Raw genomic sequence first — 144179 nt, forward strand, 5'->3', positions numbered from 1 at the left:
TGTGCTACAGGAAGTATACTATTTAATAAGACATAATTAAACACTTAATTACATTAAAGCCAGTCATGACAGGTTTGGAGTTGTAACAAGTTGGCACACATCAAGCAGTGGCCCTAAAACATCTCCTCTAATCCTATCATTTATCCGGACAATGCACAGAGCTGCTCCTCTCTTGACTTTCAAAATAATCCTGTGGAGGAAAAAAAAAGGGTTTCATGATGACACAAAGTGTTGTCATAAACTAAAACTGTGACAGGGTGTGACCACGAGCTCACACACGAGCACCTACCTGTCAAACAGTAACGAAAAGGGTTTAATAACTAAAAGCTAGTAACGCAGCCATATATGAGTAATGCTATGTGACTTGCTCACATTAAACAGCTAACGACATTGTGCATAGTTTTACTGACGCCGACAGCTGAGGTAGCCTGTCACAACACACGACTGGTGGCTAACGTGTATTAGCATCGACTAGCTCCCGTTTTTGACCACTAAACCGTCAGCTCACAAGTTCAGTTACCTCCCCAGATGCCGAGTTTCAGCTGCGAGCTGTCGAGGTTGACAACGTAGTCCCCTAAAAACCGGTTGAGGACATCAACCACCAAGCTTTCGAAGACCATTTTGGCGTGACTCTCATCTACCTGTCACCATGTTTACATCCTTTCTGGGGACTCGCTGCTTTTCTCGCACTCAACCTCAACCCATAACCGACGTTCCATTTGGGGACGTCTTGAGGCTGACGGGCGGTGCTGTGACGCCATGACGTACCTCCAATTAGAATCAGCAGAACGCGTCATGTTATTTAAGCCACGCCCATATACAAATGGCGCCATAAAATATAAACAACGGCTGAAACTGGTTTTATTTTTGTCCATACCTGATTAAATAAAGGTTAAAACAAACACATCAATGTCTCTCCGAGTAGCAGAAAGGAAAAATGGGTCCTTATTTCCCTTCTTGTTTTACTCCCTGTCTTTAAGAGGTAACACTATTGAATACTGTGATATTTAGGCTACAGCAACAGCTCAATGGAAACAAAGGGTAAGATAATAATTAGACGAAATCAAAACCAACACATTCAAAGCTTCCATTTGGCCTTAAATCATTTGCCTGACATGATGCCTATGTGTAAAAAATAAAAGTCTGACATTGTTTCCTCTCCTTGTAGACATACGCCTCACAACATATGCTCACATCACATCTCAGCGCGTTACCGGTGTTACGTTTGAAAGTGTGACCACGTTGACTGGTGACCTTTAGGCCAGTGGTTGTGTGCAAAAACAAAGTGTGGCGTCGCAAATGCCTCGTTGCCTAATATATATATTTTAAGTAACGCTGTAAAATAAAATTAACAAAAACTCATTCACGTCAACAACGCATTTGTCGGAGAGTCTTCAGTTAACACGGTCACCTGTGAAACCACAACACCTGTATGATTCTTGTGAATTGCTTGCTAGGCCTGTTGTGTGTACGGATGCCTTTTAATATTAATGTTATGGTTTGTGTTCTTAAACCTGTTAGCAGTGTATGCCAGTAGCTTTTTGTGCTGTCGTCTGCCTGCAGAGGAAAGAAGGCACCTTCATGTAGACTCATGCAAAGTAATTGGTGATCCGTGAATAGGTGTTTCCTCCGGTCAGGACAGGTCTTCATTGATTAGTTTACCTAAATCTACTGGCTGACTGGGATAACGAGAGGAAGTTAAAGGTGAAACAAAGTTCAGTGCCCTTTTTGAGCATTGTTGTGTAAAGACAATACAGTTAAATAAATCAGGACTAATTTATAGGGGAAACACACATTCACCTGTGACCTGATGAAACCCTTAAAGTCCCCCTCAGCTCTGAAGGGCTCCACATTGTAAAGGAATAGCCTACCTCTGTTTGAAAGGATCTCTGATTACTTTATGTGCCCAAGGAGAATGGAACAAAAGTTATAGGCTGTATTTATTTATTTATTTCACACAAAATGAATTGAGAACAAATGCACAACAAGGCTCAAAGAGAAACGACAGTGTAAAAACACGTTTGTCATTGTGGAAACCTGGAAATGGCTTAAATGGAAACAACTAAGTGAAGTCATATTAAAGGGAATACAGAACCACCAAATCAACAACAACATTTATATAGCAGAAAGGAAGTTGGGCAAGAAGATAGAAGATATGAGAAAGATGGTGAAATTGTCACGACAGGAAGGATGAGGGAGTTGCTATTCATTATCACACAGTCTGAATAATTGATATCAGAACTATTTATCACATCAATCAAGCCAATAACATGTTATGGTGCATCTGTGCTGCTGTGTCTTAAAGGTGCACCATGTAGATTTGGCTTTAACATTTGAAAGTTGTAGAAGTGAAACAGTTCTCTACTTTATTTTCTGAACTAAATAAACGTTATACAAAGAAAACATGCTTGCTATTTGTGCAGACCCCCCACCATAACTCTGTCTCTCTGGTAGCATTTTGTCTTCAAAGAGTGTTAGGGATCAAATAGTCATCTGGAGACAGTTTGTGTATAGAGTTGTGAACATATATCACATCATCTGTACACTTCTCTGACTTTCTACCAAAACTTCATAATTCACCTTTAATCATGAAAGTTCACGATTCACAGAAGCTTAAACACACACACACACACGTTTTCTTGGTATAACAAATGAGATAAAGAAAGCACTGAAGAACCTTTATGACAGTTTGAAATCAGTATAGCATAATCTGCAATGACAGCTTCTGTTTACCATTTCATTGTTTGATTTGCTTTTACAAAAGGTTACAAACTTGTGTTTCCTTCCTGTTCAATTTGCATAATCCAGAACTAATCTATGTCTCGTCTCTCTTCAGGTGCAGTCTTAGAGTTACATGCATGAACAAGGTAAACCAACACAAACATGCTACATATCACACTGCTGCATGGTCCGTGGTTGACAAAGCTTTTTGGTAAGGATTGGACTTCATGGAGATTAAGAAAGAGGAAGAAAATATATATTGAAATCACAGCTATGATTAACGTCTGTAAGTAAAACTGCTCCTTGTTCCCATCTGTTTAGACGGGCCTGTTTGAACTGTCTCTATTTGATTTGATGTGTCTGTTTGTATTATCTCTGTTTTTTCTTTGTATCGTAAAGCAGTTTCTGACGTCTTTTTCAAAGGTGCTATATGAATAAACTTTACTTACTCATATTCTAATAATATTGGAACATTTCCAGAAATAGTAAGTGTAACAGGTATGTTAATATGCTTTATTGACATTGTATATAATTCACCAAAATAGTCATCCTTTTACAGCCCACGTTGTTCATATCCATTTTTTATGGATATTTTTTAGAGTATTAACATGAAACTCAAAATACTTACCATCTAATATATCTGATACAGACTCATATGTAAGGTGTTCAATTTATTTATTGTATAGTCTTTCATGTGAACAGCAGACACATGTAGAAATAGGTTTAACATTTTCAATTATCTTTATTATTTAGAGTAGCCAATTAACCTAATGCTCATGTCTTTATTATTTGGGAGGAAAACTGGAGGACCCAGAGAAAACCTCGGCGGGCGGGAGATGGAGCAGGGGCTGGATGAAAGGATGAAGAGAGGAAGGAGGTGATTGAGGTGGAGGAAGAAGGAAACGAAGGAGCTGCCTCATAGGCTACAAGTAGACTCCTCCGCCTCTTTTTCCTCATCTCTTTTCGACCCGAAATTCCAGAAACTTCTTTTCCTAGTCTTCTCCTTTTTGTCTCTCTTCTTCTGTTCATCCTCCTCTCTTTGTTTCCTTTCAATTTCTTCTTTTTCTTTTTCCTGCTCTTCCTCTGTTTTCCCTTTAACGGTCTTGGACCAGAAGCCTTTCTTCTTCTTTTTGTTGAGACGGAGTTTAAGGTCTTTGGTCTCGCTCTCGAGCTCTTCCATTCTGGCCACCAGGGTCTTTTCTTTGTTGACCAGTTCTTCGTTTTCTGTCTCCGCCTCTTGAACTCTGGTGATCAAGGTGCGTTCTTCACCGGCCTGTTTTTCAGCGTTCGTTGTTAAAGTCTTTGCTGTCTTGATGAGAACTTTGTTTTCCTTCTCCAACTCTTTCACGCTAATACACAGCTTCTGGTTCTCCTCGACCAGCCCTGATTTCTCCTGCTCTGCTTTCTGAATTTTGGAGGTCCAGAACTTTTCTTTCTCCTCCATCTCCTTTGTGAACTTTCCTTGCAGAGTCTTGTATTTCTCCTCCTGGGGATCTTTTGGGAAGGATTCATTTGCTCGCTTCTTAAGCTGGGCGGAAGTCTCAAAGAGTTTCTCAGAAAGAACTTTCTTCTCCTTCCCGAGAGCCTGGATGAAGTCGTCTCTCTGCTGGACCTGCTGCTTCGCGAGGTCCAGCCTCATCTGGGTCTCCTTCTGCAGAGAAACAGTCTTATGGCTCTCCAGAGATGCTTTAAAAATCTGATCTCTGAGTTCAGAGTTTATCTGCCTCTCTGCCTCCAACTGTGCCTCTTTCTTCTCCATCTGCTCCTTGTTGAAGCACTTGGCAGCCTCAATCTCCACATCCTTCAACTTGAGACAGGTGGTGAGGCGGGAGATCTCCAGCTCTTGTTTGGAGATGGTCTGGATGTTCCTCTGAAGTTCATCCTTGAATTCAGTTTCCCTGATGCCCATGAGGTCGTGCAGCCGGTTGGCTCTGTACCGTCCATTGTGAACCTTATGGCACAGATACAGCCTTTGTTGTTCCCAAGAAACATGGTCATCGAACATCTGACCATGAAGGTTCAAAATCTGGTTGTTGGCACCTTGAAGGGCTTCCTTCAGGTAATGTGCCTCATCAGGAGGACACTGAGCGCTCTGAGGGGCAGCAGATGCAGCCTGGTTTCCTGATTCCTGTCTTGAATCCATGTCTCTTTCTTATCAGACTTCTGTAGACTAACTTCTTAAGCAGGCTGTTGCAGACTTGAAGTTGTCCAAAGCAGACTTTTTCAGATGTTCTGAATTGTTCGCAGGCTGCAGTAGATGCTAGTTTTCTTTAGCTCACTGTTTAAAATGCTCTATGGAGTTGATAATGTAGTCGATGCTTCTCAGGTGCTAAACACGTCTTGTCGGTGTGGTCAGTAAAGGCGGAGTGAATCTCTGGCTGAGATTTGATGACACATAACTTAAAGCAAAGTTCTAGAATCCTCCAAGGATTAAAGTGTCAAAGCAGCCCAACATTCCACTGACTTCTGATTGGCTGAATGTTCTGAAAGAGGGCGGGGCTTCCGGAGCATCTTACAAAATAGAAAACAACGGTTGATTGTTTATTGTTTTACATTTTTTTGATACATGTTTATTGTATATTCTGTTTTTGTATTTTATTTTAGAGCTTGTTTTATTTTTGTAGTTGTTCGGTGACGTCATTTCCTGTTTTCCCGCGCCATTCTCCTCAGACGTATGAGACCCGCTGAGGAGAGGTGAGTGTGTGGTTGTGCTTCGGTGTATATATACAGTTAAAACATGAAAAAAACATTAAATAGTCGTTAAAACTATATTCTGTGAGGCTCAGAGATCTTTTAGTAATGCGTTAAAAGTTCAGTTAATGTATTTAAAAAAGTCTTATTTGAAATACAGCTTTATTCGTACATGCTAATTAGGCGGACTTTAAGCTAATAGCATCTGATCTAATAGCATTTCTTATGTGGTCTGTGTTTTCTGTTTACCTTTAAAGGTGCATATGTTGAGGCCACAACAAAAAGTGCTGTACTGTATTTCTTTTATTTTGAACAAGAATAAAATCTACTTTGTTTGGCAACAAAGTCCCAGGTACCTGTGCTTCAAGGTTCAAGGTTCTTTATTGTCAATTCCAAAATATGTCAGACATACAGTGAAATCGAAATTACGTTTCCCCCCTCCCCACGGTGCAATGTAGATAAAAAAGGTACGGTAAATAAAATAAAACAAGGTAATAAAGATAAATAATATTTACATTAATAAACCTAAATACGTTCATAACACAACGCAGAGAAGTCAGAGCAGTGAATGACAGACCGGCAACATAAGCAAACAAAAAAAACCTCAAACTAAACCTTGAGTCCACTATTTAACTTTATTTCTTACCATTTCTTTTGCAATATTCAAATATTATCAATACACAATACTGTTGACACAATTCAGTGTTTTATATTTCCATCAAATTGTGCAAAATGTTTCTTGTTTTTTTTTACTACATTTTTTGGAGCCTTTTTGCCTTTATTCGATAAGATAGCCGATAAGAGAAATGAAATGTTGGGAGAGGAGAGGGGGAAGACATGCAGCAAAGGGCAGAGATGGGATTCGAACTATTGCCTCTGCACATGGGTCGTGCATCATAGCAACAGGCTATCGGCACCCTTTCAAAATAGGGTTTTAATCTACCCATGGTTGAGATTGAGTAACTGAGACAGTGGTGTGGTGATCAGTCCGATCACAACCCCTCTCCTCTGTGCTGCAACTGCAGGTTTATCCACCACTTTCAACCTGAGCTGCAGCTCCACCAGATCCTCTTTACTGAGCCCCGTGAAGAAGAAATCCTCATTAAACACAGGGCTGCGGCAGTTCCTGACGCTGGTGCTCTCCTGCTGCTGAAGCATCCCAGGGGTCAGACACAGAGTCAGCGCACAGTTCAGGGCCCGTCGGTCACTTTGGTTATGTATACCTTCCACCGACATCACCCGGATTCTGACTGTGGAGAAGTACGAGTTGTTATTCGGGGAGAATGTGGTGAGCTCAGCGAGAAGGTGCACCTTACCTCGACCGTGCAAAGAGAGCAGGTGCTCTCGCTGAAATATCTCCTGGCCGGGCAGGGGGAAGGGGACGGCTTGGGCTGAGGTCGGAAAACCCCCCTCTAGTTTTGGAGGGCTACTTGGAGAGGTGGTTAAACTTAAAAACCCCATCTTCCTCTTCCACTTCCCCCTGTCCTCCATGTTGTCAATCAAAGAAGGACAGGATGTGGCTCCCTTGAGTCGGCCGCTGTAATGGGAGGATTTGGCACTATAGGGAGAACTGAGGGGAGAGGAGTTGCTGGAGGAGTGTGTCTCACTTTCTGTGCTTCCCGTCTCTGACAGGCTTTTGCATAAAAACAGAGGGAGGAGCCCTGATAAAGTCTTCTTCTGCTGGTTCTTCTCCTCTGGCAGCTTCGGTGATGCAGCAGGAATGCTTCTATCCAACATGTAAGTGGGGCACTTTGAGTGGTGGAACAAAGACTCCTTCCTCCGTGTGTTCGGCCTCTCGTACATCCCGACCAGGCCATACGCCTCCGCAGAAAACGGCAGTGGCTTCTTCCTTTGTAAAGCGACTGACGCTTCTCCGTTTTTCTTCATATTCTCCTTCTTTGTGCCGTTTGAAGAAGCGCTGCTCTTAGGCGTCTGGCCGTGCTGGTAAGGTGCCGCTTCCTGCGGCAGGTTGCTCCTGCAGAGCTGCGGTGGCAGGCAGAACTCGGGGATCTTGTCTGGGGTGAGGATGTTTTTGGGCAGATTTGGAGTAAAGCTGGCTTTAGAGTACAGACGGATGTCCTCCTCACTCTTCTCCATGAAGCGACTCAGCTCCAGAGGAATGCTCTCCATGCTCTCCCTGATCTTTCCGATGAACCACATGGTCGTTTTTTTGATTGTTAAATCTGCACACACGAGATGCGGTTCAGGAGAATTAGACGTTAAATGCATGCAGCAGAACACACATTTTAAAAACTACAAGCTGAGGAAGAAAGTTTGTTTTATATTAAAATGCCCACAACACTGTTCTCACCTGCAGCGGTCCTGATGTGTCCCGAGTCCAAAGAGAGGTAAGAATGAGTGAGCGACGTGCCCTGATATAAAGGGCTGGGTTTTCGTGGTCGGCTGCCTCCACCTACGTCACAAAACCGGCGAACACGTACACACACAGTAAGATCACACGGTGTTCTGATGTGAGACGGGTGGGTGGGTGGCAGTAAGCATTAGGTGCATCGGTGTGCACTCACGGGTTTGATGTCAGAGATTACTCAACAGTTTGCATCAACGCTCAAATGTGCTTTTCTGTTGTCGTGGAAAAACAAGGAAGCTATCGTCTGTCAAACATTCGATTTGATGCTCCGTGATCAACTTCAATCAACCTGAAGAGTTGTGTTGAATTGTTGCGATTAGAACAAACAAAGCGTCAAAGTGTGTGTGACGTTTGTTCGTGATGATGTAACTTCATTCAGCTTTGAGAGCTCTGCTGACCCTTCGATCAAAGACAGCAGCGCTCCATGCCTACAGACGGCACCCACCACCTCAAAGACCTGCTCACCTTTAAACAGCAGGCAGTCCGGGCACACCTGAGGTCTACTCAGCAGCTCTCAGTGAGTATATGTATTTATACTTATAGTCAAACTTGAAAGCAAGGAACATTGGTAAGGATAATGAAAGTCAGAATGGAAGCAGATTAAATAAAAGAATAAAAGAACACAATGTTAACTAATCAATCAGAAAAACTCAATGACCTTATTGGCTCTGTATGAAAGTACGACTGCGTTTTAGTTTTAATACGGATTTTCAAGATTAAACGATTACACGTTTTTGGTTTTGTCATGTGGGATTTTTACAGAATAAATCACATGACCTCGAACTGTCTGACGATGACTCTGTTCTCCGTAGTTTATGTACGATATTCAATTTAACTGAATTGATTCGTATTTCCCATTCAACCTGCTTTAGACTAAATCATGTTTAGAAAACTATTAACAAAATGTTTATTAATGACTAAGGAAGTCATATCAATAAAGGAAAACAATCTATAAAGTCAATGTAATTAAATACAATCATTTAGTACTGTGTGTGTTACATTAATCCAGTCTGCTGAACTGTCAGGTCCCTACATGTGAGTTCTCCAGCCACAAGAGGGCGCTCATGTATCACATGTGCTGTCTTTGCGACCACAAACTTCTGTCAAACATATTTTACATGAAGAATTCTTCAGATCATTAAATTCAAAGGTTAGTGAGTTTTTAGAGTCTTTGCAGACAAATAGACTCAGTACGTGAAACCAGCCCGCTCTTATTGTTTGATTTAAACACTGAGTAAGTGACAAACAACACCCTGTGGTGTGTGTGTGTGTGTGTGTGTGCTTGCCTTTACATGAAGTGCGTGTGTGTGTGTGTGTGTGTGTGTGTCAGAGAATGAATATGAAGATGATGAATACGTTCAGGAGGAGTCTCTGGAGCACGGTGGGGTCAGGAGGCTTTTTGTGCCGGTAAAGATCGACTTTATTACAGTAATAAAAACTGCGAGTGCTCTCTGTAATGGAAAGATAAATGATTGGGAGTCAGAGGAGGACCTTGCCTTTGACCGCTGTCGAGGCTGCAATTAACGCTAACGAGAGAACAGCGCATTTTTACCGAACGCCATGCCGTGCGTTCACGTGAAAACATTTCAGTCCTGAAGCTCCACGTTTTATAAACAAACGATCGTCCATTTTTAACTCGCAGTTTGTTGATTCATTGTGTAGATTACATTTTTGTTGTCTTGTCACCGTTTGTCCTTAAAGAATCCTGACTCCTGTAGACTTTGATTTGTAATAAGTTTTACCTGCGATCACAAGACTTCAGTAGCAAACCTTCAATGACTTTGCACAATATTTATTTTTAACACATAGTTTCACACTATGAGCATTTGCAATACGCACTGTAAAAAAACTCTGAATTTATTGCATTAAGCATAAAACAATGCTTTCTTTTTCAGCATGTGCACATTTTACCTGGTGGATAGAGTCCCATAGCTTGTCATGTTGTAAACAACGAAAGAAGACGATCCAAGTTAATTAACTATACTAAAATATTTGAACAAAAAAAAATAAAAATCGGACTTTGTTTCTAAACCATAACAAAGTCCAACAACAAGTGGAAAAAGCAGTGTCAAGGAAACACAGGTAGGTAGACGAATGAACCGACACAGAAGGGCGGAAACAAAGACTTTCTGCAGCTACACGTCCGATGTGTCCTTGGGCAAGACACTTGATTTGTTGCTTCTGATGGTCACTGACCACAGAGCATGTGTGTGAATGTGGAGGTGTGACACAGACTGGTGCTTTAGATGAATCTTTGATTTGAGCAGCTTTTCGTGTTCTGAGGAAAAAAAACAAAAAGGACCAAAAACAGAGCTACACTTTATTTTAATAACCCCATCACACCTCTGAGATTGTGAACATTATATATACTGATGTCCTGCGTCTGTAACTCGATCCCGCTTTCCACCTGCCCACGGCCATGACTGACCTGTTAGCCTTCCTCCATCACAAAGACAGAACAATAGAAACCTCAACTTCTCTCTCAAACTTCATCAGTAAGAAGAGTCACTCCTGACTGTTCTTTGAGATTCACCTCAGTGTAATATATGGATCAAAGAGCGGTCAACACAGCTCTTTGTAGTTTGTCTTTGTATAAAGCCTCTTTAGCTCGAATTTCAAAGAATAAATTACTTTTATGCTTCCTGTCTTTTTGTACCGACGGTCACAGGAAACTGATTTATTCAGAAACTGTTTGTTTTTTTAACTCAAATCCATATTTCAAACCACTTGTAGTTGAAGACAGAGACGGTAGGGTTGTGCATTGTGTTCAGAAAGTTTTAAAGTCAGAACGGGACAAAAATGAGGCGTAAAATCCGATCTGTCAAAACAGTTTAATAGCCATGTAAAATCTTTTTAAAAAAAGTTTTAAAGTCCTGGTTAAATAAAGGGAAAAATTAAATAAAGATTTCAGACGAGTATTTGTGAGGCTACTTGGATAAAAAGTTGAATTTAAACACAACATGATACTCGTCAAAAGCTTGAGACTGGTTGGTTGGTTGGGTGAATAAATCAAGAAAACAAACGGTATAATAAAAAGTATGTTCAGACATCCCTGTCATAGACTTGATATATAAACGGCGACGTATACTCTCAGTGATGTCACCGGTTGTGATGTGGCCGCCATATTGGAAACGCTATCTCCATTTTAATTTGGATCAATCTAGAACCCGGTGAAGAGGTGGAGCTGATGTTTATCTTAAACCTCCTGCAAACAACTCCAACATCATCCATCCATCCATCAAGGTCAACGTCAAACGAGCCACGCCGCTGATTAAGCTAATTTACCAATCGCTCTGACACGTAATCACATCGAAAACAGATGAAAAATCAAGAAATCCTTCAGTGTGTGTCAACAAAGATTTAAGCTATGAGATCAAATGACTTTTTTAAACCAGGCCGTCGACACGTTTTGTCTTTTTAATATTGGACCTAAGGGTTCTTGAAGCCAAACTCTAGTGGACATTTGAGGAACTGCATTTTTTTTTGCACATCCACATTTATTATGCGGAGGTTGCAGCGTGTTTCTTATTTCACACAAAGGTTCATAGAAATCTTTCAGAAGCATCGCTGCTTTATCGGGACATTCTGATCGGTCATTCCCTGAAATAACCAAACAAATCGTGTCTATAGATCCATGGCAGTTTTATGAGGCCAAACCTTTGTTATAGAGGTTTCTCTGTAACGCTACAAATGATCATGTTTTACTTTGCTTGATGAGATTAGAAATTCAAAGTACAAACTCTGCACAGGGGAATAGCTGATGACACACTTTGTTAATTTCCATTTCACTTTAATCTCTATTACTGAGAAGCCAAACGAGCCTATGTGGGCACTTAACCTCTTTAAAAAAGTGCTGAAGTTTTCTGGCCACAGAACTTCTTTCCTGTCTTTTGTCTGAACTCTTCGGAGAAGGTGAGAAAATGGGGACGTTGGAGAGGAGGAGACGGCAGGATGGATGCCAGAGCGGCTGAACCGTTGAACCCGCTTTGACTCAATGCTTAAATGTAATAATGGCTAATAAGGTGTAATAATTTGGGCCAATAAAGATCGGTGGCAGATTAAAGATGATATGGGCTGCGTTAGAGGACCTTACTTGGAGGACGTTGCAGAGACAATACACTTCAGACAGAGGGAGCAGATAAAATTTGACCCCAGATCAGTGAATCATCGTCTCATTAGGGAGGAGAAAGAGAGGGGAGAGCACGCCAGGAGAAAACGGTCGATGGTCGGTTTCAAATAGAAGGAAAATAATTGGAGAAGAGTCGGGAAAAAGTTGATTTAAAACAGGAACAATTGGTGTAAAAGAAGATAAAAAAGATCAGAAGACAGAGCGATGGAGAAAATGAGGTGTGGGGGAAAGTGGAACCAGAGGAAGAGAAGTGGTTAAATGACGGGGGGTGAATGGAGAGGAAGAGTTATGGTCATGTGCGGTGGTCCACGATGACCTGTCGTTAGGACTCTCTCCTCTGACAGCTTCTCTCTGTCTCCAGGCCTCATGCCAAGATGGTAATTCTCTTCGGAGAGCTTTCTCATTGGCTGAGTTTGACTTGATGTCGACACGGGCCAGATGACGGGCCAGTTCCCTCATCCCGCCGTTAAGGACCAGGGCAGCGAATAAGGAGAGGCGACTATTACCAAGACGGGAGCTCATGTAGCCGTATGTTGGCTGCCTCCTCGCACTGAATCACGTATACAATCACCACAAGTCATCACACGCGGCAGCATAGACACCTGCAGCTACAGGAAGTGGACAAACACCATCTGTAGAGGTCTAAAAATAAAGAGAAAATCTGAACAAAATCCCTTTACATCAAGTATGATTAATTTGTTTTTAATTTGTTAGATCATGCGCCCCATGTACACAGGCTAGCTGCTAGCCCAGGTTAGCTGTTAGCACAGTTAGCACCTGTGGCTTCTTTACCGGCCTCTCTGTCTCCGCAATTAAGGCATGAAAGCCTAAAAGAGAAGAAAATCAAAACAGTTCAGTTATGAATTCGTTGCAGTTTTACTTTTAAAAAAATCAAAAAGATGATTTTGGTTATTCGAACATATTTTAACAGTTCATCAAGAAATATCAACACCATGTCATTTTGTATTTATTGCCTTTTTCAAATCAACTCAATTGAGTGAAAATGTCAGTTTTTACATCATAATTTCTTTTATTAATTGTAAAGCCGCTGATCCTCTCGTTGGTGTCTTTCTGTTTGAAGTTCATGTAGCTCTCCTCAGACCTTCATTTAGATAAAGTAAGATGAGTCATTGACCCCCCCCAGTGAGGAAATTCAAGGGGGGGGGGGCCATATTTGGAGCTGCTTGAGGAGACCTGTTAAGAATATTACATCTTCATTACTTCTGTAAGAGTCTGTAATAAACATTACAGTATTATACTGTCAGCATTGTGGTTGCCACTATACTGAAGCTGGCAACTGTAGCTGCCAGTAGTTTACTGTAATTGTGTTACAGTGCAGTTAAAAGACTTCTTATAATGCACTCTATGTCTTCTTTTCTGATTCTGCAAATAATGACACAACTTCAACATTTAACATGCAGCAAAGTAAAGAGGGCTTCACACAGTTAGAGTGTGATGTGCTGCCTGTAATGAAGCTAAAATCGTCCGTTTATTGTAAAAACTGCACTCATATTTCTAATCATCATCTTTGAGGCTCGCTCTGAACCCGGAATCACTTACAGGAGATTATATGTTTAAGGAAATATGAACAAAATCTGCTATTTTCATTACACTGAATAAAAAGACTGCCGTCCAGAACAAAGAATAGTATTGAAGATTGTTGTGTGTGTGTGTGTGTGTGTGTGTGTGTGTGAGTGTTGAACAGATCAGATCAATGAATTAAGCTGCTCATTATGATGGCCTGCTCTTGCTGGTCATTAAGAAAAACGCATGTCGAATTTGCCACCCTGGCCCCTATGAAGTGTGGGTAATTAGTGCTAATGTATCATCGTCTATTCAAGAGTGTAGCGTTTCGTTTCTGAGGGCTGACGGTGAAACACCTCTGACCCAAATGTTTAATTCATTCATAACACTCCCATTATTCATTTTGAAATCATATTTCACACGTTGAACCGTTTTTATCGTGGACACAGAGTCCTCTTGTGTTAATGGGTTTTTTTTTTAGTAATGATAAGTTTGTGTTGTTTAAAGCTCCTGTGAGGACTTTTAAGCAGGTTATAAAACGGGCTGAATATTCTGCTGATGCCTCTTTACGACACTGACTGCTGCTGCCGCGGGATCGGAGTAGGAAAAGGAAGCAAGCTGGATCCAGAAGCAGCTTGTTTAAAATGAACATCCTCCAAAACACAGATTTGAAATGTTCAACCAAAGAATGATCTTTCTGACACATTGAAGCAAAAATCAGCAAAGACATCTTTGGACAGGGTGTCTCCAAACGGGCACAAACAGAACATTGCCTACAGGAGCTTTATCATCATCATATCACTGTCAGACCTCTGAAGGCTTTTTGTTTGGATGGATGAGAGTCATAATACACATATTTACCAGAAGGTGCACAGACTGAACCGTCTGGGTTACAGCATCAAATAAGGTTGTTTTTTTCAGATTTCTATACCACAGGTTTTTTAAACACAATAAAATCTCTTTTATTTTAAAGTACCAAAACTTTTTTTAAAAACTGGAGAAAAAGAATCCATCAAATTGATTGTGTGCAGTAAAGAAAGTGTGCAGGAGACTTTTATGTTTTGCAATTTGTTGCCAATAAGACGAGAAAGGACCCAGGCGATTTCTGGCAATTTTCATGACAATCCTAATGTTTTTAAAAAGCACATTTAAAAACAAGAAGAGCCGACCAGTGACTGTCATCAAACATGAAAATAACATTACTTAACACCGAGACTGATAAGAAACCAACAGGATGATAAAACTGTGTTCAGACCACCACAAAGCACAACGTTTAAAACACCACCTACAATGCTGGGTCAGAGGTCAAGGTCAGAGGTCAAGGTCAGAGGTCAAGGACTGCAAGTGGAATGAATGAATATGTTTCATGTTTCTTATCATCTTTGCAAAGGGAATGGAAACCCGTTTCTTTTCTCTTGGCTTAGTTCATTCAAAAACGTAAACTTCTCACCTGAGAGTTCAGCTCCGTGCAGCCGCTCCTCATAAGAACAACAGTCACGGGGCGCCGGTGGCCGAGAGGTTAGTCTGCTCGACCCGTGTACAGAGGCTCGACGCGGGCCGTCCAAGTTTAAATCTGACCTGTGGCTACTTTCCCGCACGTCATCCCCCCCTCTCTCTCTCCATCCCTGATTTTCAATTCAATGCACTGTGCTATCTCTCCAATTAAAGCAAAAAAAAAAAACTACAATCACATTACATGAGGGACCTTTTTTAATCAGCACAAGACAAAGTATCATTTCTACACAAACCAAACCAAAAAGGGTCGGATGAAATCTAATGATGTCTTTCCTTTTATTTTCTGCTCCAGAGAGCTGCACTAAAAATCACTGAACATGTGCTGAGAAAGCTTTGACACGACGCGAGTGGCACCTCTTCTAAAATCAGCCGCACATTTGCACCCGTGATCCTGTGCAGAAACACGTGTGCACACGAGGAGCTCTCGTGCCTTATTATGATTTCAGAGGCACTGAAGTCTTGTGCTGTGAGGACAGAGGATCATGGAGGGTAATAATGGCTGCATTATTACTCCTCTTATTGTGTCTTAATTAGTGGCATTTAATTATACACTAATGCAGTGAGGGCTATTAAAGACACCGAGGCCTGCTGATCAGGGAATTAAAGCAACACACACACACACACACATTCAGGCAGGCAGGCAGGCAGAGGCACACACTCGTCATGTAGACACTTAAGTCATCTCATTGAAATTTCAGTTCCCTGTAACTAGGAATCACAGACACCCTGCAGAGGAAGTGTGTGTGAAAATGTGACTGATACAAGAGGAGATACCCTTTGTCGATTTAGGTGCAATAAAGAAATTACAGAGAGGAAAAAAAAGTGGCCTTCAAATGTGAGCTAAACAACAAACCCCACATATTTCTCCTCTTGTTAGCAAATGGAGCTCCAATAGGTTTTAATTCTTCACTCCCACGCCTGTCCGCCGCTGGTGCATCTCAATTATTTGTTCAGAGGCTGGTGTGACAATACTGTCGGCCATGCGAGCCTTTGGGATGCTAAACAGGGGACGAGAGGTTGAATATAAGTCATTTTCAGGGGGGCTGAAGCTGGCGCTCGTGCTGCTGGAGAGGAGACGCTTCAAAGCCGTGTTTTAAAAAGGACTGAACAAAAGAGCAAAACTTGATCCCACTGCTGCGCCCGCTTTTGAAGCTGTGAAGCTGCAGGTCACAGTGACGGCTGCTCCGTCTTATAAGGATCACACACACACACACACACACACACACACCTGACTCATCATGCATGAAAACAAATACCCACTTGAGGTGTGATAATGCACACATACCCCCGAGAATGTGTGTGTGTGTGTGAAGGTGATGGCGTTACTTTAATCCAAACATGCCCTTGATTTAAGTTAGGTTCTGCTTTTTTTATTATAAATATATATTTTTTAATTGTTGAAAATACTAAGATGGTAAATATGTTGCCCAGAAACATGCTTCCTCTTGTGAAGATCATACACACTGCTCCTTACAAATGATGCTTTAACTCAAACACACCATTGCAAGTGAGATAATGCATGCATCTGCTAGAATGCGTCTGTGCAGATAATAGCGTAACGTCACTCAAAACGTCTCTGTGAGAAAAGTGTGGGTATGATTATGACCTTTTTTTTTTTTGGTTAAAAATAATATATTTAACTCTTATTTTCCTCTATATTTTAAAAAGTTAAAACTCATGTTGAAAGGTGACCTTTGGAAATAACATCATGCTCTAAGTATCTGAGTCACACACACCTCTCCTGCACCATGCGTTTACTCTTATTCCCCTTACAGGTGTGTTGATGCATGCACCTCGAAGAATGATAGCATTACATCAATCTAAACTTCTCTCTCAGTAAAGGTGGCTCATGCATGCACATTTAATTACTTTATTTATTTTTTTATCTTTATTTTTGATTTTTTTTAAAAACATATATGTTTAACAGAAAAACACATTTATTCCAATATATTTCTAATTTCATCAATAGGAATGCATCCAATTTTTAAGAAGGGGTCTTATGTGTAAGAGACAGAAGTTTCTATAAGTGAATTTTCACAGCTCTATTAGGTCTTTTTTTTTTTTTTACAATGATCACAGGCTGCAACCACATTATAATTAATGTATGCAACCAACACAGTAAAATAAAACATTTATGTTTAAAGAGCAAATGCCATATCCCAATTAAATAAGCTTTAAAATGCAATAAATCCAATTTATCACATATTCATTTCTTATAGCAGTTTGTGGCATTAACTTATGTTATCTCCTATTTTTGACTGAGCAGGACATAATAAACTCTGACTGTGTGAATATTAGGAATTATTTCTCACGCCACAATAAGCAGACTCTTGAAACTTCTTGGTTTCCCCCCTGGGATCAATTTGTGTGAAATCTCTCAAGTTCAGATGTGCATAAACAATAATCAATCAACAATAATAAGAATCCCCGAAACACTTTTGTAAATAAAGAATAGAATTCAAATAACACCACCACATCAGATCCAGTTTGAAGTTCTTTATAAATATCCTCAGATAAATAGTGTTCTAATACAAGCATAACATCTTCAATGCACCGCAAAGTTACATACACAAAAAGTGCAACAGGCCTAATTTAAAACAGAAAGGCCTGTTTGATTGAAGCCGATCGACCTGCCAAAGAGTCAAATCAAATAAATAGAGTAAGAGCAAAAATAAAAACCGAGTTGTTTGTTCGCATTTTGAATTAATTTGGGACGTTTAGTCTCCTCAGCTTTCTTTGGGTTCAGCGTCTCTGCGTGTTTGATTGTATTCATCACTGCCACATTATACTATGTGGTAAATGCACTCACAAATTGTGCAAAAACATTATGATTTCAATCAACATGAGTCTAATAAAAAAAAAAAAAATCATGACACTGTACAATGTTGACCTGAACTTTTTTATCAACTCTCCTACGGTTGCAAATTAAACTATCACGTTGCTCATTTAGGCGCGTTCAGTTTGATTTAATGCAATTACAAAGTCCTTGTTCTTGGCCTTATTCTGCAAAAAATAACCCGCTAAAATTTACCCGGTTAGGACAGCAGGAGAGCCGGGTGAAGAGGGTTGCCTTTCCCCTCCAGCAGATCACTTTTCTCCATCACTGAAGCCGGAGAGCAAAGCTGAGTCGGGCCGGTCTGCAGCCCCGTCAGGCCGGGTACGGGGCCAAGGGACGGGGTGGGTTTGATCGGCACTGGGACGGCGGGCAGAGTTTGCCCACTTGCGTTGTGGTACAGGCCCTTTGCAGACACGCTGAAGGGCGCGTACTCAGAGGGTGTCGGCACGGGCACGCCCCCCATGGACTCTGACAGCATCCCCACGTGCGGCCACATGGAGTTGACCACGCTGCTGAGCTGTGGTGGCACCGGATAACCAAGGTGGTGCATGACCGAGGTTAGGGGGAGCCCGCTGGCCATCACACCCTTATAGTCCCGTCCTATAATGTTCTCTATCGCGAATGGGTGTTTGAACCCGCCGGGCTGTGCGCACGTTATGCCCCCATAACCCTGAAAGTGAGGGAGCCGACCCACGCTGCTGGCCTGCGCGGCTGGGTGCTCGTGGTGGGCGGATGATGCGCCCAGCTTGCTGCCCGGGTGGTGGTGGTGGTGATGGTGGAAGTAATGCATCATTGGGGAGCTCTTGCAGGCCATGTGCTCGGCGCGCAGCACCTTAAAGCGCTTTCGTCTCCTCAGGAAGCTGCCGTTTTCAAACATGTCCCCACAGTCCGGGTGCAGAGCCCAGAAGCTGCCCTTTCCCGGCTGATCAGGCCGCCGAGGGATCTTGATGAAGCAGTCGTTGAAGGAGAGGTTGTGTCTCAGGGAGTTTTGCCACCGCTGTGTGTTCTCTCGATAATACGGAAAGCGGTCCATGATGAACTTGTAAATGTCACTCAGAGGAAGCATCTTTTCGGTTGAGTTCTGGATAGCCATCGCTGTCAGTGAGATGTAGGAGTATGGAGGCTTCTGGTCGCTGTACGAGTTCTTCCCAGGACGAGGCATGACTGCTTTGTTATCTTGAAGTTTGAATTGTTCAAATAAAACAGCCTTTAAAGTTTAGTCTCAAATGTTTCGTTAGTTGATCGTCTTCACATCAGTCTGCATCTGACGGATCCGCTCCAAAGTTCTGAGCCATCAGTTTAAAATCTGGAAACTTTTTCTTGATAATTATCAATAAATATATCCTACAGGCCCGCTGCAGTCAGGTGAGATCCTCCAGGGGCTCCTGCATCCCAAGAAAGTTTCCCCTTAAGGAGTTTTCAGTCTGCTTATTCTGCTTTTGGCGTCGTGCGTAAAAGTCAGTCTCTGTGCGTAAAAGTTGAGATATCCTCTTGTTGTCAGCGACGGTTCAAGGTTTCTGAGGGGACAGTTTTCTCCTCTGTTTGCGTGTGGTGTATGTGCTCCTCTCCTCTCCTCTTGTGCGATGTTCCCACTCGATGAGCGCCGTTTTTGTAAGACCCCCGCAGGCCGCTGCCTCCATTATCTATTATCCAGACACTTAGGAGGGGACACGTCAGGGGAGAGGAGCGTGTGTGCGTGTGTGCGTGTGTGTGTGTGTGTGTGTGTGTGTGTGTGTGTGTGAGAGAGAGAGATATACAGAGAGAGAGAAAGAGAGATGGGGTAAAAAAGATGAATAAAAATGAGGAGTGGGTGGTGCTTTTCAAGCGGTTGCTCCTCATCTTCTGTTTGCCAATCAAAGTGTTCAGCGTAAAGTACACAGCGACTCATTTTTTTTAAATTAATTTGACTTTGCTGTATTTAAAGGGACTTTCTTACCACAAACCTATAAGGAAATTCCCAATCACTGCTCCTGACCTTGACCATTTACTTCTCCAGCAGAAAAACAGTCAATCAGTTTGTTTGTGTGGTGCATTAGAATCATTTCTCCAAACTAAATGCTCATTTAGCACATTTAAATCAAGATGCTCTTAGAATGGAATAGAATAAATATATTTATTGTCTTTCCTATTAAAACAGGGACAGACAGCACACGTTTAAAAAAAACAAATATTATTCAAACAACGTAAAAAAAACAATACTAAAAGGCACTGTAGTCTAAAAAACTAATTGCTGTTATATGCTCTTCAGTGATGTCTCGCAGTGGTTGAAAATTATCATGAACTTTGATTTTGATGCTCCATCTTAAAAACGTTCACATAAAGAAAGAAACGTAAATAAAACCTCTTTGTTAAATTTGCTCGAGTGCACTTTCAGACTTTGCAAACAATAAATCATGTCTTCCTTTTGCGCACAACACTCAGTGCGCTACCCCTCTTCTGCACAGACACACACATAAACACACACACACATGTACAAAGGGAGGGGGGGGCTGTTGTTGATTAATTGCTGAGAGGGGAGTCCGGCGGCTGTCTGTCTGTTCAAACACTCTCCGGTGAATCCTACAAGGATGTAAACAAACTTCATCCTCTGCTCAGCGGAGAACAACAAAAGCTGCTCCCTTCCTCCTGATTTATTTTTATATTTTTTTTTATTTCTGCAGCCAGGTGTCATGACTGGGTCCTTGACGGCTCCTGTCTTCCCCGGTGCCCCAGTGGGCCCCCGAATACATTACAATAATTAAGCCTTCCGTGATTTAGCCTCCTAGGAGAGAAGTCCAACAATGTAATTAAGGGCAAGCGCGCTGTATTAGCTATGAATATTCAAAACTGTGTCAATTAATTAGCCGCTGTATCTCTCCCGTTATGTCTGAGCCCTTAAAGCCCACTCAAAAGGTCAACTGTGTCGACGGAGAGCATATTTTAAAGACATCATGGAATTACAAGGAAATCACTTTTTTATTGCCCCTCTCCGTGAAAAAGGATCAATTCCGTGTCCATGAAGACACAGGCAGTTTCTGTGTTTTTATTGTGTTCTTTGCCTGATTGTTTTTCCTCGCGCCTGAAAAATGAGTTTGGAAACTCCGAGGCCCTCCGAGGCCAAAAAAAAAAAAGCACCCTCTTTAAACGCCCAGGAAAGATCAATATTAAATCTGTTTTCACAAAGGGGGCCGTTAAATAGACACCGTGGCTGATCTGCATAACAAAATTAATTAGGTAGTCTACGGCAGTGTTCGCCTGCGCCAAACTCCTGGACAAATAACTAGTTGTAAAGCACACCTTCTGGGCATACGGAACATATGCTGGAATTATCCTTAATTGACTAATTACATAAATTACTCATTAAGTTTACAGCACATCAATTATAAAAGATGTATCAATTAATTTTGCATAAATTACAAGCGGCACGCTGCACGAAGAGGGCGGCGCAGGGAATGAGGGTCGCCAGGAGGGGGTCTGTGTTAAGGTGTGTGTGTGTGTGTGTGTGTGTGTGTGTGTGTGTGTGTACGCGTGAGAGTGAGGGACGGTCGTCTGTTTGTTTCCTGTCTCTAATAATTATTTGTTCAGCTTAAGGGCAGAGATAGTCTTTCTCTGTCTCCCTCTCGCGAAGGGAAAGTGTGGGGGTAATGGCAATTATACTAATAATAATAATCTTAAAGACCTCTCTCCAAGTCATCAGGGGCTCAGCGTCGCGGAGAGAGCCATTAAAATCAATTAGCGAGGCCTATTGTTTTCCAATGGAAAATGAAACCGGCGTAGGACTGTTGTTCAGACGCAGTAAGACTTGTGAAATTATTCAGAGGCAAAACACGACAGATCTCTCTGTTTCCCCATAAAGAGTGAGCTGGCACAGCGTTAATGGATCAAAGCTGCGGTGTGTCTTCCTGTTGCCTTCAAGAGCTTCTCAGTCAGCTCAGGTATCCGACTTTATCATCATTTATCATCCCTGTGTTCAAGTTACCATAATGTACAAAGTACTGAATCCTTCACAAACTTACTGACTTTAAAGTTTCACAGCAAGAATGAGAACAAAATGTATTCATAGTCCATCCATCCATCCATCCATCCATCCATCCAGAGTTTCAAATGTCAGTCATCTTTGGCCTAAACCTCATCCATACTTTCACTAAGCTTCTTCAACATGAAATGAAAACATACACGTCATAACTCCAGCTCCCAGAATCATTGGTGGTTCCTTCACACAACCTAACAAAACTCAACAACAGGGCGATCACAAACTTCCCCACCTCACAGAGCAGGACATCACACATCCACGTCACCCCGCGTCCCTCAGCACCCGGGTACAGAGCTTTAGGGTGCTCTGGAAAAACAGCCTGATCCCGGCTGTTACAGCAGCCAGAGGGGGGACTTTTGATTGTTGTTTAACGTTGTTTATTTTACTGTGTTTTGTTTATGTATTGTTCTTTGGTGGGAATTGTCTGTTAGAAATAAACGCTGCTGTGAATTTCACCATGTGGACAATAAAGTAGAAGGTCGACGTCTAGCACACCAGTTAATCTATTGTGTTACAGTTCGGATTAGGCTTATTTGTCAAGTTTTAAGACAAGCACTTTGAAAAAGGTTTAATGTGTTGGACTGCAATGCTAAGCTGTATCTTTGATCTTGACATTTTTATTGATTACAAAGTTCCCTTGTCTACCAAATGATGAGTAGGAAGGCTCCATGCATCTCTAATTGTAAATTATATTTAAAAAACAAAATTATCCTCACAACAAAATACTCACAAGTGCCCTTGTCTGTCGATATTTGTTGTCTTTAGTTAAGTTATTTGTTTTATAGTATTGCTTTTTTTTTTTTTTAATTGCTACTTTTTTTAGTGCTCTTTTTATGCACTGCAGGTTTGCACTGGGGGTTGGGGGGATTGTAATTTCATCTGTGCTGTATGTTTAGCATGGAGCATATTTGACAAATAAAGAACCTTGAACCTTGAACCTTGAATCAAGTCTGTTGCACTAAAAGGCCTAAAAGCCTATCCAATCGTTTCCTTTGATTTGTTGGTTTGCTTACCTGCCTGTTTATTGGTCGTGGCCCGCAAGACGCTGCTCACAAAGGTTGGAGATATTCCTCTTTACTGGAAGAAGACGGTGGCTGGATCCGCCCCTCCTACGAGGCATCATCCTGGACTCTACCCTCTAGTTCCAGTCCCTCATCAAATCCATCACCAAATATCTCTCGACTGCGGCCATCACTCTCAGACTCCATCACAGAAACCCTCAGTCATGCCTCCATAACCTCCCGTCTGGATTTACTGCACTGGAGTCCTGTCTGGGGTTACCATGCAGTAAAGTAAAACTCTGCTGTCAGAACCCATATCAAGCCCTGGCAGCGTATCACTCCAACCCTCATGCACCGCCACCGGCTCTCAATTAAACCCTGAATCAAATACAAAACACTCCTCCTCACTTACAAATCCCCAACGCAGTCCTCCCTCACCCACATACCACATCCAGAAACCTCCAGTCCTTAGACACGTCTCTTCCACTCCCATCATGTGCTGCCTAGTCTCAGTCTTGTTTTTGTGTGGCTCCACGTTTGGTCCTTTCACACCCTTGGGTCTTTTGAAAGACTCGGTATAAATTCACTCTGTTGTTACTTACTGTAACTGTTCTGTCTGTGACGAATGAAACCAGTGAGTTAGCAAAACGAGACATCGATAATGGTGACAAGGCACATATTTCTCAGTGTAGTCACCCATTGGCCTCTAGCTCTCTCCTGTATCTTAAAAATAAACAAATAGTAACAACATTATACAGTATGAAGTATGATGAATCGTTCAGTGACTCTAAATCAAAGAGGGTTTTATTTTGAAGCTTGTGACAGGAAGTAACGTCGATGATATCTGGCTTGACTTTAGTCTGACAGAACAAAGAGTCTTTGGCTTCCCTTATCATCTGTAGACAGCGTCCATTACGATCAGACCACAGTATCACTTACCTTACCACAAATAGGAAACACTATTGCTTAGTGCAGTAAAGAGGATTTGGCCCATAGTGGATTCCAGTGAATGTGGTCCTGAAAAAAAAAAGCTATGGACAGTAAAAATGAAAAAGGAAGCATGACGTGTAAAAATGTTGGCACAGAAATGACAGATAAAGCAACAGTGTCTGCCCCTTTAATGACCACATCCACCTTCATATAAAGGCTGTGTAATTAGGACATAGCAGCCTGAATACGTGCACGCTATTTCAGCGGTCATTGACATAAATATCATCAATATCAACGATCTAGGCAGCTAAAGGAAACTGTCTGGGTAAAGTCGTGGTGAAAACATTGGCTGTTTGCTTTCATCTGTGAACATTTGGAGACATTATCAGCACACTCGTCGCTATCAGCGGGCCATCGGGGGCCGGGCCTAAATGCTTGTGCGCCCCCACTTGAGGCACAGATCCTTTTTTTTTTTTTTTTAAACTTAATATTATATTATCATAGATGCAAATTATGTTGCATTGATGGTTCATTCTAAGAATACAACTTCATTATTCTATAGACATATATATGTCTATATATATATAGTTTACAGTTTTTGCAATAATACTGAAAATGTAGTGATTAAACACACAGATGTAATAAAAAAAATAGCTATTTTTCATTCTAATATTACATTTTATGTTGTCAAGGGCCATGGCAAGCCCTAACAGTGTATTGCATTATACTGTACAGGTATCCCTAATGAAGTGGCCTGTGTGTGTATATGAACCTATGTAATGTTATTGTCATTTAGGTTTTTATTGTGTCAGTGACAAACTATAGGCTTGCAAGAGTTACAAGCACTGAGGACAGGCCATACAGTAAAGGGTGTGCACCTAATTCTTTTGAAAACAATTTATCTTTCCACAGCCTTCGACTGCATCAAAGATCATCTGGACACTGACTTGGAGTTGTGCGCATTTAGAATCCACAATGTATGCACAGCATTGAAGATAAAGATGTGAGTTGGCTGAACTCACATTGTTTGTGAAAGAGTAATGAAACAGATGTCAGCACTGCTGATGAAGGTGGGTGAATCCACCTGTCTTAAGTTTAATATATTGCAATATGAATTAGTTTTCTTTACATGGTTGTGTGATAATTGTTGTTGATTTGGATGACATATTTTTATTTTGTATTTTTTTGTTTATTTAACATGGATAATGTGCAATAAATATATGTACTAGAAATAGCTAATTTTCCTGAGTACACTGCTGTATTGAAACCCTTTCTACAGCGAGGAACAGGGAGCTCCAACGGGTCTGATTGGGTCGCAGGAACTGCAATTTGCATTCACGTTTCCACTGTTTCAAATGCTGTGGTTGACCTGCTGGTTTTCAACTGGTGTCAACTGTTGATATGAGATTGAGGAGACTGCATGCACACTTTTGGTGCTTGGGACGTCGGTACTCCAGGCCTGTGTCGTCATCCAAAATAGCAGACACATCTTGCTACTCCACCTCTAACTCACTTTCATCTTCTGACACATCATCAAGAATGGAGTCTCTCTCTCTCCTCCTGTCCATCAGCGACTTCGTCTTCTCTCCTCCACAACATACATTCCAAATGCCTTCAGGAAATTTGAGCCACTGTCTGATGTCGTCCTGGTCACTTTCTCCCTGATGTGGTATTCAGAATGGACTTCTTCTTCTGCTGCAGCAAGGACATCAAACATATGTGAGCCGATGACACGTCTACAAGCCAATACAGCGGAGTGCCTCTATCCAGTTTTGATCCATCCAGTGGCACCTACGTTAATACGTTGTCTGGTAGACCGGCAGCCTGTTGTGGTAGCAACATGGTTCACAGTGCTCAACTTTTTGATGATTAGGTTCTTCAAATATTTGCAGCTTCATGTATTCTACAGCATAACGTTTTCCGTGTCATTACTGTACAAAGAGGTTGCAAGCTTTCGAATATTGTCTTGAATGATGGCGTCTCAACCACAGAAAATGGTTGGTTGGCCTCACATACAAAACTTAGCATAAGCTTGTCAAGCGTTGCTTGTGTTACCTGCCATGGAGGGACAGCGAAGGATCCTCGCATTCTTTTTAGGAGGTTCGTCAGAGGAGGATTTTGTCTTTCTGTGGTACTGTATTAAGTCTCTGTACCCCGTCAGTTTGTTGGGATGAACCCTCTGTTGACAGAAGAAACATCAATGAAGCTACAGGGAATGTATCCATTAAGACAGACTCATCGCCACACCACGACGGTAGGATACTCTATGACTTAGATATTTGAAAAAATATGCTCAGTGCCTAACAGAAAGACACAAAAACGTTTTGTTGTTTAAAATTGTTTTTTTCTTCACTGAAATTCACTTTACTTTCTGTCCACTATGGTGACTGTGCTTTCCTGTTCACTGACTCCGTATCTGTGTGTGTTTGTGTGCATATGTATGAGTGCATGTGAGTGTGTGTGCGTCTGTCATGCTGCAGTGTGATAATAAATTACTCCAAAGCAATGTACATCTGACAGCTATGTATTACGTTATAATAGGGCTATCATTAGCTTATCCACAGCCTAGATAGATAGAACCATTGGCAGCTGATTGTTTACGTCTGTATTTCTCCTCGCCGCACACGGCCTTCTCTGAAACAAAGCTTGATTGAGTTTTTGTGATAAAGAGTCACATGTCAGTGACAGTAGATGCTGTCTTCCAGCGTTGGTTTTGTTTGTGTCGCGTTTTTCTCCTTTGTTGAATTTATTAGTTAGCGGTTAGCTGTTAGCTTTCTTGGGTATTCACCGGGCCTGTAGGCCCTCCTGAAAATAATACTTGCAAGAAAACAATATATTAAGCAAAAAGTGCCAAACAAACAAAGAGACTGCACTCTAAACAATACCAGTCTGGACCCTTCAGCTCTGTGATAAACTGTTGAAAGCGCTCTGATCCACTCCAGCTCCAAACTCCATCTACCTCAGAGGCTCGCCGGCCTCCTCTTATGTAGGAGCTGGAACCAACCATAAGGGTGTGGAAATCAGCTCACTCTCAGGTGAGTATTATCAGTTCTACAAACAACACAAACTATCTGCAATAAAGCTAAAGCCTGTCAAAATACATCTCAGTTAAGTAAATACTGATACTAAAATACAAAAAACTGCCTTTTAAATAACATTTTTAATCTCAACAATCTAAACATCCCTCCACTTCTATCAAACATTTGATACCCGCCCATTAATTATATGAACCCAAGGCTGGGTTCAGCTCTGTTTGACACTTCCTGGTTGAGAGAAAATAGTGCACTCAAGTCTGTGGAGCAACTGGTGACTGGCAAGATATATTTGATGTGTAACAATAAATAACATATTTTGATGTACAATAGTCAATGTGTATTGTGTATCAAAGTACAACCTGAGTCCCCAAAAGCTCAACACACTAGTCTAATATAGAACTCTGTCCTGTTAAAACGTTGCAATTACCATGTGCACTTGTAATGTGGTTAGCCTTTTGTCATTCTGTTAGCATGTAGCTGCAGCATTTCTTAGAAGTATGAGCATGTACTTAAGTGACTATGTGTAGCGTTAGCATTAGCCTGGGTGATTTGTGTCATACATTTCTTCTGAGCTTGTGATGTAGCATAGCATGTTGCTTAGCTTGAGCATTAGCTTTGTTGCTATCTTTTATGTAATGCAACTGAGGCAGCATAGCATGTAGCATAACATTAGGATGTAGCATAGCATTAGCGACAACTACGTATTATTTTTTATATATTTGCAGTACGTCAGCATTTACCGTTTAGTTAATAATTTATATTTCTTTTAGGGATGGGACTTTAACCAACCAAAGACAGACAGAAAGACAGACAGACAGACAGACAGACAGATAGTCAGTCAGTCCTCTCACTATTTGGCTGTATTCTTTTTAATCTAAATACAACTAAAACTGCCCAGAAGTAATATTTTTACACAATGTAAATCTAAGCCTCACTCATAAATTACTTGTTAAAATCACTACCTAGACAAGCTAATGCGACAGAGGATCTGTCTGTATCAAACATCCTGTGCAATATCAATGACATAAGATATCAATAAGAGTCTAACTCTTCTCTTAATTTAGAATTACATAAACAGATAATATTTAATGCAACCAAAATAATCAGATACAATCTTAAACATTTTTGTTTGAAAGTTACTTAAATAATTGCCTCAAAATGAAGGACACATTTACAGTATATTGGATACATTTTATCAGATATATTAAGTTAAATGTACATGACTGCAGAATCTTTTATTAGTGTACCAGGTCATATTGCTGTTGGTTATGTTTAACATGATGTTTGTGTGCTGTGGAAATACAGTATAGGATTATTATAATATGTGTACTGGCTGATAATAATTGTGCCCCCCCCCCCCAACGCATTTCATATGCCCCCCTAAGACTAAGGTCAGGCCTTTTTTCTTTTAACACCAGATCTATCGTTTGATTGGTACAAAATGTGCTCACCTTATACTTATAAGTGTGTTGAATCCTCAACACCAGAATTCTAAATGTACCTTTTTTTTCTCTATTTCAGGCAAACAAAGAAACACAAATTGCATCAATGGGATGCACTGATGCATTGCCACAAAATCGAGATCAGGTAATATTGGCCCAGTTGACAGTCTTTGACACATCTGCAAATGATGTGGCATATATATATAGATATAGATATAGATATATGATGTTTTTTTGTTGTTGTGAGAAATCAACTTAATGCTGGAACTTAGTACACCTATCTACTGATTCACAGATGTTTTGTATTGGGCAGATGAAGTCCCCCGTTCAACAAACTGTGACTTGTTGTCATTAATATGTTATAAAATGGAGTCATTGTGGTCTTCGAACACCAAAGGACATCTTGAAACAAACATCAGCATCCCAGTCGTTGCAATTAGTAAGTTCTGGTGCAGTTCTTTCAGTATCTAGGCATCAGGGGTGGCACTCAGAAATGACAGCTTTAGAACAAGGATGGCTGGTAATGCAAAGAGCGAGTCCTTGGTGATCTGACCATCTCATTAGGTTTTGTCTGAGCGGTCTAGTCAGGCTTTAGAGGTCACATATTATGCAAAATACACTTTATCATGTTTTTTTTTCATTAGTGTCCCCCTCCCCCAGGTGGGTGACACTCCCACAGCTAGGTGTTATATCTGCTCTCTGAGTCTGCCTTCTCACTGTAAACAATAGGACATGGAGCGAGAAAGCACCGAGTACACCCGAGCCCTTCCAGAGAGGGGGCGTGGTCAGACACAGCTCATTTACATATTTAAAGCTACAGACACAGAAACAGCCTGTTCTGAGCAGGGCTGAAATAGAGGGGTTTATAGACATGATCAGATACAGGATCAGAGTGGATTTACAACATGGCACTTCAAACATGTTTTGGGGAGATCAGAGACTTATTCAAACTGGTTTAAAAGGAATACAAAATGTGAACTTTAAAGTCTACAGTGATAGAAAAGAATGTCCCTTCTGCGTCTTTGGATGGCTTATTTCACCGAGACAGTTCAGTTTACGAGTCAAAATATCAACCTGATGACATCAAACATCTAAACCTTTCATGTGTCTTTAACAATCCTTCTACTCTGGTTTGAAGTTAATGCTGTGACATTTAATCTACCTGAAGTTCCTTATTTAATTCAAACCCCAAACAGGTTTGTTGTAACCAAACTTTAAGTGAAGTACCCAAAACTTAAGATGATACACAAATTCAAAATAAAAACATGAAAATGCCAATAATCAGGAGATAATCCAAATTCAGTGATTAATGGTCACTTAAAATAATTTATCATTTGACTGGCGGCCTAAAAACACTAAATAATTATACTAATAGGCTAGATATTTGGACAAATAAATAGATAGAGGAGACAGGGAACGTAAATAAAGATCAACCAGTGAAACAGTGACCCAATGATAAGTATCTTGTCCATTTTCAATATTAAAGGTTGGGGGGGCTGACTTCCCCTGTGTGTGTGTGTGTGTGTGTGTGTGTGTGCGCGCGTGCGTGCGTGCGTGCGTGCGCGCGTGCGTGCGCGTGTGTATCTGTCAGGAAGCACTTTAATTAACCTGAAAGATAACCGAATGCGTAACAACCAAAACATGCCAACACACGCACACGCGCGCGCACCCACACACACGACGCAGAAAGGCATTTTGATTACATTGCGGCAAATTGAAAAAACAATGTGTAAAAAAAAACAAAAATCTAACATAACACCAAAAGCTTCTCTCCCGCCCTGTGCACGCGGGGATTGACGCCGCTGGCAATTAAAGGGTGCTGTCCGTGGTGCTGGATCGCTGCTGTTTATCATTCCCATCATGCAGTACGTGTTTTTGATTGGTGGACACTGAGGCTATGTACTTCACAGGGTAAGATAGGTGTGCTCGAGCTCTATGTGTATGTGAGGGCCGTTACAGAGGGGGGTCTGTGTACCGCAGGGAGCGTGGTTGAATCATGGCGCGCGCCTCCGTCGGATCTCCTCTTCCTGCCGTCACACCCACCGCTCGGTGTTGTGGGTTCACCCCTTAGAGGAGGGGAGGACCCACAGCAGCAGAGAGTGCTGCAGTGCGAGCGCAGCGGGAGACTTGCAAGCGGAGAGAATAACACACACACATATAGACACACACGCACACACGCGCAAACACAACAGACTCACACACACACACCAGCAGCTTTAATTGTCGAAACTTGGTCTATGGAGGGATCTGCAGCGACGCCGTAGCGACGCAGGCCGACATGGATGAGTATTTGCGGAGGGTCCAGAGGAGACTCGGGGTGAGTTAAACGCAGGTTGTGGCTGTAATGAATGAGACCATGACGGGCAGGCTGACACCGCCGTGTGCTACAGGCTGCGGTCCTGTTGCTAGAAGGGGAAAAAAGCGCACGAAAATGCCTTTCACGTCCCCTCGGTCCCCCCCAAAAAGCACCTGTAGATTTACAAAATATGACAGAGCAGGGGATAGGAAGGCTCGTTTGGCCCCGTTCAATGAGCTCGTTGTCTTTCCAAGAGCGTCAGTGTGTGAATTTGAATGAGGAGCTGATTTCTACCGAGGGGGAGGCGTGACATCAACAACTTTAGCCTGAGGCTCATCTTCTGCTGTTTGGTTGCTCTGCAGATACTGACTCATAATTTGCATTTGATCCTGAGCTGGATATGTGTTAAAAGAGAGAGAGAGAGAGAGAGAGAGAGAGAGAGAGAGAGAGAGAGAGAGAGAGAGAGAGAGAGAGAGAGAGAGAGAGCCTCATGCAAATACTGAACAGCTTAACAAGTAACTGTTGCGCACACGTTTGCATATTGTTATAAATTATTGACGTGTGATTCCTTTCTTTTCACCTTGCAGTGTGCAGTGTCTGTATGCATTGAGTCTGTCAGAAGAGCATCACTTGCACAAATGCTCACATCAGGGAGCTCTGTCATGGACAATGCACATGCCTTAAGGCCCTGAGTCACATAGGGGCCCTAAACTGCTCCTCCTACATGGGCTTGTTTAAAAAGCATGACCAGCAGCCATGGCAGGTTTTTTTTTCTTTTGTTTTTTTTAAAGGTTTTGAGCTGTGAACACACATATTCTCACCCCTTCCTAAGGGTTATTCTTCATGATTCATGTTTTGCCTTTCGAGTGGACTGTATATTTGTGTTTCCCCTTTGATTTCTTTAGCGACCATGCATGCACCTGTCAGTACCAGGAGTCCATCAGAAATAGAATAAGCTTTATTTAACAGGTGTTTTGACACACACAAGGAATTTCACTTTGATACACTTTGCTCTCCATGTACTAAAGTACAACATAAATAATTTAACTATAAACAAATAAATAAACAAAAACTAGTACTAGTATGTCTGTTATGAATAGGCATAAAGCTGAGGAAGTTGCACTGTCTGAAATTTTACATATATACAAATTAGACTGCAGGAGAATCGTAAAAACAACACATTGCCCAGTATTGTGTGCCTCGGGCTTGAATGTTTGTTGTTGTGATATCCAAACTGATATCAATATTGTTTGATTTTTTTTCTTGTGTGATATAAAACTTTAAAGTCCATCATCGTGAAAAACTTAACCCCTCATAGCACATCAATGTAACGTTCACGTCTTAATAAAAAACGCCAGAATGGCGGGCTATCATTGCTCTCATTTCTCCGTCTATCTCGCGGCAGCTTTTTGATTAAAATACGTAATATGGAAGTTTTGTTTAAAGCTTTGTTATTTTCCAATAGCATCAATCGTTTTAAAAAATCAGACACCTTTTTCGTTTTGGGTTAGAAAAGTATCAAAGTATCACAAACACACAAATAGTCACCAACAGTCAAAAACAGCAGATGTTAAGTCTCGTATTTGAACATGTTTACATGTTGTACTGATGTTTCTCTACTATTGTGGTCTTTTTTTTATAATGCTTTAGGCACATGAAACAGATCCATTTAATTCACTCTTTTTGCAGCCTGCACTACCCATTTCTATTCAGAACTGTTTGAAAATATCTCCTCCTTAGCAGCTGATCCGGAGCTTTTTTGAAAAAAATCACATGATCTTGATCAGCACATGAGGATCATTTGATATGATTAAAAGATTACTTCAGAAGAATTGTAGAAGTTCACATTTACTTTCATTTTTTTGGGGAGCTTTTAACGATCAAACGCTGAGCCTCCGCAATGATTCTTGACCGTTCTGCAAACAACATTTAACTTAGCTGTTCTAAGCAGTGGTGAGTCTGGAGTCTGTTGGGGCCTGAGGCAGAAATTTACAGGGGGCCCTGCAATCAGCATTCGTTCCCATTATGTCCAAATAATCTGACACTAACTTTTTTTTCCTCTGGAAGTTATGAAAGTATCTCTCACCCATATTTAGAGTTAGACAAGTACCATTCAGTCATTTACTATTATATAAGTGTGTGTTGTCAGATGGGCCACTGGGGGGGGGGGGGGCTTCCTGCTGCCATTGCAAACTTTGCACATGTTGAGCCCTTGCTGTGTTATAAAGTGTATCAACCCTTGGGGGGCCCCAACTGGCCTGTTGACAAGCAGCACCAATTCATTCACATGGTCTGTATATCAACAGGTGCAGATTGTGCAAGTGCAATCTCAATGTACCTAAAAGTGCACAGGGCAAGTCTCATGTTATGTCTCAGCAAGTGAAGGCTCAGATAAACATTTCACAGAGAGTCCAAAGTAAACACTTTATGGCTCCTGATAACAGGCGGTAACGATGGATGAAGGTATACATGTGTACAAGACAAAGGTAAGCTTGTAAGAGCAGCTTTAGAGATGAATATGTGTAAAACACGCATGTAAAGCTGTAACAGTGTGACTTTAAATTAATACAAGCACGACTGTAACATCAGCTGTGAAGAACTTTAACTGTGTCTCTGAACAGAGTCTGAACAGCTCCTAATCTAGGCTGTGCATTTCTTTTTGAAGCAAGTTAAAAATAAGTCGCACGTTTGTTTTAAAACGTTCCTTTTTTTGCAGGATTGTTTGGCATCGAAGCGATCCATTTATGGCTTTGTAAATGTTGTAACTGTCTTGGTTAAATGTTGTGAACCTTGTTTAAGTTCGCAGTTCAGTTCATGAGGAAGAATGCATTACAGGATTGATAAAAAAAAGAAGTAATTGAGACAACAGCTATCCTCAGCTAACTTTATGCACGCTCATCTCGGTAGCTAATAGCAATGTTAGCCTGCTAGCATTAATGCTAGCAAGAAAGTTGATCTTACGTTTTTCTGATGTGAACTATTTTAATTTAACTACCAGCATCTATGAAGTAATTATTTTAATATTGGATGGTCTCTTTGGCACTGTGTCCACCTGTTTCTATGACAACAGCCCGTTGACAACGGCCGCTGCATGGCCGACACTGCTCTGTTACTTTTTACTGCATTTTTTATACTTGAGCCTGTTTTTTTCCCCCCCCCGATCAGACACGGAGCAAAGTGGTTGCAAGTGACGATCTGTGGGTGGCAGAACTAGAAAGAATATCCTACATTTGGAAAAGAGCGTCGCGGCTGTGACGTCATCAGCGCCTTTTATGAGACGTTGAAAGATTTTCAACTTGAGCGCTCGAAGCGACCGCAGAGAAACACGGAGCGCTCGGAAAAAAAATCGCTGGGCGCTGCGCTTTTTCTCCAGGCGACCACTTTCTTCTGCTAACGCCGTCGACTTGTTGAAAACAGTAGAAAGAAGATTCTGGCGCTTAGAAAACACGCTAGGTGGACACGGGGCCTTTGATGCTTTTTAATCCAAATACGATGTTGGAGAAAAGCGGTTTGATTTTATGAAAAAAACCTTTTGGGCGTCTGTGTTTGTAAATGTTTGTGTGATGAGCTTGCATGTTATAGTTTGTCTATTATTCATGCTGAAGGTGTCAGCCAGGTAGATACAAAGACAAGTAAGCTACGATGCATGCTTGTGTTTTTAGCGGGCAGCCGTAGCATTTAGAAAACGGACAGCAGGGTGTTTAAAATATTCAAATCATTCAGTCTTTTCATGGTTAACAGATTTTCGGCGTGATACAAACGTGCACATATAAAACCTGTCTCAAGTGAGATCGAAGGATTAGGAGCTTTTTATCAGGGATATACTTCACATTCACACGTGGATAGCTGAGGAGAGGAAAAGATTAAAGCAGCAAATCCTCGGATCAGAGCGCAGCTGGCTAATTTAGTGATAAAGAGGGTTACTGATGAGTGTCATGGCGGCTGCAGATAAAGTGTAACACATGTCATGATTATCAACCATTTGTCTCTTTCTCACACACACACGCACACACACACACGCACACACACACACACACACACACTTTATCTCTTGTTTCTCAGGCTCTCTGATATCAACGTTGATGGTTTGCTCTTTTGCTGACCACTCTCTTCTTTCTGTCATTCCTTTTCTCCTCTCTCTCTTTACACGCTGTATGGCTCCCCTCCAGCACATCCATACCTCTAATTGGCTTCGCTCTGAGTGCTGGCCGAACCCGTCCTTCCCCCTCTCCCTCAGTTTTTCTCTGTATAGCTTCATCATACGGCACAAAGCTGGGGCGACGTGCTGAGTGGACTTCCAGCATCTGCCCTTCTCAGTCTGCACTATATGGGCAAAAGATTGCAGGACTGCACATTAGCTATATATCTACTGTTTAAATAATATAATATAGTATGTAACAACAACTCACAGTAAATCAAATGCTAATATAGACAACTAAATTTGATAAAAAAATAAATAAATTAACAGTATAAGCTGTTCTTTAATGTTGAGAATACTAGCAGAGACATGAGGAATTTCAAACGCTTCAGTTCATGTCCTTAGAAGAACCTCAAACGTATTTAGGTATTTAAATCCCAGAGATGCGGCCCTGGTGTGATTGTGAACTGTCTTTAAAAACAGTCTGCACAGCTTCACAGCCGTATCGATTCTTTAACATCTCATATTTGCGAGCAGCACATGGCGATATATTTCCATATTTTTGTGCACAGCTCTAGTATATGATCACACCAGCAGGGGGCGCTTTCTGCTTTTGGATTCTCTATAGTTTGACGTCAGCAGCTGAAGCAGTAACACAAAAAAAGTGAGTGATTTGTTTTAATGTAACTTTAAAAGCTGAAAATTAAAAAAGTATTACTGAAAAGAATCTGCAGGTCTACGATGTGGAACTGGCTTGTCGAGCGTGGCTTTACGTCAGCACTGCTAGCATCGCAGTCTTCAGTCCTCCTTGCAGGTTAGCGCCCCACATGGCCGTGCTGAATGTGTGGTTACATGTGGCTCCGGTCGAACCAGCCTGTATAAAGGTTAAATTATTCTTTTTTAATGGTGTCGACTAAACTGCAAGGCAGCTGTTATCTATATTTAAATAGTTTAAAAAACACAGAAGCAGCCAGTTCCTGTGAAAATGGGACTTTAGTGGATTGAAATTGGAGATACGTCTGTTATTAAAGTGGTGACTTATTCAAAGTGTTTGCTTGACTTCAGTGTAATATGCTTGTCAGCTTTAAGTCGCTTCGATGGATGTGAACGCCCTAAAAATATGAACATTCAGTTTTTATGTGATGCGTCAGGGTTGTATTGAACGGCCTTTTATAAGTGGCAATTACTGTAAGCAAGTAAATCCCTTCATATAGGAGTGAAGTTTGGCTGAGAATATGCTGAGGCAGCTGGGCATCTAAAGGAGATCCTTAATAACCTGGCCAGGAGAGGAGAGGAGACGAGGGGAGGAGAGGAGACAAGGAGTGAAGGAAAGACGAGGGGAGGAGAGGAGACAAGGAGTGAAGGAAAGACGAGGGGAGGAGAGGAGACAAGGAGTGAAGGAAAGACGAGGGGAGGAGAGGAGACAAGGAGTGAAGGAAAGACGAGGGGAGGAGAGGAGACAAGTGAAGGAAAGACGAGGGGAGGAGAGGAGACAAGGAGTGAAGGAAAGACGAGAGGAGGAGAGGGGACAAGGAGTGAAGGAAAGACGAGGGGAGGAGAGGAGACAAGGAGTGAAGGAAAGACGAGGGGAGGAGAGGAGACAAGTGAAGGAAAGACGAGGGGAGGAGAGGAGACAAGGAGTGAAGGAAAGACGAGGGGAGGAGAGGAGACAAGGAGTGAAGGAAAGATGAGGGGAGGAGAGGAGACAAGTGAAGGAAAGACGAGGGGAAGAAAGGAGACAAGGAGTGAAGAAAAGATGAGGGGAGGAGAGGAGACAAGTGAAGGAAAGACGAGGGGAGGAGAGGAGACATGGAGTGAAGGAAAGACGAGGGGAAGAAAGGAGACAAGGAGTGAAGGAAAGACGAGGGGAGGAGAGGAGACAAGGAGTGAAGGAAAGACGAGGGGAGGAGAGGAGACAAGTGAAGGAAAGACGAGGGGAGGAGAGGAGACATGGAGTGAAGAAAAGATGAGGGGAAGAAAGGAGACAAGGAGTGAAGGAAAGACGAGGGGAGGAGAGGAGACAAGGAGTGAAGGAAAGACGAGGGGAGGAGAGGAGACAAGTGAAGGAAAGACGAGGGGAGGAGAGGAGACATGGAGTGAAGGAAAGACGAGGGGAAGAAAGGAGACAAGGAGTGAAGGAAAGACGAGGGGAGGAGAGGAGACAAGGAGTGAAGGAAAGACGAGGGGAGGAGAGGAGACAAGTGAAGGAAAGACGAGGGGAGGAGAGGAGACAAGGAGTGAAGGAAAGACGAGGGGAAGAAAGGAGACAAGGAGTGAAGGAAAGACGAGGGGAGGAGAGGAGACAAGGAGTGAAGGAAAGATGAGGGGAGGAGAGGAGACAAGGAGTGAAGGAAAGACGAGGGGAGGAGAGGAGACAAGGAGTGAAGGAAAGACGAGGGGAGGAGACAAGGAGTGAAGGAAAGATGAGGGGAGGAGAGGAGACAAGGAGTGAAGGAAAGACGAGGGGAGGAGAGGAGACAAGTGAAGGAAAGACGAGGGGAGGAGAGGAGACAAGGAGTGAAGGAAAGATGAGGGGAGGAGAGGAGACAAGTGAAGGAAAGACGAGGGGAGGAGAGGAGACAAGTGAAGGAAAGACGAGGGGAGGAGAGGAGACATGGAGTGAAGGAAAGACGAGGGGAGGAGAGGAGACAAGGAGTGAAGGAAAGACGAGGGGAGGAGAGGAGACAAGGAGTGAAGGAAAGACGAGGGGAGGAGAGGAGACAAGGAGTGAAGGAAAGACGAGGGGAGGAGAGGAGACAAGGAGTGAAGGAAAGACGAGGGGAAGAAAGGAGACAAGGAGTGAAGGAAAGACGAGGGGAGGAGAGGAGACAAGTGAAGGAAAGACGAGGGGAGGAGAGGAGACAAGGAGTGAAGGAAAGACGAGGGGAAGAAAGGAGACAAGGAGTGAAGGAAAGACGAGGGGAGGAGAGGAGACAAGTGAAGGAAAGACGAGGGGAGGAGAGGAGACAAGGAGTGAAGGAAAGACGAGGGGAAGAAAGGAGACAAGGAGTGAAGGAAAGACGAGGGGAGGAGAGGAGACAAGTGAAGGAAAGACGAGGGGAGGAGAGGAGACAAGTGAAGGAAAGACGAGGGGAGGAGAGGAGACAAGTGAAGGAAAGACGAGGGGAGGAGAGGAGACAAGGAGTGAAGGAAAGACGAGGGGAGGAGAGGAGACAAGTGAAGGAAAGACGAGGGGAGGAGAGGAGACAAGGAGTGAAGGAAAGACGAGGGGAGGAGAGGAGACAAGGAGTGAAGGAAAGACGAGGGGAGGAGAGGAGACAAGGAGTGAAGGAAAGACGAGGGGAGGAGAGGAGACAAGGAGTGAAGGAAAGACGAGGGGAGGAGAGGGGACAAGGAGTGAAGGAAAGACGAGGGGAGGAGAGGAGAAAAGGGTTAAATGTTGTGAGACAGCGAGATAGAAGCTCAGAAAGAGCGAGCACTCAAACTGAAGGATATCAGATGGCCGATGCTTGCACGTGAACACACAAACACCCGCGCTCTCCCGCTGCAGTATGGCAGACACTGAGTGGCCTTTTCTCCAGCTAATGCATCACTTCCCTTCCCTGACCATCCAGTATTGATTTACCCCCCCCCCTCCTATGGAGTAACCGGCTGTAGACCTGCTCCCCTTCTCCATCTATCTCACACTCTCACACTCATCTTCTCCTCTTTCCCTTCTATCCCCTTTTCGAGATGTCCCCCCCCCCCCCCCCCCACACACACACACACACACACTTTCTATTTCTCCTTATTTGCCTCACATCTTCTCTCTCTCTCTTATCTGCTCTTCTCTCCTATCACATTTCTTCACCTGTCTCTCCCTCATCTTGTTCTCCTCTCTCCCTCTCTTGGACACGTCTGCGCTATCAATCTCCTGCCGATACCTCCAAAAAAATGTAACCTCGTTTTTTCTCCTCTCCTCCTCTCTCTAATCGTGAGCCTCGAACCTCTCTCCCTCTTTCTCTCTCCCTCTCTCTCTCTCCCTCTCTCTCTCTCTCTCTCTCTGTGTGCTTTTGCCTAAACGATGAACAGAACAGAAATAAGACACCTGCTTCCCTATGCATCATTACTGGAACTTCATTTATCTACGCCAGGCCTGAGTCCATTATTCATTTCACATGTGAACAGATGTTCTTAGTGTTAGCTAAACATGCAGGGTGACATCAGGGTGAAAGCAGAAACATTTGATTAAGACCCTGCTTTGCCAGATTTCACCCATATATCGTAGAATCACCGGTGCCAAATAAGAATCAAAAATAGGGAGGGGGGAAGTGTAAAATAAATGAGTCTATTGAAACGCTGTACCGCTTCATGGTTTTATGATTCAGCTGCTTTGATTTTATGGTGAAAAACTTTGCACAATTAGAGCCATGGACAATTTGCCACGACAGTATGTAACTGTTTATCAGAAGGTTTAAAGTCCCTATATTCTGCTTTTTCTGCTTTTAGATGCTCTTTAGTTTTCCAGGTGCCTTGCGCATGTTTAGGCACATCTATGTGCACAAATTCAAAGACCCCGAGCACATCTGGTTCCAACGCCGACCTCAGCTCCGGCTCTTCGCCTTTAGTTACTTTTGAACAAAAGTTTGATAGACTCAGAATTTCGGAGTCTCCGACACCATTTACAGTTTGGGCATCAAAAACAGTCCTTCAGAAACCAAAGGATGACATCACTCCGACTTTGCCCATATTGACAGTCCATGCCCATACACGCCATCTCAAGCCCTCACAGACTCACACACTGCACGCCTGGCATCATTAAAGTCTGCGCGCCCCGATTTTATCCCTGCGTCGTCGTCTTCTTCCCCTCGGCTGCTCCGTCCTCTCCCCTCAGAGAATCCTACGAGCCCATTAAGATGAGCAGCAGATAGATGGGATATTCATTTTATCCACGTTTTGTCTCTTGATTGGCGGCGCAGGCTGCAGGGCCGTGAGTAAGCTGATTTGTTTCGGATAAAACACAAGACACCTTCACAGAAACACGCAGTGCACACTGCGTTTGCATGACGTGGATTTTTTGCTCCCCCAATTACCTCACATTGAGCCATTTCCTTTCACTTCAGCGTCCTCGTTAAGGATGCATTTGATGAAGAAAGAAGCAAAGCTGTTTTGAGCTTCACATTCCCATCAAGACTCAATTCAGGCTGAATGGTTTCCTAAAATATCTGCTGCACTTAAAAAAAGGGGGAAGAAACTCAATTTTCTGCCTTTTTATCCCAGAGATGAATGTTGATCTCTGTAATGTAGCTGTCGTTAATGTCCGCTTACTCTTAATGAGTTTGTCTGCATTGTCTATTGAAATAAATGGAAGTCATCACTTCTCCAATAAAGTGTGCTTCCCTCAGTCAGCTGTGAAAACATTTTTCTTCATTTAAATTGTAGCCTCGCTTTCACGACTGATTTCCCTTTCACCGACTGCTGTTCTCGTACACGGCCGAGCTTCGCCTGGCTCTGAGCACCGTGATGTCATCATTAATGCATCCTGTTGGTTTCAAGTCACGTCAGCCTTGGAAACAGTCCGTGGTGTCGCCCGCACCCTTTGCTGGGTGTTTAAAAACATTGTGTTTAATGACGAAACGTTCCCTCCTTCCACACACACATTGATCTTCTGTGTTTGTGTGTGTTTGTGTCCTTCCAGGCAGACACATCGGAGGTTGCCGTCCATGCGGTTTTAGGCGGCCCAGATCCCGATGTTGACTCTGTAGCAGCGACGCTGTGCTTAGCGCTGCACCTCAGCCAGGTAACATGAACTCTGTTTTGTCTGTTTGAAATGTTCGAATAAGTGGAAACAAAACTGTTTCTGATTTCTTTAAACTCGCAAGCACTACCTGAACGTTCAACCTTCAGGAGATCATTTCAGTCATCGTTTAGAAACTTGGGTGGGGTCCTCCTGGGTCCCCCTGGGTCCCTCTGGGCCCGCCTGGGTCCGCCTGGGTCTGCCTGGTTCCTCCTGGGTCTGCCTGGGTCCTCCTGGGTCCTGGTTCATCCATTCTACTCAAACTAGTAAACCCAGAACTAACTAAGTCACCAAAACAGTACGGCAGCTTCCAGTAGCAGTTCCCACATCCTTGTGTTTGTCCTGTGTTTCCACGGCAACAGTTAACTTGTCCAGACACGGAGCATTACAACTATAAAAAAAAAAAAGGATTTCTCTGACTTTGATAACTGTTGGAAGTATTTGAGTTCATGTGAGATGCAGATATTTTAGTCTCTCTTTGAAGATTGAATCCTGAAATCCAATAATCAGATGTCCTGTCAAAACGTGTTCAATAAAAGACTTCTACTCCATCAGGACAGTCATTTATGTGTCAGCTGAACATCTGGTTTTACTCTTTAAAGGCCTAACTGTGTCTCGTGTGCTGCAGAAGGAGCTGTCGGGTGGAGTGTGCGTGCCCGTGCTGTGGGCTTGGAAGAAGAGTGACGCTTTACCCGGCGAGACGGTCGCGTATCTGCAAAGAGTGAAAATCAGCGAGAGCTCACTGCTGTGGAGGGGCGACGTGGACCTCGTGAAGCTTCATGGCAGCGGAAAACTGTCCGTGACGCTGCTGAGAGACGGACTGCTGGATGGGTAAACACACTCACATACGTGTGCAAGAGAATCAGAACACACACACACACACACACACACACACACAGGCTGGCACTTGAAAAGTGCTGAAAGCCGGTCGCAAAGTTTTATTTTTGTTAAACCTTCCCAAAGTGCAAACTTTGTAGCCTGGAGTCTCCTGCAGGATGATTTTTTTAATTTTAGTTTTAGCTTTAATGAAAGAGAGAGACCGCTGTGTTTGTGTCATTTAAATCTTTTGCTTATTAGAAACAACAAATATTGAGTATCTTTAACTTTAATTTTATTACTGTGGTGTCAAAACATCGATTATTTACGTTTTACTTGAATCATATTAAAGCTCAAAAGTCTGGTATATTAACAACCCTGATGTGTCAGATCTGTAACTTGGTTAAAATATTTTGTATTTGTTGATGTGAGGATGAGATTGAGTGTGTGTGTGTGTGTGTGTGTGTGTGTGTATTGCAGGCTTGTGTGTGTTCATCCTTCATGACCCAAAGGGAGATTTGTGTTTATGCAAATTCATTACAATCATTCGCTCCTTCCCCTGCAGCCTTTCATATCTCCCCTCCCCCCCCCTCTCTCTCTGCCAGCTCTGAGTATCACACTCTGGAGTCCAGCGTCCTGCGTGTGGTCCATCACGACGGGCAGCAGGACGACGCAGGGGGTGATGGGGCATCGTCCGCCGTGACAACAGTCGCCAGGGAGATTCTTCAAGAAGCAGCGGAGCACGTCGGCGCAGCGCTAGGGGAGACACTCAAAGGTGAGGGAGGCACATTCCCCCCCCCCCCTCCCGCCCCCCCCAGGGGGGAGTAATGGGGCGGTGAGGGAGGACACACACAAATCCCCTGACATGACTCGCTTAACACCCACCAGGAGAGAGAGAGAGAGAGGGAGATGAGGGGTGTGTGAGTAAGAGAGCGCACAGATACACACACACAGTTTTTAAACGTTCGTCTGCTTTTGTAAAGTTAGTCGTGTTTTATTTTTAAGGTAGTTATTACTCACATAGCAAGGAAAGTTATGAAAACAGATCAAAGAGAAATAATTAAAAAAAAGATAAATCCAACCTGACAGAATATAGTTCATAAAGTGTTTACAAAAAACATTGACTGTCACATTTAAATATCTATTAAACACCAGTAAAGCCAGTAAAACACCTTAAAACGCCTTAAAGTTAGAAAATACAGAGACGACACAACTCTCACAAACTCTAAAGTAAGAAAAGAAAAGTTTATTTATAGAGCAGCTTTCTTTTTTTTAAGATAAAATAATCCTCCAATCATCTCGCAAGCGGAGAAATTTACAGTTCTTTCAAAAACGGACGTCACAAAGTGCCCAAAGCGTCGTAATGATGACTGAACAGAAAAGTGTCCTCAGAGGAGCCTCAGACTCAAAGATTCAGTGTCAGCGCCGTTTTTCCAGTAATGTTAAAAACTACAATTTGCTCGTGAACAGCAGATAATAATGTTTGTGTTTTTTATCAACGGTTCGATACGACCCCTTCAAATCTGCCAATGCTGAGCCAATCCGCTCGTCAAGCTTAACCCTTAGTCGTGATCGACGCCCGTGAACGCCTTCGCTCACCCGTGTCAGGCTGTCAGTCCTGACAGGAGACGATACTTCACTCTCTGTTTAGTGGTGCTCGGCTCTTCTTTCATCTTTTACCGTCTCTCGAATGAGATTCAGTGAAAGTCAGACAAACAGAGCGTGTCGTGCGTGAAGAGTGAATTACAGAAAGAGGGAAGTTAAGCTCAGAGACGCCGAGAGAATAAGGAGAGACACTTTGAGGCAAGAGATCGATGAACCGTGTTTTCGGGCCTGTTCTCATATTTCTCTGTGAGAGTTTTTTAGACGGAGTTTTTTTCGAGTTCATTGATTCCTGAAGAGAGACCAGAAACTCAACTTCTCTGTCCTTGCAGGACAACCTGCTGCCAGAGGGAGCAGATAATTATCTCATGCTTTCCTGGAAAGTCAAACAAACCCCATGTAGCTTTGCATGATTATGTAAAATAAATAAATAAATGTAAATGTTTTAACTTGATAGAAAAAAGTCAGAGTCTGTTTGGCAAAAAAATATTCAAGGACAACACTTTTCATCTGTTGTTGACTGTTTCCTTCCTGCTTTAAAGTTATTTCAATATCTTGCTTACATCGGGGCAAAAAAATCATATTGTTTGAGTCCAGCTCTGTCGAAGACGTTTATTGACGAGTGTCTCTTAAAACAGCTCTCGTAACCTACTTAATAATAATAATAATAATTTATACTTTATTAATCCCACGAGGGGAAATTCGGTTTACACTCTGTCTAACACACACATAGGCCGAGATGCACACTCATGCACAAACAGGGTTCTAGTGACATGCATTAATGGAGATGTCTCAGAGTGAGGGGGCTGCCCACAGCGAGCGCTCCAGAGCAGTTTTTGGGGTTCGGTGCCTTGCTCAGGGGCACCTCAGCAGTGCTCAGGAAAATGGACTGGCACCTCTCCAGCTACCAGACCAATTTCCGGACTTGGTCCGTGCCGGGACTTGAACCGGCGACCCTCCGGTTCCCAACCCAAGTCCCTACAGACTGAGCTACTGCCGCCCACAACGGCACAGCTACTTGGTACTTAACATGTCACTGTGGTGCTCGAAAGCTCAAGATTCAAGGTTTCTTTATTAGTACTTTATTAGTTTGTTGTGCACACAGGAATTCAGCTTTCCACAGATACAGATACAACATGAAATAAAGGACGCTACATACATTAAAACAAACGACATTGATGACATCATGGCGTCATGTCGAAGTGCTCACAGACGTCTGTGAAGAAGCTAAAAATATCCCGACGTGCTCAAAGTGCATCATCCTGCGCTGGCTTTGTGCTGCAGCTGCAGGGGTGAAAGACTTCCTGTAGCGTTTCGTCGCTTCCTTCAGAAGCAGCAAATCGACATGCCAGAGCGGAGCGAGGCTGAAACTCCCCGTTCGAGGGATGAGAGCGGTCGTTAAGGGTAGTGCTCGCCGCACGCTGCAGCGGTAAAGATCAGACGTCCAACCGGTTGGATTGAGACTCTCCTCTGAGTTTGCTCGCCCACTTGACTCTGGCGACGTTCATCAACGATGCCATCAAATTAAAAGTGAAATTCTTTTTCTTCTTCAACTAATATTTACTTCTGAACAAAAAGCTTTTAATAAGAGTCGAGATGCTCTGCTGCTTTGGTTTCTGTTATACTGTTTGTACCTGTCTATATGTTGCCTGTTTATCTATGTGCATGAACTGAGCAAGGTCGTGAGGACACATTTCCCCCGGGGGACGATAAAGTCTTGTCTTGTTAAAACTTGAGTCTGCTCTTCATGTTTGTTTGTTTGTCAACAGAGGCCTTGCTGCTGCAGAGAGAAGCTCTTTGGATCAAACATGGCCGACGGTCTTCACAGACGGAGGAGCTCCTGAGATGCTTGGAGGGTCGGAGTGACGTCACTGCAGGTCAGCATGCCGAGGCATCGCTACAAGGTGTTTTTTTTAATTTAATTTAAACCAAATGTGTTTGTTCAGATTTTCGACTTAACGAGGGAACAAACAATCAGACAAACAGAGGAGGATCTAAGAACATTCATAAACTAATTATAGGCCCTATACACATATAAGTAACAAAATAGAGGAAATATGTACAAAAATATCAGCAACTATTTAAAGCATTACAACTTCTTCAGACTTCCTCAATTCAGAAACTCTTTAAATATATCTAATTTTTTAAAAATGTCCCCGTCACTGTCACAGTTTGAAGTCAACTTTCGAGCCATGACTGTTAACTGATGTGCAAAACATGTCTGCAGTATGTCTTCTTGTAGAGAAATAATCGTTTTTCTAATCCGTGCTGCTCGGTGGCCATTCAGGGCTCAGTCCTTATCACAGTGGACCAGGTCCCTCTCCAGCCCGGGTGCTTTGCTGCAGCTCGTCACCGTTCCCTCCTCTGCATTTACAGCCTTCACCCCACCAAGAAAAAAAAAAGTTAACAGCTTCTAGATTTGCTTCCAAACTTATCACACTCTACACTGATTCACCACTTCTGTGCAGGTCAGAGAGATTTTTCAAAATGTCCTCCAGAGACCTGGACAAGTATGCTGCTGACTCAAACTTACAGAGTAAACCTGTTACCCCCCCCCCCCCCATTAAACTGTGTTTTGCTCTGTCTGTTGTGACATCGTTTTGTACTCTTGTGTGTGTTTTATATAACTGTCAGTCTGTTTGTGTGTGCTGGCTGGATGTAGACTTGGAGCAGCAGCTGGCCGTGGAGTTGAAGGAGTTTTCTGATGGAGAGATGACCGTAGCGCTGGCTTCAGTCACCACAGAGAAGGAGGTGAGTTTAATATTTTCAGCCTATTTAAAAATAAACACAAAGAGATTCAGCATTGAACAAAAAAAAAAGATATTTTTTATGGCGATTAAAAGAAGCATGTGCGACTTTTTTGATCCAACAGCATCAAACCGAAACAAACTGCTGTTTGGCGACGCCGCCGCTAGTCTGAATCCTCCGCTCAGCTCCGACGACACGCCTCCGAACCCCTCTCCGCTCCCATTCACACGAAGGAGTTATGAATTAGATCGCAGCATAATGAAGCACCATTAAGCACAAGCGGCGGTCAAAATGTTTCTTGATCGAGCTGCAGTTGACTGTGTCCTGCTTTATTGTGTTAGCATGCTAATGTTAGCGCTCTTTGGTTAGCTTCATATTGCACATAAATTGACCGTGATCTAAACACTTACATGACATCCAAATAATCAGTGACTATGTTCTTTTTTTTTTCTCTCTCTCGTCCTTGACTAAAACAGCTTCATATTTAAGACCGTCCCGTTCATGTAAACACAGCGCTGACAACAACACAGCTGGAGGGACTCGAGCTTCACACTCCTTGTAAACAGTCAGGACTCAGAGACAAGTTTGATTTGTGCTTTATTTACGTGTAAAATGTCGCACATTCTTCCTCTACAGGTCTATTTGAAAACCGAAAACCCAAATTAAGATGAAGTCATTTTATCGGTCATGAATCTTGTGAGCTGAGAAAACGTTTCAGGCACATTTTCTTTCCAGTGAGGGAATCACTTCATGACGTAACTAATCGATGGATTACTTGAGTTGCAGAACTTCTGAAAACTCTAAAAGAAAACTCTGAAACACGTTTCAAACCATTTGTTCCACATCACTTCAGTATATTACCTTAATAGCAATCATCCATTATTAGTACAGCATAGTGCCAATTCATGACAAGACGCTTTACATAAGAGTCCACACTTCCTCGCCGCTGAGGCGGAGGTCGGGGCAGACCGTGCATGAACGAGGACGGCGGTGGTTGTGGGGACGAGACGTCAGAGACGTCGGGTGGTGACAGTGCGAGATCACCTCGCTGAAGGTTTGGGCAGCTCCATCTACGAGAGAGCCTGACTTCTGCTGTCAGGACAAGGCCTGCTTCCTGTTCAATCATGGGGCTTCTGATGGGATGTAACGTGGCTGCCTGACTTTAGTCGGATGTCAGAAGAAAGACGAAGAAAAACTTTTAACTCCTGAAGTGAGTAAAAAAAAAAAGTTACTTTCGATGGCTTTGACGCCTCGGAAACATCCCACCTGCACTGTTCTGTGTGTGAGTACAGGAGCCCCTCTGATGCTGTGATGTTCTACATGTAGATGAGATTCAGATGGAGCGCCTCACACACACACACACACACACACACACACACACACTCAGGTGTCACCTGCCTCCCCATTGCTATCCTAAAACCCAGCCCACACACACCGAAACATACACAACCTTTGTTATACGTTTGTGTTGACTTTTTCCATCTTTCCATCTCTGTTTCTCTTGTTCTTCATTTGCAATCACTCACACACACACACACACACACACACACACACACACACACACACACACACACACACACACAGGGTGCGTTAAGCCTTTAAGCCTACCCCTCGCTTTTCTCCCTGCTGCAACTTCTAATGTGTTCACCCCCCCCCCCCCCCCCCCTCCCTCCACCAGCACAACAGCCCCCCTAAAAAAAATCATTCATTATTTCTTTTATATCTCCTTCTCACTTCCAAAGCCCATTTTTCTCAGCGGCTGCCTAGCGTGCGGTATTAGGCTATGTGTAAAATAAATGATGTCTGTAGCCGTAGGGGTATGGCTCTGCCTCCCTCAGAAAACTACCTAACGTCCAAGGAACATTAAACACCCAGATCCTCGTTTAGCGAATAAATAACCATTCATTTGAATGGCTTTGTCTGCGTGTGCGCACCGGACTTTCTGTGCATATTTTACCAGCGCTGTGCCTTCATGCTGTGTGTCAGGAGCGAGGGAGAGAGAGGGAGAGAGCGAGAGGAAGAGAGAGAGGGCCCATTAGAGACTTAATATAGAATAAATGGCCAGGGGCCTCTGTGTCGCCAGCGGACCCTCCAACTCCACAGCGTCATGGTGGGTTACTAATGACCTGAGATCGGGCTCCAAAATGAACTCCTTGTATTCATGTCATTTGCAGTGTGTATATATTTATATATTATTTTTTAATTGTGTTTGAAAAGAGACTAAAACGGTATGACTGTCATTTATTGAGGGGGCTTCGGGAAGTTCTGCCTTAAATGATTCTTTCCAGAAAACTAAATAAATTAGATTCAATTAGTATTTAATGGTTTATGTGTTATGTGTTTGTCAGAGTGTGTTTTTTTTAGGCGTGTGTGTTTGATGGCAGTTAAAGAAGACAGAGTTAGAGTTTGGCTGTGATTGCCTAGTTAGCAGGAGAGAAAAAGCGTCAGTGTGTTTGTTGTAACGATGTGGACACATCGTATAGACTGACTAATGTTTTTCTGTTTCCTGTACAAACATACATTAGTCAGTGTGTGTGTGTGTGTGTGGGTGTGTGTGTGTGTGTGGGTGCATACTAAAAGGACGAAACAGAAAAAAAGATTAGAAAGGAGTTTAATCAGTTTCTCATTATTTATATCTGCTGATCAAATGTAGTGCAAACTTTAAAACTGTCCAAATAAGTATTTCTATCAGGTACATACACAAAGTTTACTTTCATACGGCACCAGTAAAAATAAACACATGTTTCGATACCATGGCAACAGTCCTATAAGTACCTAATACTGGGTCATTTCTCATTAACATGCAGCTCCCTGTACACTTTCTAAATCTGAACAAATTAGACAGAGTGCAGAAGTTTTCCTGCAATTCATGATGCAAGAAAACCTCCAACGCAGCGCTCTCATGAAAGTGATGTCCTGCTTTTTTAGCTTTAGCTTTTCTTTTTTTTTAACATTGATTTTATTGATTTTCAATTTAATAATCCAGTGACTAAATATACCCCCCCCCCATTAACCGCGTCCCTCCCTCCTTCCCGCTCTCTCTCCCGCTCGTCCCTTTACGTCTAAACTTGTTAATCAGGTAAACCGGTTAATTAGCTGTTTTGTTATCCTGAAAAAATCCCCAAAAAAATAAGTTGACTTCCACATGAAATAAGTGGTTATCACAGGATAACGATGTATGTCTGTTTAGGGCTTCCGTAGTTTTCTCTCCGCTGTGATTGAGTTTGAAAATGGGAAAGTGATCAAACTCTTTAAATTTAAGGTCATTAATTTTTCCTTCAGGAAGGCTGGATTATTGTAAAGTTGTTTGTTTTTCTGTTTGTGGTAAACAAAATCAATCATGTTTGCCGCTGCTGTAACTGTGTGTGTGCGTGTGTGTGTGTGTGTGTGTGTGTGAGAATTTGTAATGGTGACTGTTAACTTCTAAATATCTGCTTAGAGGATTACACGTTCATAAGATTTGATATTTTGGAGGATTTTGATTACTCCTTTTCTGTTGTTGATTTTTGTCTTTGAAGCTTTTTTCTGTGTGTGTGTGTGTGTGTGTGTGTGTGTGTGTGTCCATCTCTCCATCTGAGGTACGCTTTAGGTTTCGTTTCGGCGACGTTGATTGTCTCTAATGTGTTGTTTGTTCACAGTCCTGCGGCCCTTCTGTTTGTTTATGCGGGGCCAGTTTTGCCCTACGCCGCTTGCACAAATAATTATGCTGCCTAATGAAGGGCCCCGCAGCCTCTCGGTAAATGCCTTTCTGATGAGAGGCAGTCGGAGACAGCAGGTGCAGGGTGGGCCTCCCAGGGACTGAGATTGAAGACGAGAAAGTCAGGGTGCCACGCCCCTCTGTACTCTTATACTTTTTTGGGGGGGGGGTGTTTTTTTGTTTTTTTTGCTCTCAGTTTTTTTTCTTTTTTCGGTGATCCACAGAGCTCGTTCTGCTGCAGCTACTCGCCATCAGAACCCGGTCTTCAAAAGTAATCCTACTGGATGTAAGATATCAGATAGGATTCACACTTGAAGTCAGGGTTGTTCAAGTGTAAAAAAAAAACAAAAAACGGTTCATGTAATCTGATAAAATATGGTAATCCAATCCTGATTTATCCAGATAAACCTCCAGTGTGTGTTGTTCAGAGAATGATTATTCTGTGTGTGTGTCTGGATGTGATACACATATTAGTTTAAAGGTATTTGATCATTGCAGATATTTGTTTTCATGCACTCAAATTATTTTTTGCCTCAGTGTCAAAGAAGATAAAATCAACATTTGGGTCATAAATAGTCGAGACTCAGTTACCCAGAAAGTTTTTAAAAAATAATCCAGATTTGATAAATCCACTTTTTATCTATCCCTAGCCAAGTTATCTAGCTCGTTTTAACCTGGTCTTTTGAAGAACAACTGGATTGGATCAAAACAGAGCTTTTTATGGATTACCAAATCCTTATTAGTGGTGTATAAACGCAACACACACTTTGTCCACAGGGGGCGCCAAACTGACACATCCTCACAGTTGATTTATGTTATGTTTATGTTTTATATTGATACTATTTTGAGAAATATTTTGACACTTAAGAAAAACAGCATTTTAATGCAAAATATATTTTAAAGAAAGTTCTTAAAATATTTACAACCACCTCGTGAAAAAGCTGTTTTGTTTGACACATCTGTGATCCAGTCTGAAGCCAGCTGATGGGATCACAGTGAACCTGATTTTTTTGGGTTAAACTAATCCTAATCCTCCTCGACAGTTTTAAACAACACACACCGGTTTAGATTATCTGTCTGGATTGGATTATCTGATCCTTTCTGATACATGATCCTTTTCTGTTTTGAAACAACCCAATTTATAGATTTGACTCTCACCGATAGCTTTGATCTTGATGGGTCTTTTTTTAAACAATCGAACCCTGTATCTGGATCAGGTTGATCCTGTCCAGTGACTCATGGTAGAAAAAAGTGGATCATCAACTCTGGACCATTCTCATGGATGATGGATTTCCTGACTGTAATATTTAGCAGCTCTTTATTTTAGTACGCATTCAGACTCAAACGCAGCCATAAGGATGAAACAAAGATCCATGACATGTATCTACACAGCGAGCTCTTTTTTTCCATTAGTTTGTCTGGGTGTAACAGACGTTATATCAGTTTTTTTTCTTTACGATTTACGACGTTGTTTATTTATGTTGTTTATTGAAAAGTCGCTCCACAAGAAAGTCATCAAACTGTATCTTAAATAACTTGCACTGATGTTGTTTTCTCATCATCTTCTCCTCCGCGTTCTTACTCTTCTCCCGTTTTCATTCTCCCCCTGTGGCTTCTTTGGGCTTTGAGGGCAAACAAACACACAAAACAAAACATTTATAGACTCAGCTCTTGTATCTGGGCCCCTAAATCCCTTCACTACGAGCTGAGTGAATGAAGCATGCGGAGAGGGCCCATATGAGAGAAACAGACAGAAAGACATTTGGGCTTTTTTCTTTGCAAACTTTTACCCCCCTCCCTTTTTCCCTCTGTCTCTCCAAAAACTTCATAAGCACTAATACTCTTGTGTACGCGTGCATGCGCAGGAGCGTGAGAGACTGGCATGACTTGTCGGCTTGTGTCTGTGACTGTGCACGTGTGCATGTGAGTGTGTGTGCGGTATATGTGGCACATGTGTGCGTGCATTTGCATGCGTGTGTTTGAGCAGAGTGGTGTCAGCTCGCTCCTTGCCACCCCATTTGCTGTAGCTGTACCGCTGTGATCACAGACAGATGTATAAATCAAACCTCGCTTGATGGATTCATCAGGGTGGCGAAACGATCGCCTGAGAAGAACTTGCAACTCTCTTAGCGTTCTGTGTTCTGACGGAAAGGGTATGCAAAGAGCCTAAATGGATGAACGCTTGATTAATTCTTTGCCGGAGATGTTGGCGACAGCAGGAAATGTGTTTTTGCTTTGACTGTGTTTGCACGGGAATTTACGCACGCGGGGCGTGAGTTATGAGGCCCGAGTTTTGTACCTAAGGCTATTGTGCATAATGATGGCAGGTTGGGAGAACTGCAAGCAGCCGCTAAAGACTTGCTACCTGTGGAGCAAAGACAACCAAAGAGGGAGGCAGTTCGTATGAGTGTGTGTGTTTGTGTGTGTGTGTGTGTGTGTGGATTGGGACTGAGTGTGGAAGGAAAAATAAAGCTGCAACGTGCGAGATGGAATCGTTTTTGTACATGCACTCCTGAAAGTTTGAGGACAGGCTGCACCCTGACATCTCCCAGAGTTGCTCTTTCATGATTCATGACCCTCACAGCTGGAGATTTTCAACGTCAGATGGAAGACGGGGGGGTCTCATGAGATGACATGACTTAAGACTAAACTGAATGTTGCAGAAGTCACAGGATAATACTTTCAAAATATCCAAGATGAAGCAGAATCAACAGTTTCGACGCGATGATGACACTTTTCTCCTTCGTATTAACGCTGCATTTAAATGGAAATATTCACAGTATGAATACAGAGCTGAATTAAATAACACGTTTCATTATGTGTGTCAAGTTTGTTCTGATGCATGTTACTGTATATGAATGTCATCAACCCCACTCGCTCGCTCGTCTTATTTTACCAGGTAGATAAAAGTCCAGGTGAAGTTAGAGTGAAAAATCTGCACGTCTGCATTCACATAATTCAACTCAGTGACATTTCTGCAAGTTCTCAGGAGTCTGAAGTAAAAGTGACTCCAGAGAGGAAGAGGTTAATTGTTACACGGTGACACACGGGTGACTTGATTTAAATTGGTGTACGGCATCTTAAGTGACATAATGCAGCAAGAATGAATATGAGATGTAAAATTGAAACTTAGATTAAAGAAGAAAATTAAACTAAATAAACTCCAAAAGACTCGAGACAGTCAGCTGAGATTTGGTTTAAAAATGTTGTGATCAGGGACGAGTTTTTATTTCTGAAAGGTGCCAAACAAAAAGTGTTGTTTTAATCTGCTTTAAATTGTTTTTAATCACTTTAACTATGAACACAAAACCTTCTGCTCCACTTCTTTTCTGCCTCTGTCTCAGTCACCACTTTTCCCGTGCTCTCTCTTTTCACCATCACAAGAAACACAATCAGGTTATTTCAGCCATTTGTGGGTTTAAAAGGCTGTTTTAAATCCTTGATATAAAACTTAATGTTGTGAGTATATAAATATATATATGAATGTGGCTTCATCCACAGATGAATTATACATTTATGTATTTATTTGTTATATTTATCCATATAATATCTGTATTATGAATGTTAAAAATTCAACTAAACGTTATCGTCTTGAGTATAAATAAAGAGTAAATGAATTTCTGATATAATTAACTTTTTCATTATTAAAGCATCTCGCTTACTCGTCATCTTTAAATATGTCATAAAATATCACAAATGATGATTATACTTCAGTTTGTTTGTGAAATCTCCTCCTTCCAAAAGCTCAACAAATGTGGGGCAGGTTTTTTTGCGTCCAGATCGTGAGTTTCTGGGAGACAGTTAGCGAGTGGATTTTATGGCTAATATGTTGGTAATTTATAAGAAAAGGCAATCTGTGTATCTGGGGGTGGCAGAAAGAGGGAGGACGAGGAGGGGGAGGCAATATGAGTAGTAATTTACTCAGTTAAGAGCCAAATGGCAGACAGACTGTCGCCCTGCGTGTCATCTCGCAGATTTGCACTCTGCTCGTTTTCTGACTACATTTTCCTGCGCTGTGTGTTTGTGTGTGTGAGAATGTGTGTGTGTGTGTGTGCGTTTGAGTGCACATGCACGCAGTTGGGAAGTAGCATTAGAGCAGCAGCATCATTTGAGCATTTCTTTGTACACTGTACTGTAAATCATGACGACTTTATTGCTTTGCCAGAGCTCATATGTGTACATACTGGTACATGTTTGTTCACTGGGATTACAGTAGACGACTGCAGGCAGATTTATGTGCGTGTCTGCATGTGTTAGAGTTTGATGTGCCTTTTTACTTGTGTGTTTGCACTTCTGTGAGTGAATATGTGTGTTTTAAAGAATCTGAGGAGGCTTCATTGCACTCATCAGGATATCAGTGTTGAGAAATGGCAGTGTCAGTGAAATGACAGTTGTGCGTGTCTGTGTGTGTGAGAGGATTGATGGGCCTGAGCCCGACAGCAGCCATATTGCAGAGAGAGAGAGAGAGAGAGAAGGATGGGATGGAGCGGGGATCAGGGGGGAAGTTTTGTAGCCCCCTCATCCTCACAGGTTAATATTGACACAGCCTGGGCAGACACAGAGCCTGCAGCGCTCATCAGTCACTTTCAGTGGACCCAGACAAATGCACACACACACACACACACACACACACACACACACACACACACACACACACACAAACAGAAGGACCACACACACTCTCAGAAACGGCACCCAGGAAAAATACAAACATACCTCCAGCTGCGGACACGACTATTTTGACAACGAGCACGTAAACATGAATATGTTTCAATGGAGAGACGAACCTGAATGTCAAAGTTTGATTTTCTCTCTCTGTTGTTTAAAAGTTCAACTTAAATAAGCACAACAACAATTTTAAGAACTTTATAAAACAAACAGTTGCACAACAAGTCGATATTAATCAAGCAAATATATACAAAGTGTCACTTTGCACATTTTATGTCTAACCCTGCGTTGCAAATTATAGTTGCAATAACACTGTTGTTAATCATTTCAGAAAGATAGAAAAGGCAAGTTCCCTTGACAAACAAAACAATTAATTAATGCAACTTTCCGTCCATCAATCATTGTGCGTGTCACTGAATTACCATAATCTGTGCATGGTGGCTGTTTTAAGAGCAAACAGTTAATTTACAAACTATAAATCACAAAATGTCTCTCTACCCCTCTGTGCGCTTTGACAGCTCCGTCTCTCATCGCTGCAGATGAAGGCTTACTTTAAACCACTTCAGTTTTAGAAAAAAAGCACTAAATCGTATGCGCAATGAAAGGCAGGGGTCTTACAAAGTTTTCCGTACAGCTGTAGCATAAATGTTTCGTAAACATTTTGAGACTATCGTCTGTACTTGTGTTTGTCATTATAAGTTATTTAATACTTCAAAACGAAGAGGTGAAACTTTCAAGCAGCTCGCCTTACACATGTCCTACCTTTTTTTTTTTTTTTTTTGTCGTATTTGCAGGACTGGCACGACTATGTAGAAGTGCTGAAATCCTTCAGTCATCGTCACGACTACGATGGCTTGGTGGTTCTCCTATCAGTGGATGACACTCTTCATCATCCCCGCCAACAGATGGCTGTCTACTCAAGCAACACAGATATCCTAAACCAGGTAAATTACCAGAATATTTATAAAAAAGACCACTGAAAGAGTACGCCTCATTTCTTGTTTAAGGAGAGTAAGATGAGAAACTAGGATAAACTTTCAGACCTGTTCCGCTACTATGCTGAAACAGCCCACCACTACACCTCGTGTATCTCATCCCAGCAAAGGCAGAGTGGTGAACACTCCCTCACCCCAAAGTCAAATTCTTCTAAGTTGTTTGATGTCCTGCTAGCTGTTACCCAAGTTGTACTGAGCTAAGCCAACCAGCTATCCGACTAGCTGACTTCACAGAGACAATAAAATGTGCTCATTGTCTCTGTGAAGTCACCTATTAGTTTTGAAGAGGAGTTAAGAAGCCCAACTATGGTGGTCGCCATATTGGCAATGCTTACTCCAATAAACTTCTGGCTAATTCAGAAGCAGGCGTAGAGGTGGAGTTAAGCCGAAACACGTCCCATCCAGCTCGTCATCTAACAAGAGAATCTGTCTGTGATTCACATGTTTACGTTCATTGATGTGCACGGTCACTATTTTAAATGAATAAATAAAGTGGACAGGTCAGCAACAGGATTAAGCTAAAGTGAAGACAACACCTCTTGCAAAAAAGCAAGTGTGCCTGCCTGTCAGTCAGTCAAATCATGAAACTATAGAGACCATAAGCTTGTTTGTACCAGGTTGTAAACATGATTACTTCTTCTGTAAAAATGGTCATTTTAATGTGGGACCTAACGGGGATTTCATGTCGTCTTCATGTGGACACTTGAGGAACTGCCGATTTTTGCACTTCTGCAAGGGCTCCTTTTATACTGGAGAGACGTTATAACTGTATTCACCCACCAAAAAAAGAATAAGCTTGTTTCCTAAAGTGTCATTTTGTTTCTTTAACAAACTTTTAAATGATAAGAAAAACTTACAACAGTGATTTTCTTTGCAGATTTGCTGTGAGTTGGAAGAGTGCTCCAGCTGGTCTCTTTCTGGTGAACTGGAAGCCAAGGAAAGTTTCCAATTATACCACATTCCTATAAACACCACTGTATCTTCTGGTACTCCTCCTCTGCTGCTGGAAGAAATACAGGGCCTCCTCAAAGACTTTGTTGACAGGCGGAGCTCGGTTTTAGCCTGCCATCCCAGCAGTAGGACCTCTTCCACGGAGGGAGTCGCTGGCAGCGTGGAGTTCTCCCAGGGATCCTCTGGGATCAATGACATGGATGGTTCTGACATTGAGAGAGCTGAGGAAGGCGGTGGAGATGCAGTAGCAATAGCAAGGTAAGTACATGAAAACGTTTTATTTTTGCTTCAGTTTCACACCTTGAAACTATTTGATGAACCTCTGGCTTTATCTCTAAATGTAGGGTGATCACAGAGGGTGAAGAGGACACAGGAGGTGTAGGAGTTAGTGCCGGTGGGGAGCTTGTGAGCCCTGACAGCGGTATGACGACCATCCGCAGCAGTCGTTCCTCCAAGGAGGGCTCAGTTTTCCTTAGTGATGACAGTCCAGTTGGTGAGGTGACAGCAGCTGGAGCGCCAGCGGCAGGACTCTTCATGAGAAACCCCTCTCTGGGTTTGCCATCCCTCTCCCCTCCTGTCCCACCTGAGAGGAGGAAGCATCGCTCTAGCAGAAACAAGAACGACTCTGACCTTTTCAGTTTCGATCCACTGAACAACAGCAACCACCCGATGCCGACAGGAGGAGAACTGGTGCATGATTATGCAAAAGGAGATGAAAAAGAAAGAAGAGCAGGGAGCGACAGCTTGTCAGAACTTGAAGAGCTGAGCTTTCTGGATTTTTCTGCTCCTAATTCGTTTGGCCGTCTTGAAAGTAGAAATTCCTCAATTGACCAACATGGTCAGGTATATGGGAATGACATGATGGACACTGTGGTCCCTCCTACTCCAGTCAACAGCGTTGTAGGTAGCCGTCCACCTAGCAGTTGTGGGGTAAGGTTTTTCCCAGAAGATGTCGTTGAAAGGATAAATGGCCTGCAGCAGAAGGATAGTGTGTCATCGTCATTGTCAGAGACCTGGGATGAACTCGGCTTTGACTCACATGGAGCATTGTCATCGAGTGATAGTAGTGCCTGGATCAGGACCAAAGAGCGCGAGAGCCCTGAGAATATTCTGGAGGATAGGACCGAACTAGAAAACAGAGAGGAGATCTTACATTCAGAGAATGCCAACCAAAGAGGAAAGACCCTTGAACCCCAGTTGAGTCTGATCACTGAGCAGACTGAATCGTGCAACAACTGGAATCCAGAGTCTCTACTTGAGGATCAGTGGAATCCTGTCACTTTGTCTTCTCTGCAGTTGACTCCACCAGAGGAGGAAGTAACTCAAAAATGCAGGACTGGTTCCATTGCTGAGAAGGAACAAACATCCTTGTTGCCGAGGAAAAAAGCTATTTTAAACACTTTAACACCAGACACGTCGAAAGAAGAGGATGAAGGGGCACAAGGGAAAAAAGGAAACCGACAAATGGAACTGCTAGACTTTTGGACGTACTCAGCCCAGCAGGGATTTCTCAAATCAGATAGTGGAACCACCACATCCTACCCTGAATCTCTAGATATGTGGAATATGACAATCCGAGATGACAGTCTTTCGCCTCTCACAACCCCGGACAACTTCTCCGAAAACTCTGGTTCTTTCTGTGGGATGAACCCCAATCTTGGCGCTAGCACGTCCATGGAAAGTCCAGGTGGATTCTCTGAAGGTGGAATGGCAATGTGGAACACCACCATACTGGAAGACAGCTCTTCCACAATAACCAGCCCTGAAGGACCTGAAAATGAAAAGGACCACAGTCACACAGGATCGTTGGACTCTCCTGAGACACATCTAAGCATGAAGGCGGGAGGAGAGAAAGTGGAAGAGGAGAAGAGATGTATCCATAAAGTAGTGAAGACTCTCGAGGATGTTTGCCAAATGGGTATTAAACACAATGTGAAAATTGTCATAGAGGCGGCTGAAGAGGAAGAAACTGGTGACAGTGACTTTGAGGGTGTTCAGGTCCAAGAGCAGGTTGTGCAGAGCGTGACATCTGAACATTCAGAAGATGGTATGTCCACACACCCTGCTGACATTTGGGACTTACCTGTTCCTGACATGCCCACTTCCACATCAGAATATGACAATGTCGGAGATTGCACTTGGAGCCTTACATCCTCCCCCGAGACCTGCGCAAGTCCCGATGTAGACATGATACAGCTAGAGGGGCAGTCTAGTCCTTTTGTGGCCGTGACTCAATCCATTCAGAGTGATGACAGGCGGTACCAAAAAAACGATCTTCTTGGAAAGACTGAAGCCGGAGCGGAAAAAGATGAGACGCCCAGCCAGGTGTTTCTGTTTGAGGGAACTAGCGGCTTGGATCACTTGATTAAGGATGGGGGAAGTTGTGGTGCAAGTCAGTACGACAACAACAGTGGGGAAGGATCCGGGATTGCTGCCTGGAAAGAGTGTGATCATTCCCCATTTATTTTTGTGAGCCCCTCAACTGTTACTTCAGTCAATCCCGATTTAAGTCGAGGGGAAGCTGAGGAGTCTCAAATTCAGGCAGATAAATCATCTTCCTCATCTGTTGATTGGGGCAATCTTGTTTCCAAGAAAGATGAAGGCTCTGAATCAGTCTCACCGTATGATCTGCTGATTGGGCCTTTCTCCGAAAGCCACGTCAGTGCAAATGATGACATCACATGTGTGGGGGAGAATAAAACAGCAGAATCCATGTCCCTCAGCTCCAGCTCTGGAGGGGAAAAAGACACGCTGAAATTTAGCCCTGATAACCTTCACCCAGGTAGTAGTGACGAACTCAGGTCCAATTCTGATGGAGATTCCTCGTCATGCCTCGAAATGGACTACATCATTGTGTCTGGCACAGTTAAAGAAGCCGAGAGAGAGTGGGATGATAGGCCTAAGCAGGCTTACAGGCATTCAAAAGGACCAAAGAAGACAATGGAAACATTTAGCATGCTTTCCTATGCTGCCACAGTACTGAAAACCCAGGCCCAAGCTTCACGGAGAGAGAACCAGGAGAACACAGAATACAGTAACCAAAAACAAAGCATTGAATGTGAACTTAGTCGGGATACAGCAAGAAATCAGTCTGTCTTATCCTCTCATTACCAAGAAAGTCTGGGCAAAACTAATACTGAGCATCAAGAAATGGTCAGTCCAAGCCATTCAAAGAGTAACACTGAAGCTGTTCATCAATCGGATTCAAGACCAACGGGTTGCAGTCAAACACAAGCAGAACAAGGAAGCTATGATGACAAATCAGGCATTGTGGCAAGAAGTGTGTCCCCATCATTAAGATATCCATCAGACCACTTCCTGAAAACCAGAGAGGAAGTGTATGTCCATTCACAGATCTCAATGGAAGATTCAGACGAGGGTGGGCAGTCACCCCCAGCGCCTACATGTCCAACTTCTTTGGGCGACTTTCAAGACTGGAGGGGTCAAACCACATCTGAACCCCAATCCCCCGCGTTGACCAACAGCTCAATCTCCCACACCAGCTCTTTTATTGGCACCCCATTAAGTGAATCAGGTTTTTCAAATGACAGAGGGCTTGGTTTACCATTTTCTGGAGATTTAATGGAGGAGGAGAATGATGAGGAAGAGCAGGAAGAGGAATCCCAAGGACAGCAGCCAGGACCCTCTGATCTTCTGAGTTTCACTGAGGAGCTGATTGAAGCGTCTTCATGTCACAAAAACGAACCAAAGAGCAAGATGGATTACCACAACAAACAACTACAGAGAACTGTTGATGAAAGACAAATTGGAGACGTTGAAGCTTCTCATGACAGCTGTTCTACTGACTTAAGGTAAGCAAGCCAGCGTTTTGCCTTTTTCTGTCACATTTATTAGGCAGTGGCTAAGGAGGCAGAATCCACCGTACATAGTCGGAATAACAATTCACCTGCAAGGTTGGGAACCTCAGGGTAACTCTTGATGAGATATAACGTGATATGCAATACAATAATCATTACATGGCCAACGATTACAATATTATCATCGAGCGTTTCTGCGGTAATTGAGGCAATACAGCTGTGTCATGATGTATAAAATTACCATAACAAGGGAAAACAGGATTCATGTATTTCTTCACTGGAATTTCATCTCTTATCATTCTTCGTTCTTTAACTTTTCGCTGCTGTTCAACATTATCCCACTGTTTTCTTCTTCTTCTTCTTCTTCTTCTTCTTCTTGTTTTATCCTGTCATCAATTTCTTCTTTGGTCGTTTTAGGTTGTTTCACTGTGAGGCGTCATAAAGTAGTAGAATTGGCAGGGAAATTTGTGAAGCGCCACCGTCTTTTTATTTGGTTATTAAATTTCAGTATTTGGAACCATTGACTAAATCATGATAATTGTATCAGGGTGATGAATATGATTGTTTATGCATGTTTGAGATGTTGGGTTTAGTACGCGTGGCTGCTGCCTTGAGTCAAAAAAAAAACACAAAATCTTCCATTTGGATATGTGAATCCTTTTAACTGTCAACATAAAGCAAATGTGGAAATGGGGTTGCCGGTAGCGCAGCGGCAGTGCGCGCGACCCCACGTATTGAGGCTCAGTCCTCGCGCGCGGGCGGCCCGGGTTCGCGTCCGGCCTGTGGCCCATTTCCCGCATGTCTCTCCCCACTCTCTCCCCCTTTCCGACTCTATCCACTTTCCTCCATCTATAATAAAGGCATGAAAAAGCCAAAAAATAAATTAAAAAAAAAAAAAAAAAGCAAATGTGGAAATAAAACAAAACATGCTGGTTTCTTATGAATTCATAAGAAATGTGAAAACTTTGAACATGCAACTTGTGTCTGATGTCTTCAGAAAGACAATATGGAAGTAATAAGACCGTATACTGAAGGCTATCAGAGGTAACACGATGGTTCATTTCTGTTGATGTTCTGAAAAATTGTTTTAGTATTCTTGACTTTAGACTATTCTCAGGCTGCCAGAAGCCAATGAATAAACCTGCTCGTGCACACGTACCTGTCCAACACACACACACACACACACACACACGCAGCTAACCACTCCTGATCCTCAACCCTTAGTTCTCTGCTGGGTTTGCTTTGAAAATCTGCTGTTTTCTCAATGGAGTCTGAACCTCAGAGAGAAATTAGCATCGACGAACAGACTGTTAAAATAAAGCTAGAAAGGCTCTCTCGAGGAATCTGATGATTTGTGTGTGTGCGTGTGTGTGTGTTTGTTTTTGCTGTTTAAGTGATTGACAGACTGGGACTGAGAGGACATGAGATTGAGAATGAATATTATTGGTGCGACAGAAACAGATTATGTGTGTCCATATTTGTATGTGTGTATAAGGTATGTGCATGCTGACGTGGGTGTATTTCCTGTGGTTGGCAGCCTGCTTTGATCTGCAGCTCTGTGTGTGTGTGTGTGTGTGTGTGTGTTTGTGTTTATAAATCTGTTTACGCCTCATTAAATATGCATTACCTGGCTCATTACAGCTGGAGCCCCTCCACAGCTAATGCGAACAGCTCCCCTAGTGCTCTTACAAGGTGTGAGTGTATGCAGGCCTGTGTGTGAGTCTAGACCCTTCATAGTTACAGTCTAGTATTAAAAGGATTTTTTTTTTTTTTTTTAAAGTTGTCTTGTAAGGCAGGATCTTACTTCTTGTTGAAAAAAAAAACAGGTTGTAGACATTTGTGGCATCTTGTCCATGAGGCCTTAGAAATAAGTCTGGTAAAGTTTATTTATCTGTTATTTACAAGTCTTTCTCCTTTTCTCTGCACTTATCACTTCTCCCCATTTCTCCGAAAAGAAGACACCAAGTGGTGACATCACAACCTACCTCTGAGCCAACCAACCAGGATGCTGCATACCAGTGGACCGGAGGTCAGACTGTATCTCAGGGCCAAACCCAACATGGCTACAACTACCACCACATCGACCAAAGAACTGAACACCAGGGTGCCCTCTCAGCCTGTGTCGGGCCTAAATCCAGCATCCAACAAAACACCACCGATGTCTACGCTGAGTTTACAACTGATGCGACATCTGCACGCTGCAGATCTGCGCAGGCTGAGGGTTATTATGAACATGGAGTCAGTGAGGAGTACAGCTCAGGTGATCCAGGAAACAAGTTCAAATACACATCTGAAAGCCAGTATGGAGATGGCTCTGGATCCATGTTCAGCTCTGCAGTCCAGTGCGCCCAGTATCACGCTGACAGCCAGGGTCAGTATGAGTCAGATCATGCTAATTACCAATTTGACGGACAGTCACTCGACCAATCAGGTGTCCGAGCCAAGAGGGAGGATCATGCTCGCTACGTGCCGGAGGGATACGTTCACTTTGTGGTCACGAGGTGAGCTTTCACTCACGCAGACTCATTGTTACCTCTCATTAACTTCTACAGGTTCAGACTTTGTAAAGCCTTATTTTAAGTGAACTCTAAATAAAATCAGTATTAACTCTCCCATCGCAGCTCTGTACTTTCCAGGTGAGCCTAAACAAGATATTTGGAAGCTGTCATTTGTTCTTTTAAGAGATAACAACAAGTGGATTTCACAAGATTAACTAAAAAAAAACAGCAGTTTTATCGACATACGAACATAAGTATGTCAATATTTGGTGAAAACAATTGAAAGTTACAGGGCTGCACAGGAAAGTTAGCATTTCCCTCACGATCAATAAAGATTCAAATAAAAGACTGCTCGTCAGAGATTCCAGTTTTGAGAATAACCGCATCACATTTTTATTTTATTTTTAATTGTTAAACGAAAAAGAAGATTTTCTTTATTAATCCATGATGGTTGTTAAACATGCTACACACACACACACACACAGGCTGAAATACACAAACGCCCGAAGGTTGGGGGTCCGTGTCTTGCACAAGGGCACCTCGCCAGTGATTCAGACTGAGCTCCTGCAGCCATTTTTTTTCCCTCTTGTTATTTTTTTTGTGTCTGTTTTTGACATTATTACTCTTCCCACTTATTTCACGCTTATTTAATTTTCTTACTCACTGTAGGTAAAAACACACTTTAATTTCATGCTATAGTTAAGAGTAGATTAATGTCCCCATAGGGCTTCCGTACAGGACAGATGATGATTTTTTCCTTCTTTCATCTATCGTAGAAGTTTGTATGTTATTATTATTATTATTTTAAAAAAAGTCGAATTGTGTGAACAGTTGCTGTATTGCAATTCCAGACCCTTCATGCTGCATTGCAGTTTCTGTCTTTACCACAGAGGGGCAGCACAGAGCCATTAAAGAAAATCATAAGATTTAAAGTTTAAATCAGAATCTGTATTTTTACAATTTTTACACAAACAGGAAGCTGCCTTGGTGTTTTTGTGCTTCCACAGAGGTAGATTAAATAAATGCTCCTATACTGTGAAGAAACTTAAAATAGAATCAAATTAATATTTCTAACACAAACTATGTGTAAAAGGTGCAACGTGTGAGCGGAGCAGTTTTGCAGGAATGTTCAAAGATGGTGGCGAGTGCATAATGACACACGGTGTTCAGGGGAAACCTTAGTCCAGTGTGCGTTAATGTAATGCATCAAATTGTATTCAGCCCTTTCATTAATGTAACATTCAGGGAGGATGGAGCCGGATGGATGAGTCTGCGTCATGTAAGTGGTTATGATTGTGGTCTTTAATCTACAAGGCTTGCAGCGGAGGGGATATATGATATGATATGTATGTAAGGATAAGAAAGTAGGAAAATAAATAGTTCTTTTCTTTAAGGACATATTTAATTAATGTATTAAATAAATATTTCAGATTATAGTAGAGATAATAATGAACCTTATAGTCGTCATATCACGATACAACGAAAGCTTAGAAACCTTTGAGTGGTGTCTTTGCAACTTTTTGAAGTCTCTCTTCAGTGGGTGATTCGAGAGCCTGTCGGGGCCCCTCGGAAAAATCAACCTATATGTTCAGCAGGGCAACGAGAATGAGTGCTGTCAGATGGGGCCCCCAAAGGGAGGTAGCCTACTGTCATTTCAAAATTTGCTTTGGGGCCCCCTACTTGTCTGGGGCCCCTGTGCGTATATTTATAACCATCTCTCTCTAAAGATCAAAGATAGAAAGATATCGGCCAATATTTAATCAGATTTTTTTTTTCTTCTTAATATCGGTATCGCACCCAACAATCTCACATCGGTCGGTCCCAGGTCTCAAGTTCACAATCGCTTTCTATATATATGAACATGGGCTCAAAATCTGCAGCCCTGATGTAGACCAGTATGTTCATCTGGAGTAGAATTCAAAGACCCTGGAAGTTGTCAGAGAAGGCTTTATAAAAGATGTAACTGAGTTGCATTATGGGAATTGAAGGACACTTCTAAGAACAGAATAATTCAGCTTCTCTTAATGCTTTCATTTTTCACTTTGAGTCTTAACTGGATTATTTTGTTCAAATGAAAAAAGCTCAAATAAGAGAATCATGTTCTTGTATTAGTATTTAATGTGTGCAGGATCACAAGGCATGTGTGTGTGTGGGGGTTTGTGCACAGTTTAATTGTTCCCTGTCTGCCCCACTTTGTTATTCTGATGACCCTCCATTCCCCTTCTTTGGGACACACGGCCCCCTCCCCTTTGTGTGTGTGTGTGTGTGTGTGTGTGTGTGTGTGTGTGTGTGTGCGTGTGTGTGTGTTTGCACATACTCACAGCAGACCTTTCCATAATCAAGTGTTCACGTGACTTGATTGTGGAAAGAGTGTTTCCGTCACTGGTACTTGCAAGAAGACAGAGGAAAAGGTTGGTGTCATGATACAGACGTGTGTGACTATAAGCTTATGTGCTGCTTCTCTCTCTATTGTTAGCAGGCCGTGTGTTAATCAGAATCAGTTAGAGGGGCTTTGGTTGGGGGGAGGTAGCAACACTGCTCTGTATTGTTTCCTCAGCCCACACGTGCAGGCTGGGAATGAAGCAGTGAGTCGCTTTCTCTCCGTCTGCTTTGTCACTTCTGTAATCTTTTACGTCTCCAGTCTCATGAACACGATCCAAACTCGTTCAGTGTCATGGGAAAAGTCCGATTCTGCCTCTTCGTAGATGATTGTGTTTGGCTTGTTTGCACCAGTACTGTGTGTAGTTGTGCCTGTGCTGGCAGTAGCGGTAGCGATGATAGTTTACGTTGTGGCTCATTATTGTGTCTCTGTTCCTCTCAGCACTCACTCCCTGCAGGAAGACGATGCAGAAGGAAAGATGATGAAAACGGCGTCCAGTGAGGAAGCTGCTGAGGAGATGGACAACAGAGAAGGTACATGTAAATGATTTAAAGTCTTTGATGGTGAATGACCCAACAGGTTCACACTTTAATAATGAGCTGTGATGTTAAAAGTTCATGTATTTGTAGTTTTAGGAAACTTCATAGAAGCTTTTTCTTTTTTTTTTGCAAACAAAATGCAGAAATGTGTCTTTTCATTAAGCGAGGCCAGGAAGGGCTTCAAACACAAACAGGAGAAGCTTGTTTGTTATTCTATACTGAACTGGACACTAGTACAGGTGTTATATGATCCTTTTTCACATCTGTCAAAGGAGCCTGGCTGAGGACTTTTAATCAGGTTTTAAGCCATGTATGGAGGCCCGATTAACGCCAACAATGAGAGAATCGCAGTAGTTTAGTGTTTAGAGCAGTTTAAGTTTAAGGCAATGTTTAATTTATGCAGCATATTTCAGCAACAAGGAAGTTTAAAGACTTCAAATCCAACCAAAAAGAAACGTTAAAATAGAAGAAATTTAAGAATCATAAATTCACAAACTGGTTTCATTTACCCTTCTTTCAATCAAAGACATAAAATGAAAGCTCTCTCTCTCTCTCTCTCTCTCTCTCTCTCTCTTTGGGCCAGATCCATCCTCGTCTGCAGATCTGTCGGCTGGGTCCAATCAGAGGAGAAAACTGGTCGCTCCGCCGATGGACGTGTCCTTGGACCGCAGTGAGGGGTCTCTCCTCTCAGAGGACGCTCTGGACACAGAGGACGAGGCTTTGGAAACGGGAGACGACCTGGATGTCAACATCGACGAGCTGGACACGTCTGATGAGGCCGAGGAGTTCAACCAACAAGGTCGGACACAAACCAGAGTGGACGGAGAAAGAAAGCGTTCTCCTTGTATTCAGAATGTAAAAAAAAAAAAAGCAGATAAAATAGTTTGTTGGTTTGTCTCGTTGTCAAACAGGAGACTCAGAGGAGTGTAACGTGGGCGCAGGAGCGGCATCATCGAGTGAAGCAGGACACAGAGCGGCGGAGGAGAGCAGACTGTGGAGGAGCGTGGTGATCGGAGAGCAGGAGCATCGCATCGACATGAAGTGCATCGAGCCGTACAAACGAGTCATCTCTCATGGAGGTAAGAAAACCAGACATTTCCCAGGTTCTGTAGTGTCAAATATCAAGTCAAACACATTTCAGCAAAGTGTTTAATGTCTAAACTGTGACAATGAGTGGTTCAGTATAGAATAGAATAGAATATAGAACAGAATAGATTAGAGTATAGAATATAGAACAGAATAGATTAGAGTATAGAATATAGAACAGAATAGAATAGAATATAGAATGCCTTTATTGACAGTTTGCAGACACTAAAATTAAATGGATAAACAGACTAATCAGATTTCTTATTGCACAGTACCAAATAGCAGGTCTATAGACTGGTGTAAAATATAAATAGTGCATTGTATGAGATGTGAACCATAGCAGAGTATAAAAAAATAACTATATAAAAACAATTTTTATAAAATATATAAATATAAATAGTGCATTGTATGAGACATGAACCATAGCAGAGTATAAAAAAATAACTATATAAAAACAATTTTTATAAAATATATAAATATAAATATCACAGTATGAAATGTAATTTTAGCAGTATATAAAATATAAATATCACAGTATGAAGTCATATTTGAGGTTTCATGCAGGAAGATGTATTTTGTGCAAACAGAGCCAATCACAGTTCTGTGAACATTTGTTTACAATAAAGTCCAGTCAATCACTCTGATTGTCTTTTTTTTTGTGTCTGTGCTTTCAGGTTATTACGACCAACAAAACGCCATCATCGTGTTTGCAGCATGCTTCTTACCGGACAGCAACTGTGCCAATTACAATTATGTCATGGAAAACCTTTTTCTGTAAGTAAAGCTCCTCTTTGTCGCCACATGTATGTGGATAAGAAAACTAGACATGTAAAAGTTCAGGTGAGACTTTGAGCGAGGTTTTTAAATCCAGCGTTTAAAAACTACAGAGCTCAGACAGAACAGGTGATTTCACAACTGACTTTGAACCACACTTATTTACGTTTTCTTTCTTTCACACCAAACAATAAAACACATTTCTGCATTGATCCTAAACACTTGTGACAAAGTTGGAAGAATTTGGAGAAAATCATGATATTTTAATATTTATTAATACTGTATTTTCCACTTAAAGCCGTTTCAGCCCGTCTCTAAAGATCTGACAAAAACCAGAAAAACAAACGGTTAAATTAAAGGGATACTTCACCCATTTGTATGAAGCTGTGTATCATTAGTAACACGGTAGTAGTGTTGAATGGTCGTGAATCCAGCCCTCATTTTGCCCTGAGACGAGAAAAATATGTTTTTCTTTGCCTGGAAGTTTTCTTCATGTGACGCAATATGACACTTTTTGCATCACATGAAGAAAACTTTCAAGCAAAGAAAAACATATTTTTCTCGTCTCAGGGCAAAATGAGGGCTGGATTCACGACCATTCAACACTACTACCATGTTTCTAATGATACACAGCTTGTAAATGGGTGAAGTATCCCTTTAAAAGGTGTAAAAGTTTAGCTGAACAAGCTACCAAAAATAACATTTTACAAAGAGTGTAAGGTGTGTTTGCCACTAAATCAGTGTGTCGGCTGCTTTGTGAGTTTGTGTTGTGTGCGGCATGTGGTATGCATAAAGCGTGAGCTGAGGTCCTCTTCTGGACGTCAGCGGGTGAGGGCGTGGTGCAGAGAGGAGGCGGCGGGTGCAGACGGAGCACTGAGGGAATGCTACTTCCTGGTGTCACCTTTGTTATCGGCAGTGATGACAACATGTCTGTCTTCGTTTTCTTCTCTTTCCGTGTGTGCAGGTATGTCATCAGTACCTTGGAGCTCATGGTTGCGGAAGATTACATAATAGTTTACCTGAATGGCGCCACACCTCACAGGAGGATGCCTGGTTTTTCATGGATGAAGAAGTGTTACCAAATGATAGACAGAAGGTAATTTTCACACCTACACGATATAAATGGCATCTGTGATGTAAATATCTAAACCACACACAGGTCGACCAGCATCACAAATGACACATCTGTTATACACTTAACACCTCTAACAATTCATTTCTGCTCTCAGAGGATTTCTTCTTTTCTTGATCAAATATCATTTTAATATTTAGTTTAAAGGGGAAATATTATGAACAATCCACATCTACAGTTTTTTTTAACACATTTGGGTAACCTGAGTCTACCGACCCACAAAATATGAAATAAATCCATCCAGTCCTTTGTTTGTGGTTTGCATAAGCCTTAAAACACAGAGAAAAAATGCTCCGTTTCAAATGTGCCCTCCTTGTGATGTCACAGTGGGATTCTGGTAAAAAAAAAAATAATCCCCTCCCCTGGTATCTCCACCCATAGACTCCACTCACATCCAAGAGCAAAAATCTTGATCAGGTCTGCCATTTTTATTCTCAACAACAGGATTTTTTTTTTTATTTCATCGTTCATTTCTTCCAGACTTTTTATTGGTGAAAGTTTAACCTTTATGCTTCTTTGACACGTGTAATCAAATCATGCTGCTTTTAACAAGACAGACTTTAACATGATACCTTTTGTCTTTTTAGGTTTTCATTCACGCCTACAAAGACATCACAGATTTTTTATTCACTCCTTTGTTCACTTTTTTCTCTTGCGCCACAGACTGAAGAAAAACCTTAAAATGTTCATCATCGTCCATCCGTCCTGGTTCATACGGACTCTGCTGGGAATCACCAGACCCTTCATAAGGTTTGCTTATTGACCCAGGCATTTATTCACTTCACTCTATTATATGACCCCGTCTTTATTTGGGACAGGAGTCAAAACAAGGCTTTTAATTATTTTTAAACTAGGGTTAGGGGTTAGATGGGAAGAATAGAAAAAAGAAATTAAAATTTTACCTTTACGCCAGAAAAAATACTTGTGTAGAAAATGATTACATCTATTAATTAATTAAATAACTAATCACTTGTTGGCTTTGTAAGACAATATGCAAACCTGCTTCACGTCCTGTAGGCGTACAAGCATTTTTCTCCATACATTAGATCCTCTGAAACAACCCTTTACCTTTTCTTTTTTTTTTTTCTGCAGCTCAAAATTCAGCAGCAAAATCAAGTATGTGAATAGTCTGCAGGAGCTCGGAGAAATCATCCCAATGGAGTACGTTCACATTCCACCCAGTATCGTCAAGTAAGTCGGCCTCGACCATCGCGTGAAGCTGCACTTAATGTCTGTAAAAATGCATCACAGTGATTTCTTTCCCCTCTGTGTGAAAACAGCTTATTAATATGTATTAGATTATTTGAAAGCGTGCTGTTAATGTTGCTTTATGTGTTGACTTAAACCTTGACTGACACTCGGTCATCCCGGTGTGAAAGAATGACATTACAAACATGTCTGCGGTCTTGTTGGATTCCACTCCACTTTTTCTCCTGGGTCATTGAAAACCTGTCTGCCAGGTATTTAGAAACTAAGACGCATAGAACCATGTTGTCTCCAGTAGCTGCGTTAGTAGCTTAAAAAAAAAAAGACTGTCACCTTCTTTGGAAAAGAAAAAGTTAGTGCAAACTTGTATTTAAATGCCGTAACCAGGCATGCTCTCACTCTGCCCTAAGGTATGACGAGGAGAGGAGTGTTCACAAATATGCATGCATGAGGTAACTCGCCTAACCTAGTAACAAGTTGGTTGCATAGATTTTCTGGAAATACCCTTTAATGCAGTATGTTTGAATTTCCTCGTGCTGAGATTAACCTTTGTCTGACGTTTGGCTGTCGCCCTATTTGACTTGAAGTGAGCCAGACTGTGTTTCCTCCCTTCTCCGTTTCCTTCTTCCTTCTTTGTTTTTTTATTATTCCTCTGTTATTTGACACGTCCTGTTATTTGGTTTCATTTCATTTTTCATCTGTGACAAATTAGTGGAACAGTTACAGTAAAACAGAGAAGCATGCACTAATTACCAGTTAACAAAGTGACTCCCATGTCACAAATACAAATCAACACGATTAGGTTGTGTAGTGATCTTTGACATTTTTTTATTTTTTTTTATTTTAAAAATCTGTAAATAAACCAGAGTTAACCAAAAGGCTAATTTTCATCTCTTGTCACTGGGCAGATTTTATACAATGGTCCAGAGAAAAAAAAGAAACAAATAAAACAATGCAAAAAGCTACAAATAGAAATAGCATGGCAGATAAATAATACTTCCTGGAAGCTGCTCCAAAGTATAAATCTAAGGTGCTGAAAAGGAGCCTTTAAAAAGACAAGAAAACAACAAACTCTGCTGTCCTTCCTGGAATAAAAAAATGACATTTTACACATAAATACATCAGAAATCCAGTATCTGTGTAAATGTGTCCCTGAGTCCTGACTGTCTACAATGAGTGAGAAGCTCGAGTCCCACCAGCTGTGTTGTTGTCAGAGCTGTGTTTACATGGATGGGACGGCCCCGTGTTTAAAGGACGAGAGAAGAAGAAGAAAAACACACTCACTGATTATTTGTGTGACATGTAATTGTCTTTAGATCACAGTTATTCTTTGTCAATTTACGCTCAACATGAAGCTACACGCTAACCAAAGAGCGCTGACGTTAGCCTGCTAACAACAATGCAGACCACAGGCGATTTTGTCCACCGCAATGCGCGTAATTATTTTTAATTATGGTGCGTTCCAGTTCATAACTCCCTCGTGTGAACGTGAGTAAAGAGGGGTTGGACGTGTTCCCCGCAGGAGAGCGCAGACTTCAGATTAGCGGAGGTGTGGCCAAACAGCAGTCTGTTTTGGTTTCATGCTAGAGAGGGTGAAGGCAACGTCTACTGGATCAAAAAAAGTCGTACATTCTTCCTTTAAAGCTTCATGCAGAATTATAACATCATCACATATCTTTGCTTGTGAGATGAAAGTCATGCACACAACAAATCAGAAATAAAGACAGCTCCCAGATATGACACAATCTGCAGATAATCTGTGAACGATGCCGCCTCCTGCCATGAGAAAACGACACACATTAGGTGCGTTCAAACACAACCCGTGTACGAGTTCCTGTTTGCACCTGAGTCCTGATCACAAGTCCTCGCTGAAGACGCCTCACATGGGATGTAAAGCACAAACACAAGTACTGCTGAGTTCTTATCCAATCACTCAGGATGAATGTTGATACTAAACTAGACTAGACTGAAACTCACAGGTTGAGTGAACAGGAGTGTGTAGAAGTGTAAAGGGCCATGGCTTCCACCTTTGTTTCATCATGCTTCGTGCAGCTGAGCATGTTTGGAGTCTGACAGTGTTATGCTGTTTTAATGTAAACTAATGAAGCTTTTGGTTTGGTTTATTGTTGGAACATGATTGCACCCTGTGCTTCACACCTTTTGACTTTGTCCCTACTTTACAGCGCTGATGCTTGTCTTCCTTTTACCCTCCTATTGCAATGTGGATACAAGCTACTAATCAATCCCCAGCAACTGCATGTTTACTGACAACATGGCTGCCGACCACCCCGTCCCTCGTTTCACTAACATTTTTTTTCCTCTGCCCCTTTACCTTAACGCTAAACCAGACTGGATACAGAATTACAAGACGCAGCAGTGAAGTAAGTAGAAGGCTGTTGTTGTTCTCTGCCAGCGTGTGAAATTTAACAGAGAAGAACCATTGCCAAATACTTCCACATCAAACAATAATAAGAAACTCTACCCTGTTTGTCACGTCAGACTTTGTGAGGTCCCTGCAGAGACTAAGATATCGTTTGAACATTTTTCTTTACTTGTCCGACGGTGATTTGAGGTGAGGTAAGGTTACTTTATTTGAACCCGTAGGTAGATTTGATTCGCAGTCACTGAGTCGGCCTCCTTTTACACACAGCACAGGACAAAACATGATAAAGTGTCGACAGTGTTCAGTAACAACAGAGATAAAGTAACCGATCAGCAAGAAAAAGAAATCAGTAAGACTTTACTGTCAATCAAGTAACGTAAAAGCAAGATAAGAATTCGACACTGATCTATAAAACACGGGCGAGGTAGAAATGAGCCATCAGTAAAAAACAAGATCAATCAAAAACAAGATCAATAGTACAGAGGTCAATAAATACACTAAAAAGGCTTCAAAAGAGTTTTACTACAGTGTACACATCTGGTGCTGAACTAACCAGGATGTGGTGACTCTCTTAAAAGTCAGTTTCAGGATTTTGCTCCTTTCACAGAAAAAGCAGTTTCAGCAAAAAAAAAAAAAAAAAAAACGTTTTGCAGAATGAAACTTGACGGTCGCCGCTTGAAGCTGATCTGCTGCCGCTCTGTAGTGTCTCCACTCTGTCCTGTACAATGACTAATAAGCAGCCTGTACGCTACTAATTAGCATGCTAACAAGCAACTAGTTAACGTTGAATATCGTGTTACCTGAATCTGTTGTTGACAACGACGTTTGCTCTCTTTCTCTCGCTCAGAGCCGACAAGAGAGGAAACTCTGCTGTGTGACGAAACACAAGACGCGTGGCTGCTGCCTGTCTCCTCCCCGCATCGTGCTGACGGCCTGAAGCGGCATCTCTGAATATAAGTCAGCCTCCAGCATGACGCGTGTGGCACACTGTTGACACCCCCAACAACTAGCATCACGGGTAAGAGGGGAACGTGCTGCGGTATATAACAGCGGGACGTCACTTGGAAACGAAGGACGGTATGAGTGGAAGGTCGCCGTATCTACAGAGCAGAGACTGCCACTGTGCCGAAGGAGAGGCGCTTCATCCTGTACTACGACCTTTCACACGCCTTTTGTTGCTTATTTTTAAAGCTATTCTTTTTCTTTGACGTCATCTTTGGAGGAATTACTAACTGGCTTTGCTAAATCCATGTACTAGTCCAACTTGTCTGTGGCTCCGTACCCCTTTTTAAAACCGTTGTTCCAGTCAGTGTGGAGATCATCTGAGCCCAATGCAAGGCTCACCACTCTCTCAACTTATAACCAAATCCATGTAAACAGATGTTCAATAACAGCTAATGTGCTCACAAATACACACGTGTGTTCTCATCAGAGAGCCCTGCAGCTCTGACTAAGACGAAAATGTTGGATGTATTCAATCAGGGCTAATTACAGGTCGTCGACCCACGCAAAAGTATGAGGACAGAATGAACCTGTTTGGGGGGGACATTTTAACAAGCTGGTGTGGTTTGTTTGGCCATCTTGCCATCTTGAAGTGGCTGTCAGTCGACTCCAATCAACACTGTATTATCACTGTGGGGAAAAGAAGAAAAAAACAGGTAGCAAAACAGCAGTTTTCAGTCGCTGCAATGATGTGTCGCATGCATTTAGTCGGTAAAGCTTGAGATCGAGAGTCACAGAAAAGCAGATTTGTAACTTTATTCCTGGTTTGTTTGAGTCGTGTTCGTAGTTCTGTGTGTGAGGCAGCGGCGGCGGCGGCGAGGGGGTGGTGGGGGGGGGGGGGGGGGTCAGTATAGACGGTGCCTTCTCTTCTGGTGGGATTTCCTCTTATTCGTTTTGTCTTATCTTTGTACACGTTTGTTTTTTTGGGGTTTTTTTGGCTTGCAAAGTATTAATTTATTGGAAAATGTGTAAAAGCTTTTACTTCATTAAAAGTTTGTTCTTCCTCGACACTCAGCTTTTTTTTTTTTTAAATCTCTTTTTGATTTACTGGTTGGACTTTCATCAAATACAAACATGAACAAGGCAGACTTGGTCACTTGAGCTCTCTTGTTGTCTTTTTTGTAAAAAAAAAAATAGATCCTTGAAGAGCTTCTCTGTTTTTAGCTCATTCAGTTATTATCAGCACTTCTACATGTACAAAACAAGCTCATCGGATCCTACGGTTCCTCAAGACCAGTGGTTCTCAAACTTTTCACAGTGAGAACCGCCACAGAATAGTGGCTATCCAAGTACTACCATCAAAATACAGACGCATAAAGCTATTTAACAAATGCACAGTTTACACAGGATGCAGTTTTATCCCTTATATGCATATGAATTATTAATGACCAGGTTCTGGGCTCGCTCTCTGTGCCACTCCAAAGAATCCAGACTTCATGTGACTGAATCTTATTTTCACACTGTGCCGAAGCTTCACCAGCACTGCTAATGTCACCACTTGCACTTTTTCTCACAAGCAACAATCACAGACTCCCAGAGTAGCACCAGAGGTACTCGTACCACAGTTTGACACATATTCCTCTTAGACACTCTGTCGGGGTGCCGCAGTGTGCTGCAGCTCTTTTAATCTTGCTTCTATTTCAACTTTTCCAACCAACTATATATTCACACTCATTGGTTTCCTCACAGTCTACATTCATTCATTTTTCTAAGAGTGATTTGGTTGATATGCACCGAATGCAGAGACTTTCATGGAATGATAACATTTCAAAGGCTTTTTCTTAATTCTTGCTCTTCTTCCTTCTCACACAGCAGTTGCATATTTATATATATACAGTATATATATATATATATAGATATAGATATAGATATAGATATAGATATATATGTATTTGGGCAAAATTCAAAGAAATCCAAAATGTGGACTGGCATGTCCAAAAAGTCATATATATATATATATATATATATATATATATATATATATATATATATATATATATATATATGAAAATATAAGAACATTTCCAATCAACATAGCAGCTGCATTTACACAGTGAAGGTTTGTGTCATGGTTCAGTTCTCATGAATGTTTAGGTTTTGCTGTTTGCCTGCTGTGGACAAAGTGATCCACCTCATCTCTTTGCTGCTCTTGTCCTGTACTCGAGTAAATGCTTTTCTGTCACAAAGTTCTCCACTTCACTTTACATGTCAGACGAACCGCCCACGGTTTATATATCCTGCAGAAAATGTTAACAAAGACACCTCCAGTATGTCCATCGTTAACCATGTAGTCTGACACTGACTGTCTTCCCTCCTGTGCTCTTGTGTTTCTCTGGGTCATATAGACGGAATAAAATAAAAAAATCAATCACACTAACGTAACTCAGCCAGGGCCTTTTGTCTCAGATACTTCTCCAAGCAGAAGACAGCGATGGGATCTCTGTCTGCGTCAAACTTGTTGCCAAAGAGGTGGTGGTTCTCAATCAGCCACTGCAGGTCACCAGCCCCGTACACGCATATCGCCCTGACGTGGTTTCCCTGACACTCTGGGTACACGGCGTGCTGCGACCCCTCATCGCCCTCGTGCCACATCCACTTCACCAGCCGTGCGATCGCATTGATGTCGGTCATGTCGTATTTCTGGTGGGGCCGGGTCGATCCAGGAACACCAGGGAGTCTTTGGATGGTTGCCCAAAGAAACTCGTCAGGACTGTTGGTGTCTTTGGCCCAATCAATAAGGGCCAGTACTCGCTTGTCCTCCAGCACGCTGCGGATGAAGCCTCGGTTCACCACTATGTAGGCGTTTCCTGACATGATAGGGATGTTGAATGGAGGTGGCTCCTTCAGTACTTCTGTCAGCTGAGAAAATGGAAATAGTAAATTAGTATGATTATAGGAGATTTACTAAAGTTGATATGAGCATCAAGTTACTGTGGGAATTATTAATGCAGCAAAAGAAGTAGCCTACCTCGATGTTTCCGTTAGTTAACTTGTGAACATATGAAAACCTTTGCCTCTTATTTTCAGGCATTCTTTCAGACTCCAAGCTGTTCCCCCCGTGAAGTGAATGCAGCATCCTCACAATCTCCAAGTTCGTCTTTAAAGGGAAATCCTGGCCACAAAGGTTGATGAAGTACTTCCATTTGGTGCTCCTTTCATAGAGATCTCCAATACAGTTGAGGTCGGCTTGGACGCGTGACCATCCAGAATAGACCACGCTGACGGCGTGGCTGACCAGGAAGACGTTTGGGAAACAGGAGGCAATGCCCCTGATGGCAGAGAGGACCGAGGCTTCGGATTTTGTGTCCACGTGGATGCAGTAGAAATTCTGAGGTGCATAGACGGCTCGCAGCAGTCGCTCAAAGTTCTGCACCTGTAGGAAAGGACAAAGAAGAAGTCGGGTATGTTGTGAGGTTTCATAGGCTATACATGTTGTCACACGTGTTTACTTTGTTAAAGAAGCACTCCCGTGATTCAATAAAAAAAAAAGCTAGGAGTCTAACTTCAGCCAAAGAAAAGAAGTAACGGTTTAACCAAAGTTGTTTCTTCTTTTTTTTTTTTTTTTTTTTTTGGAAGTTGATTCAAATTAAAAATGTCAGCTTAAGATTCAGCATACCTTATGATGCACAACTATGGAGTAAGCCAGGGGGAAGTCTTCCTCTTCCTGGCTCAATGGGAAGGTCAGATATTTTCTGCTTTGCTTGAAATTCCTGTAAATTCACATTAATGAAAAAAAAAAACACCACAAGGAATTTCCGCTGAATCAATTTTAATTAAATCGGATAAATATATATTTAAAATCAGTTTAAAGCATCCCAACCTGCAGTCCTGGGTTGCATTGATATAATACTCATCGGGGATCTGCACACTCTGGTGGAAGTCTTTAGTGATGGTCAGTAATTTGGCCTGCTCGATAGCCTCCCTCTCTCCTCGCAGGATTGCTGGACAGTTGCACACTTTCTCTGCGCCGCTGTCTTCGTCTGTGTATTCCAGCCAGCTGTACTTCAGCATGTAGGTTGGATCCCAGGCTGATTTTGGGCGATGAAGCAGAATATATATCCACACAGATCCCAGGACCAAGCTGAGCCTTATAAACAGCCGTCTTTGCCGCAGCATCTTTTTTTCTTTCAGCTTTCACAGTGTGTCTCGTTCTAGCTGCTCTTAGGCTTCATATCGTTTAACCCTGGAAAAAAAAAAAAAAAAACGTCATTTAAAATAAATTCCAAACTATCTGGTTGAGGCGTTTTCCTCTGGTACACTGCATAACTTCTTCCTCATTTACTCAAACTCGTACCTGAAAATGAGACGAAGAAGAGAATCCATAATGTATGTCAGTCTTTAGCCAAACAAATGATTTTCTAGTCTAAAATAAAAATGTGACCTTAAATGTTTGTAGTATATTTCTCCAGCTGTCGTCTCATGATCGTGACTCATTCATCTTTTCATCTCGTGACAGATGGAAGATTTTTAAATCAGATTTTTTCATCTCTTTGTCAGTGCTTATCTTCTCTCGACAATGGCATCCTTTTCTCGGAAACAAACAATGTTCTGGGCACTGTGACCAGAAAACAACATGACATCCATTTCCCACTCAAGATAATATAATATATAATAATATAGCCTATTGCTATGCGTGTTTTGTGCTTTTTTCAACATATAAAAGTGAAGATTTTAAGAAAACAATGACTCAGGGAAAACGGAGTCAAATGTTTGGACACATGTCTGCTTAGGGCTTCCTTATGAAGCACCATTAGTTTGACAGATGTCCTTGAATGCACACAAAACAACATGTATGTATGTATGTGTGTATGTGTGTGTTTGTACATATGTATATGTATGTGTATGTATGTACGTATGTGTCTATGTATGCGTGTATGTATGTACGTATGTATGTATGTATGTATGTATGTGTATATGTATGTATGTGTGTGTATGTATGTTTATGTATGTGTGTGTGTGTGTGTGTGTGTATGTATGTATGTATGTGTGTGTGTGTATGTGTGTGTATGTATGTATATGTATGTTTATGTATGTGTGTGTGTGTGTGTGTGTATGTATGTATGTGTGTATGTGTGTGTATGTATGTGTGTGTATGTGTGTGTATGTATGTATATGTATGTTTATGTATGTGTGTGTGTGTGTGTGTGTGTGTGTGTGTGTGTGTGTGTGTGTGTGTGTATATGTATGTACACCTGAAGATATCTGTTTCGTCAGATCAGAAAAGTAGCCTGTAGCACATAGAGTGAACATATATGATACAAACGTGTTTAAACAGCACACGATATACAGAGAGAGAAATAGAGGAAAGGAAACCAACAATTTATGAGTAACCCAGTTTAAAAAAAATAACCTCTATTTGTTATATGGTATTATTACTCTTTCCTGGTCTGAGTGAAAGTTATCTGATTTACTTTTTTTTAAACTATGCCACATGAGATGCAAATTTTTTATATTCACAAGAACAAATCCAGTCTTTAGTTTCTAACTTGTTGCTGTTATAGACATTATTTCTTCAGATAGTTATATGAGCTCTTGACGGATCCCATGCAGGAGAGTAAAAGGCTCTAACGATACACCGCTGTGCACCACCTGACCTGTTGATAGATAGCACATGTATATATATATATATATATATATATATATAAGTTCAATCCCCATGGATCAAGTTGACTATACGCTGTCTTCACTCATGCAAAGCTGGCCGACCTTGTTCTTCCAGGTCTCGATCACCTCCCACTTCTCAGTAACAGAAACTTATTCTCACAACACACGGGACTAACTCCTTCTTCTGCACATTTGCGATTAACAAAGAACAGTGGGAGTGAAGAATGCCATTAAATCTATTTCTATATAAAAATATAAAGGTAGATATTGAAGTAATAATGGGGAAAAGATCATCACAAGAGACTGATAAGAATAAGATAAATTGAACGAGCTGATTTAGGATTCAAACTCTCCTCTATGTTCACCTAATTCAGAGTTTCCTCAAATAAGAAACAACAAAATCACAGAGCGAAAATAAACCACAAGTTGTCTCGACTCGAGGAAAGAAAAATAATCTGAGGTTAACCACGACATGTATCATTTACAACATCTGTTCTCTTAAACAGTATAACATGAAAACTGTCTTACCTGAGCCCCCATCAAGCAGCAGACACATCTGAGTGTAATCACGTCTCCTTTTGTCTCCACGTTTAGAGACACATAATTGGGTCGTACTGGTTGAGCTTGTTCCTCTCCATAGCGACGATAAAATGCAGTGTTGAGAGACTCAAAAGGACAGTCAGCGTTGTACTATGGCAGATTGCACAGATTTGGTTTCGGACTGACGTAAATGTAAACGCAGGAATGTGAAAAGCATCAATGTGATCTTGGGTCATCTTGAAAGTTATATTGATTTCTGTTCAGGAGAATCCAATATATCTGCTGAAAAGACTTTAAAAAACAATGTGACACATTTTACACGTTCACATTATTAATCACTCGTCACAAACATCAGGCTACACGACACACATCACATCTACAGCATCGGTTTACGGAGTCCAGCCCCCCCTAGAGGGGTCGACAAAGATCTCAGAGGAGGAGGAGGGTGAGGCCTCTGTCTGCTGTGTGATTTGCATATATTGACTAAATCATTGACTACACACATAATGACAACTATTTGTCTCCAAGCTTCTTAAAAGTAGACAGCATCGTAACAAAACACTCTAATTATATCGTGTTAATAGAAATACTGACACCAAAATCCAACATGGGCCGAACCCTCTCAGTACTACCACATTTTACACGTCTTATACAGCATCTGTTTCTACCTTAAAAAACAATCACACTGTGTGAAAGCCAAGTCGAGTTTTCTTTATTGTCTGTCATTATTTTAACCATGTACTAAAGAGAGAGGAAATGTTCCTCTAGGACCGTGATGGTATACTGATGACATTTGGTAATTGATTAATTCAATAAGTAGGGTCTCAAGGAAGTGGCTTAAAACAAATAAAAAACATAATTAAGAAACAGTAAAAGTGGCTCAGAAATAAGGATGTTATGAAGTTTTAGTAGCCTGTTAACTGCGCTTCATTCTTATTACATTACATTCTGTCCCAAGGCCTGATTTTGAGTGTCACATAAAGTCATGAGGCAGAAGTAACATCCACCAACTCACTCACACACAGACTTATCATGCAGGCCTGAGTCATCTGATGTGTTCAAAGAATTTTATGGCAAGCCAATTTTTTATGCATTCAACACACTTTATTACACTATTACAGCTGCTCATAGTGAAGACGCATTTATACACAAGGCCTTATTGAAACACTGTGGCATTTTCAAATACAGCTACATGTCTGTGAGACGGCCTAAAATAATGTAGCCCTTAAGGATCCTCATCTCTTATCTATTCTGAATCAGATTTAAAGTTAACGTCTTCCATTGCCTATACAACTTTATCGATACGCTGACAGTAGGCTATTTGCTGACTGTTTAGACGACATTCAGGGATTGCTGTTTATATGTTAATAAACTGATAAGTTAATATTGTGACAGAGTGTAAGGTGTGTGTGTGTGTGTGGGGGGGGGGGGGGTTTCTATTTCTATATTATGGCCTTGAACTAAAGAGGACAGCTCTGGTGGCGCCCTCTTGTGGTTTGGTTTAAAAGTAAATCTGCAAACGTGTATCAACCGTATCAACTGGACTGAAACATACAGAGTGCCCCCACTGTTGGTCCCCACGGGACCCCACTTTGAGAACCGCTGCTTTAAGTTGATGTGTATGGTGAGGAGTAGAGACGGCTTGAAAAATAATTCGTTTCTGCCAGAGGTGGGCCAGCAGAAACCACTGCTTACTTAAGTGTACCATTTTCAAATTGCTGAATTTCCCACACCACTTGAAGGCGACACGCGACTCTCGGCCTACTTTGCTCACGCGGCCAATGACGTCAGCAGAAGCGTTAATACTAACGGAACCGACGCAGATGAGTGAAACACATGTAACACCAGCGGCTCTCTAAAGGGCACTAGGGGGTTTATTTTTTTTACACCATCACACTGCGAGTGGACCTCTGAGTCCAGACTGTCGTCTTCCCGCCACCTCACCGTTTTACCTGCTGTGGATTTAACCCTTTAAGGAACAGAGCAGCTAGCTGTGTTTAGCTAAGCTAGCATAAGCTTGGGGGAACTTTTTTTTACCTATCGTTAAAAAGCTCGACTTCATCCGGCTCAAGAGAGAAACGAGGTGAAGCCACAAGATAAACACAAAAACGGACTTTGAACTTTGTAGAGAGCTGCTCTGCTGCTGATTGTTGTTAGCTGATATCAGAGAGAGACTTCCTCTTCCCTGTGTCTTTCGAGGTCATTCTGTAAGCGTCCGTCAAGATCCAGCTGTTACCTGGAGACTAACAATGAAGAGCCTTCCGTATTTCTGCCGGGGAGAGGTCATCAGAGGTTTCGGGAGAGGAAGCAAAGAACTCGGGATTCCCACAGGTGAGTTAATCACCTGCGTGTACACTTACGTGTCTAACCTCCGACATTAGCTTAATCAGACGAGGTTGAGTCAGTCTGAATCAACAACAGTCAGGGTGACATTTGATCACTGACACACCAAGCTCGAGTTATGATCCAAACGCCTCCTGCCTGTTTAAAATATTAATGTAGACAAATGCATATTCGTTCGTTGTCGTTGTCTGCCGGTGTTGCGGTTGTACAAGTTACCGTGCTATCTGGTGTCTTTCCGTCCGTTGTCGTAGTTACCACAGCTGCCGGAAACAGAAATAATCCTCTCAAATGCATCTTAGTTGATTTTTTTCCCCATTACAATGCAAGATTAAACGTTTTTTGTTTTTTTTAATTACACGAAGAGTAATTAATTTGAGATTTATTTTTTCAGTGGCAGTGGTAACTACGACGGCTCAAGGTCTCCCGTTAACACGGTCACTCGTTTCACCATTACACCAGGCTTACCCAACCTCGGAGTCCCCTTTAAAAATGTATGAGATCTCCTGAAATGTGCATTTATTTATTGATCAATAAAAACATTTAACACAGGCTACTGTGGGCCCACCATCACCATCCATTGTGCAGAAATGTTATCTCATACTTTAAGTAAGTTAGTAAATATTTAAACATTAATCCTTTAAACAAAAAGCCTCTATGTTGGGTTAAATGAATGTTTATTTGCATCACAGTAGATAAACTACTTATATGATTGAAAACACATCAGCTTTGATCAAAAAGCTGTTTCTGTTTTCGACGTTTGAGGAGTTTTATGAAGTTGCAGCGTGGTCATGATCCCAAAAAAAAAAGTTGGGGAACCACTGATAACCAAACATTAAGTTACAGACTGATACTAAACACACTTAACTCAATGTGTTTTTAGCAATGAGCATGAATAATTTTTTTAATGTGGTATGTGTGAGTTGGTTAAAGTGGATGAAGTTTAACAGATGTTTAACGCTCCAGTGGATAGAGTCACAAATAAGAGAGAGTTGCACCAATTTGCCAGTTGAGGCTTGGACCAGATTTTCCTGATGCCAATAAACGAACACATTTTTGTCCTCAGTTTGTAGCCTCCGTACATGAGGGGCACAAACTAACCACTAGGCCACCGCCGCCCTTAGGGAGAAGGTTTTCATGAAATTATACAAAACCTTCCAGTGGAGATGTTTAAAGTTCTGTAAGAAATTCAAGAGTGACACTGAAACTTCTTTTCACACATTTTTATTTTCCTCCGCCTCCGTCTCTCTCCTTTCTGCAGCCAATTTCCCCGACTCCGTGGTGGACCATCTTCCAGCAGATATCAGCACTGGGATCTACTACGGCTGGGCCTGTGTCGGTAATGGCGACGTGTACAAAATGGTGATGAGCATCGGCTGGAACCCGTACTACAAAAACACCAAGAAATCCATGGTGAGGCCCCGAAGAAGCAGCATTCACTGAGCGTAGTGTTTAAAGTCTGAAGGACAGGCATGCTCGTTGTGTAGACAGAATTTGGGAACAAGAACAGGTCTCAAATGGGAAACTTCCTTTTTAATGTATTTGGATCCATCATGATAAAGCCACAAATTAAAACCTTAAAAAGAGTAAAATGAACGTGAAGATTCAGGAGAAATACAGCGCATGAACTTCTTACCTAAAATGAGAAGTTTCACTTTTTTTAATCACAGAGGAGAAGACGAGACGACACATAGAAAGTGGTACAGTTTACATGCCTCCACATGACGGGCTGCCAGTGAAAATGTTGGGATGCATATTTTAAACTTCCACAGGTCTAATTATTGTTAACGTACGACTGCATGGCTGTTTGCCTCTAGGAGACTCACGTTATCCACACGTTCAAAGAGGACTTCTACGGGGAGATTCTCAGCGTCGTGATGGTTGGCTACATCCGTCCGGAGAGGAGCTACGACTCGCTTGGTACGACTTCTCCGCTCTTTGTATCCTCACTCTCACTGTTAAGATATAATTCTCTCTCTCTGACTTCTTCTTCACGCTTTCGTCCCGCCTTCAGAAGCCCTCATTACGGCCATCAACAACGACATCGAGGAGGCCAAGGCCAAACTGGAACTTCCGGAGCATCTCAAACTGAGAGACGATAACTTCTTCACCAGCGCTGGCAGCTCGCCGTCGACCCTGCCCGCCAACACCGCGTCCACGTCACAGACTATTATGAATGGTCACTGACAGCTGGCTGTGACTGCGCCCCTCTGTGTGCACGCGCACACACACACACACACACACATCAGAACAACACACTCATTAAAATGCACGGCCTCATTCTGAGATCGCTCTGCTGTTGCCATGGCTGCACATGGACTTCTCATTTTGTTTTCTTTTTTTTTTATACTAATTTAAATTATTTTTCTGCTTAATTTCCTGTTCGGCCATCGTGTATTCAATGATGTTTGTTTGTGTACAGTAATACCAGATTGCCTCTTATACAGCACTACTCCATGTGACTCCCACTTTAATCATGTATGTGACGCAGCAGGGCTCGCGGTGGCGGCGGCGGCGGTTCATTAAAACTCTGTACACAAAGAAAAGCACAAAGAAGCTTCAAACGTAACTTTCTGATCACTACCGAGCCACGGGGCGAAGACAACACCCCGACTTTGTCACCGTCTGTTGCATTTTCTTTCTGGTCAGAGAGAGAGAGAAAGTCTGGGCATTATCACCTGTCACAAAAACACACCGTCAAACGTCTTTATGCAACAGTGTGGTGAAATGCAAGTCACGTGTGTGCAAACGGGGAGATTACGTTTAGAAATGATATAAATATAATGTTGTTAAAAGTATCCTCGCTTCCTGCTTTCTCCTTTCAGCCCTCAGCATGAATCAGGCCGTCTTACTGGAGATTAGATTTAGTGTTTTGATTGCATTATTTAAAAAGAAAATCTAATTCACGTAGACAGAATATCTAATAACCAACAGTATGGTCACTTAGCTCATTATAACATGTCTGTCCTCTGGATAACTGAATGGCACTGAAATGTAGCTCGGCTGTTCTCTGGATGGATAAAGAAGTTTTGACGAACGACTGATAGTCGAGGGAAAGTGAAGGCTGAGTGCTCTTCTCATGCAGGACGCTTCATTTCTGTAGTTTCTCTGGTAGTCAGAGCCTCCGTCTGCTGCTCTCTGTGTGCGAGTTACAGACGGTAAATCATTGATAGATGAGCAGAAAGGAAAAAAACAAACCGCACATCTCTTGTTCTCTGCTCTGATAGTTACAAAGGGCAAAACTCTCGAGGTGTTTGAACCAACCACAAACTGTACAAGACGATCCTGCAGGAGCGTGAACAGAACAACCTACAGTACAGTGAAGATCTTTGTAAACATCGCATTCTTATTCTATTTAAAACTGTTGTCAAATCCCTGTACGTCATCTGAAGCACCTCTGCTCTTTCTAAGTCTGTGTGTGTGTGTGTGTGTGTGTGCAGCGTCTGTGCTTGCACCTATTTAACTTCTACAGAGCAAACAAGACAAAACTACAAACGTGTAAAACCCTCTGAAGCCTTGTACATACTTGTTTTAAAAGATGATATATATATAAAAGTCTAGCTGAGTGATTTTGGGATTTGAATTCAGGATTGTGTTTTAGTTCATTGAAATGTTCGGGGGGGTGAAAGATGTGACTGCGAATGAAAAATGCTGACGTGTGTTAACACATGTAATCCTCTCAAAGAAGAGCTGAGAGTTTCTGTTCCGTCGGTTTCTTTACTGACAGGAAAGTCAAAGTTTGTCCCGATGCGTGAAAATGGTGAGCAGTGAGGCAAACTGAAAGAAAAAAGCAGCAAAGCAGAAAGCCTAGAATGATCCATTCACTGTTCCTTCATCAATGTACACAAAGAAATCTCCCTGTAACCCTCCTGTTGCGTCTTCATTAGAAGGATGTTACCTTCATCCATCTGTCGTTTACACAGGGACCAGAGTTACTGCATGTAATATTAAAGCTCCATACATCTCTAATGTTTCTCATTCTTCTGTTCATGAACGTCATTTTAACAAATAAATAGTTTTATCAAAATACAGCGGTGAGTCATTATTTCCTTTATACGAGGCAAAAGTGTTAAGATTTTTTTTTTTTTTAGAATACATGCAACAAAAAAAACCCATAAACCTGCATTAAAGGAAGAATATCCTGAACTCGAGCACCAGCATGAAACCAAAACAAACTGAGGACGCCTCCGCTCTCCTCCAGCAGCTTCACGCTTCTCACTCCTTGTAGACGGTCAGGACTCAGGGAGATGTTGCTCATTCTTCCTCTAAATCTTCAAGGATTTTCACATGGTTTGCTTTGAAGACGAAGGTTTGTTTTAAAGACTCCACACCTGCCTTCATGTCAGTGTCCTTGTAGGCTACAGCCTGCAGCGTCCCTGCACAGATTCAAATATTACATTTAACCTAATCAGACTTTCATTTAAAAACTGACATTTTCTCCTGTAGTTTTCTCAAAGATTGAATTTAAAAAAAAAAAACCTTTGAAAATGAACTCTTACTGCCCAAACATTCCTTAGTTACACATTCTTTGTAGGAGTCGTGTTTTCAGGACTTTATAAGCGTCTAATGCAGATGTCCTTGAGTTAATGTTTTGTCTGTTTGTTGAGTCCAGTGTGAGATAAAACACTGGACTTGGCCTGTTTGCTTGGTATTCAGGGTAAAGGTTTAAACGGCAGAAGCCGATTTAACCCAGTGGAATCGTATCGTGAAACCATTAACTCATAACAGAGTTCAAACCAGTGATCCCCGACCTTTTTCCACCTGGAGCCTCCCAGGTGTGCATGTAAAAGCTGAACCCCGTCAGGACACGGACAAAAAGAGACATATTTCTGTCAGAAAACATCGATTTTGAAGTGTTTTCATTGAGTGATTTATCTTCTTTTTTTTTTTTGGTATAAAATTTAAAATAAAATTGGTGGCAACACTTTCAATTAAAGCTGCACGAAGTAAAGTTTGTGCATTTAGTTCAGAAAATAGAGCAGAGAATTGTTTCACTTCCCCAATTTTTTTTAAAATTCAAAATAACCAAATCTACATAGTGCAGTTTTAAGGTTATCAGCATGCTAATTAGCAAATTAGCATGCTAATTAGCAACATAAATGCTGCTTATTGAGCAAGGCACCGAACACCCTCACTGTCTGGTGTGTTCCCTGCATATGCATGTCTCTCAATAACAAAGTGCATCCCAGAATTTCCCTCAGGAATTATCAGAAAGTAAAGTATAGTATATCTTAAAATTAAATGATAAAAAATCAGCAACTTACTGAATTGGCCGACTCCATTTTCATACCAGAAGATTTTCATATAAACCATTTGGAGCGAATGATTTAACAGATCATTCACTTGGAACCTTTGGATGTATTTGTTCAGTAACATGTTAGTTACCATCCCTGCCTTTAATCTCTGAATACTTCAGTAAATGGTTACAATAAAAGACCGGTTTGTTTATTGCTTCTTTATGCAGCATTAAAACCAACAACGATGTCAATGTGGTTTTTTTATCACCTCTAGTGAAACAGATGAGGAACCAGGGAGGTCAGTTGTTGTTATTTTTTAATCTCTGCTGACTTTCCCATGATGGGATTTGTTTTATTTTTCATCTAAAGGAAGCAGCGGCAGCCAGGTGCTGAACCCTAAAGACAAAACATAAGAGGAGACAGAAATTCTCAGATGTCTTTCTTTCTACCAAGTCTCTAAACAAAATCATGAGATGTTCACTGACACGCAGATGGTAGGATTTAACAGACGCCTGAACGAGAGGAAAAGGCTCACTGAGCACTCAGCCTTTCTCAGCGTGATAATAAATCACTCAAACACTCAAACCATGGCCGGTAAGATTATCAGAGGAACAGACGCACTGCATCCTTTTATGATGCATAACACAACAAACAATTTGTAACTGAAATGATTCATTTCAGGAAATGTAAACAACATAGAAACAAAAAGGAATATGAGAGTTAACACAATGTTCCCTGATGTTTAAAAGAAATCCTTATCTTCACTTTTTGTTTTACTTCTTTGTAAAAAAAAAGACTTCAAACAAAACCCTAACCCTAACCCCTAACCAAAACCCTAACCCTACTCTAACCCTAACCCTAACCCTTAACCTAACCCTAACCCTTAACCTAACCCTAGCCCTATTTTAGAGTGTCTTAAGAGGGTTTTAGTGAAAGCCTTTTGGTTTTTAAGGAGGGTTTTAATTGCAAATTTTTAATTATTTATTAAAACCGTGGGTCCCCCCGAGAGCCCGTGCCCCCCGTAGCGTCCCCCAGAGGACGCTGCGCTTTTACCCAAACCTAACCCTAACCCTAACCCTACCCTAACCCTAACCCTTAACCTAACCCTAACACTAACCCTACCCTAACCCAAACCCTACCCTAACCCAAACCCTGGGTTTTAGTGAAAGCCTTTTGGTTGTTAAGGTTTTTAATTGCAAATTCTTAATTATTTATTAAAACCGTTGGTCACCCCGAGAGCCCGTGCCCCCCATAGAGTCCCCCAGAGGACGTTGCGCTTTTACCCAAACCTAAACCTAACCCCAACCCTAACCCTAACCCTACCCTCAAACAGTTTTTTTTTTTTAAAGTTAGAAAAAGGTAAATCACTCGACTGATGTAAAGTCAGCATGCTATGTTACCAAGTAACCACATGTGACAGAATCACTCCTGAATCAAACAGACTTCAGGAGACCTGCAGGTTCATAAACAGGTGATCACTTTGTGTGTTTCAATGCATGAGCATTTTTGTATGTTTGTTTAGGGGCTTTTTATTCCTTGAAAGGGATAGAGTCAGAGATCAAGCAGAGAGAGAGATAGAGAGAGAGAGAGAGAGAGAGAGAGAAAGAGAGAGAGAGAGAGAGAGAGAGAGAGAGAAAGAGAGAGAGAGAGAGAGTGGAACAACATGAGATTTGAACTCGGGCTGGCCACTCTAGTGTCTGTACATGAGGCGCACGCACTAACCGCCAGGTGCCTCTTCCTGACATGATTTTACAGGATTACACCAAGTTCTTAGACAAGATTTTAGTGAAGCCGATAAAACATGCACCTTTTTTTTTTTTTTTTTTTCAGATCTGTAACCGGAAAAATGTTTTCAGCCAATTAAATCATCCATTTATTTTTTAAATCAAAGTCATGAGAAACAAGTCGGCCAACTTCCAAGTAAACTAGCCAAAGAGATCATGTGTTCGAGATGAAGCGACGCCCTGTTGGCGGAGAACATTGTCTTAGATAATCAGAAAGATATGACACTAGCAGCACAGCTAAGATTAGAAAGTGTAACTACAGGCAGTATGCTATGAACTCAATTTTCTGTTTTTACTTTTTTATTTTATTTCTTGTTACATCCTTGATATAGTAACTCTTTGGATTATATTGATACTGTCTCATCTTAGACAAAACATGTTCACTTTTGTTTGATTTAAGATCACGTTACTCCCTGGTGCAAATCTCGATTCTCCACCCTCGTCTTCAAATCATTGAAAAAAAAAAAAAAAAAAAAACTGAAGAGAAAATGGAGTTATTTCTCTGAAGATCTTTTAAGTTTAAAACAAACTGTGTTCCCAAAAGATGGAGAGAAAAAAAAAACACAAAAACTTATCAGTGCCATCTATTAGCTTACATTCATATGTGGAGTGTTTTAAAGGGCCAGAGACGAAAACAATCAGCCGTGGTGACTGAGCGTCTCACGGTCTGACCGGACGATTCCTGATAATCATTACTTTGAAAATACTTTGTTCAAAAGAAACTTTCACTCTCAAACGAATCGGAGAGACTCCAAATATTCCACGCCGACCTTTGAGCTACATGGGAGTGTTCAACGTATCACAGTACACACATTTGTCTGTTTTCCAAATGAATCATGACTCATTACTCGTCTTCGAATAAATATCAACCTACTAATAGTTTTAGGACGAAATCCCACCCAGTTATTGATTGAAGCAGAATATCCACATGTTCAGAATTTCATTAGCTACAACACAGTCGTGTGTCACCGGCTGGGTGTAGACACATCAGAACAGAGGCTCAACCTAACTCAGCCTGTCATTGGCTAATATAAGCTAGGAATAGTGAATGGAAGGCTGTAATTGGCCAAAATAAGGTGTCAAACAAAAGGTCAGAAATGTGTCAAGTAAACTTTTACAGAAAATACAGAGAGAAGTCGGTATAGAGTAGAATAAAGTGGTAAATAAGTGGTATGTCTTTGTTTCTTTGTCGATGTCGGACAGATGCGTGGATTGTGGCTGCCGTGGTGGTTGAACTCGTGCACACACTGACAGCCTGCCGGTTGGTGAATGAGTGTGTGTTATATCGTTATGAGGTCGCCGTACAGCCGGCTTAACGAGTTAGAAGAAGAAGGTTGTAAGTCCGATCATAGAATAAAATGTTAATTCAAGTCTGGAAGAGTTTCTGGAGTGCAGAAAAAGAGACGTTCGATGATCAGTTGACGCAGAATCTGACCAATCAAAATTGACGATGTAAACCGCGAACAAACAAGGAACAAAACATTTAGACTTAGTGTCACATTTCAGAGGATTTTTCTTCCCCCTCAGGTTTTAGAGCTTTCTTTTTCAGCTGTACGAATAGCTCTCGTCGTCGTACTCGAGCTCAATTTCCTCATCATCCAAGAGTCCATACTTGAACTTCTTGTACACTGTCCCATCTTGCCCCATGTACACGATATCCTCATCATCATTGTCCTCATCTTCGTCCTCACCCTCGAGGATTCGGTCGCTGTACTCCCCAAACGAAGAGGTGGCCGGATGTGCGGCGACGCCTCCGTTACTGTCCAGTTGTTTGTAGCCTCCTGCTTTGGTTTTTGGAGCGATGGTTTGGGATCTGGCTCGAGCGTTGAGGAAGAGGAAGACCCCTCCTCCCACGGCGAGGACGAGCACGACGCAGACGGTGATGAGGAGATTGGCGGTGGTGTGTTGGGGCTCTAAATCCCAAGTGTCCTTCATGACGAAGTTCACTCCCATGATGCACTCGTCTGGAAAGAAAATGGGAGAGAACATTTGATGAAATCAGACTTAACACTCTACATACATCATTGTCTTTACTCATGTGACATCGATGAAACGCTGCTGACAAACATCAATCTCAAAACAGACTTTCCTGAAATTTGAGTCACTACTCCATGAATCCTCACGTCGGCTCTTATGATGTGAATGAGGGCAACATGAAAGAAGGTTTGATTGGCCAAAGAAGAAGAAGACAGAGGGAAGATTTCCAGACATTGTTAAAGGAGGCTGAAGGATGGAAAACCTTCCCGGTGTTACCGTCTAAGTGACTGACACGCACCCTAGATGAGGATTCTTCTGTGCTATTCATCGTCTCAGTCTTGATCCCTCTATGTTTTGGTCTCGTCTTAGTCTCGGTTAAGTCTTGTTCTCTGTTAGTATGGTCTTGACTACAACACTAATATCGTGTTGTATCGTATCATGAGCTGCCTTTCGATTTCCCCTCTTAGACATCCTTAATGGTTTGGTAACTTAATGGTAACTTGGTTTGGCTCCGGATCAATCTTCATGTGGTCTACAAGTCTCTTGTTCAATGAAAGGCAGTCTTGTTGTTGACTGCCAGAGGCAGAGAAAGCTTGGAAAATCCTGTAATAGGAAGTCATATAACATCATGCAAAAAAATACTGGAATCCTTTGTCTGGCAGGAACATGAAGCTCATGTCGACCGTGCAACCGTTACAGATGCACAAAAAGGACGTGACCCACCAACACAAAGCAACAAGAGTTCTCCAATTCTGTAAAAATGTGAGCGCGCGTCTGCTTACCCCACGAGACGCTGCAGTTACAGCACTCCCAGGACAGCGGTTTACCATCGTGCCGGGCCTTGTCTCCACAGCAGGACAAGCAGCGGCCGTCCTCTGACAGGATCTGGACGGCGGGACACACTGTGCAGTTCCTTAAGGTGGGACCTCGGCAGTCCAGACAGGACGGGTCACACGCTTTACAGTTTGGATCGTCGCCCTGGTCATACAGAGGACACGTTACGAAGCACGCTTGGCGCGCGACTCGATAGCTTACACAGCAGCTGGAGACAAACTAAATCTTCTGTGTACATTTAAGGCCATCCACAACCTTGCCCCCCCCCCCCCTATCTGTCTGATCTCCTCCACATTACCACCCCCTCTCGCTCCTTCAGGTCTTCCTCCTCCCTCCACCTCTCTATGCCCTCCGCAGCTTTCAGCCGCTCTGCTCCCCAACTCTGGAATTCTCTCCCATCAGACATCCGTAACATCGATTCTTTACCTCAGTTCAAATCAAGACTCAAAACTCATCTGTTTCAATGCGCTTATTAACTGTCATTTCACTTCCTTTTTGCTATGCCACTTGTCTGTTGTTTTTATTATTTTTATTTATTTGTATTGTGTTTTTAATCCAATGTAAAGTGTCCATGAGTGCTTAAAAAGGCGCTTGAAATAAAATGTATTATTATTATTATTATAAATCTAAAATATTCCCAAAATGATGTTGGTATCATCGTTGACCAGAATAAAATGTCTTTTTAACGTCATGTCATTCTGTTGTCTGAAAAATACAGCACGAAATCTGATCAGTGATGTCCCCGACATATTTTCAGCGACTTATTCAAAACTTATTTTTCTTATCCCCGAAGAGAGCCCGCATGTCAATCCATTCTTTCTCTCTGTCCCTGATTTCTGTCCTTACGACATTAAAAAAAGCCCTGAAAATAAATCTTCTAAAAAATGTGTTTTTGTTTCTCTCAAACTTGTTGTTATATCCTCAACACAAACCTTCGCCAAACATCTTCAAATGTCATGATTTTTTTTCATTAAATATTTATATTTTAAATCAGTTTGAGTTGAACTGACTTAACAATTGATTTACTGTTTATTTATGATGATTATTATAAAAGGTTACCAAGAGAAAAACTTGACTTATTTACTGATTCGCTCGCCGTGATTTGATCAGTGTGTAAAGTGTGAGTTAAATATGAGCTCTCCCAAATAATGAACCAAACACACGCTCACATTTGAAGCAGCGTAGAAGCCGACAAGACATTTGGATTCACAGATTCCACCCATGAACGTGAAGCCATCATAGCAGGACTGGCAGGAAGAAGCACCCCCATCTGGAGAGAGAGGGAACAGCTTGAACGTAAACGCACTGAAAAACAGACCCCACACACACACACACACACACACACACACACACACACACACACACACACACACACTCTTTTCTGTTCTTAGAGGGTTTTCTATTTGAATTTTATTTATTGATGCGTTGGCAGTTTCACCTCTCATATGTTCAGGCCAAAAGTACGGTGGCCCTGAAGTGCAAAGCACAAAGACAAATAGAAAATAAGAAAACATTGGCCTGATTGGTCGACCACACTGTCCGTCTTATTTAACCGAAGGATATGCTGTCAGACTTAGTCTCTACTGAACTTTTTTTATTTCTTGTGTGTTTTGTGTCTTGTGATTTGTTGTTATGCTTTGCACTGCAGGGCCACCGTACAATAGGCATATTTAATTGAATGAAGAGAGAAAGAGATAGAGAGAGAGAGAGAGAGAGAGAGAGAGAGAGAGAGAGAGAGAGAGAGAGAGAGAGAGAGAGAGAGAGAGAGAGGGGAATATTTCACGACAAAAAGGAAATTGCAAATGCTGTCACATGCTCGGCTGTAATTTCCCAACGAGCATTTCAAAAGGCTCAGCTCATAATAGACAAGACACTTATTGTTATAGTGACTCATAATATACTCAAAACAAGCTCATGGTTTTCTTGCTAAATCAAATATGGCGGTTTAATGATTTGCAAATAAAGAGAGTGTGTGACATCAGGACAGCCGGGGCAGGCTTTACCGGTGCAGGTCTTGCAGGTGGGGTGACACTTGTAGCAGGTGTGTTGTTTTTGGTAGTAGTCTGGAGGACAGCTCTTCAGACACTGTCCCTGCTGTTTCAGGTAGACGTAACCTTGACGACAGCTCAGACAGTTTCTGTTTCCTCCCGCCCAACAACGGCTGCAGGAGGGGTCACAGCGCTCACAGACCATCGTGCTGCTGTTTCCAAAGTGACTGGAAAGAAAAAAAAAAGAGAGAGAGAGAGAGGATACCTGAGGATGCAGCAGAGAAGAGAGGCGAGTGTGTTAACATGTGTGTGTGTGTGTTTTTATCTAACCTCTCTGAACAGGTTTCCACGCAGCTGTTTCCCTCTTTAAAGAAGCCGGGCGTGCAGGCGAGACACTGCACGCTGTGACGACCCACGCACGACTTACAGCTGAAGTGACAGCGCTCACACATATTTTCATCATCGACGTCGGCGTGGTAACCCACGGGACACTCCTGCACGCATGTGCTGTCTGAAAGGACAAAGACAGAGATTCAGTGAAGGGTTAATGGGGTGGGGTGGGGGGGGTGGTGTTCACCGCTGATCTCTGAACTCACTCAGGAGAAAGAGCGGATCGTTGCAGCTGAAACATTCGTCTTTGCCCGGCCCGTAACATCGATGGCACAGCTTGTGACACTGTTGGCACTCTCCTTTCTTGTCCATGTAGGAGCGCAGGGGGCAGTGACTGTACCACACACAGTGTCCGCTGCCATCTTTGTGCCTGTTTGTGTTGCAGAGGAGGCAGGACGAGGGCTCAGGGCCGGAGCAGCTCAAACACGTCTTGTCACAATCTGGGAAAAGCAAAAAAAAAAAAAAAACACGAGAATCAGAAAGAGAAGGAACTTTATTGTCACTACACTGAGATATCCTCCCACCCCCACCAAGGACTGTTTTCACTGCTGGACTCTGGGAAGAGGTTCCGCAGCCTCCATAGCAGAACCTCCAGGTTCTGTAACAGCTTCTTCCCTCAGGCCATAAGACTCTTGAACGCTACAAAAAATTCCCCTCATTCCCCCTCCAAACCCAGAAACCGGATTACCTCTCATTCCCCGTCAACCCCCAAAACTGGTTTACCTCTCTGGACTATAAAGACAATTAAACGTGCAATATATTTATCTGTAGAGTAATCTTACAACAGCTCTTGTTTTTTATGTTAGATTTATATCTGCACCTTCTTTGGAAATGCAAACGCTGTTTTTATTCTTACAAATTGTACAGTTTTATCCAACTTTTACCAGAAGTTTCCAGGATGCATGTGAGAAAGTAAACAGGAGAATATTTCCTGCCAGCACTCACGGATAATGTTGGCTAGAAAAGAGTGAAGGAAAGAAGGATGTAAAGAAAGGAAAATGTGCTGCACGTTAGCGGGAAGGGCTGGTTGATGTTTACATTCGAGGAGCTGTGTATTTTTCATCTTTCGTCTCTTTAGTTTTAGTGCATGTGTGAACACAGCTTTGCAAACATATTGACGTATGAAGAAGAAGAACTTTATTCTGAATGATGAACTCTCAGAGCCCCCCGTACCTCTGCATTCGTTGGTGCTGTCGTCATAGTAAGTCCCTTGGGGACATTCGGGCAGACACTCTCCTCTGTAGCGGACAGCTTGGGGGTTGCTACACACGTCACAGTCATCAAAGTCCGGTCCGTCACACGAGGCGCAGTCAGCATGGCAGCGCATACAATCCTGCTGCCCATCGCTGGCAAAGAAGCCGGCGGGACAATCGTCCACACACTTATCGTCATGGAGGAAGTAGTAAGGAGCACACTCTGAGAGGGAGAGAGAGAGAGAGAGAGAGAGAGAGAGAGAGAGACACACACACACAGAGAGAGAGGGAGAGAGAGAGAGAGAGAGTGTGTGTGTGTGTGTGTGTGTGTGTGTGTGTGTGTGTGAGAGAGAGAGGGAGAGACAGAGCGAGAGAGAAAGAGAGAGAGGGAGAGAGTGTGTGTGAGAGAGAGGGAGAGAGAGAGAGAAAGAGAGAGAGAGAGTGTGTGTGAGAGAGAGGGAGAGAGGGAGAGACAGAGTGAGAGAGAGTGTGTGTGAGAGAGAGAGTGTGTGTGTGTGTGAGAGAGAGAGAGAGAGAGAGAGAGAGGGAGAGACAGAGCGAGAGAGAAAGAGAGAGAGGGAGAGAGTGTGTGTGAGAGAGAGGGAGAGAGAGAGAGTGTGTGTGTGTGTGTGAGGGGGAGAGACAGAGAGTGTGTGTGTGTGAGAGAGGGAGAGAGAGAGAGAGAGAGTGTGTGTGTGTGAGGGGGAGAGACAGAGAGTGTGTGTGTGAGAGAGAGGGAGAGAGAGAGAGAGAGAGAGAGAGAGAGGCAGGGAGAGAGAGAGTGAATTAAACCATTTTGATCTGGACCCTGATTCTGCTGGATGTTTCATTGTTATAGTTTCTGTAATAAAGTGTGTATCTTTTATAATATCTGTCATTTCTGATATATATTATAACACTTTTCATTTCCCTTTGTTCATTTGTTTTTTGTCCACCTCTCACTCTTACGTCACTCCACGCAGCGTACTTACTCTTGCACAGGCCGTCTTCATTGCACTCCCTGCAGTGATCCGGACAGCGGTGGCACTGGGTGTCGCTGGCGTGATATCCCTCTGGACAGTGTGACGTGCAGGAGTGGTCCAGCAGGAAGTACTGCGCCCCGCAGCTCAGACAGTGAGACGAGTTTCCCCTGCAGGATTCACACAGCGGCTCACACGGCTGACAGACGCCATCCTGAGGAAAACCCCTGAGAATGAAGCGCATGAATGGGATCAGAAGGGATGAATTATGAAAGCGTTTTTCTCACGTGTCACTCAGGGAATAAGAACACACACACACACACACACACACACACACCTGGGACAGTCCAGCACACACACATCGCTGTGCAGGTAAAGCCCGTCGCGGCAGCGCTGGCAGTGTTTGCCATCCTGGCACGTGACGCAGCCTTCGGAGCAGTCCTCACAGCGACTTGTTGCCTCGTTAGAAAACGTGCCGGACGGACAACGAGTCATACAGGTCTGCTGAGCAGTCAGGAACCGACCTGAAGAAACAAAGAAAGATATGACACCAATTTATGTGAGCAAAAATAATAATGAGCTTAATATTTTGCACCGTGTGAAACATCAAATGAACCTGAGTAGCAGCTGTAGCAGTTCTCCCTCTTTGCTCCAGAGCAAGTCATACAGGACGAGTGGCACTGCACACAGTCTCCCTGATCTGAGAGTGAGCAACAAGACAGACAGAATATTTAGACATAGATGTTAAATAACAGGGGACATAATAAAAAAAGGCAAACAAGCTTGAGGCATGCAACATTGCAAGAAAAGCAAACTTGAGGATATCATTCGAAGAAATGATCTTTGGTTTGGCCTCAGTGTGAGAAAATATGGGGGCGCAGATGGCCTAGCGGTTATGTTGCGACCCATGTACAGTAGAGGGCAGCCTGGGCTCCTTTCCCAGATATCATTCCCCACACATTTCTCCCTGGTTCCCTTCTCTATCCTCCGTCCTCTCATATGTGAAGGGGAAAAGTACCCAGTTTGATTAAACGCAGAGGTTTTCTTTCACCCTTCTTAGCTCCACAGGATGGGCTCGATCACAAACAGTCTATGTTGGAAATCTCAGATGGAAACAGAAACATTTTAGCATGCAGCTCAGGAATATGAACTTGTCAACCCCTTTTTGGTCAAATGTTTTTGAAGGAAAGGAAAGATGCACATCTTCCTCGGGGAAGATCTTGTTGGTCCACTTTGTGGACTACTTCTCTCCATTTTAAAAAGTTCGCTCGAGAAGTGCGGAGGTGAAAGAACATATTTATGTCACTCACTTTTTCATAATATAACTCTGAGGGGATGAAGGTCGTCATGCCTGACTGAGATGCTTTTATAGTGCTCATAGTGATGTTGAGAGGATCAGGTGGGATGTTTGCTTATTTTGGTAAAAAGGCTTTGAGATAGTTTCTGCACACCAGAAGCTGCTTCATCTCCACATGTGACGTTTCAGGCCGGGCCCTTCATCACGCATGTTTTCACATTGTGGTGACAGACGTCATCAAATGTGAATTGGAGCAGCTTGTGGTGTGCAGACTCAGTCTTCCTTTTGCCTTGGTTTATCAAAGATTCAGATGTGCGAGCCGTTTGACATTTGCTTCAGATTTTTAGATTAGATTCACTAAACTCACGATACGATTCTCTCAGGATTTATTTTACTAAATGAGACTGCAGACAGATGATGACAAGCTAGCCTGCTTGTCAGTGTGGTTTGGTCTTTTAATGTTTTTGTTTCTCTAAACAAGGGGAGGTGATTGGAGCTTCTCATCGTGCTGTCCATTAGATGCTGCATCATGATGGTTGTGTAATCTGTGTAGTTCCTCGTCTTCTTGTGATATCTGCACACAGTTTTTGTCTCGTCTGTTATCTTCTCACCTCTTTTCACTTTCTGTCAAAATGTTTCCACACCTCTGATTTAAAAGACGGTGGTTCAACCTCAATTTCTAAATCTTGCTCTGCAGCTGCTGACGCTCAACGTGTTTTTGAGGTTAATTTTTCAGAGAACAGATTACGATTAATTTACGATTAATCTTTGCATCCCTATTTACAGCCAAAATGTTTGTTAAAACATCTGACTGCAGCAGGAACCAAAGGGCCTCCTCCTGAGACGTTCAGTGGAACATCAAGGCATTACTAATCGCTCACTGAAGGAGCTTCAGTGCAAAGGACTGCCTTCAAAGATCAGAACAGTTTTTAGTTTGGTCCTTAATCTCTCATCAAAAGTTTCCTCAACATCACGTGGGCGCCTCTTTGTGACTCACAGCAGTGATACTGTCTTTAATGTGTGTTTTCATTGCATCATGCTTCAGTATCTGGAGTTTAGATTAGTACGTTTTTATTGGCATTTAAAGGTTAAGTGAGCCGTAAAAAGTCACAGCTCACATTTAACAAGTACGAGTCAAAACAGCATCAATGAAATCAGTTTTATTGTTTGTTCAGGGCAGGAAACGACATTCAGTTCATTCTTAGTGAACGTTTAGACACGTTTGCCCCACCGTTTCTGAAGTGGTTCTCCGGGCAGGTGGTAAAACGTCTGCCCTCCAAACACTTCCCGCCCTCCAGCCTGAAGCCGTCCTCGCAGGAGTCACAGTCGTCGTACCGCGGCCCACCGCAGGTACGACAGGCGCGGTGACAGGGCTCGCACTCCTGGCTCTCCTCGTCCACAAAGAAACCTTCCCGACAGTGATCCACGCACTCTCCATCTGGACACACGAGAGCAGTATTACAACTTCAGCTTTGATAGTAACGAGCACAATGACAGGATGGAAAGAGCCGAAAAACTCCCTCGCTGAAAACGTGGGGAAAAAAAAGATTCCTTGAAAACTTTACAAGAAAAGTGGAAGTAACAATGATTTGAGTTTTAACCCGTTTAAATCAGAAGATGCATCTAACAGGATGGTCCTCGTAATAAAGATGCAGGGAAAAAAGACCAAGTAAATAATGCTCTAAAGCAGTGGTGTCCAAACTGTTTTTCTTGCAGGCCAAAATTAGCGTTAGCGTGAGTTAGCGCTCACAGGTTGTTTTTTTAATTTAAAATAATATGGTAAGTAACCTTTTGTATGTTGACCTCTTCAAAAATAATGTAAATACACAGTAAATAATTACAGTGAGAAACTATTATTTCAGTTTTTATTTTGAAGAAAAAGTAGATTTAGGATAAAAAGGTCAGCAAAAGAAATCAAATTATTTTCGTACAAACTTTATCTGTTTTTTTAATTCATTTTTCTCCGAATCAAGTCTGTAATGTGTTTTTTTTTTTTTTTTTTATAAAAACTTTCTGTATTTACCTCAGGTTATTAAATGGTTAAACAACAGTTTGCTTGTTTGCAAAAAAAACTGGCAAAGGTTCATTTTCATAGTTAACAAAAGATGTGTGAAATAGTCAAAGCTGTTTGTACTGAACATTTTCTATTTTAGGAATATCTGTCATCCCTTGTTAACGTAAAAAAAAATACAAAATAACCATCTGAATGAGGCCACAGACCAAAATCTTTGTGATTCGTCGATTGATGTCAGGAGCCGCAAAAATCCCCCCAAGGGCCACAATTGGCCCCCGGGCCACACTTTAGACGCCCCTGCTGTAAACAGTACAGAAATGTTTGAAGTGTTACCAGAGACGTAGCGTCCCTCTTCACACCAGTAGCACTGGGACTGGTCACAGATGGCACACTTCTTGTCCTCACACGGAGCACACACCATGGTGTCGTCCACGTTGTAGGTCCCATCAGGACACGAATGATGACAGTCCGAGCCGAGCCTGATGAAAACAGGGGGAGCGCATCAACGTGAAGACATTTTCACACGGAGCCGTGACTGAATGAAACGAGACTTACTGGTAGAATCCGTCTTCACATCTGAGGCAGACAGTTTCCTGACCTCCTGAGTCCTCTGTGATGAAGAGCACACGTTATAAAAACAGATGGTCACTCCTGAACTGAGAGTTTGAATGTCACGTGTGATGTTTTTACATCCAGTCTTTTGAGTGTGACGTGATCTGAAACGACACATTTCAGTGAAAACAGACAACACAGTGTAATCTTATCTCATGGTAATCGTTTGTCACATTACAACACGAGTTCAGACTTTTTTTCCTCTGACGTGTGAAGTTAAAGCTGCAGTCCTTTCTTTTCGTTTGTTTTTGTCCTTTTACCCAGAATCCCTCCCTTCTTGTTGTGTTCCTTTATCGTCAACTTTCTTCATAGATTGAGGATCAAGCTGCTACTTATTGATTCTGTTGTTTCTTCCCTCCTTGTCTTTGTATCCCCTGCTCTCCGGATGTTTAGAGAACTCTTAATATATTAAAAAAAAGTCTTGAGTCAGCAGATACAAGGCTACGACTCATTTTCCTACTTTTTTATTTTCCATTTTTTCTATTCCTATGGATCTGAGAATGATTTACATTTTAATAAACGGTTATAAAACCATTTTTTGCTGCCAGTTATTAAAAAAAATCAAATCATTACAATAAAAATAGAAATAAAAAAATACAAAACAACTCACTATCTTTATAAGAAATGTTTTGTTCTCCATGCTAGATGATGGCATGAGATGAGTCTTTTCTATCATTTCACCTCCCAAAGTCTCCGCTGCGACGCTCTTTACGACCAGCAGGGGGCAGTCTGACACCAAGATATACTGAATGTGTTCACGTGAAGAACTGGAGGGGAGATCTCGGATCGATCATCAGATGAGTAAAGTCAATGAAAAGTGCTTTTTTTCTGAGCACTCAAAGACGTTGAACAAAGAAAAACAACCAAACACAAATGAAAGAAAAGAAAACAGAGAAGAGGTGACGTCAGAGGAGGAGGAGGAGAGCAGAGTTTATCAGAGGTGAGGAGAGTATTTTATGTCTTTAACCCTTTAATGAAAGTGAAAGTAAAATGTACGGTCCTGTTTATCCTATTTTTTTGTGTTTTTTAATTGTTTCACCCTGTTTTTTCTAATATCAGATTCTTCTTTTATTTTTTGACGTGTCCATATGTCGGTGTTTTGCTGTGGAAAAACTGCATGCAGTTTTCTCCCGTCTTTTTTACCAACTGAATACTGTTTGCTCCTGATAGGCTACTGTGCTCATTGATCCTGTTTTCATCATGTTAGAATCAGAATCATCAGTTTACACACATCGAGAATCTGACTCTGTGGTTTTGGTGCAAAAACAAATAAAGGACCAAAGCAAAGATTTCAAGAAGCTATAAAAACAGCAGAACTCTGCAGACAAGAATTAACTATAACAAGAAATGTTACAATATCGGCTATAATAGAATATAATAATACATTTTGTATCCCGTTTCTCTACTGTTTTTTATCCTCATGTTAAATTGTGTTACACTTATTCTAAAAATGTAATTATTGGGGGTCGGTGGTTCGATCCCCAGCTCCTGCAGCCACATGTCCGAAGTGTCCTCGAGCAAGACCCCAATTTGCTCCCACTGCTTCGTCTGCAGCGTGTGAATGTGTGAGAACGGGATGTTCACTTTACTCACGTTCATTTACCGTCTTACATCAGGATAATGTCAATAAAGCTTCATATTCTTAGATGTGATGTGTGAGAGGCAGGTTATGTAAAGCTCTGTTTGCTCTATGTGTTGTGTGGATATTAAAGGCCGCTTAATGAGAGAAGGGATATTCAGGTTTGTGTGAGAGCAACTGATTAACCTTGAAAGGACACCAAAGTTTAAAAAAAAAAAGTTAATTCTTCTTTCAAACTTTTTTTTCCATCAATCAAAACCACCCGACTAGAAGTCGAGGAAAAGGCAAAGCTGTCATCTCTTAAGTCCAAGGATGTCGAAGTATCTCCAAGGACAGAGGGAGCAAAAGAAAGAGACGAGATGAAGCAGAATAAAGTCAGAGAGAAAGAGATGGAAATAACTCCGAAAAAAAGGATCCTCTGCCGGCTTTCCCTTGGGACATTCATCCTCTCCAGAACAGCCTCCACCGACCCCCACACCCCATTCCTCTCTTCCTCTCCTGCCAGCACCCACAACTTAACTCTGCAGCGGTTTGCACTTCAATGCGGTCGACAAGCCACTACCTGTGAAAGCAATTACTCATACAGAGAGAGACCGGGAGAAAAAGGAGGAAAGGGTGGGAGGGACAGAGGAGCCGGAAATCATGCCTCCAGGCTCCGTCTGTGTGAAGAGACAGAAAATAGCGCCTGCATAAATATTAACGGTGGAAGCCGGGGGGAGGGGGGGGTTTCAACAGAATTTAAACTGGCACACACACACACACACACACACACACACACACACACACACACACACACAGTCTGAAGTATGCACTTGTGGAATGTGCACGAACTTACACACTCTCATTTAACAAGCACTCACAAGCTGCATGCTACACGTTAGAGGCGGGACGAAATATGGATCCTGCAATAAAGTGTTGTCTTGACTTGAGTGATGCGGTTGTCGAATCACTGCTGCCAAATATTGTTTGTCATTGTTTAATTGAAAAAAAAAAACGAAAAAAGAAACATACGGCGCACTAACCAGATTTCTCCGCTCTTGCGACATCACACCTTCCTAACTTCTCACGGTGGCACCTCTGATATGAATGAAAACCTGTTTTGGCACATACACTCAGGATTTCAGGAAGACTTGACCGGTAATCCTCCTGAGTTGGTTTGTTGACACACGCAACTCACAGCGTAAGACTAAAACCTGTCGGACGAGGACGAGGTGGGGGGGGGGGGGGGGGGTCTCAGCCTCAGGTGGTAAAATGTGACATAAAGACAATATGGTGGAAGGGACGGATCACGCAGTTATACTACGCTTTTATGAGAACTTTGTAGCGATGCTATGCTACGTTCAACATGTTCCCAATATCAAGAAAGTACAGAGAAGAACACATGTTGAAGGAGTGTCACTACATGTGCTCACAGGCTAAAGTCCTGTCGGTCAGAGGGTATAAATGTCCTCTCTCTCTCTCTCTCTGTGAATTCTCCGAAATATTACCTGCTGCAACTTCACGTGAAAAATCCTGACAGGAGTTCAACGTCTGGATGAAGTACAGAGCGACTACTTCAGGCTGTTTATTGTGTTCACACAGTGCAGCTCAGGTGTGAAAGCACGGAGGGAAACATGAACGGAAGAAGGAGAAGAAGGAGACAGCTGGATGTTATCAGACAGCGGTGTGTTGTGTTTCATATAGTTTATCGTATCATCCTACTTACTCCGACTTATCGCACAATCCCACGAGTGGGATTTTATCCGAATCTTATCGTGGAAACGGATGATATCGTTGTTGTGGGCACTGAATCTTGCATCAAATCGTATCGCGTGTGATCATGCAATTCCCACTCCTAATTATGGCTTAATCACTAGATCCTATCCTGACACTTTATTTGACTGTGTTGTATGGTGTTTCATCAACAGGTTACCCACCCACACGCCGCTCACTCCTCATGTTTGAGAAGTGTCTGAGGAGTGGATCTCTGATGGAGAGAAAGGCAACAGATGTGTGAATATAATGAAGCAAAAAAGCATCCATGAGAAAAAGTGCTTTTCTTAAGCAGGACTGAGCTGCAGAGCATCAAAACAGCTCAACAGCGGAGGTGAGAAGAGCTTTAGAGCGCCGGCAGCAGGAAGCAGGCTCCGCGCTGAAGGAGCTGCAGGATTAGTGCGTTTCATCACAGGTAAAAAGATAAAGTCGGGTGATTTCGCTTGCCTGAGAGAGAGAGAGAGAGAGCTCCCATCGCTCAGGCTGCACGAGTCATGAGCATCACTGACACCGACACAGAGCCGGGAACCATTCAGAACATGACAAAAACCAATTATCAAATATTTTTCACTCCATAGTGTGCAGGGAGGATTAATGGCTCCGGAAAATGATGATGAGCGCTGAAGTAATTTGATGAGGAAGATTTGACTGAGACGCATCTTATCACACGCTGTCAGGCTGCCGCAGCGCATTCAGAGATCTTGAACAACACACACACACAAACACACACACAAACACACACACACACACAGCTCATCTGCTAACCCGTAAGCCCAATGTTCTTCATGTTCACCTTAAATCAACCTGAAAAACTAAACGTCACATGCAAGGTTTCACAGGTTTTGTTGCCTTTTATAAAAAAACATCGAGCAGACTCAAAGCACACAACAAAAACTGTGGACGACACGAGAGGACTCACACACTGTTATATTTTATTTTGCTCAGGTTTCCTGTCCTAACTTATTAAACTTAAAAGGTAACGGTCATCTTCGAAAACGAGCAACATTTTGAAAGTGGCGTTCTCTCCGTGCACGACAGCGTCTTTGGTCCAGAAGCAGAGTGCGGGCTCGTGCATGCATGGGGGGGGTGGACAACGAGCAGGGAGACAGAGAGGCGTGACTGGTCCATAAAACTCGAACAGATTGGTCGAAACAGCCACAGATGACGGATTGTTTTTGTTTGTTTTTCAGAGCACATGAATTATTTATTACTGTCAGGACACGAAGACATCTTAAAAAGTATCTGTGGAGAACATTAGCTACCTTTAAGCTTCTGCAGCCTCCATCAACCTAAAACCCTAAAGCACTGGAAACATGCTGCAATACGGTCACCATTATTCTTTTCTTATCTTTTGTTGCTCTCTCTCTCTCTCGTCTTTAAACTGCTCGTGTGTTGCAAACAATAACAACAACAAAAAAAAGTGTCTTAGGTCTTAACTCATTATCTGGGGAATTCAGCGTTATCTTGAGATAACAAAAAGGACGAGACAAAATCTTGAGAAAACAAAAGAGTCATTATTGATTTGTGTTTGCAGCCTCTTAAGTTCAGAAATGAATGCTGAGACGTAGTGAAAGCATGCACACACACACACACACACACCTACACACACACACACACACACAGCTGTAATCTGCTGACTGACTTGTTTAGCAGAATTGTGATTAACGAACGCAAGTGTGTGTGGCGGGCGGGCGGGCGGGGGGGAGAGAGAGAGAGAGAGAGAGAGAGAGAGAGGTGGTGGATATGAGACAGAAGAGAGAAATTCCACCCAGAATGCATAACGACATAATGACAGTCTCCACCTCAGACAAGTTCAGCACAATAACAACTTTGAGAGTGTGTCAGTGAGACGGGAATCACTCTCTCTCTCTCTCTCTCTCTCTCTCTCTCTCTCTCTCTCTTTAAATGTGGCTGTACTGACGGCTGCGAGGTGATGGGCACTCTCTGTATCATTGTTCCTCTTGGTTTTTGAGAAGTGTAGGGAGAAAAAAAACAAACCACAAATCTTATACAAAGCAGCATCAATATGGAGTCGATACAAAGCGGTTGAGTCTTTTGTGTGGAGGGAAACAACAGTGAAAGGAGAGAAAGTTTACTGGCAGAAATTACACTGTAGATGAAAATCCATTTTCCTTAACCCTCTGCTGGACGGATACAGTCTGACTCCTTCTATCACGTCACATATGAGCTCTGCACATATGAAGCCATATAGTTCATTTCCTATTGGGAAACAAAATCCTGACAGTTCGGAGCATTTAAAGCAAGTGGAGCTTCTAACAGATAGAGTCAGTGTTTGTTTTAATTAGGCTTGATAGGAGTAAACAGAGTGTTTTTAAATTAACAGCACCGAGTCGGAGGCTCATTAATGTTTATTTATATCTGCAGTAATAAAGAGCGTATATGTCAACGGAAGCATCTTTTGAAATCTTTCTTCTAATCAACGATGAATTAGGTCTCGTGTTGTGACTGCTACAGCTTCAGCTCTACACGTGTCTTTTTTCTTTTCTTTACAAGATCTTGAGTTTCGATCGAGATCGATTCGTCACGTAGGCGGGCTCGGTTCAAGACCAAAATGACTTCCTGGGCGGCTCTGAGATTAAAGGTGGGGGCAGCACTGAGAAACAGTCCAGGTGTTATGAGTTCGTCAGTGGTGGACAGACGGGTCACGAGCGCCTGTCATGGCCATCAGATCATGGTTGGTAAAAACACAATCTGAGTCACTGTTGTCCTTTAAAAGTCTGATTACTTATTTAAAAAAAAAAGTGAGTGTGTTGAAATTTTACACAAAGGTGGAGTGAATGCTTTTGCAACCTGGTAGAACTCGAGCCTGCATGTGTTTCCATCACAGCCGCAGATGCTGTGCAGTTTTTTTTTTAAACACAGTATTGTCAGTGTAAACAGTTAAAAGAAGCGGGAGAGATAAAGAAAGCAGGAAGAACCACAATGTCTACTTACTACGCTGACATTGCTTGCAGCCGTCGTCACACGGAAGACAGTCGTCGTCTTCTGCATCGGCAACCTCGCCTGAAGAAAACCACAGAGACACAAGGACAGGCTGTTCATCCAAGTCAAGAAAAAAACAAGAGTCAGCATCGTCCCTCGGATTTAAGTTTCATTTGTTTTATTTTTTCAGCGGCATTTAAGTTCATGTCGCTAACTGACACAATGGGGGGGAAAAAAGTGCACGGAGAAGGAAAAGAAATTCGACTGAAGCTGACAAGACAGCAACTTCTTCTTTCTTTTTTTTTTAAGTTGTATTTTTTTTGGGGCTGGGAGTCGAGAGAGAGGGGGATGACATGCAGCAGAGGGACGTTATCCTCCATGCATGGAGCACCATAATCACTCAGCTATCTGCAGCTAAAGACCACGACTTCATATTTATCACAGCCCATGTCACCACCACAGCGAACATGCATCCGATCATTTGATTGACTCTGTTATGGATATGTAAAGTGTCAGTGTCATAAAGACACTGGGACTTTAAACATATCCATCTGGTTCTTCTGAGACTTGGGACAGTCATAGATACTATTGATGTAAAAAATTGTAATTACTCAATTTACCTAAATTGTGTCTTCAAAAAGGAGATAAATTAGTTGAGATCGCAAGAAAACAACTGGAGATTGCTGAATATTTTAGATCATTTCTTGGGTTTTTGGTGTCACTCTAAGTGGGCTCGTCTTTTTTTGTTTGTTTTTTTGAAAGGACTCACTTTGTGATTTTCTTCAAAAGAACAAAAAAAAACCAGATTAATTTTATCGCCTTAACATGTCGAGATTTTCCAGTTTTGTAAAAGCATCTCTCAGTCAGGTGCGAGTGCTCGGCCTGTGTCAGCGTTAAAAGGTGACAAAAGGCCGACGGCGTCCATCCCGGCGTGACGCTCCACAGTTGAAGCTGAGTGTGCGGCGTGTTCAGACCTGCCCGCCTCATATCGTAAGAATGTCATCTCACCCTCCCACTCGTAAACCTTATGTCCTCACATTCAAACGTTCATTATTCTAACCTTTGTCTCACATAGCAGCAGCAGCAGCAGCAGCAGCGTGTGCTCACCTAAACTTCTCCGCCTTATCTCAAACATCACACTCGTAATAGATTTCAGCTCTTTCTCAATCCTGCTCTGGCTGCCGTTCACATTTGATCCCAGACGACGAGAGAAAGAGCGATTGTTCAACTTTCACAATCTCTATCTGAGGAAACAAAATTAGATTCTGAGCTAAATCATGTTGTGACAGTCTAAGGTCGCGTTTACGTGTTGGAGAATTTATATTCGTTTTAAGGTTTTGTTTGTTTTTCTCGTAAAGTTTAGAACTAAAGCAGGAGACAAACGCAAAATCGATCTTTTAGTTACATCAAGGTATTTACGCCTTAATATGGAAGCTAATAACAGGACGTGCTTTTATAACCAAGCAGCGACGTCCTGATTTCACAGTACTTTGAGTATCTGCTTGAAGCTGTCACTAAAAGGAAAAGAATCCCCAGCAGGTGAAATGTTTCTACAGCGGAAATAGAAATGTTTGCAGCCTGGTTCAATACGCAGATTTGGTCGCGATAACTCATTTCTTAGTTGTTAAAAACTGTCCGAGGGATGATTAGTGTTTTGACTTCATGAAGCTGAAGAGCTATTCATCAATCTGCATGTCAGCCACAGCACTGGACAGCATGGCCTTCTCTGACAGCGCTGCAGCGTTCTGCACATAAAGGGCCTCCAGAGAGCCGGCCAATCAGAGGACAGCGGGTACCTGGGAAGGCGGGCCTTAAAGAGACAGCAGCTGAAATGAGGCTTTTTACAGACACCAGTAGATACAGTATACGATCAATGAGGAGGTTTTTTTTATGAAACCATGCAAAGCTACTTAACAGGTTTCACAGAGTGAACATAAGGACATGAGATCTTTAAGTTAGAGCTTTAAAATCCTTACCAGGCCAACATGGAACCAATCAAACGTATGGATGCTTTAATGGAGTCATGTAGCCTTTTTTTTTTCTCCTCCAGCTGATAGTATGCAGATCTCTTCATTGCTACAACTATTAATAAGAGGAGCTTTGTGTAAAGTGACTTAAATCACTTCATTGAAATTCATTATTAATGAAACTGTCCAACCTTCAAAAGCCCTTTTCATTAATTCATGAAATATTACTGTTATCTTAAGAAGATTCACATTTCTCCTCTGAACTGCTCATTTTTACCTGACACTGAAATCCAAACTCTCCTCCAGCTCCAAAGAGTTCAAAGAAAGTAGTCAAACATAAAGATTAATTTTTGGCCAGTGAGTGCACAAACATCAGCTAAGGGCGCCTAAATGTTGGCACGTTTTATTTTGGCACACTTTATTTATGAATTTTAATCCTTGCTGAACCCCCCCCCCCCCCCCCCCCCCCCCAAAAAAAACAAAAAAAACCAGGTCACCGTGCTACATGTGAGCTCCCTGAGGAGTCGTTCGCCAAATTTGGCCCTGAGTTGTGACAGCGGCGCTGATCAGCACTGGCAGCCATCAAAAAAAAAAAAAAAAACCTCCCCGAACTCTTCATTTATTTAATAATCGTGCACTTTTTCACATTCGTGTTTATTTTCACGTACAGATCAACTGTCTCAATAGTGGGAGAACTGCGAGTGTGTGGATAAAGACGGTGAAGCAGACGTCGAGTGTTGAAGTTTTAAACGAGTCAGTGAATTTGAATTGAGGAGAAATAATTTAATTTGGGGACGAAAACAACGGAGAGAGTTTTCCTTTTCTTTAATGTCATTCCTACTTCATGTGTGAGGAACAACAGAGACGTTCCTCTGGTGGGTGTGATGGTTGAGGAGAACTAACATCGAGAAGGGAGGCTCTGAGAAGTCTCCCACTTCCTCACTGCAGAGCTGCAGAAACGTGGAGATTTTCATCGCGGTATTATTGACTGAATCTGTCTCACTTCTCACCTTGACTGCACTCCAGTGGGACACACTGGCCGTTCTTGACCCTTTGTCCGGGGTTACAGTGGAGGCAGTGGTCTGCTGCTGAACAGATGATGCATTCTGCAGGACAGGGTTCACAACGTCTCCATCTGGAGTGGAAGAATCCCGGCGGACAGACTTCTCGACACTGACCCTGATAGAGGTACCGGTCCACTTCAAACTTATCTAGACGGAGGAGGAAAGAAAAAGACAAATCTGTTTAGAAGGATGAGAAGTCACAGAAAAAGCTGTTCAGCACACAGGCGGTTTCACACATGACGCTCACAGCTCATGTTAGCTGTAGGACAACAGAGGGGGTTTGAGGAGGCAATGTAAAAAGGGGAAACGTAATTTCGATTTCACTGTATGTCTGACATATTTTGGAATTGACAAATAAAGAACCTTGAACCTTGAACCTACATGTACCGGTCACAGGATATCAATATATCAGCATCTCCTCCAACTCGCAGCCAGCTAACCTTGACGTCCTGTTGTTTTGTGATTATTCCTCTGTATATATCTACTATTGCTATTTTTCAAAATGTGTATTTATGTCACTATTCTTTTCTGTTTTGAATGAATGTCCCCTTGGGGATCAATAAAGTAATATCTTATTTTATCTTAATGGGCAGCTGGCAGGAAAAAGTTTTTTCAGGAGTTTAGCGCATTTGTAAAAAATGGCTAAAGAACGCAGACACACTCAGACGAAGAGTCATGCACACGTAGCTTCATGAAAACACAACTTTGTCTCTAAATCAGGGAACATGCAGAACATGGAAAGGTTACGCCGTCATGCTCGTCTCCACCAAAAATAGAAATAAATGTTAATATCCATGTTTTAGGGTTTCAGCGTTTTAAAATAAAGATCTTATTCTTTATCTCTCTCCTCGTTCTTCCTTCTCTCGTTCGTTCTTCCTTTCTTTGATTTTTCGCCCCTCCAGACGCAGCAGGTGGTTGAAACTCCTCATGACTATCAACGGTCAGTATCAACAGTTATCTTCTTAGCATGTACCAGCGTGTGTGTGTGTGTGTGTGTGTGTGTGTGTGTGTTCGATAGGCCACGATAGGAAAGGTTGTTTTCAGAGACGAATGACACGGCAGGAGACAGATGGAGGGTCTCTTCATGTTATTATTGTTATGTCTCATTGAGCCTCAGACAGACCTGCAATTAAATGGAACCACATTTTACAAACACAGTCTGACAAACTTGTCGGCTAATTGAGTGTGTGTGTGTGTGTGTGTGTGTGTCCGTGTGTGTGCGTGCGCGTGTGTGTGCACATGTTAGGTGAAGTGAGATGTGTGTGTGTGTGCACGTGAGGTGAAGTGTGCGTATGTGTGTTTGTGTGTGTGCACATGTGAGGTGAGGTGAGAGATGTGTGTGTGTGTGTGTGAGCGTGTGTGTGTGTGTGCATGCGTGTGTGAGTGTGTGCACATGTGAGGTGAGAGGTGTATGTGTGTGTGTGTGTGCCTGTGTGAAGAAGAAAATCTGGTGTTAATTTTCTCCTTGGCTGTCTGGTAACTAAATGTGTGTGTGTTTGTGTGTGTGTGTGTATGTGTGTGTGTGTAACAGAATCTCCCAAGTGTAAATACATTCGCCCTGACAGCCATAATACTGTCTGTGACACTGTGATAAACACAGTTATTACCCCCACCTTCACGCTGATATTTCTTCAGCTGTGAGCCTCTAATGGCGTCAGGGCTTTATCTTAACGATTGTTTCCACACTAATGAAAAATGTCTTGTTGTTTTTTTTATCGACTGCACTGGATCACAAAAGTTGAGATTTGAAATGAAGCAAAAGTAGTCGTTGGACCCAGACGCCTGAGAGAAGTGCGTTGACCCCTGCGTGAGGATACAACCAACAAATGACGGATTCCACTTTGAAACACATCCATCAGCACGCCCGGGCTGAATCATTGCTTTAATTAGACCCATTTGCTTTTAGGCGATTGATCGGTGGGGTCCGGCACAAATGAGCCTTGGCTTGATCCATGCGATGTTACAAGAAAAGCACGATTTCACTCACAGTCCAGTCAGGGAGTGATAAATGAGATTTTAAGTGAACGCAGAGACGCTTCTGCAAATAGCTACTTGTGTCACACGAGAGGCAAAGGCACGCAGGATTTATCTAGAAATGTTAGAGTACTTTTGATTGTATGAATAGTTTGTCTGCACTAAATCAAGCTTTTTGTTTCAGATTAATAACGTTGTTGTGATTTACAGAGAGAGGAATCTACACGTGTCAAAGTGGCCGTATTGTACTCATTTAGAGTTAAATGTTTTCGTTCTATAAAACCTCTTAAGTACCTTTGAATATTAATAGTTAATTAATAGTTTGACAAATACTACCAACTCTCAACATACTTTTTTTTTTCCACATTTAAAGTGCGTGGCTCTGTGCCCCAGTATTTGTGAATTGGACGCTTCTTACTTGCAGGTTAACATTGTAAGTTTAATGTTTAATTAGTATGCACAATAAACACAGGCACATTGCTCTGCAGGAGCTAGCATGCGTGGGGGTGGTGGTGGTGCTGAGCTTTTCTTGTTGATGCATTTGTCTTATGACACTCGACGTTGTCATTTTGACTCATTCGTAGGTTTAGCAGGCACAAAACCTGCACCCTTCTTTTATGAGTTCGTCCCTCAGCGTACAGAGCAGCCGGAGCTCTGGAATACCGGGACACAGATTACCATCCTGATTTTAGACTTTGCAAAAATGCAATATAATAAATACTAAACATTGCAACAATACATGTTTGTCTAAAAGTACTGAGCAGCATCCATGGTGGGGATGGGTATGATCTCGTGGGTGTGACATGTTCCTTATGTGTGGAGGCTACGGTCCTCATCGCAGCGGCCCTGGTTAAAATCTAATCTCAGCACCCATATTTCATGTTGCTCTTTAGCTATCCTTTCTAATCAGCTCTGCTACTGAAGTAATCCAAAGGTAGCAGGTTCGAATCCTAGGACGAACTTATCGTAAATGTCTCTGTTTGCCAGATGAATAAAGGATTATCTTATGTTATCCTAATAAATGCAAATATTCTTTTTTGCTGTATGTGTATTTCGTTAAAAGGTCAAATAGAACGATGAGATTGGCTTGAAGGTTCAGCTGATGTTCACGTACCTTTGTCACAGCTGGTGCAGTTGTCGGGTCCCTCGTCTGTGCACTCGTGGCAGGTGTGGTGACAGAAATGGCACTGCCGTCCCGTCGCGTAACGCCCCTTCTGACAGCGGATGACGCAGCTCCCCTCATCATAGAACCTGCAGGTAGGTGAGGATGAGGTTTAACAATAACATGCACACTCAGCACCACCCTGCTATTGTAGAAGATATACAGCTAGACTGACTGATTCTTTAGTAGAAATGAAAATATTCATCAAAAGTTTGTTTCCTTATCTTAAAGCTCCTGAGAGGACTTTTTTCTCTTCATGAACCAGCCTAAAATTTTAATTGCCTCTTTATGACCTACCGTGCAAGACATAAACCACATGACTGCTTTGTACACAGGTCTCGCCAAAACTGACCCAAACCGAAAGTTTCTTACAGGAGCTTTAATACAACTGTTCCCAACTAAAGAAATCTCCTTTTGTCTAAGCGTAAAACCTTTAAAATGCACAGTACAGTTTGGTAAGGTCAACGCTGATGTTGCTTGTTTCCACAGCCAACCATACCTTTACACATCCCTAAATCACAATGTAGAGTAGACAGCCAACTACTTAAACAAAGGTGAAGAATGTGACACAGTGAACAAAGATAAATGATTCTTCAGAAGGAGTCTGCATCTCCAAAACTGTCCATGGGTTGTTGCTTTGTAGAAACAAAAAAAACTGTCTTGAAATGACTCTCTCCAAACCCACAGGATATTTAAGCATGCAGAGTTTTGTGTTCGTCTTTTATTACTGCTGTTGCAGGGGAAGTGACGTATCTTTGACCAATCGATGGACTGCATTGTTTAGCTCTAATCTTTATGGTCGGATTCATTACACTTGGCACCCCAACAGAAGGGCACCAAAAAGTAGGCTAAACAAATCAAACTGCCTACCCTACACTTAATGCTGATGAGCTTCTGAAGTGGTTTCTAATATATTGTACAAAGTGCATAAGTGCACTTCTGAAAAAGTTTTGATCTGACAGTTTTTGTCTCACCCACACTGCAGCCTTAAAAGACATCATTAACAGTAAAAAATAAAATATTGAACATCATTAAATGATGTCTTTAAACATATAGCAATATAAATAGAGTCAGGAGCTCTGAGAGTATTTGAGCTGAAGTGGATGAGTGAACGTCCCACCCAGCAGTAACTGTTCTCACCGTGTGTCAGGGCAGCTGGTGCAGTCCTCTCTCTCCGGGCCTGAACACTCTGCACAGGTAGCATCACACAGGTGACACTTTCCATGACTCATGTACTGTCCTGCAGACAGACGGCAACAGTAAATAACAGCGTGACCTGAATCCTGCTGCTACTTCAGTCCAGATCCACTTCTTAAAAAACAAACTTGTCCACTTTTTACTTACCTTTTTTTTGACTCCATGCTTTGTTTACTAGATCTGCTATGTCTTTGTTTACCTCTTTTAAAACAAAAAAACTTAAGTTGAAGTTGTGACGTGCCAAGGTGCTCCATTTAAAAAGTAAGACTATTGTATGGAAGGACATGAATTGATACATTTTATTTACTAAATTTTCCCAACATAAAGAGTATTCCCGGTTGTTTCCTGGGATCTGATGGACCTGTGAAAGGTTCAGGTAAGAAAAATGTAACTATGTTAATCTGGTTCCTCAGTTTAAAGATCCATACAGACAGTTTATAGTCTGCATCAGGGATTCGTGATGGTCTCTGAGGGACTGCATGCACAAAGATTGCAAACTGAGTTTACAGTTTAAAAAATGTACACCGTTTATGATACTGTTCCTACAAATTACAAATCTGTTGGTACTGAGTAAACAATGTAAACCGTGCTCATGGATTTGTAAACCGTGCTCATAAATTTGCAAACCGTGCTCATGGATTTGTAAACCGTGCTCATAGATTTGTAAACCGTGTAAACCGTGCTCATGGATTTGTAAACCGTGCTCATGGATTTGTAAACCGTGCTCATGGATTTGCAAACCGTGCTCATGGATTTGTAAACCGTGCTCATGGATTTGCAAACCGTGCTCATGGATTTGTAAACCGTGCTCATGGATTTGCAAACCGTGCTCATGGATTTGTAAACCGTGCTCATAGATTTGCAAACCGTGCTCATGGATTTGTAAACCGTGCTCATAGATTTGTAAACCGTGTAAACCGTGCTCATGGATTTGTAAACCGTGCTCATGGATTTGTAAACCGTGCTCATGGATTTGTAAACCGTGCTCATGGATTTGCAAACCGTGCTCATGGATTTGTAAACCGTGCTCATAGATTTGCAAAGCGTGCTCATGGATTTGTAAACCGTGCTCATAGATTTGTAAACCGTGCTCATGGATTTACAAACCGTGCTCATGGATTTGTATACCATGCTCATGGATTTACAAACCGTGCTCATGGATTTGTAAACCGTGTAAACCATGCTCATGGATTTGTATACCATGCTCATAGATTTGCAAACCGTGCTCATGGATTTGTAAACCGTGTAAACAGTGCTCATGGATTTGTAAACCGTGCTCATAGATTTGCAAACCGTGCTCATAGATTTGTAAACTGTGCTCATAGATTTGCAAACCGTGCTCATAGATTTGTAAACTGTGCTCATAGATTTGTAAACCGTGCTCATAGATTTGTAAACTGTGCTCATAGATTTGCAAACCGTGCTCATGGATTTGTAAACCGTGTAAACCGTCCTCATGGATTTGTAAACTGTACTCATAGATTTTCTAACAGTGCTCATGGATTTGTTTATGGATTTACAGAAAGCTTAGGGTGTATTCACACCTAACTTGTTTGGTTCGCTTGAAACGAACTAAAACCCTGGTGCGGACCTTTTGAGTAGGTGTGAATACAAACCATCGAACTCAGGTGTGCACCAAACAGCCGGACCGAGACCCAGCCGAAGAGGTGGTCTCGGTTTGCTTCCAAGCGAACCCTGGTACGGTTCGTTTGAGGTGTGAAAGCAACCAGACCTCAGTCCGACCCAGCTCTAAAAATCGTTCAGCTTTTTGGTCATCACAGGCTCCCGTAGCCTCGCGCATTAAGGGAAATAATTGTTTGGTTAGCAGCACAGTGTTCTTGTTTGTTTCTATTGCCTACTTCTTTGATAAAAGACGCAGAGGTAATCCTCAGTCTATCTTTCAGACACTTTCACTAGTGTTTCATCGCTCTGTTCTTTTATTATCCGATACATTTAAATCAAACAGACTATGAACAGAACAGCAGCTGCAGCAGTCTGATCCTCCTCCTTTCCCCTGCGCCACATACGTCATTTATAACCTCGGCCACATTCAACATAACACCAGTTGATTGCCCACACATAGATCTACATTTTACACACAATTAAATATTTTTGTACTTGTACTTAATGGATGAAATTGTTGCTAAATTGTTCAATAACAGGACAGCAAGTGCAGCATGCAAGTTCTCCATGATTGTTTACTTTCATCTTGCGATTACGGCTTTACCCCGCCCTAAACCTTTTTATCCAATGATTGAACGATCTTTGCACACATGTGGTTTTGTTTATGAATTCTGGGCCTCTTGCGAAAAGTGCAATATGAAAACAAACCGCACCAAACCAAAAAAGAAACATTGTATTTGGTCCGAACCAAAGAAAGCAGACTAAAGGACTTTTCTGGTGTGAATACACCCTTAATCTTCTCCCCTGATGCTCAGAAGCATTTCAACTTTCTTGGCCGAAGAGTGAAATTTTTTTCTAGTTACGCTTCTTTAAATACAACATTTTATCAAGGAACATGTTTCATGCTGCATTGGCTGATCTCCCTGCATCTCCCTCTATCCCGCTCTCCAAGCCCAGCAGTCTCATCATGAGTCTGATTCTGCTCCAGGTTTCTGCCTCATTTTTCTTGCCTGTAACTTTGCTCATGATGGATTATTCATGTTGGGTCTTTGTAGATAATGTAACAATGAGTAAGGTTATGATTTGGCGCTATACAAATAAAGATTATTCCCAATCTCTCTGATTTCTGACTCTATCCACAGTCCTGGCTCTACAATAAAGGAATAAACAGTCCAAAAAGAAACCTTTAAAAAAAAATAGATACAGAGATACAGATCATTTGTCTTTCAGGTACAACGTCATCAGCAGGTGTTTCGCTCTCTGTGAACAGAGACGTAACAAATGTATTTACTGAGCAAGATTGTTAGATAAAATGGGTTCCTCCAGCCGCATCCTTCCCTGTTAAATATGTTGAAAATGTGCGTGGGCTTTTGGGAGGCCGGAAAGTTTCTTGTTTCAAAATGAAGTAGGCTGGAAATCAAGATTAGGTGCCAGAAATTGCAGAACCTGGCAAAGCAATCGTTGAGTCTCTGGGATTAATCAACATATTGTCGCACACCAGGTAGAGGTATTATTAACACGCAGCAGTGAAATCAGCTTGATTGTTACTTAAAATGTGTTCACACGAAGGAATTGAATGTTTATGAGCCATTGTGTCCAAAGTTTTTAGAGGATTAGGAAAGAAGTTCTTGAAAAACAGATCAACCTTCAGACTCACATGTGATGGAGCTGAAAAAAGCCAGAACAAAAGAGGCATCAGCACTGTGTCCCATCCTACCTTTGTATAAGACAAAGGTGACAGACACAGGCTCAGACATAAGGACACAGCTCAGTGTGTGTGTGTGAGCATCCTTTAAGGCAGCGGCGAGGTTGTCTGTGCTCTCTGTGAAAAGCTCAATTGTTCCTTTGAAAACAAAAAAGCTTCTTTGTGTACAAACACAACAGGCGGTGGCTTCCCATTCAGTGCAGCTCTGCCGAAACCATTCAAACAGCCCCCGAATAAACGCCGTCACTTTCCCTCACACACATACACACACGAACGTACGTACACACAACACATACACGAATTGTCTCCCTGGCTTTCTGTTTGTCTCCCCCTCACACATACAATGCAAACAAACAGGGAGCCAGGTTCTCCAGGGACGGAAAGCCGCACAACTCCACTCGGCTAAAGCAGACACTTTGGAGTCAGGGGGAGAATGAAGGGGAGGGGAAAGAAAGAGTCTGACACTCAGGAGAGGGAAACTTTTCCGCTGTTATGGACTGGGCTGACCTTGTAAGGACATTGACAGTCAGAGAGAGGGGAAGAGATCTCTGTTGGCCGGTATTACTGACATCAACCACACCTGGTCCTGAATCCCAATTCCCCGACCCTTCAACCTCCTGATACCTGCACTCTCAGACCAGGAGAGTATGAAATAGAAATGCATCCATTTAAACCCACAGGTAGTCCCACACTTTATCAAAGATTGTGAATTTTTCACCACAGGGAAGTGCTTTTAAAAAATAAAATAAAAACCCTGAAAACCTTATGGAGGGGAAATGTTACAACTCAAACCTAGAATTAAGGACTTTTTGGAAGTAAACAAATCACACTGATAACTCCACTCTCCTCCACTGAGCAACAACGGGATGAACTCAACACCATTTAAATGAGAATGGTTGCCAAAATTAAAATAGCTTTAATATACAATTGTAATGGTAATCACTTATCTATCATGCAGACATGCCAATGAGAATATCACATGGCCTAAACATGCGTCAGGCACCAGTGTTCCCGGTCTCGGAGGAATAAAAAGGAGTGATGGTCATTTTAAGGACCTGATGGCCGCCATTTTGAAAATGGGGCCCCTTTCTTTCTTTCTTACTTGGTATCAAACTTTGGTAAACTTTTAGTATGTTTTTAAGTACATCTAATACTACAGTTATCCACTGATTTGGGGTCAAATCATATTTGCAGCTGACTATAGACACACTATAGACACAGAGAAAGTAAAAGAGTAAAGTGTACTTTTGCATTACATTATATGACCTTTCAGTGTTTTGCTTGGATTTGTATTTGTACTTATAGACAGTGGATGGAGTTGAAATCCTGGGGCAGAGAAAGTGGGGAATGACGGATTCAAACCTGGGGGACCCATTGGCCGGTCTATGTGGTCTTCTGGTCAACTTTGATTTTTTCAAATGTGCGATACCAATAAGGAGGATTGGACTGAAACCGGCATTCAATTCTCACCTGTCAGAAAGCAAATGAACCTCCTGTGGCCAGAATATTCGTTACTTCATCTAATTGTTGTTGAGTGCATGTCTCTCTTACTCCCAATTTCCAAACACTGCGACCCGTCAGCACCACGGCCTTGCTCCATTTGAGGGCGCGGGCCGTGCTCCTGAGCAGCTGTGCACACCTCACAGGTGAACTACCAGATCAAGTGGGAATACAGAGGAAAAAGGTGCAAACACGTCGCTTCATCTTTTCAAGGTTTGATTTGTTGTTCCTTTGGTGCCTGTTTTGAGGTAGCTTTGATGAAGTGATGGTAAATATGATACGACTCTGTATACTGTGTTTTCACTGGATGCTCTGTGTGTTTCTTGGTCTGACTTTGTTCAATTCTGTCCAGCTTGATTGTATTTTAAACGGAGCGGATGATAGTGGCGCAGGTTGGCGCTCATGGAGATGGACCGCTCTCTGTGGAAACACAATCATTGATCAGAGTGGTACTGCACGACGGAGTAGCGCATGTTGGAAATTGGTAATGAAAGAGCCAACGGCAGCATGTGGAGCTTCATTTAATTAATCTCTCATCAAATGTTGAAAAATGTAAAGCTTCTAAATCAATGAGGAACATTTTAATGATGTTTATTCCCTTTCTTGAATCTCAACATTAAATAACTGAGTAGTGTGTGATATCAGAGCACCTTCTGCTTTGGAACGACATTAAGTGGCACATACAGAAAAAAAAAAAAAAAAAAAAAAAAAAATCTGACTGGTTGGACCGCGACTGAAAAGAAAAACAAACATGAACAGATTAAACATTTTAATAAGAACACTTAAGTAAAAAAAAAAAAAAAAAAAAAGATTTTCAAAACTAGGACTTTGAGTAACATTAATAATGCTTTGTCACAGATATGTCACAGGTACACGATAAAAACAGCTTTTATACGAGGGGGGGGAGGTAGGGGGAGGGGGGGGGTTCGTGCGCCTACGACCACACAAAATCTAAAGTCAATTCAAGTCATCTTAAACAATGACCAAGAATAAGTTTTTGTTAACCAAAACAGGGGAGTCATCAATCTTTATTACAAATCATCAAGAACCATAACCAGCCGACAGTACAACAAGTCATCTAACACTGTAAATGCTCAAGCTGCAGGTGTGAAAACCCGCACAAATACAAGAGGAATCATAAACATTATAACCGCTGCTCTTTATTAGAAACCAGCACCACCAGGATAACCTTTGAGTTTCACGAGGAACGGCTCAGAGACGGACAGGAGGAGAAACCAGACGACTGACATCAACGAGCCAATAACACCAAGAGTTCTGGACTCGATACCATTTAACATTTTCTTTTTTCTGTATGTTTGTGTTGGGTTCACTTTTAGCTCCAACAATTGATGAAAGTAGAAAACATTGATTGATTGTTTGTTTAACTGATTTTCTCAGACTGCCTGAACACAAATGTCCGACTGCTAAATGTCAAACTAAATCCTTTGTTTTTTGTGTGTGAGGAGGCCGAAGCGTCACGTCTGATTTGCACCTGAGCGGTTTGCCGCCTGTCCGTCCGTCAGAGGCCGTGAAACCTGCAGCTGAAACATGAGAAGAACATTTTCTGTGCCCGTCGTTGACCTTCTGTGTTGGAAGTGTAGAGCAGTACTTCAGCTGTATCGACAAAGAGCGGAAACTTCTAAACCTCTATTTTTATTTGAGAACAGTAACATGAAGGGATGCACCGTCAAAATGTTTGATACCACTTGTTTTAAACAATCCTACAACTGTTGTTTTAACGATGGATCGTCTCGACGTGTGCTGTCGTTTCAAGAACACGACTCTGTGACACGACAGAGAAGAATAGCAAGCACACACCTGCACTCTGTCTACAAAGCACATCAAACGCTTGTAAAAATGTTTGTATTGTGCAAATTCAGACAGTGTGGAGGAGTTCTTATTGCCATTTTTTTTTTTTTTTTTTTTTTTTAAGAAATTAGCCAATATCGGTTGCCATTTTTACTATTTTAGTTGTTGTGATATCGAAATAGGTTTCCACATTGTTTCATTGGCATTTAAGTCTTAAGTTCTGTTGTCAAGACAACCCTAGCAATGATAAGAAAAAATGTAAAATAATTTGACAAAATTCCCTTCATCAGGGTGTCACATGTGAAGAGGGGAAAATAACACAAAGAAAAAAATATATAGTTCCCTGTAAAAAAAAAAAAAAAAAAAAAAAAATCTGAGTTCAATTTGAAGCGTTCAGCTTTGAATAGCTCATTCAAAGTAATGGATGGATTCAAAACTCAGGCTGGGACCAAAGTTTGAGCTTGAAGACACAGAAATGATCACGGGTGCATCCCAAGTACCACAAATTGATTTGGACTCACTGCAGGGTTTCCTTTCCTGCACACAGCTCCAGAATGAACGGCTATCGACTCGTCTTGTAGTACCTCTGGAATGAATCAATGCTGTCTGGGCTTACATTAAGAATTAATGACATTCTCCTGCACGCACACGCACGCACACACACACACACTCACACACACACACACACACACACACTGATGCAGACAAACAGTGTTCAGAGGGCAGGTTTGTGTTTTTAAATAAATGAAATGAGGTGATTTCGGTTTCTTGCGACACTGTGTGCAGCTAACTCTGAAGGTGGCTGATTTATGCCTCATGGTTAGGACACGCGTGTGTGTGTGTGTGTGTGTGTGTGTGTGTGTGTGTGTGTGTGTGTGTGTGTGGCGCACTCGTTTGTCCATGTGTGTGAATTCGTCTTACCTCCTCTAAAGTCAGCCCAGACAGACATTAACTCTCACTATCACTGAGCCAGCTTCATTTGATTTTAAATCCTTTGATGTATATTTACAGGCAGAGTAACCTGGGCCTTCCCTACTTCTACGTTCTCTTTCCATCTGTTTATCGGTGACGCTGGAGACGGAGAGGAAGAAGGAGGAGAAGCCAAAATAAAAAATGCACACAGACGTATTCAGATTCCCAGGCTGAGTGGATCCTGTACTTAAGCTAAGCTTCCTACACTGGCAACAAAAAAAAGAAGGTTCAATTATTTTGGCATCGATGCTTTGGTCACAAAATACCGACACTTTTGTTCATTTGTGTGTTTTTCACTTTTGTTTCATTTGCTTGTTTGTTCTTGATATAAGTCCCGTAAGTCATTTTACACCCTGACCACGTGTGTGTGTCCCAGTACAGAAAAAAGGTAGGTTTGTTGTAGTCCTGTCATCGCACCTCCGATGCAGTCCCGTAAAGAGGCACAGATTCTCTTATAAATTATGTGACTGTGAATGAGTGAGCAGGGGGGGGGTGTTTGAGAAGGAGGGGTGCTCCCCCCCCACCCCCGAGCCCTCACATCTCCCCCCCCTGCGCTCCCTTTTTTTAACGCCCAGCGAGAACTTCCCGTCAGCCCTTTTGCGAGCACGTTCTGCAGCACAGTTGCTGCAGCACTTTTCTCTGGCAAAGATTGTTCTTTTTAACGAGCACGCAGAAACTGCCCTCCGCCCAAGATTCTTCATTTGCTTTCCACAGACCAGGAAGAGGAGATACAGGGGGAGTTTGTAGGAGGGGAGGGGGGAGGGAGAGAGGGAGTGGAAACACACATTCAAAAACATATGGAAACACGCAGAGGGCAGGCAGAGCCGTGTGATTGGTCAGCAGAGGTTTCAGGTGACAGGGAGAGTTTTTTGTTCCAATCACAGGTGATGTTCATCGAGGTGGATAATTATTGTAGTCCAGTGGAGTGATTGGATCCACATCAGGAGAGAGAGGAAACAGATTCGGGGGAGGAAAAAAAAAAAAAAAAAAAACAACACAAAGAGAGAGAGAGAGAGAGAGAGAGAGAAAGAGAGAGAGAGAGAGAGAAAAAAAACAAACGTCACACAATTAGAAAATTGAAGATTTTGAAATTCATGAATTTGTATCATTTTACATCACCGAAACCCAAAGTGGACCTCCAGTCTGTAAAAAGTGACAGTCAATCCTTCCTTTCACACGCACAGTAAAGTCGAGTGACAGGTTACTCGTCCTCGTACACAAACATATCACGTCACTGTCACTACCTGCGAAGACGAGGACGAAGGACGGATCACTTCTTCTCCCATTTACGCCGATGGGAGGGGATCCTGTGACTGCTGCACAGACTGTGGGCACGAGACCGCTACGATCCCCGGATTCATTCGTGCGTTCTGTTTTCTGCACGTCACGATTTTCTTCTGCGCTCTTTTTTTTTTTACATTGTGCTTCCGCTGAACTTCACGTAGCTTGAATTTCCCTCGGGATCAATAAAGTATCTATCTATCTATCTATCTATCTATCTATCTATCTATCTATCTATCTATCTATCTATCCATCTATCTATCATATGAAGGCAGATATTTGTATTACAGTGTCGTGTAACGGACTGTGTTGCCTCGTCTGCCCCCCCCCCCCGTGATGAGATGTGATCAGTCCTCCTGAAATGATCTGGATTCAGGAGTGCTGTTTTAGTCTGACTTAGAATGACTCCAGTTAGACGACCAGGTTTTTCTGGTTTTAGCCGGATTAACACGATCATCTTCTCTCTGATCACGTGAACTGATGTGTGTTCGGTTCGGGAGGATTGATGTACAGACTGGTTGAACACTTTATTCTGAACAGAAAGATCACACTCTAAAAAGACACATTGGTCTTCTTTATTGTTCTTATTACAGGCCAAACGTCTTTCCAGTGGTGGCTCCACTTCTTTTTTTTTTTTTTTTGAAGAGGAGCCCTGGAAGTTGCATCAAATCACAGGCAGAAGACAAAGCATTTGAATGAGAGCATCACCTCGGCCGGTCAGACAGAAGAAAGGAACATGCAGAGTTTAGAAAAGACGGCGACATAACGCCGACGATGAGGAAGTGAAAGTATCCCAGAACAAGAAGATGCTTCAACAAACGTTCCAACGAATACAAGGCAACGAAGACGACGAAGAAGTGAAGAGAAAAAGTGAAAGCAGCAGGAAGTTGTGCGTGTGCGGTCCCACACAGCGCTCACGATATGTTAGTGATGGTGAGCGACGCCTTCGGACAGAGAGCACGACAGTGAAAGCAAGGACACACGGCCTCCTGCCTCGGAGTGACAACACACTGAGCAGCTCGATTCAAGGAGTTAGTACAAAGACAGGCCGCAGGTGACTCCTCCACTTTGACTTCTTAATGATGATTTGACCCTGAGGGGGCGGAGCCAGCCTGTGAGCTCGCAATCAACACAGACGGCACAAAGCGTCACTATCATTACACATTAAGTGAGAGCAACATTACTTGTTATCTTGAACATGCAAAGAAAACATAATTTAGATAAATGAATTAAAGTATCTTTAATGAAAAATAAAAAAACACCGCATGCAGTTCAAATATTTATGAATAATTCTTTTTCAGCCTGTTTTGGGGGTTTTTTCGGCTCCTTTCTTTTACTGAATGTCGTATTTCTCTTGGGATTCTTTCTGTTCACATATTTTCTCTGCGATTGTTTGTTTTAATGATTTTTAAATGTCTTCTTCTTCTTCTTCGTCGTCAAGTGTTGAATCTAACGCAACAAAGCCCCGCGTTTCATTCACACGATCTGACGTTTAACTCGTCTGAAGACACAAAGGGGACTCGCTGCGGCTGCAACCTTGAGTTTTGTCGCTCTTTAAAAAGCTGGCAGAACTTCTCGCAGAAACACAGCTTATGAATTAAACGCTCTCATACGTCTCCGGTTCGATTCAGCGCGGGACTTTATGGTCACAGAATACACGTCCACGTGTTAGGACAATGGCGTGTGAGAGACGATGCAACAAACACACATTCAGGCGTCGTGGAGATAAGAAAGCTGACAACTCACCATCTTTGCAGATGGTGCTGACCACGCAGGCTCCCGCCTCCAGATTGTAACCACCGACACAGCTGCTGCAGTTTCTCTCGCCGGGCCCCGAGCACTCTAAGCAGCTATGGTCACACCTGTCGGCAAGCATACAAAGACTTCAATATACAGATGCAGCAGTAGAAAGTTTGGACCAAATCAGGAGCAGAGCTTTTTGCTCGAGCTGGTTGCAGAGTTCTGGGAGAGGCTTCACTTCACTCGCTGCAGCCGCAGCAGCAGCTCTGGGTCGTCGTGTTTATTCTGCAGACAGGAGATGTGAAAGTGGAGGTGTTGGCAGGTGTGCTGACTCACTTCTTACAGGACCTCTGAACCTGCCCGTTGTCTGCGGTCTGCTCTGACAAGTAGTATCCAGCGCTGCATGTCGACACACACCGCCACTCCTCAAGTAAGAAGCCCTCTGCACACTTGGTGCACGCCTCCATCCCTGTGCCTGGAAAACAAGCAGACACAAACTTTACTTTGAACTCTGACATAATCCTCCCGCTACTTCAGAAACACAGAAGTTTAAAACTCCTTCAAAATAAAACACCCCATGTCAGGACTTTGCATTAAAACAAACTAAAATGATTTATACAACAGCTGATTAAATGTGAACATTTGCCTTCACGTCTTTTTGGGGAGAAGAAAATGGTTCAAAAACAAAAACAATAAACGCAATGTTTGACTGTTTCACTGCTGGCTTTGTATACTGTAGAGGTAAATGTCTGGTTCAGTTCAGTTTCAAACAAATTTATTGCCGTTTCCAGTCAAAAGTTGGGAAGGGTATCAAAATAGAATCGCTCGCAGGCCACAGGTTCTTTTTTCATTTTTTTAAATAATTTTTAAGGAACCGTTTGTATTTAGACCTCTATATAAAATAAGGTACATACACAATAACTAATTAAAGTGAGAAAATAGTAAGACAAGAGAAAAAAAAAATCAAACACTTTTTTCCATTCTTCTTTATCTGTTTTTTTTCCCCTCAGAATGAAGTCTGTAAAACGTGGTTAATGTTTTTAAAAGCTTTCTGTGTTTAGCTCAGGTTATCAAATGGTTAAACAACATCTGATTGTTTGCAAAAAAAATGAAAAATAAATTCAAAGGTTCATTTTCATAGCTAATAAATAAAGTGGAAAATGTTAATGAGGCTAATTAAAATAACTGCAGCAAAAAGTCCCCTCAAGAGCCGCAAAATGGCCCCCGGGCCGCAGTTTGGACACGCCTGATCTACACCATAAACGCCATTCAGCTAGTGAGAGTGAACCTGACAGAGTCACGATGCAAAATGAAAGGTTCGCTCCGATGTTTTCTATCCATGGAGTCGATGTGATGGTGGATAACTGTGATCTTTAAAGCCGTTCGTACCGCCCTCCACCCATCATGTCCTTCAAACAGTGACGCTATCATCAGTCCCACCTGCACACGTGGCACAGGCCCGATGACACGGCTCACACGCCCTTCTGTGGCCGTTGTAATAAGTGCCCACGTCACAGGTCATCTGACACTTGTTCGCTTGGAGACTGTAAAGAGAAAGAACAGAACACATGTCAACATAGTGATCGACTCCTCCAGGAATACATCGATGCAGCCAGAAGCACAGGGGAGTTTCAGAGGAGGGTTAAAGAAGCAGCACTAAGTGGATGCTCCTGGAGGACGAAAAGCTTCCTCTTCTTTTTCTTTATTTGCACTTCTACGACGTCTCGTCTGTTTGAACACCGGAGGCATGCCGCTTTGTGAAGCACTGATGAAAGCCAGAGCGGAGAACTGCGCTCGTCTTCCTTCATCTGCCGCCGCATCTTCATTTAAAGTTTTCAGACTTTTATTGTGAGCGCTGGCGTCTTCGAGCTTCTGAGGATCTGTGAGCTGAGCAGCCAGCTCTTTGTTTGCACAGCTCTGCTGATATCGGGATTCAGGAGGAGTCGAGCCCAAGCTTTTTTTTGTTTTGACGGATAGACGGGTTTTTGAAAATGCCAGATGTCGAGGTAGAGGTCAGAACAGAACTTTATAAACTCCAAAACTTACCTCCAGTAGGTTTGGAGTTTATAAAGTGTGTTGTGTGCAGTCAAAGTGGGGACAGGTTGGAGAGCTTTTCTGCACTGAGCTGAAAAACAGCTGGTCTGCGTTAGCTAACGTTTCCCAGAAACAATCTCATCTGGTCCTCTCTTCTTCCTGACCGAGCATGAACGCTGAACTGAGTGGTACAGCAGAGACTCTGTGTGTGTGTGTGTGTGTGTGTGTGTGTGTGTGTGTGTGTGTGTGTGTGTGTGTGTGTGCATGTGTGAGCATGTGTCTTACTGTGGTCTCTCTAGCGTTTAAAGCAAATTATGGCTTTCAAAGTGTCCCCACCTCCACCTCTGGCTACATGGAGCACTCAAAGCCGGGTTAGAGACCACAATTTGTTTTAAAACTTTTCACAAGTGTTTCCATCGTGACCTGAAAAACTCGATCCTTTGTCAGGTCAAATGTAGCTTGTGGTTGTTTGAAGAGGCTGCTGTGGAAGTGGCCACAAAGTGAACTGGAACATGTCTGCATGGGTGACTAAATGGTTTAGATCAGAGGTTCTTCAAAGTAACATCACAACCCCAAAAATGGGCAACGGCTCCACTTCTTGTGGGTCTCCGCATGAAAGCAGCACACTCGAGCTTTATTACGCCTCGGTCACAGAGAGAGACTCGTGTTCCCTAATAAAGCTCCCCGGAGGAAAAACAGTTGGGAAGCCCTGTTTTCTCTGGTTTCGTGCTGCAAACCCAAAGCGCCGTGTGACACGAGCAGCCGGTCCACATTAGAAACAGTATCTTCCTGCTGCGTTAGAGTGGCTGAACACAAAACCTTTTTATCCGCACACCACAACGCTGACACTCGAGCCAAATGGAGGGGAAGAAAAAAAAAAAACCTGCAATATTTGTACAAGTATGAGAGAGAGCTGACTGAGCGTGGAGCGACAGAGGAGCGAGCTGTGATTGAAGACCAGCAGAGAGAGTCATGATGGACGCTTCCTGTCGGGGCGGAGACTTCACACCTCTGAGACAGGAACCGGAGCGTCACGGAGTCCAAACAGAGCCGGTGTTTAGAAGCTCCTCTTGTTTGTTTACATCACGCTTCTGGTTCAGTGTAGCGTGTCGTGGTCTGCTCATAACTAACCTGTCGGTTTTTTTTCCTAGATTTCTCTGAAGAGAAAAGAAGTGTTATCTGGAGATTCTCGGGGTGAGGATTCGGGCCTCTCACCGCCGTGGCCCGGGTTTGATTAGCAGTCGCACAGCGCTGTAGGGACTTGGGTTGGGAACCGAAGGGTCGCTAGTTCAAGTCCAGCTGTGGACCAAATCTGGAAATGTGTGTGGGAGCTGGAGAGGTGCCAGTCCACTTCCTGAGCACGGCCGCGGTGCTGACCCCCCCCCCCCCCCCCCCCCCTTCCTTTTTTGAAAGTATATCTTTTAAATATAATAAAAAAAACGCTTTGTTTTCCCAGGATAATGAGCAGAATTGTTTGTTGACAGCAGAAAGTGGAATCCATAAAGTAAGTGGATGCATGTCGGCTCAAAAAGAGACGGAGAGGCAGCTAATTTAAAGTTCAGGGGGGAAAGCAGCTCGCGATCTTCTGCATGCATTTTCTAAAACAGCTACAAACGTCTTTGGACGCAGCCCTCCCTATTCAGTTTATTTAGTTTTGCTGCTCCGTCTGCATGCAACTTTCTCCAACATGAATTGAAAAAGGCCGAGTTCATTTCACTTGAAACTTGTGGCTCAATCTTAAAAAAAAAAACTAAAAAAAAACCAGGAGACAATTGGGCGGCGCCTGTGTTCCTGAATTATAATCTGTGATCAGCACTTTATCTGTGAATCTGCATGTTGTAATTTATGTTTTCTCTTAAAAACATTTTGTTATCATGTAATATTAATGATGATGTGATGCTGCTGCTGCCCTCTTCACCAGGTCTCCGTCCCTCTCTTCCCATCCTCTTACCATCAAAGAGAAACGATGTGAGGGGGATTTCTTTTTACCCTGTCGGACCTTTAAAAAAAAAGCGCTTCATGCAGGCCTGTTTAGAGTAAAAGGTGTGAAGCCACCGTGCATCTTTCCCCTGATGCATGATAGAGTCGAGACAAATCCTCCAAACTGTTTATGCAGCTAGAAAACGTAGAGAGACGAAGTTTGAACAGTAACTCTCGCAGAATGCTCTCGTGTGCATTGATGAAATATGAATGAAGGTTATGCAGCAACACGTGTCGTCAGATTAAAATGATCAGTGCTTTAAACTCAGTGACTCCAGCTCACCTCATGCCAGGTTTACATTCTGTGCAGATATTGGAGGAGGTGCACTTCTTACAGTTCTCTGGACATCTCCTGCAAATGTTGGAATCTGAAAAACACAAGAGGAAGCCAGTCATACACACACACACACACACACACACACACATGCAGAGGATAATAGGAAGCAGAGGTTTTGTTGCATTTGAAATGAAGACACGGAGCAGAGGAGAAAAACAAGGATCATGAAGGAGGAGGAGGAGAAGGAGAAAAGAGAGAGAGGGAGCGAGCGGAGATGAGCAGAGAGGAAGAGTGGGAATGTCAAAAGGCCAAAATCTGCAGGGACAGAAAAAGAGGATTGGAGAGTTGGAGAGCTGGTGAGGAAGGACAGGAATGTCGACGATGAATATTTCAAAAGGCAATGACACGCTTTGACACGATGCACATGGACACTGCTGCTGCAGTCAGCGGCGGGAAGGTTTGCAAAAGATACGTAAACTATCAAGTAGCTATCAAATATCAAGAAGCCAGAGGAGGCACGATAATCAACCTCAACAGCTCTGCTTACATGTGACAGAACATGACAGACTGTCGGGATCCGTTAACGTTGGACACTGTGGATAAAAGCATGTCGAGACGCCTCTCCTGTTTAGTTTTCCTTCAGTTTAAAAAAAAAGAATGATCGATAAGAGGATCAAATATTCGCCGGTTTTGAGGATCAGTCATTTTCAGCAGAACATGTGCTTGTCACATCTTCTTAAATCTGAACTCTTCTGTCCACTCAGTGTGTCGGATGTGACTGATATTTCATTTTATTAATCTAAAAGGGTCCGTGTAAGTTCTCACATCCTCCGACATGATAGAAATACAAGTCAATGCGTGTGATGGTGGCTCGCTGTGACACATACCGTGGTCGAGGTAGAAGCTTTCGCCACAGGTGGCCACGCAGGTGTTGGAGCCCTCGTTGAGGTGGAAACCGGTCCGACATGAGGTGCACTGGTCGCTCCGGCTGCCGACGCAGGTCTCGCATAACGAGGAGCATTTCTTGCAGCGCTTCCTGTCGTCACGGAAAAAGCCACTGGGGCATTCCGACACGCACATCCTGGAGACGGAGAAGACGGAGACGGAGAGGAGCGTTTACATCGAACACATTCAGAGGTCAGTTCACTCCATGTTCAATAAAACAACACATATTCCTCGTGTGTCACAGTGTTTGTGTGAAACAGAACTTTAAATCCGAGTTAACGCAGTGAATGTCAAGCTTTTTTTTCCATCGATAGCTCCACCATTACTTGTAACCAATAGAAGCAGAGCGTGTGTGTGCAGCTGCTATATGATGAACAGGTGCAACATCTGCTGCATTACTTCACAGCCGCCCCCCCCTCCTCATTTCAGCCTGAGGCGCCCTTCCTAAAAGATCTCTGAACTCCTCAACAGCACATCTCTCTGCTGCTGTATTTTTTATTCAATGACCGAATATAAAAGTCTGCACAGAATGTTTGACTGTAAAGACTCCGTCTGCAGGGACGATACGGTTAGGAACCGGGGGAGGTTTCTGGTTCAAGTCCCGGTGTGGATCAAGTCTGGAATTAGGTCTGGTAGCCGGACAAGTGCCAATTCACTTCCTGACCCACCACCAGCTCAGAGTGGGCTCTGACATCTCTCCATTTTGCGTGTGTGTGTGTGTGTGTGCGTGTGTGTACACACATGTTCTTTGTTTGAGGCAAAAAAAAAAAAAAAAAGATGGCTTCTTAAATCTAGTCTGACCATGTTTGACCTGACCCCCCTGTTGCACCTGTGCCCCAGAAAACGTTCCTATTTCCCGCCTCTTATAGGCAGCCCTATATATATATTTATATATATTTATATATGTTTATATTTTACAACTTAAACTGGATGTACAGGATATTAACATTGTGTCAGAAGATATATATATATATTTTTTTTTTTTAAGATTTGGGGTTATTTTACGACGTTTAGCTATACGTAAAAGGAAAGTGAATGAATACAATAATTCCAGGATGGTTTTTATTCTATGTGTTAACAGGGGGAAAAAGAAATAAAAAATAAAATGATGTGAAGAAACTCCTGGATACATTTCTGTCTTTAAATAACTGCTGATCAAATGTAGAAAATTGCTCATCCAAACACACACGACCTACAAAGCTCTAAACACCCACCCACACACACACACACACACACACCCACACCCACACACACACACACACACACACACACACACACACACACACACACACACACACACACACAGAGGCCTTTTGGTGAGCTTGGACCTTCAATCATATGTAGGGATGTAATTATGTGACCATTAAACACCCGCACCTCCTCCTTCCTCCCAGCACTCCCCTCATCTGCAGTCATCAATTGCTCCCTGTGGTGGCAGAAAGGGCAGCACACCTCTAAAGTGGGCTAATGATAAGGCAGCCGCTAAGCTCACACATTCTCATGCACCTGCGTCGGTTCGCCTTTTATTAGCGCAGAGACCCGCCGACACAAAGGCAATTACAACCGACTTTGATCCTAATGGGATCCTAAGGGCGCACAAAAAAAAAAAAAAAAAAAAAAAGTGCACACACACAAATTGATGGCGACGCATGCAGAGGTGCACCCAGCTCACCGGGGGAGGAGAAACACAGCGAACATTACACGTCTGTTAGAGGGGGCCGACACTATCATCAAAGAGTCTTCACCCTGATTTAGAGAAAAGATCTGCAAACAACACCGAGGCAGACGTCGACCTCTGAGCTGAAAACGGTGGTTAAAAACAGAAATCGAAAAAGGGGAGCCAAGATCACTTCCCTGAATTCAGGACGAAAACGGCAACATGACTCAGAGTCTGAATGTGACAGCGACCAAGAGTTTACGTCATGTGTTCATGGAACAGCGACCATTTATTCCACAAAGGCTCGGTGCCTTTAAAGCAGTGCCATGCTGGAAACTTACGAGAGCCGCCTGTTTTCACTCTCTGTCATTTATAGGAAGAACAAGATGCAGAAGGACTCTCCTGTGAAAAGCAGACTTTAAATATGACGTTTAAAAAGAGAGGTCAGAACGAATACTTTCAATCTACTGCGTGAAAAGTCAGCCCACTAAATGTCCTTAACAGCGTGTTTTATGGATTTAAAGGCCGGCTCAATCGACTGTGTAACATTTAATGGGTTCACAAAAAGACAAGTAGCCTTAGCATGATAGCATCTACTCTCCGTATCAGCAGCCTCTGTGGACGGACTTTTCTGATCTGTAAGGACAAATATAAAAAGAGACACATGTTAAAGTTTATTTCTCGGTCTGTGTTTTGTGACGTCCTGCCCTCTCTGTGTGCGTGTGTTCGGTTGGTTTGGATTCCTGGCTCTGCAATTAGTTAGCTTAAAGACGCCGTTGTTCATTTTCTCCAGATACTATTTCAACCAAAAATCTTATAAAGTGTCTTTAGGTCCCGACTGAAATGAATCGTCATCTGTTGCAGTTTTAAGGCTGTAAAACGTCGACCAATATCTGCCATGAGGTAGCAATCTGATGAACCAATCACACGCCTCCCTGTCCGCCTGCTCCTAGCGTGCACCATCACCGCACTCAGAGCACGCCACCGATGACGGAGCTTGTCACAGTCGTCGGCTGTAGTGAGTAATATTTCCTCTCATTCAGGTTCTTCTCGTCATTCTCTCAAAGTCAAAAGTGTTTCGCTCGTTTCTTGACAACATCAGAAACACGGACGAGGTACGATTTCCACAGCTGATGAATTCATTCATGCAAACAGAGCTGATGTGTCTCTGAGGCTCGGAGCTGCTTTAACACAGTTATTAGTCGACTCCGTTGCTGTGCAGCTGGATTCACCCTCCCCTCTTTCAAACTTCGGGACTGAGACCCTCTCAGCGGATATTGATCTCTCTCTTTATTTCACTCCCAGAGGACGTTTTACTCTTTAACAGTCAGGTGCTGTTAAACTCACACACAAGCCTTATGGATCCTCGACCTGCAGCTTTGGGTTTTTTTTTATTAAGTCGGGGAAAAAAACAATTGGCTCTGGTGGAGTCGATGGACAAACTACTTTACATCTTTATGCACATTGAGAAAAACCAATAAATAACCAATATATATATATATATATATATATATATATATACACACACACATTAGCTTATTGAGTTATAAGAGATTGTTTTCTCTCCATCAGGGAGGATTCACGTGTACACAACATACCAACATCCTCGTCAGATATTGGATTTCACTCATCACTGTGATAGTATTTTTTTTTTTTTAAGACACGTTGATGTGATAACAGGTTGATATAAAAAAATAATAAATCGGATGTCAGACTGTTTTTCGTCATGTTCCCAAACAAATATGAGCTTAAATCCCTGTTGGAGCACCTGTGACTACTCAAAGCTCTTTTACACTGCAGGTCGCACTTACAAGAGACCATCCATAATAACTAATCCCATGTATACACATTCACAAGCTGCTAGCAAGGCAGCAGGAGCAGCTTGGGTTCAAGTGCCTTGCCCAAGAGCACATCGGACATGTGTCTGCAGGAGCTGCAGGATCCAACGCCGACTCTGAGCAAGCTTCGGCCCGTGGCGTGCGTGTGTGTGTGTGTGCGTGTGTGTGCGTGTGTGTGTGTGTGTGTGTGTGTGTGTGTGTGTGTGTGTGTGTGTGTGTCTCTCTCATTCGGACACCTGACGTGGTTTTGAGAATTCACTGCACGACACAAAGTCGGTATTGTGTTCAGATTTGTGCGGCGGGCTGACCTGGTGTTGTTCTTGAACTTGAGGAAGTAGTGCAGGCAGTTGATGCAGTGGTGGGGTCCAGGACCTTCACAGCCGTTCTCGTTGCACTCGGAGTCACAGGGGCCTGGAGAAAGAGCGAGGTGATGAGCGCAGGAACGGCTTTTACAGACTCATAACCCCGTTTATGGAATCATTACGGCACCTTTTAACGGCGCTCTTATTACTAACGTGGCACCGTCATGGTGACGGGACAGTAAAAGCAGCAGCTGCAGGAGATTTATGTCCCACTGCTGCTACTTTAGCAAAGCCGTCTGTGCACTGCTCGGGGATTTATCACCCACCGTTGTACTCCTCGGTGAACTCCTCCTCGGCGGGCGTCTGGATGTCTGTGGAGCGCGGCTTATCGCTGCGCAGGTACGGGTGCACGGAGGTGCCATACAGCACCAGCGACCACTCCTTCAGCTTGCCTGAGGAAACGGTTAAAGATTCTCTTTTCAATCCGCGAACAAGCTTTGATATTTATGTGATTTGTGTGTCTCATAAACAGAACGTGCCAAAGAAAATAAAGAAACAGATGTGTAGCGCTCGGCCGGTCGCGAAGCGATTTCTTCTCGTTCTCGTCTCATGTGCGAGACGTTAACTCGGACAGAGGCTCCGCCATCACTCACCACGAGACTTAACAGCCGGGCTGCACAATTAATCCCCAGCTCATTTTTATCTGAACATTATCATTCGCTCAAAAGTCTCAATGTCACAATATTCTTTGACAAAGACATGCAGTGTGTACTCACATTCAGCCGTCACACCATTTTCATGCAGTCAGATCAAGCTCTATTTATTTATATGTTTATATTTTATATCCTGCTAACTTTACATTTCATACTGTGCTGATCTAATCTACTACTGATATTTCTGCTACATCCACTCTGCAAACTGTAAATGAGTCCTACCACACACATCCCGCCTTACCTTAACTCCAGTCCCTTTTTATGTTCTTCTTCTTGTTTTTAGCTGTCTGCACTTTAAGGTGAAGTCAAGTAGCCTTGTTGTTGTTGTATAATGACAATAAAGGATTTCTATTTCTATTCTATCCGTCACCGCCGCAAAAGGCTGAAGCTTTTTAGATAAATTCTGGATGCAGCAGAAATGTGTTTACCTCCAGACGACGACTTGAAGGGAAACATCCAGCTGTAGATGTTCGGCCTAATATGTTTCTGATTGGGATCAATGTTTTACTATTTTTGACTTCACGTCTTTTGAACGTATTCATCTTGTTTTACATTGTTGTTTGTATGGCTGCTCGTGGTTTGTCAGAAACTTTTTTAAATGTTTAAAAGGTGAAATAAACTGATACGTACTCTTTCATCATCTCTCTCTTGTTCCATGTTCAAAGCATTGAACACTGTTATCTCACACTGCAGCCCTGATTTGCAGCAGTTTTAATTAGCAGATGATGCTGCAGACCCTCAATGATCAAACTCACGTTGCTTTGCACAAGTTTAAACGACGTAGCAGCTTTTTAGCTGCTCGCCATTTGACACTTTATGATGTCGTTAAATTAGTGGGTCGCAGGAGCAGAGAAGTTCACCGCCTGCAGAGCGCCATGTGTGCTCCTGCTGGACCAACACACGGGCCAGACAAACGCTTATGTGTTGTATCTCTGCAGGTTAAAACACATTCTCAAAATGAACACACACACACAGATAATTCCTCTTTGTGAATGAAAGGAAATCAAACCGTTTCATACCGGGTACTTTCTGGCTGCGGAGTTGAGAAGGTGAGTCGTAAATCTCCAGGACCCAGTCGCCTGCTGCCTTCTCCCCCCAGCAGTGGGTGGTCATAAACTCCCAGTTCTTAAAACCCTCCATGGAGTGATCAAACAACCTGCACAAGACCACGAGGACGCACACAAAAACACACACACACACACACGCCGATACGAACACATGAGCACAGAAAAAATAAAAAATCATAGATGAGGGAGAAGCTTAACTGGAGAAAATACGAGAAAAAACAACCAATCAGAGTCGTTGACAAACTGAGTGAGAACATGTGAGAGGGCTGCATCTCCTTCAGCGTCTGTTTCTGCAGGAGTCGCCCACCAGTCACAACATTTCTAATCCTTTGTTATTCATATTTTCTCCTCTCTGTTTTTTTTTACCTGTTGGCGAGCAGCTGAGACTTGGTCCCTGAGGGTGAGGTCAGGTTGATTGACAGGTCCCCACGGCGAGGGTGCGTGATTGTAATGCGTACGACCACGTGCTCCAGGTAGATGACGTGGTGGTTGGGGTTGTCGGTGCATCCCGTCGCCTTGTACACCGACCGGACCACGTGCTCTGGACGGATGGTTCTGGAAAGACGGAAGGAGAATTAATCAAAACGACGGAGAGACGGACGCGAGCAGAAAAAAAAGGGACGGAGCAGAAACATGAAGTTCACTTGTTGTTGGAGCGTCGACAAGCACGGCTTCTATTTTTCAATATTGTGATATCGAGAGGAATTTTTTTACATCTATCTTTTCTTCTGTTTGCAACATGAATCAAAAAATGATTCCTCCCTCCCGCCCGCCCGCCAGCACCAAATAATCAGATAGTTTATTTTTTACCACATAAATTTAGGAACATTTTTTAAACCTGAGAAAAATTAAACCACTGAGGCACGATCATCACGAGCATGATCAATACTTATCTATCCATCCATTCAACAAACCCTGATCACGTAAAGGCAGTCCATGTGTTTGTTAGAAGCGCTCATATCACGATGATGATGATGAAAAGTCTGAATATTGTGCAGCCCTCGTTCTTATCGGGGCGGCTTTTCACTGTAGGCTGGGAACGTTTGCATTTGTAACTACTATGGTGACAGCTTTTATCTTTCTTATTTTAAGAACAGATTGGAAACAGAGTGAGAATTAAAAAACGGCAGTCACATTTCAAATAACAAGATTCAGCTGCAGTACTTCCCCTCAGTGCCTGGATTCAGATTCAAACCATGAATGCTTCGAGGGCACATTTATTCACAGCAGCTTTTACATGAATGACAACAAATCATAGAAGATAAAAGTCATACAAAAAGCTCAAATACTAAATCAAATCACTTCCAACACTGAGGTATTCTGCTTACTCAACTCGTGCCAAATATTCTCTCAGTGACATAAAAATCAATAATATCACGTTTTCAAAAGCACGAGGCACGGAGCGATTACACTCCTGACCTAACCTCCTCCGAACGCCAGGAAACAAACCGTGTTTTGGCTTTTTGTCCATATTTTCCTTTTCATGATAAGAAGGGGGGAAAAAAAGTGTTTTTCTTCTTTTCTGTCAGCTCTGCACAACTCACAGGCAGACACATGAAGAAAGCGCCAACGCAAACATCTAATGACCCGCTGAGAGACATCGGTGGTATGATCTAATTGAATAGCGATCAAGAACATGGGACTGAGCACGGGGGACAGGAACGCTCGTCTATCCAGAGGGAGTGAGGTGTTGGTGCTGAATCCACCTGACGCTCTCAGGACTCCATTACATGCCCGGATTATCCTCAGGAAATTACAACAGGATAGACTTCCTGGCAAAATAACATTAAAAAAAAGCTTTACTATACTTTTTTTCTTTTTGCAGGGCAGAAAGTTAAAGGACACTTATTGTCACCGGCTTGTGTGGCTTGATCTCGTCTTGGAAAATGTTTCATTAGATTCCCAGTTGTCACAGTTACAAACTATTGTAAAAGCCTCAGTGATGCATCACAGATGTTTTTTGTCAATGAGTGGAAAATTACCCCGAGACAATTATGCTAGTTAAGATTGTCTAAAGCGGAGCAATGAAGACGAAGATTGTTCTTTGGAAAAAGTTACTCCACAGACTTGAGTCCGTCTCTGATTGTGAATTATTGCAAAATGAGTTAAAAAAAAAAAAAAAAAAAAGGCTCAAACTTGCTTTCACATACTCTCTGTGAACGTCTCTCCGAGTCCCGACTGTCTTCAATGAGTGAGACGCTTGAGTCCCGCTCGCTGCGTTGTTGTTGTCAGCACTGTGTTTACATCACATGACAAATCCCTTTTACAGACGCAGCGCATTCCTGAGCCGACTTTTCAGGACACAATCAGCCTCCTCACACGCACTCAATCCTTCGACTGCACGCACCTCACCTTGACGTACGAACTGTGACGGTTACACGCCGACACTCGAGTGTGTAGTGCGCGTTCGACAGGATGGGAAAAAGAATACCAAACACTTTACAGACTCTCTTTCCTGAGACGCCTCTCATCCCGTCTGCTAAATCTCCCGCTGTGAGGGACAAAAGCAGCTCAGTTATCAAATGTTCGAGGTCATTTCAGAGTGCCCGTGTGAAAGGGACTGAAGCGTAAACCTGTCACCTATTGATCAGAAAAGGTCGGAACAAATAAGGAGTAAAAGTGGCTCACACTCATATAAAGCTCAAGAAATACAGCCGCTCAACAATCCCAAACCACTCCTTCTCCTTTCCCTCCGTCTCTACCAAGTGTCATAACATTTGAAGGGCTAACAGTCACTAAATCAATTTAATCAAAGCCGTCTGAACACACAGAAATACACAATAAATTCCAAGAGCTCAAGCAGACACGATGGAATGAAAACAGAGAGAAAACTTCACTCTCTGACGTCTCTTTCACAAGTCGCCTGTTTGGAAAGTGAACAGAGCGGTGAACGGTCGGGGGAGTCCAGGGCTGATTTCACAGCTCTGGCTTCTCGATGACACAACACAGATAACGGGAGCATACGCAGGGGAGCGAGCGCAGCAGATGCTCAGCTGATTACCAGCAGCCTGATTGCAGCAGAGATTCAGGCCGTTTTCCCGGTGCGTGCTCCAAGTGGAGTGAGGCGAGCGATGGCAGGCAGACATTACCAAACGCAGTCAGAGGGGCCAGCCAGAGGGTGTGTGAGAAGAGAGGTCACACACACACACACACACACACACACACACACACACACACACACACACACACACACACACACACACACACACACACACACACACACACACACACACACACACACACACACACACACACACACACACACACACACACACACACACACACACACACACACACACACACACACACACACACACACACACACACACACACACACACACACACACACACACACACACACACACACACACACACACACACACACACACACACAGGGTAAAGCCTTCCAAAACACATTAACACAATTTAGGAAAAAAACAGTCTGACAGCTATGATGCAAGAAAGCACGGAGACATTTACACACAATTCAAACTCAGAAAGTGGTCCATTAAGAGAAAGAATGTGCAATCTGAAAACTCAGTTACACATAAAACTTTCATGACTGATTTGCCTTCAGTCCAAAAAAACAAAACAAAGCCTCTTGTTTCCCGGAGATCGCCTACTCTGACTGCTTGTGCTTGTAAGCGTGTCGTTTGGCTGCACGCACAGAGGCTAATTCTGTTTATATACGAGGCTTGAGCTCCAGGCAACAGGACAAACGTGTGACTGACCATTTCACACTTCTTTAAGTCTACACATAAAAAAAAACAACACCACGTGTGGAAAAAAGGGACGTTAAAGTGTCAGGGTTTTGTTTTTATTTCTTTCCCGCAGCAGCCGTGGAAATCTGTGCGTGAGCCAGCACACGTTACATGAGCGCAGAGGGCCCCGGCTGCACGGCTGCCTTCCACACAGGGCTGGACTTTACATAAGCCTCATATGGACTGACTCGTGCACTGAAGCAGAACAGACAGAATGACACTGATAATGCTGCAGTCTCTGGCCACCGAGCCTTGGACTGAAGGCAAACCAGCTCAGAGCCCGAGTTCAGCCAGCCAACCCGCCAAACACAGAGCAGCGCTCAGACTTCCAGCTGCATCAAGAATAACAAGCTGTGAAGCTCTGGCTCTCCTCTCGTGTGTGTGTGTGTGTGTGTGTGTGTGTATACGTGTGTGTGTGTGTGTGTGTAGTAAAGGTCTTATGTGAGAACCACCCTGCCAGAACTAATGCTTGGCCCCTGTTAAGGTACAGCTTGCACAACCACACTGTCGACACACGCCGCTGTATAAAACACGAGGGAAATAAAAAAAAAAGTAAAAAAAAAAAAAAAAAAAAAAAAGAGGTTTCGACACATTTGTTGCTCTTAAATTTTTATCCGTTATCTGGATTTTAATATTTTACCAACAGTCAATGGACGCAAGAGAGTATGGATTTTATTCATGTCAATCAGAGGCTGATAGTGACGCTCTCTGCGGTTTCTTCACAGTTTTGAAGCCGTTTAGATCGTTCACTTTACGACTGATGAAGAGGATCTCAACCAGTTTGCATTTTAAGGTCGACAGACGTTAAAAAATTGTTTTAAAAAAATGGTCCAAGTTCATAAGATGCTTCAATCAGAAGATTCGTCAGACAGTCACAGATGATAATATCTCATTTTAATCACTGCAGGCCAAAACTTTCTTCTATTTCTTTCTACTTTTCTTCTTATCGGACGTGAATCAACTACGTCGACGTCCGGAGTTCAGCAAAGTTTCATAAATCAGAGTTTCACGGCTGAGGTGAAATGCAGCAAATGTATATTCTTTATGAACGTGTTCAGAATTCATCCTCGATCAATCTTCATCAAGCGCAGCAAAAAAAACAAAAAGAAGTTCCCAACACTGAAATGATCGAATGAAGAACACGGTTGTGTTTTTGTGACGGACTTGTTAAAGAGTCGCTTTACGTTCAGATTTTATTTCTGTTTTGAGACAAATAGCAGCAGCGAGACGTCAGGCGGCGTCGGGACAAACTTCAGGGTGAAACATCGAGTCGATTCGTGTTCACGCTTGCAGCTAACCTCGAAAACCTCCGGACGTGTCCAGGTGTTTTGTGCACGTTGGAAAGGGACGACTTGATCCCGACTCTTCAGCTGAATATGGCGTCGTTAAGATCATTCATGGTGGTTGTTTGGCTCCTTATGAGTGCGGCGTGTCAGGACCTGACGTTTTTAGCCTGTTATGGTGAATCGTGGCTGTGAGCGCGTTTTCTACCTGATTTGTCGGTCGGCGTTCTCCACACAGACGTGCTGCGTCGGGACTTGCTTCCATCGTGCCGCCTCCTTCACCATGGCCTCGGCGTCCATCAGCCCGAAGCCGTAGAGGTGGCTGACTGTTGGAGGCAGAGAGAAGTCACCGTCATGCGTCTCATACCGATGATGCTTCATTAGATAGATCATTTTAAAGAGTACGGCAACACATACAGCGTCATCCTGAAACATGACACAATAATTAAACCACTGGAGCCAATTTTTTTTTTTTTAAATGAGGTGCTCTTTCAGATTTCCCTGCCAATTTGATTTTCCAGACAAGCCCTTTAATTCATCATAACCTGGCTCAAGGGCCGTGACACACAGGGGAAAGACGCAATATTAATATAAACATGGAAGCTTTTTTAAAACAAAAAAAAATCAGCTGTGGAAGTTGTTGCTCAGATTGTTAGAGATCCGAGATGCGTGCACAGACGAGGGAAACATCACGCTGTTCATTCAGCGATTAAAAGACACAAAAGTGGCCGTCTAAAAAGAAAGTTTGGAAAGTTCCCAACGCTGGGTTACAGCAGCTTAGATATGAATTCCTTCCACACGTCTCCCCTTCCTCTCCTCCCCTCTTCTGTTTCTCTTTAGTTCCTCTTTGAAAAAAAAAAAACAGTCACTTGGAAAAGCTCCAGACACACTGGGCCTGCAGCCTGGCTGACCCCTCGTTCTCACTCTCAGTTTCTCTCCTTCAAACACACACACACACACTCTCTCTCTCTCTCTCTCTCTCTCTCAGGTATGCATACACAAGTAAGCACGCACTCACACTCACAAGGTTACAAAACAGAAACGACCACATGGACCCTGACAGATGGCAGCTGGCGGAGCAGTTGTACATTTATTTATTTTTTTTCGATCTTCATATCTCTTCCAATTGGAAAAAAAAACCCTCATCCAAAAATAATGCATATGAGTTTCTCTGGGACTGCGACGAATCAGGAATGCAAGTCCTGCTTAATTGGTGAGGAAAACATCTGCTGAGGACGTCCAACAAAGCACAGCGGCACCCAGAACATGGTGTTTTATTCCTATGGGTTTATATAGACGTCAAACAGGGAGGATTTAAAATCACTCACAGAGGAACGAAACGTCGCTTGGAAAGTTTTCATGTCCATGTTCTGTGTCCAAAGAGGACATGCATCAATGACTCTTCCAGTGACCTCCAGACAAAGTTCTCAGATCTCAACTCGCTTCATTCGCTGTGTCGGGATAATGCTGCGATCGATGTGATCTCGCCGTGTGAGACTTGGACCACGTTCAGTCGCTCGAGTTGAATCGGTGCATTACAGTAACATTTGAACTGTAACGACCCCGCCTATCAGCAACGTGGTCTTCTTTCTGTGTAGTGACATAAATCCAACCAAAGCATTGTGCGAGTTCTATCTCACACAGTGTGCCGTTAGTGCCGGAGGTGTTAGATTAAAGGTTCTCCATGTTCCCCCATGACAGCTACTCGCTATGAGGCCTGAATCAAGGCCGTCATCTCGAGGAAAAACGACATAAATAAAGTGACATCTAAAGAAAACAACAACCAGGAATGACTCTTCATTACAGGGGAAATAAAACGTGTGGATGTACGTGTGTGTGTGTGTGTGTGTGTGTGTGTGTGTGTGTGTGTGTGTGTGTGTGTGTGTGTGTGTGTGTACCGTTGTAACCAGCAGCATTGGTCTTCCAGTCAGGGGCGCTGAGATGTCCCGCTCTGGAGGTCTTAACAATGATATGCTGAACGTCCCTCCATGTCAGTTGGGTACTAGAAACAGAAACGGACACAAAAAAAAAAACTTTATTGATCCCTTTGAAAAAAGAAGAAAAAATATAATCCAAAGACTAACAAGAAATCAATATTAACATAAAGAGCAGCTTTTTTTCTATTCAAAAACTGGTCGCTGGTGAAAGTGTAGAGAGTCGATATACTTGTTAAGTTTGATCACACGAGACGGAGAGATGTTGTGATGTTGTGATTCGCTCCATGTGCAAACGTTTCATCAAAACAGGTCTGATGTTCGGGACAACATCTCCGCCTGTGTGTACGATATTAAACTACAATCATCATTTGATGGCTCCTCCAGTTCAACTTTTTTCCCCCACCTTTTTTACTGAAAGTCACCTGTTGCTAAGCAACGGCAACATCCTCCTGCACTCTGACTGCGTCTACAGGCCCTCACGGACAGGACGCGGCGGGCCGTTTGTCGTCTCTGCGTGCAAGAGAGTATCCGCACCAAACAATGACACAACTAACCTGCCTCGCTAGTGTCAACGCAGGGTTGAGCGTGAACGCACACTCGGCTGGTGCAACACGCCACAGCTTCCTGCAGCGAGCGAAACGAGAGACGAGTGATTCAGCCAGCTCGAGAAATCGCGAGAAACTCTGCGTGCTGATCGCTTACAGCGTTCAAAAGACCAGACGGAGGAGGAGTGACCCTCACAGTGATGTGGTAAACACTATATACCGATATTAGGCCTCTCGTCCAATCAGAACACCCGGGCTGTAAAAGTCTTGAAGACTGAATCACAGTCAGAACATTATTTCCCCTTTGCATTATTTCATACTTGATGAGCTTCGTCCTTCACTCATAACAACGTCATGTTCTGCAACGTGAGATCAATATTATCTATAAACTGTTTATTCTATAAGCTATATTCTATAAACATTTAAAGACACACACACACATTTAACATTTGGAAAATGTAAATCTGCACTTGCATGTGTAAAAATGACTCTTTGATATGGATGAATGAGGACGAGGAATTAAACTCTTAATGAGTCTTTGTGTTTTTTTAAAGGAGAGAGTTTTAAATGATTAAACCTCAGAAATAGGACGATGGGCGTCGGTGGCCTAGTGGTTAGTGCAAACACCCCATGTGTGAAAGCTTGTGGTCGTCCTGTGGTTCGGATCAGACCTCTGGCACTTCTCCCACACATCATTCCCACAATTCTCCCTCCTGATTCCCGACTCTATCTACTGTTCTGTCTCGAAAAGAAAAAAAGCCCTAAAATAAATATTAGCGACACGTCTCCTTGGAGGAGGATGAGAGAGAGGTTTAGGATGAAAGTTTTGTTTTGTAAGTCTAAAGAAGGGAGATGTGTGAAAGAGGCAAAGAATACAACGCTTTATACAGAAGGTGGAAAAATACTGAGAGAGAAAATTACAGAGGGAGGCAAACATGGCGAGCATAGATGCCCGTTCAGCCGTCCCTCGTCTCTCAGATCTCACGTGAGATCCATTACGAGATGGCAGCCATGTGTCCCGACGTCTTTGATGTCCACACACTACATTAAAAAAGGGGGGGGGGAACCGGGAAGAAGTGGGTCACTGAGTTTCCAGGGATTCCCTACCATCTCATATGCCAGCCAGATGCTTCAGTCTCCTCCCCGCCCTGTCACTCGCCTCGCCTCCTGAAACCTCCTCCAACTTGCACTACTCACATCCTGCAACCTCTCCGGATTTAACGGCTTTTAAAACTTTCAGGGTGTCGCGTGAGAGACGGCAAATAAAGTCTGAAGTGAACACAATGTGCTTTTTTCGCCTGTGAGAGTCCGACTGAGATCTCTTTTCAATAAAAAAACCACGCAGGAGCACTTTGAAGTCTGTGACATCTGGAGGAGTCTCAGCGTCACGTGAAAAAGGTGCCGACTCGCAGAGATTATAATGTGTGATTTAATCTGTGACTGCTCTGGTTGTTTTATCCTTCTTCTGTGGAGAGGAAGGTCAGGGCTCCTCTTGAGTTTCTCGTCTTCCACATGTTGCTCTACGTTAGCTAAAGCACATTGCACATGCACTTGTACAGTCAGTTTTGTTTTTCTTTTTTTGTTTAATGCCAATACTGAATATCATTGTCCATCAACATCGGTAAATTAATCCAGCAATCTGTGGAATTAGACCTCGTGTTTTTTTTAAATTCTTGTTCAATGAGGAGAGAGCGCTTGCAACAGAAAGCGTCCTTCTCTTTTTTGCCCCAAAACGCTCAAATTGACATTTTTTTTTATTTATTTTTTTCACTTTTCAGAAAGTTGCCGCTCTTTTTCCAAAACGTAAGATATCCCCCTGTAATTTTTCCCGCCTCCGGATCATGTCTTGTAAATGGGGATATCCTCTGGATTGTTACGTCCCAGGATGCACTGCAGCTAAGTTCGTCAACACAGGCTCCAAAACCTCACACGTCACGAGGGAGGCCACGCTTCTCCAAATCTGTCGAAGAACAAAGACTGAACGTAACGTATCGGCTCTGACATAATTAAAGGGATGCTAGCACAGATAAGTGCTCTGAAAAGTCAGAATAATTAATGCTGGGATCAATATTAATAGGCTTCGCTGCCACTGTGTAATTACGGTTGCATAAATGTTTTATGGTCATTAATTAA

The 144179-nt window shown here is 42.6% G+C and overlaps 7 protein-coding genes across 11 annotated transcripts in view; 2 read left to right on the top strand and 5 right to left on the bottom strand.

Annotated features, from left to right (window-relative positions):
• Positions 1–744, bottom strand: part of vps13a (vacuolar protein sorting 13 homolog A) — a 34058-nt gene extending 33314 nt beyond the window's left edge. The window contains exon 1 of the mRNA XM_079338294.1: positions 521–744. Within this exon, the coding sequence (XP_079194420.1) occupies positions 521–620 (100 nt within the window). The 5' untranslated portion in view covers positions 621–744. The remainder of the gene's footprint in view (positions 1–520) is intronic.
• Positions 745–6207: 5463 nt separating this feature from the next.
• Positions 6208–7802, bottom strand: LOC306831639 (C2 calcium-dependent domain-containing protein 4C). Its single transcript, XM_079355833.1, has 2 exons — positions 6729–7802; positions 6208–6662 (listed from the first exon to the last, which is right to left on the bottom strand). Exons 1-2 carry the CDS (start codon positions 7639–7641, stop codon positions 6352–6354), a joined length of 1224 nt encoding a protein of 407 aa, XP_079211959.1. The 5' UTR covers positions 7642–7802; the 3' UTR covers positions 6208–6351.
• Positions 7803–17449: 9647 nt separating this feature from the next.
• foxb2 (forkhead box B2) lies at positions 17450–19347 on the bottom strand. Its single transcript, XM_079355772.1, has one exon. The coding sequence runs from the start codon at positions 18944–18946 to the stop codon at positions 17984–17986; it is 963 nt and encodes a 320-aa protein (XP_079211898.1). The 5' UTR covers positions 18947–19347; the 3' UTR covers positions 17450–17983.
• A 10790-nt stretch (positions 19348–30137) lies between these two features.
• LOC306828358 (uncharacterized protein) lies at positions 30138–73678 on the top strand. Of its 5 annotated transcripts, none has more exons than XM_079350773.1 (20): positions 30138–30521; positions 40277–40378; positions 41004–41206; positions 41797–41966; positions 44563–44697; positions 45456–45544; positions 54701–54850; positions 55779–56110; positions 56197–59664; positions 61626–62171; positions 64990–65081; positions 65671–65886; positions 65999–66166; positions 66848–66947; positions 67912–68043; positions 68743–68829; positions 69172–69270; positions 69696–69737; positions 71634–71666; positions 72516–73678. In XM_079350773.1, exons 1-20 carry the CDS (start codon positions 30483–30485, stop codon positions 72544–72546), a joined length of 6234 nt encoding a protein of 2077 aa, XP_079206899.1. In that variant the 5' UTR covers positions 30138–30482; the 3' UTR covers positions 72547–73678. The 5 variants fall into 5 exon arrangements, with proteins under 5 accessions (XP_079206899.1, XP_079206900.1, XP_079206901.1 ...); XM_079350774.1 differs by having other exon boundaries at positions 61629–62171; XM_079350775.1 differs by having other exon boundaries at positions 44563–44670.
• Positions 73679–74879: 1201 nt separating this feature from the next.
• LOC306828496 (beta-1,3-galactosyl-O-glycosyl-glycoprotein beta-1,6-N-acetylglucosaminyltransferase-like) lies at positions 74880–77189 on the bottom strand. The gene is made up of 4 exons (XM_079351008.1): positions 76491–77189; positions 76287–76380; positions 75639–76043; positions 74880–75529 (listed from the first exon to the last, which is right to left on the bottom strand). The coding sequence occupies exons 1-4, from the start codon at positions 76784–76786 to the stop codon at positions 75044–75046; spliced, it is 1281 nt and encodes a 426-aa protein (XP_079207134.1). The 5' UTR covers positions 76787–77189; the 3' UTR covers positions 74880–75043.
• Positions 77190–80590: 3401 nt separating this feature from the next.
• rfk (riboflavin kinase) lies at positions 80591–85185 on the top strand. Its single transcript, XM_079361899.1, has 4 exons — positions 80591–81145; positions 82416–82567; positions 82972–83074; positions 83169–85185. The coding sequence occupies exons 1-4, from the start codon at positions 81064–81066 to the stop codon at positions 83339–83341; spliced, it is 510 nt and encodes a 169-aa protein (XP_079218025.1). The 5' UTR covers positions 80591–81063; the 3' UTR covers positions 83342–85185.
• Positions 85186–89322: 4137 nt separating this feature from the next.
• pcsk5b (proprotein convertase subtilisin/kexin type 5b) overlaps positions 89323–144179 on the bottom strand; it is an 84995-nt gene continuing 30138 nt past the window's right edge. The window contains exons 9-36 of the mRNA XM_079338404.1: positions 141463–141566; positions 139773–139890; positions 134887–135075; positions 134473–134609; positions 133067–133192; positions 132747–132849; positions 128886–129079; positions 128005–128089; positions 125148–125251; positions 124044–124182; positions 123714–123829; positions 113021–113120; positions 111833–111969; positions 108691–108891; positions 105726–105794; positions 99383–99437; positions 99161–99306; positions 98045–98251; positions 96133–96216; positions 95854–96040; positions 95529–95743; positions 94538–94780; positions 93571–93804; positions 93305–93485; positions 92990–93201; positions 92156–92256; positions 90935–91130; positions 89323–90139 (exon numbers count right to left, since the gene is read on the bottom strand). Of these exons, the coding sequence (XP_079194530.1) occupies positions 89721–90139; positions 90935–91130; positions 92156–92256; positions 92990–93201; positions 93305–93485; positions 93571–93804; positions 94538–94780; positions 95529–95743; positions 95854–96040; positions 96133–96216; positions 98045–98251; positions 99161–99306; positions 99383–99437; positions 105726–105794; positions 108691–108891; positions 111833–111969; positions 113021–113120; positions 123714–123829; positions 124044–124182; positions 125148–125251; positions 128005–128089; positions 128886–129079; positions 132747–132849; positions 133067–133192; positions 134473–134609; positions 134887–135075; positions 139773–139890; positions 141463–141566 (4402 nt within the window). The 3' untranslated portion in view covers positions 89323–89720. The remainder of the gene's footprint in view (positions 90140–90934; positions 91131–92155; positions 92257–92989; positions 93202–93304; positions 93486–93570; positions 93805–94537; positions 94781–95528; positions 95744–95853; positions 96041–96132; positions 96217–98044; positions 98252–99160; positions 99307–99382; positions 99438–105725; positions 105795–108690; positions 108892–111832; positions 111970–113020; positions 113121–123713; positions 123830–124043; positions 124183–125147; positions 125252–128004; positions 128090–128885; positions 129080–132746; positions 132850–133066; positions 133193–134472; positions 134610–134886; positions 135076–139772; positions 139891–141462; positions 141567–144179) is intronic.

This window comes from Symphodus melops (genome assembly GCF_947650265.1).
Source record: "Symphodus melops genome assembly, chromosome: 1".
NCBI classification, from domain to species: Eukaryota; Metazoa; Chordata; class Actinopteri; order Labriformes; family Labridae; genus Symphodus; species Symphodus melops.

Coding starts and splice junctions, on each gene's coding strand:
- LOC306831639 (XM_079355833.1), bottom strand. CDS start 7,641: ATGCATTTAACGTCTAATTCTCCTGAACCGCATCTCGTGTGTGCAGAT. Junction 6,663..6,728: donor GCTCTCTTTGCACGGTCGAG/GTAAGGTGCACC, acceptor ACTTCTCCACAG/TCAGAATCCGGGTGATGTCG.
- foxb2 (XM_079355772.1), bottom strand. CDS start 18,946: ATGCCTCGTCCTGGGAAGAACTCGTACAGCGACCAGAAGCCTCCATAC.
- LOC306828358 (XM_079350773.1), top strand. CDS start 30,483: ATGGATGAGTATTTGCGGAGGGTCCAGAGGAGACTCGGG. Junction 66,167..66,847: donor ACGAGTCATCTCTCATGGAG/GTAAGAAAACCA, acceptor CTGTGCTTTCAG/GTTATTACGACCAACAAAAC. Junction 68,044..68,742: donor TACCAAATGATAGACAGAAG/GTAATTTTCACA, acceptor CTTGCGCCACAG/ACTGAAGAAAAACCTTAAAA.
- LOC306828496 (XM_079351008.1), bottom strand. CDS start 76,786: ATGCTGCGGCAAAGACGGCTGTTTATAAGGCTCAGCTTGGTCCTGGGA. Junction 76,381..76,490: donor AATGCAACCCAGGACTGCAG/GTTGGGATGCTT, acceptor GTGAATTTACAG/GAATTTCAAGCAAAGCAGAA. Junction 75,530..75,638: donor TAACTAACGGAAACATCGAG/GTAGGCTACTTC, acceptor CCATTTTCTCAG/CTGACAGAAGTACTGAAGGA.
- rfk (XM_079361899.1), top strand. CDS start 81,064: ATGAAGAGCCTTCCGTATTTCTGCCGGGGAGAGGTCATCAGAGGTTTC. Junction 81,146..82,415: donor AGAACTCGGGATTCCCACAG/GTGAGTTAATCA, acceptor TCCTTTCTGCAG/CCAATTTCCCCGACTCCGTG. Junction 83,075..83,168: donor GAGGAGCTACGACTCGCTTG/GTACGACTTCTC, acceptor TCCCGCCTTCAG/AAGCCCTCATTACGGCCATC.